This window comes from Vulpes lagopus, chromosome 2, assembly GCF_018345385.1.
Source record: "Vulpes lagopus strain Blue_001 chromosome 2, ASM1834538v1, whole genome shotgun sequence".
Lineage (NCBI taxonomy): Eukaryota > Metazoa > Chordata > Mammalia > Carnivora > Canidae > Vulpes > Vulpes lagopus.
The window spans coordinates 52,056,509-52,157,463 of record NC_054825.1 but is presented as its reverse complement, the minus strand read 5'-3'; the positions used below and the strand labels follow the sequence as shown (position 1 = coordinate 52,157,463).

General features: G+C 46.1%; 1 protein-coding gene and 1 non-coding gene across 2 annotated transcripts; one reads left to right on the top strand and one right to left on the bottom strand.

The window, feature by feature from the left end:
* Positions 1–11,301: 11,301 nt before the first annotated feature.
* Positions 11,302–88,886, bottom strand: LOC121484282 (cartilage intermediate layer protein). The gene is made up of 14 exons (XM_041743288.1): positions 88,192–88,886; positions 75,940–76,077; positions 73,364–73,570; positions 69,863–70,034; positions 68,295–68,436; positions 66,902–66,980; positions 24,110–24,278; positions 21,872–21,964; positions 20,952–21,221; positions 19,626–19,805; positions 18,921–19,235; positions 18,028–18,136; positions 17,179–17,336; positions 11,302–14,363 (listed from the first exon to the last, which is right to left on the bottom strand). Exons 1-14 carry the CDS (start codon positions 88,363–88,365, stop codon positions 12,052–12,054), a joined length of 4,518 nt encoding a protein of 1,505 aa, XP_041599222.1. The 5' UTR covers positions 88,366–88,886; the 3' UTR covers positions 11,302–12,051.
* A 10,711-nt stretch (positions 88,887–99,597) lies between these two features.
* Positions 99,598–99,715, top strand: LOC121485879. Its single transcript, XR_005986386.1, has one exon. It is a non-coding gene; the product is annotated as a U5 spliceosomal RNA (small nuclear RNA).
* Positions 99,716–100,955: the final 1,240 nt, after the last annotated feature.

The window sequence follows — 100,955 nt, the reverse complement described above, 5'->3', positions numbered from 1 at the left end:
CGCTTCAGATTCAATACATTCCTAACCCCCGGGGATTCCGCTTCTAACGTACCTCTTCTGAGTATTTTCACTTGTAACGTGAAAGTGGTATTTTTACCTAGTTCTCCAAGCTACAGCTGTTGGGTGACAGCTCTCTTTCCTTGTTCTTTCAAGCCAAGTGGTAATAACTGTTCCAGCTGTAGCAAGTCCCTGGGTGCTTTATGATTCTTTGTCGGTTCCTTTAAGGGTTTAAGGTGACTACACCCTGGTAAAAAAAAAAGTTCTGTTAGCCTTTGAACGTCTGTCTGCATGGCTGGTTCCTCGCCAGACAGCTAAAGCCGGTCAACCTGTTGTACCAGGGGAGGATGGTGACGAATGAACCAGACTCTCTTTCCATCTTGGTTGGCACCAGACTGAGTATTTACTTTATAAGATTTTAATCAACTCCGAAGCCCAGGGAAATGACCAGGTGAATTTGGTTGCCTTTAGCTCTGAGCCTAGGTGAAGGGCAGGAGGTGGGGGGCAATGAAAAAAGAGCAAGCTAAAGTCTAGCCCAATCACACAAGTTGTTTATTTTTTTAAAGATTTTATTTATTTATTTATTCATGACAAACACACAGAGTCAGAGACACAGGCAGAGGAAGAAGCAGGCTCCCTGCCAAAGCCTGATAAGGGACGCAGTCCCAGGATCCTAGGATCTCGCCCTGAGCTAAAGGCAGCAGCTCAACCTCTGAGCCACCCAGGTCCCCCCCCCCCCCACACACACACACACAAGTTGTTTAGCCCTCATCCATCTTGGATCAGAGGAAAGTGGCTTCTATTTCCCTGGGACTGGCCATGAAAAAGGGCCATTGGCCTTGGCCCAGACCACAGTGTCCTGTGTTTTTCTCTCAGCTGACTCCTGCTGCTACTTTACCTTAAAGTGACAGGGAACAGAAGGGAGTCTAGGTATTCCTTAAATGCCTGTATTAATAGAATTTTGTGAGAGAAGAGACTCTAAAGTTCCCTCAATCCAGTGTTTTCAAACTGTATTCCTAGAATCCCTCAGAAACGATAGCTCTATGGCAAGAGTGAGGGGAATAAAAGGGTGAACCTCACCTGTCTCTTTCTCCATGCCACTCCTAAGTCAGAGTGGCTCTGCTTTTATCTGTTTCATTTACTGGTGTTTTGTTGGAAAATAGAATTATTCTGCTTCAAAAAAAAAAAAAAAGATTTTATTTATTTACTCATGAGAGAGAGGCAGAGACAGAAGCAGGCTCCTCACAGGGAGCCTGATGTGGGACCCGATCCCGGGACTCCAGGATCACGCCCTGGGCTGAAGGCAGGCACTAAACCACTGAGCTACCCAGGGATCCTGAATTATTCTGCTTTAAAACAGTGTTGGAAAATCATTGATTCTAGTAGAAAGCTCTTTTAGTAATGAGCTAACTGATCACATGGACTCTAACACCCAATATAAATTACTTTCATCCCACCCCACCTTCTATTTTAATTATATACAATTTCCTTCTTATTATAGAAATAAAGAAGTTGCTCCTTTAAACCTGTAGATTGCAAGCTGAATAAAAGCACAGTAAAGTTTTACCTGAAGGGCTCCTTTTCTCTGACTATTCTAGGAATTTGACTTCTCATTCAACAAATACGTATTGAACATCAATTACATGCCAGGCACCACTGAGGAAATAGCACTGAATAAAAAAATGTTTCTTAGGCAGCCCCCGTGGCTCATATGAAGGACACAAAGAGAGAGAGGCAGAGACACAGGCAGAGGGAGAAGCAGGCTCCATGCAGGGAGCCTGACGTGGGACTTGATCCTGGGTCTCCAGGATCAGGCCCTGGGCTGAAGGTGGCACTAAACCACTGAGCCACGGGGGCTGCCCATGGAGCTTCTATTCTAATGGGAAAAGATTAGACAGTAAGCAAGTAAAACAAAGATATATGATGACAGGAATATCCTTATATTGTTGTATAATATATACTTATATTATTCTCAGGATAATTAAGGATTAACTTTAATTACAGATTGATGTTTTGTGTTTAGCCTGTCTTCCCAACTGGACTTTGAGCTCTTTGAAGGCAGGTATTTCATTATACATATATATTTGGGCTAAATACACAGTAGAAAATCATAAGTACTTGACTAAATACTCATTTGCCAACAATGCTTTTGCTTGGCAGAAACCTGGGGTGGTGTCTTTAGAAAATACTGTGTATGTTCAGAGCAAATTATAACTCACAAAGAGGTTAGTGTTAAGAGACACAAATTCTACAAGTTTATACAATGGTTAATTCAACTGATGAGTGTACCAGAGGAATTCCCAGGAGATGCCTGATTGGCAGAGTATAGACTTTGCCCTAGAGACTACAACACAGAGGGAGCTGTACACAACTCAATGTAACTTTTTCTCTGCGATGTGTACAAGGGTCATGTGGCTTTGGCGTCAGACCGGTGACAGTTTCATCACACGGGCAACATAAATTTGGTAGTTTCAGTGCATCATCCCAAAATTATGCTCCACGGGACAGAATATACCTGGATTATTAGGATCAGCACCCTACATAGCTGAATTGGGAGAGTAACTTTGTGCTAGGCTCTTTAATGGTGTAAGCCTTAAAATGGTGTTCAAATTGGGGAACTTGTACCGTGGGGACATGCCAAGACTTCCTATTCAGTATTGGAGCACAGAAGGTTGTCAAGTTTAAATAAAATAACTGCTATTTTGGAAAGAGTTCAAATGTAAAGGGTTATTCTTTAGGAACCACTTGGCTGTTTGACAAAGGAGCATGTTCCATTTTATAAGCGTACCTGAAAGCGTACAAGGTGACTTGAAATTCACAGGTTGGGACAGTGTTCTTGCTCCAAGGTGTGGCCAGATAGCTAAGGGATGTTGCTCTCTGGGCAAAGAGCAACGAGGCTCCGGGGGCATGCTAAGACCTCCTCTCACTTGGCACTGCATGAATAACCTCTAGTCAGGTTGCTCTCAGGCCATTCCTTCAAGTTCTGGATTTGGAAGCACAGAGCCATTTGAGACTTGTCCTATGATAAAATGGATCCTCTATCTGGAGAGTGACATAATCCTATGGTCACATCTTACCAGCATTTGGAACAAAAAGCATCCACATCACACCCACTTTCAATTCTTTCCTGACAGGTTAATGATAGTTAAAAAAAAAAAAAAGAAAGTCAAGTGCAATTTTACAGCTAAAATAGTTTCACTAAAGGAGCTGACTTCTTATCCTGAGTTATTTACCTTTTATGACCTACATAGATGAAAGCATATAACAATCTATGTCTCCATTTTATGTAAAATTCTTTTTTGTTGTTGTTTTTACCCCTTTTATACTTGATTTTATCTGTCAGGATTTTGGACATTGTGAATTAATAAGTGAAAAATATATTTTTTAAAGATTTATTTATTTATTCATGACAGACACAGACTGAGAGAGAGGCAGAGACACAGGCATACAGAGTAGCAGGCTCTTCGCAGGGAGCCCAATGTGGGACTCGATCCTGGACCCCAGGATCATGACCTGAGCCAAAGGCAGGTGCTCAACCACTGAGCCACCCAGGCATCCCTGTGAAAAATATTTTTATAGGTTAGAGTCAGTGAGTCATCCAATTTAGCACTGGATTTTTCAGATGAGGAAACAGGCCTACACAAGTCAAGACTTAACAAAGGTCACACAATGAGTCTGAAACAGAGAAATAGCGCCAAGTCTCCTAATTTTAAAACTGTTTCTCAGTTGTTGATTTATAAACCTGGACTCCCTTTGATAAATATCAAAATCTCACCCTCTTCACCAGAGATTCTGGTGTAGCCTCTCAGAGAGCCATGATTCTATTGGGAATCACTGTATCTCCTGAATAAAGACATTTCTTTTTCATGGCTGGACACCAGTCCTTCAGACTAGCAGACATTGATCCTACCAGGCATAGGACAGGAAATCAACATTTATATTTAAAAAAATAAGGACCAAAAAGGAAAAAAAAAGGTGGGGGCTTATGTTTACAGGTAGTGTGAGACTCAAAATAAAACAACATTGTATAGAATTTTACAAAGTGACTTCCCATCTACTTTCTCATCTAATTATCATAGCAACACAGTGAGATACTGTTATTATCTGCATTTTGGTCTTGGCAGCTGAGAAAATAAAGATGTAGAAGGTTTAAGTAACTGGTCCAAGGTCACAGCAGAACCAGGACTCACATCCTAATCTCCATGACTGCTTTCATTCCTTGCCTATACCTTCTCCAAAATCTGGTAAGATTTTAGGGGTCCGTAGAATCTCCATGCCCTACCCAGAAATGTCTCACATCAGGGACTAAAATTCCTTCATTCCATGAAGACAGTGATTCCTCATCCGTCCTTCTCTTAAGAATGACTCAAATGGGGTAGCCTGGGTGGCTCAGTGGTTTAGTGCCACCTTCAGCCCAGGGCCTGATCCTGGAGACCCAGGATCGAGTCCCACGTCAGGCTCCCTGCATGGAGCCTGCTTCTCCCTCTGCCTATGTCTCTGCCTCTCTCTCTCTCTCTCTCTCTCCTCTCTGTGTATTCTAATAAATAAATAAATAAAATCTTAAAAAAAAAAAAGGAATGACTCGAATGTTTGTTAAAAATATATGTAGGCTCCTTCCCTAATGGTTTTGAAAAAATAGTCTGGAGTGGGATTCCATAATCTATTTTTATTGCTAGACAGGAGATGCAAAGGCTTATTTGCAGAAATGAATGAGGGGCGTTTGCACTGTGGAGATAGAAACCTGTGCCTTTATTTCTTAAGGTCTCTTCATTAGGTTGCCTCCAATTGCCAACATTTTCTCCCTCAGGAGGTCGCTGCCCAGCCTTGGTATAGTAGGGAGACCAAGGGGTCTGCGTCTGGGTGCCCACCATCGTCCTGGGGCTGTCCTTGGGGGCCGGTGGTGACCTCAGAGAGCACAAGGCCCTCTTTGTCCTTGAGTAGTGGGCAGTCCTCCATCCTGATGTTCAGGAAAATGGTCAGCAGGTGGCAGTAACTCACCACAGTTTCCTTCTTTGAATCTATAAGGTAGATGGGGGTGAGAGTAGGGGAGGAATGTTTTTAAAACTAATCTCTTTGGAACTTCTGGTGTACCAAATCCTGGAGACAGTGCTTGGAGTCAGTGCTTGTTTAGTATTTTGGGATGATGGTAGAAGTAGGAGGACTTGTATGTGGATTCCATCCAGCTGGGTTATTTCTGGCAAATTAACTTTATAAGCCTGTTTTTTCAACTACAAATTGGAGTGCTCTTGACCTCCTAGGGTAAATGTAAGGAATAATTTATTCTTTGACCCATAGCACACCGAGAGTGCTTAATAAGATTTTTTTTACTATGCAATGTACTATAATTTATGGCTTTCCTTTTATGACTGTTAAAAAATCCTTTTTTAGTTGTGCTTCCTAGCCAGCTTGTTGATGACTTCACTTACTCCGTTATACCTTAGCACTGTAGGGAGCTTGCTTGATTTTAAATGAAAAACGGAAAAGATAATTTAAATAAAAACTTGGGGGAAAAAAAGAAAAAGAAAAACTGAAAGAGATGAAAGAGAGGATCTGGACCCTTGGTTTGTAAGTCCTTTTCAGTTTGCAATAAATTTACATTAGCTATAATATTAGATAACAAAAGTGATATTTACTTCAGGAATAATTTTAAATTTCTTTTAAAAATATTTTATTTATTTATTCATGACAGACAGAGAGAGAGGCAGAGACAGAGGCAGAGGGAGGCTCCATGCACCGGGAGCCCGACGTGGGATTCGATCCCGGGTCTCCAAGATCACGCCCTGGGCCAAAGGCAGGCGCCAAACTGCTGCGCCACCCAGGGATCCCAAACAGATACTTTCTTATAAAGATTTCTACTCAGATCAAAATGTTAAATTTTGGAGCTTAAATATAGGTAATAAGATTGAATTTTCTGGAAAACTGCTTTTGTAGAACTATTGAAATTTTCTATGCTGCCACAAAAATGAAGCATTACCTTGTTAAATCGAAACAAGTTTTCAGTCTTTTCCATTTCCTGAAAATTCATATTGTGTGGTACACAGTAATGACAGAAACATTTATATATTGGTTACTATATGCCAGTAACTAATATAGGTGCATGTATATAACTTGACTAATCCTCATAACAGCACCATCAGGTATTTTTCTCAAGTTTATAATTGAGGAAACAGAAACATACAGAGATTAAATAACTTTCCAATATTGCACTGCTAATAAGGAAAAGAACCAATATTTGAACCTAGGTAGTCTGGTTCTAGAACCATGCATTTAACCACTGCACTATACTCTTCAGGACTCTGTATTAAGTTCTCTTGAATGAAACACATTTTTTTTTTTTAAGAGAAGGAATGCAGGGAGGGGAAGGGGCAAAGGAAGAGAAAGAGAGAATCTTAAGCAGACTCCATGCTGATGTAGGGCTTAATCTCATGACCCTAAGATCATGACCTGAGTTGAAATCCAGAATCAGGTGCTTAAACACCTGAGCCACCCAAGTACCCTGAAAAATATTTTTTGTTGCATTGATGGGCTTATGAAAATAAAATTCTCTAAGAGGGCAGCCCGGATGGCTCAGCAGTTTAGCGCTACCTTCAGCCCAGGGCCTGATCCTGGAGACCCGGGATCGAGTCCCACATCGGGCTCCCTGCATGGAGCCTGCTTCTCCCTCTGCCTGTGTCTCTGCCTCTCTCTCTCTCTTCCTCCCTCTCTCTCATGAATAAATAAATAAAATCTTAAAAAAAAATAAATCTGATCATTTTACCAACAATGAACCTTCACTAAAACTATTTATAAGGGTATTCTTGGGGCACCGTGCTCAGTTGGTTAAGTATCTGACTCTTGATCTCAGGTCAGGTCTTGATCTCAGGGTTGTGACTTCAAACCCTGTGTTGGGCTCTGCACTGGGTATAGTGCCCTCAAAAAAAACAAAATAAATACATACATACTTCAGGAACAAGAAAAATGACCTTAAAAGCAAGGTCTGAGGAGACAAACACATAAATAAATCTAAAGAAACATTGTATAAAATTATAAGTGTTTATTTTGAGGGGCAAAACAACTAAAATAGTTTAAGAGGTGAAATGCAATTAACTTTGATTTTGTTAAAATCAGTATGTATAATAAAAATTCAAGAGAAAGTATTAGAAGAATAGCAAAAGTGTAATACTTCCAGATCAATATAAGGGGAAAAAGTGAAGTAAGAAAAATATTACTCAATCCAAATGTTGACAATAAGAGAAAGAGTGATTTAGAAGGAAACCAGCAAGTAAGATAATAAAAACAAATTCAAACATAACTATAATCACCATATGTATTTACTAAACTCACCAGTTAGAAGACAGATTGTTAGATATACTAAAATGAACAAAATCCAGCTATAATGCTGTTTATAAGAAACACATCTTTAAAAGGATACAGAAAGTCAAAAATATTAAACAAAACAGGCTTTTTTGCTTTGAGGCAAAAAAGCATTATAGGAACAAAGAACATAATTACATAATTATAAAAGATTCAACTTGCAAGAAGGCACAAAAATTCAATACTTAATATGCACCCATTAAAATAACTTCAAGGGATCCCTGAGTGGCTCAGCAGTTTAGTGCCTACCTTCGGCCCAGGGCATGATCCTGGAGTCCCGGGATCGAGTCCCACATCAGGCTCCCTGCATAGAGCCTGCTTCTCCCTCTGCCTGTGTCTCTGCCTCTCTCTCTGTGTGTCTCTCATGAATAAATAAATAAAAATCTTTAAAAATAAAATAAAATAAAATAGCTTCAAAATAGGGTCACATGGGTGGCTCAGTGGGTTAAGCGTCTGCCTTCCTCTTAGGCCATGATCTCCGGTCCTGGGATAAGCCCCTCCTGCTTAGTGGGGTGTCTGCTTCTCCCTCTCCCTTTCCCCCTCCCCCCACTCATGCTCCCTCTCTCTCTCAAATAAGTACAATCTTAAAAAAATAAATAACTTCAAAATAAATAAAGCCAAAATTGAGTCACAGAAATTAAGTGTACCACCTAGTGGAAGATTTCAGCACACTCCTTATTTACAGAATTGAGCAATGAACAAGTTTGAGTTGATGGTTCTGTGTAGAGCTCAGCACCCAATGATTAGAGAAGACACTCCCCCCCCCCGCCCCCCCGCGCCCCCCCGCCTCAAGCACAATAGAAACCACTAAAACTGACCAAGTACTAGGTCATGAAGAAAGACTCAACAGATTTCAAAGAACAGGTACCACACAGATCTTATGTATATATTTAATTAAAATCCCCAGATGTTTGGAAATGAAAAACCGTAAATTTGAAGTAAACTCACAGTGATCTATCTGCTCACTATCCCCTTGAAGTGTTCACCTTCTGGGGGTGTCTTCACAACTCATGAGGATCCCCTTTCTCTAAGAATGTCCTACACCACCCCAGCAACCACCACCATACAGTAGGACCAGTCCACCTGCCTGGAAAACATCCTTGCTTGGAAGCAGCAGCAGCTTGATGGGCCCCTCTGTCTTTATGCCCCACCCCACCCCCACTAATGGCCACAGTTGGTTGGACCAGAGGTGGAGTCCTGATTCAAAGTGGGCCAATCAGTTGCTCTCTTCAAGGGATCTAGGCTTGAGATGACCACCTCACCTTGGGGAGCTGAGAAAACTGATCTACCAAGAGGAACTAAGGGTTTCTGAAGAGAGTAGAGACCACCCAGTGAGAGAAAGAGACAGACAGAGAGACAGAGAGATTGGGAAACAGACTGACCAGAGAGAGGGACCTGGAAAGTGGAGAGAAACAGAAACAGAAACAAAATCTGAAAGACAGTCTGAGAAAAACAGCATGTAGGGCAAGAGCGAGTTAGAGATTGAGAGAACAAAAATCCCTGAGAGGGAATGAGAGAATCAAAGCCAGAGAGGGTGATGGGGTGGATTCTGATGGCTTTGCAGTTCTAGGTTCCATCCTTCCTGAGCTCTCCTGGCACAGCCGCCCCTGTTACTTGTAACCAAAAGCCTTCAGTGCACAATTCCACCTCAGCTCCTCAGCTCCAGTTGTCCCTTTGTCTGAAACTCCACCTGTCCCTGTACTGCCTCTGACTTGGCTTAAGTCTTCTCAGTCTTTCAAAACTGTTCTTGTCCTGACATCTTGGTGATGTTTTCCTCTATCACCTTCAGCTGCTAACGCTCTCCAAACTCTAGAGACCGTTCTGCCTGGAAAACATCCATGCTTGGAAACAGAAGCAGCCTGATGGGGCCCCTTTATCTGCCTGTGGCCTTTCTGCCTGCCATCTGGGGTCCATCCTTGTACAGTTCACTCTTGGGACCTGGCTGATCCACCACTGTACAGCAGGCTGAGACCAAAACCCCAGGGCTTTTCTAAAATGACTGCTCTGTCCACCCAGTGTGTAGAGTCTCCACAGAAAAAGGGAACACCCGGAACACCCGATGAATCATCAGCAGTTTGGTGAAGCAAAGGCATCCTGGGAATTGTGCTCTTAGCCTCACGAAAAAGACTGTAGAGATGGTTTAGATTCTCATCTACACCAACTCCCTCATTTAAAAAAATATTCATTCATTCATTCATTCATTCATTTTTGAGAGAGAATGGACATATAAGATATTAGTTTTAAGTATACAATCAACTCTTTCATTTATAGATCAGGAAAATGAGGTCCAGGAGAAGCAGACCAAAATCACACTGCTAGCAGGGAGCGTGTCTGTCTTTGGAACCAAGATGCTTAGAAATTAGGTCACATGAGTTCGACTCCATAGTGTTTCCTCATCTGAAAGAGAGGTATCTGGCACCCCTCCAGCCTCTACAAGCTGTTTCTGCTTGTGCCCTTGCGCCCTTACACCTGACAGCCATACCTTCAGCAAACCAGCTCCTAGCTATCATTCATATTAGATGTCACCTCCTTCAGGAAGCCTTCTCTGACCCCAACCCCTCCAAGACTGGTGCCCCGTGTGTAGTAGATTTTATAAACACATAAAGGCTGCTCTATTGCACACATGGATTGACACAGAGTAGGCAGTCAATAAATATTTGGTGAGTGAACAAAAACATCAGGTACCAGCTATTGTCTGCTAGAGTCCATTTATTCAGGCCCTCAATGGAGAACAGAAAGGAAGGGTATGGAGTGAGAGAACCCAATCTGCCCACTTTTTCCAGCACCCTCTCTTTGTGAGTTTGAAGGGAACCGGGTGGTCAGGTTGAAGCACTGGCTCCCGAAACTGTGAAGCATCTGTGCTGCCGATAGCTGAACACTTGACCCCTCAGCAGGGGCAGTCAAGCTCCCCAAAGAGTCAGTGAGGGCCGCTCCCCCGGAAAGTGTTTTTGGAAGTGGGTCAAGGAGTGATCACAAGGCCACTAGGCCCCAGCCCTGCATTCACTCATTTTCTTGGAGGTCATGAGGATAGGGTGCTCAGCCAGAGAAATTGCTAATTGATTATGAACCAAACCCTAGGGAGCTGAGCAGATGCTGATTCAAGAGCACAAAATCTAGTCCAGGCCAGAGGTGGCCAAAAGGAGCCGCAACTGGGCCAGCCAGGAGAGGAAAGCTTTCTATCTTGATTATAAATGATGCCTTCTCCTCCCTGAGTCCCCTTGGCCTCTTCCCTGACAGATTCTGGAAGGATTGGGAAAGGGGCAGTCTGTGTCTCATCCAACCCCATGCTCCACCACCCTGACTCTAGATGCCTCCAAGATTACTCTGGCACCATCCACTGGCCTCTGATTTACTATTTTAAACCAAATACTTTTTCCAAAAGCCCTTTCCATTTGGACTAGTTATTTTACTCAAGGGGCAGGGGCTGTTATGCACAACAGAGATCTGGTATCTGGAAAAGCTGGGCATCTTTAGAAGAGCTTGGAATAAAATTTAAAAAAAGAAAAAGAAAAAAAAGCCCGTCATTTGTGAGTGAGGTCAGCCAGCACAGCTGGAGCAGGCAGCAGGCTGTGGGGGGTTGCCGGAGGAGCACTTGGCCAGCTTGCCCAACCTTGAGCCAAGCCATTGTATAAGCTCCCCAGTATTGGAAAGAAAGAAAGAAAAAAAAAGGGGACATGTTTTTAGCTTTGCTCAGGAGCCCAGAACATACTCACAACTCCAGGAATCTCTGCTCTTCTCTGCAAGTGGAAAATATGATCCATGAGAACAAACTTGATCACCCGAGTGTGTGCCTAATTACTCAACCCTGGGTGTGGGGGGAGTGATGGGAGGGGTCCTGAAGAGGGGACTGCGCCTCATGCCACTTTGTGACCACTTTCCAGGGTTACCTCTGTCCCTCTGAGCAGCTGGCTCACTTTATAGGTGAGACAGGACAGGGGCCTCAAAAACAAATACCAAATGTGCATTTATTGACATCTGCTTTGGGGTACACTGGGCCTCCAGCAAGAACAAAAGTAAATATAAAAGGAAATGCACAAATATAATTAGCAACCCATTGCAGTGGTAGTCATGAGATGGTCTTTCCAGACTTGGCAGAGGAACTATGATTACCCTGTGTTCAACAGCTTAATGTGGGATGTATACTAGAGTTCCAAATTCATCAAAGAAATAACTTATTTACATTTCAAGTAAGAATATTGTAGTTTATTCCTTTATTTCACCACCATTTATATGTGTGGACTGTGATAGAGGCCTTGCTGACATCCCATAGACCAAGGCCAAGAAATATGCTTTCTATTGGTTATTTGGTCTTTAACATCAGATTATCATTACTGTAGAGGTGAGCAAAACCCTGCAAAAAAAAAAAAAGGAAGGACATTTTCGTTGATGGCCACTGATTTTATCAATGGATCAATGGTCAATTTCTTGTATTTCTTTTAAAGAACAAGACAAAAAATATTTATTTTGACATCTCTGGGGGCTACGTGCCAATCGGTATCATGGGGTAAAGACAGTAAGTAAAGGCATGAAGAAAACAAGCAAATTGCACCAGAACAGATGTGCTTAAATTAACCAAGTGACAGTTTATACATCAGTCTCACAATGGCTGTCACATGAGGTGGGGGAAGAAAAGTACCATATGACTTAGTTGCTCAGAGGCTGAGGAGCAATCCCAGGAAACCTTAGAGAGGCCACGCCTTCTCACCCGCGCTGGCCACCCCTACTAGCCCGTTGCTGTCTCCTTGAGGACACTCTTCCTCTGACAGTGCTTGTGGCAGGGGGCCGGGAGGGGGGGCTCTGGAGGTACTGGAAGGCACTCTGGCGGCCCACCTGTCTCTCTACACAGTTAAAGGTGAGGGCCACTCCCACGTTACTCTTCATGACTCTGGAGGAGCCATCGGATGTGCCATCAAAACACCGGCCAAGTGCAATCTCCTTGGCCGTGCGAGGGTCCTGGTCGGTGACAGTATAGATGCCATAGTTGTGGCCCAGTGGATCCAGGGGTGCCAGCATGGTGTACTCACTGGTGTCATTGTTGACTGCTAGTGGTAGGTGGTTGACCAGGTACTCGTGAAGCATGGAATTTACACTGGCTCGATGACAGCTGCCCTGAGGGATGACCTTTACCAGTGTGCGATCCACACGGTCCTGGTCATAGAGCATCCCACTGCACTTGAACTCTAAACAGGCAGATGAGACATTGGGCTGGTCCCTGTCCCGTGTGCTCTTCACATCCCGGATCCCATACAACTTGCCCACTGTCCTCCGGTGGGTGCCCCCCATGTTGCGGGATCGCACATTCACCTCCACAGGCCCTACAATCTTCACCTTGATGTAGCAGGCCCTGAACTCCATTGGCTTGGGCCACCATGCTAGGTAGTCTTCAGTCCAGCTCATAGGGTCGTCCTCATTGAAGGGGACAGTGTTGTAGTCATAATGATCCCCCTCAATCTGATAGAACCGGAAGTGGGCTGCACTGGGTGGTGCCTCCTCACAGGCCCGGAGGTCCTCAAAGGCATAGATGGGCCCATTGCTCTCCTCAGCTGAGTTGGGCCTTGGCTTGGCCATGCTGATCTGGAAAGCTGTCTTCTTAACCCGTGGGTCCTCATGATCTGTCCGACGGTATTTGAGCCTATTGAGATAGGGCTGAGGGACACCAATTGCATTTGGGTTGAATTTAGGAAAAGATTGCACTGCTTCCAGTTCTTCCCCAGCCAGGCTTGCCAAGACATAGGCGGAATAGGCATCAGGGGACTGGTCATCACAGAAGGCAGGCAGACAGGCCCCATTGGGGCCCGTGATGACACTGTCAAAGCGGCCCCAGGCCCTGGGGTTGGACGAGAAGCCAGTTCTGGGCTCTAGGTTGATCACAGAGACCACAACCCCCTGGATCTGCTCACTGGGCAAGAACCTCTCACTCCGGTAGGCTCTAACCTTGATAAAGCACCTCCTGTTTTCTGGGACATCCAGATTAAAGAGCCTCCTTTCACGGATCTCCATGTTGCCCACCAGAAAGGTTCTCTCTTCCCTTTTGCCTCGCCTTTGGCTTTCAAATTCAAAGTCACCTTCCTCCTCCCACAACCCTGTATCTGGGTTGAGGGACCAGAGTTTCATTGTGGGCACGTGCTCTGGCATCTTGACCTGGGTTGAGTCAAGGTGGACCTTCACTTTGCCAACATTAAGCGGCTCTGAGGTGGCCTCATCTCTGAAGTCCACAGAGAACATACCATATGTCCGAAGGGGGAGGGTGTCTCCTTCATCGTTAATGAAGTTCAGGTCACTCTGGGCAGCAGTGGCTGTGGAAATATTCCGGGGATCCAGGAAGGTCACACTGGCCTTTACTTTTCCTGTGTAGGGTTCCCCATTCTGCCTGTAGAAACTCTTGGATGGGATCTCCAGTTCAGCCATAGGGTCTTCTCCAGCCACCTCCCCCAGGGGGATAATGTTGGTGTCCGTGGCCTCCAGTGTGATGGGCTCTTTCTTCCGAAGCATCTTGATTTCATGGAACACTGCACTCCCCTTCTTGTTGAAGGGCAGCACTTTAGTGGTGTTGACAAACTTCTGCAACCTGTCCACAAATGTGAGCACCAACCTCTCTGTGTCCTGGGGAACATGGAGGGTGAAGGTGCCCTTGTAGCCAGTCATGCTCACACGGTTACTTCCCATGTACACGTGGCCAAAGCGCATGGGTTCCCCGTTGTCAGCAGCACTGACACGGCCACGCACGATGCTCCGGGTCTCTGTGCACCGCTGACAGCTGCACCCCACGGCCACCTTGGTGGGTAGTGTGTACCCACTGCACTGGATCTCTTTCTCCTCTGTTTTGGAGATGCCGCAGCAGTACTCCACAGCATCCCGGCACCTGATCCCGTTATCCTGCTGCCCCGCGCAGGTCTTAACCGGGCAATGGCCCACGTCATAGTAGAAGGAGTTGGTGGCGTTCTGGAAGCAGTCATGGGGCAGCCGGATAAGGTAGCTCTCAGGAGTTGGATTGCAAGGAGTCTCATCAGCAGCTATGGAGGGAAATGATGTGAATATTAAAAGTAAGTTCATGTCCTACACAGAGGGTATCCTTACCCTCACCTCTCTGTGGGGCTTTATGGTTTTCAAAGTACTTGCACATCCATGATCCCAAATCTCACAGACCTCTTCTGAGGGAGATGGAGTGAACATCATTAATTTCATTTTATACATTTTATATCATTAGAATCATGGTTCTCAATAGAAGGGTCTTGAAAGTTTGTGAGAGTGTTTTAAATTACCACTAAAATGAGGAGTTCTGCTGGCACTGTGGTATGGTATTGGCTGACGTGTAGAAGACTAGATGTGTATGTTTATTACAGTGTCTAAAAATCATCACTTTCCAGGAGCGTAGATAAAAGCAAATTGGTAGTGCATCAGAGTTACTTTTCAGTGCACCATGATATCACTAAGATGAGTGCTATCATGTTACAGTTTTCAGGTTTGTAAAAACATAACCATAAATTATATTGATGTCATATGTGAGTTCAGTATCTATAAAATATCACGTGTACCTCCAAATATTGGACTGCTGTTCGATGACTGGATATTGCTGCATAATTTTCTTCTACCATCCCATATCCTTTTGCAGAGAGAGATTTAATGGAATTTGAAACATGCAAGCTGTCTAAATAAGATGCAGTCAAATAAGATTGGTTAAGTTGTGTTTGAAAAAAAAAAGTAGTGGGCGGAGTGGAGGATGGGCATTGCTGCTCTGTGTCCTGTGATGGTCTGGCACTGTTCTGCATTAAGAATTTCTCTGCATATTTAAAAAAAAAAAAAAAGAATTTCTCTGCATGAAGTTTACATATCCCAGCAGACATTCATGTTGGTGGAAAACCTGTTTGAAATTATCAGAGCCTACTATTTTTATGTGGCTTTAACCATACGTTGAATTTTTTTTCATACTTTGGATTTTTTTTTTTAAGATTTAAAAAAAAATTTTTTTTTAATTTTTATTTATTTATGATAGTCACAGAGAGACAGAGAGAGAGGCAGAGACACAGGCAGAGGGAGAAACAGGCTCCATGCAGTGGGAGCCTGATGTGGGATTCGATCCCGGGTCTCCAGGATCGCGCCCTGGGCCAAAGGCAAGCGCCAAACCACTGCACCACCCAGGGATCCCCCATACTTTGGATTTTTAAAGAGCACAACTACCATATAAATCCAGTGAAGATTGGACTTGGTTTAGCTTGGAATAATACTAAGAATTACTCCTTATTTCAGAAAAACCACATACCTGCGCAACATTACCCAAGGAATGTGAACTACCGAAATGATAACCGGTATCCATCAGGATTTGTAGCTGTCACATTCATGGTGACTGGATTTAAGTGCAGGTGTGCAAATGTCCAACCTCTTGGTTAGCCTTCTGATGTTGTTATGCCAAAAAACATTTATACGTTGAAATACATACTGTTTTGAATTAGAGTTATTTTATTTTTCCTTTATGTTGTAGTTAGGGCCATGTGCACATGTATTTGGAAATTATATATAGCTCTTTTCTATCAATTTAACTTCAGAATGGTTAGGCAGTGTTAAAAATAGCTGTTACAGGTGGAAGAACCAAGAATATGGATTGGGAACCACTCTACAGGGGGCTCCACATTTCCTCTGCAGCGGCCCTAGTGCCCGGTGTCCTATTTGCTCTGAGGTCTGTTGCTCAACATTCTCAGAGTCTGTGAAATATTTCAGAATTCTTCCAATAAACTTTCCTCTCTCCCTCCTTTGTTTAGGCCAATATTTTTTTTAATTGGAGAGAGACAGAGAAAATGAGTAAGAGGAAGGGGCAGAGGGAGAGGGAGAAGCAAACCCCGTGCTGAGCAGGGAGCCCGATGTGGGGCTTGATCCCAGGACTCTGGGATCATGACCTGAGCCAAAGGCAGAGGCCCATCCAACTGAGCTACCCAGGTGCCCCTATGCCAGTTATTAAGATATCCTTCTTCCCTGCCCACTTTGCAGGTACAGGTTCCTGATTGATCTTGGCCTTGAGTCTCTCCTCCTCCAGATTACTTCTTAAAGCCAACTCTAATCGTAAACCTTAGCTCATGTTGGCCTCTCGATCTAGAATGCCTCACTTCCATATACACAGTCCCTGGCTGGTATTCAAGAAGAGGGGTTTTCAACACTGGCTGCAAATTAGAATCAACTGGGAGAGATTTTAATCTGTGCATACCTAGACCGTATCCCAAACCCATGACATCAGACTCTCTGGAAGTAGGACCCAGTCATCAGTATTTTTTAAAATTCATCAGGTGTGGGACGCCTGGGTGGCTCAGCAGTTTAGAGCCTGCCTTCGGCCCAGAGCATGATCCTGGAGTCCCGGGATCAAGTCCTACATCGGGCTCCGTGCATGGAGCCTGCTTCCCCCTCTGCCTGTGTCTCTGCCTCTCTCTCTCTCTCTCTCTCTTCTCTCTCTGTCTCTCATGAACAAATAAATAAAAAATCTTAAAAAAAAAATTCAGCAGGTGATCCCAAGAGTAGCCAAGGCTGTGACCCACTATTTAAGCTTCAGCTGAAAAGCTGCCCCCTCAAGCAATCACCCATGGTCACTCACACTGAGCGGTCTCTTTGTCTCATTTCCTGTTTCAGTGCATTTTTCTATCTTTACTTATTGTCTCTTATTTATATCTCTTTACCCCTTCTGGACTGGCAGCTCTGTGAGGGTAGGATTCAGGACTGTGAGATCTTTGAGTCCTAGAGGGCATAGTGCTGTGCTCAGCACAGAAAAGCCCAAGCTTCACTGCCCAGATATGTCCACTGGGGTGCTTACCTGCCCTGTGGCGACTCAGGATGCTGGCTGCTTACCTATGACAGTCAGCTGGGCCACCTGGGACTTCACAGCCCCAGCGTCACCCTGGGCCTTGCAAAAGTACTCGCCAGCCTGGTCCTGTTGCAGGTTCCTCAGCACCAGCTTGCTCTCATGCTTGTACAGGGAGGGATCCAGCAGTGTGCCATTGTGGTACCTGAAGGAATACAGAGGCAGAGCCTGAGGGGACTGTGGGAGGGCAGGTATCCCCAGGGAGAGTGCCAGGAGCAAGTAGCCAGGGAGGCAGATGATGGATGAGGCCTTGCAGATGCCAACACCCCCTCTGACTCAGCTCACCCAAGAGTACTGACTGCCCTGGGAGTCAAGGGACTTCACTCTGAGTCCCAGCCTCACTTCTAACTGCCTATGGATCCTTGGACAAATCATCTCACCTCTCTGAGCTTTCGTCTCCTGCTCTATAAAATGAGGGCGGTTGTTCCCTAGCTTATTTCACAGAATTGTTGGGAGCATCAGACAAGATAATGGCTATAAAATAACTGTGAAGGATAAAGGACTCACAGTGCTCGAGGACTCTGACCTTGTGTCAGGGGAAGCAGGGCCGGGCATCTTCTTCTGTGTCCCAAGGATATCCAAGTCAGGACCCTGAGACCAGAGCTGCTCTGTGGGGCCCCAGCTTCAAGAGGATAATGACAGGGCTGGCTGGTTGTCTGCGTAGCCTCGACCCCACTGGCTCCCACTTGTAAATGCCAACTTAAGGGCTCTGTGCCAGGGCCTTACTAATAACTTTATTCTGTTGGTTATTGTCATGATTAATAAGTCCAGACCCAATGCAAGAAAGGGCTGATTTCCAAGAAAAGACTTGGCAAGGTAACTGGCAGGACACTCACCAGAAATACTTGTCTGGACCGGGCTTCCCTGTGGCCTTACAGCATAGGGACACACTCTGTCCAGCTCTCCGTGCTTTTGTCTCTGGGTTCATCACAATGTATGGAGTTTCTGGGACAGAACACAAGAAACAATGATTTGGTTTTTCTCTTTGTGCAGATTGTCTAGAGCCTTGCTCCCATGAGTTCTTTTGTCATGTGTTAAAATTGTATGACTTTACCCCTACTCCCACCCCTAGCTCCTCTGTAAGGGAAATGGTCCAGAATGGAGTCCACCCACTCCACACCCTAGGCCTAGAATCAGCTTCTGTGGCCTCTCAAGCAGCATTTGGGTGGGGCAGTAGAGAGCCAAGGGGACCTCATGCAAGCTAAGATTCCCAAGCACTGCCACTGGGACAGAGCTGGCTGTTTTGAATAGTGCAATACTCCCATTCTGCTGCCTTCAGCAGAATATGCTGGCCATTCTGCACCACTTCTGGATTCCCCCAGCCTCTTTCTCTCTATACCCTCCAAATCTCACAATATATTATAATTGACTATTTTAGAAAAGGTTGCCAGGGACGAATTCACACATTTGAGGGAGCAAGCCATGTCAACTCTGTGGGAAGAATACTCCAAGCAGCATATATAGCAAGTGCAAAGGCCCTGGGGCAGGAGTGTGCTTATATGTTTGAGGAACAGCTAGGAGGCTATTCTGGCTCAAGTAGAATGACTCAGTGAGGGTGAAAGGGAGAGTAATAGAAGAAGAGAACAGGGAAGTAATGGAGGAGCCAGGTGATATAGAGCCTTGTGGGTCATGGTAAGGATTTGGAAGCTGGGAAGCCAGCACTTAGCACTATGATCACTTTAATTAAAAGTCCAGCATTCCTGTCCAGCCCTATCCTGGAGAACCGTACCTGCCCTCATGAACTCTGCATTCACAGTGGCTGCCTTTAGCCCAGTCTTGGGCATTGTGAGCATGATGGGAGCAAATTTGGCCTTTGTGATCTTCAGAATGCTTTTGCCATCAGGGCACAAGCCAGGGATTCGGAACCTCCCACTGCTGTCTGTCTTGGTCAGTGGCTTAGGCGTCTTGGTCAGCAGGTAGACAGTGGCCCCTGAGGCTGGGGCACCCCCGGGGAGGGAAACAGCTCCATGTAGCATGAAGTCCTGGCACATGCAGGCATCGCAGTCCGCATTCACCTGGCCCATGGGGCAGGTCAGGTCACAGGCTGTGGAAGAAGGGGCCACATCAGAAGGGCTTATATGGACTCTGGCTCTTCTTCAGGCACATCTCAGCCTGCGGACTCACATATGCTTCTCCTCCTTAGGCCTTTGTTACCTTTCCTTATCAGCCTGCATAACTAATTCCCACTCCTCCTTTAAGACTTAGCCCAGGACACTTCCTCCAGGAAGCCTTCTTTGATTCTCCTAAGCTATAAATGACCCTGCTCTGTGCTCCCACATTATCCTCTACATCCCCCATCAGAGCACATAACAGATGCTCATTTAATAGTTGGTGAATGCATGAATAAATGAATCAGTCTGACCCTCTGACCTCTCCTGGGCTGCTTCAGCTCAGTTGCATGCCTTCCCAGTACCAGGAACAAGAGTTGTAGTACCTGTACAGGCCTGGTCCATGCAGAGTCGGCCCTCCTCAGAGGCCTCATTACACAGTGACACTGTCTCCGCCAAGCAGGTGCGTGTTCGGGTCTGCACTCCAGTGTGACCACAAGCAGCAGAACACTTGCTCCAGGGAGACCAGGGGCTCCAGATGCGTTCTGTGTCTCGGCGCAGGGACCCTGCAAAGCAGGATCAGTAGATGGTCTGACTTGTGTCCCAAGCGGACTCTGTCAGGAAATCTGCCCCCAAGGCTGTTTTATCTCAGAGAGATGGGGACTCTGATTACATCTCTTATTTGCACAAAGGTACTATATGGGCCAGGAGTGGCTCTGAGAGGGACTTGTTGGCCAAAGCACTGGGACTTGGATATGCTGTCCTGGGATGTGCAGGGGTAGCACCATCTTCCCTCCGCATCCAGGTGGAAACAGTCATAATGTTCCTATGGAAGGGCTCTCTCCCAGTCAGGGTCCAGGACCTCAGTGACTCAGACCTCAAGCTCCCCCCTCACCTCTGCTCTGAGGCCTGTGTGCAGGAATGGGGACCTTGGACCTGGCCCAGCCTGAGTTCCCACTCTGAATGACCACCACCACCACCTGGGCCTGCAGGGTCAGGCTGTGGCAACTGGCAGAGTCACAGGAAGGGAGGGTGACCATCTGAGAAGTGGGCAACCCTGCAGCTGGCTCTGTATTATTGTACATGAAGAGGGAGGATGTCGAGCATGAACTCTTGGACTCTGCAGACCCTGACATGCATTCAAATCCCAGCTCTCCAGGTGTCAGCTGCATAATCATAAGAAGTACCCTAACCTCTCCAAACCTAGAGTAACTTATCAGAGTGGAGAATCCTCGCAGGGGGGTTATAAAGACTGAGTGGTGTACATAACTAGCACAGTGTCTGGCACCCAGATGCTATGAATGGAGATTCATTATCTTGTTTAATCCTCATAAAAACTGACATCATATTTACAAATATTTACTAATAGTACTAATATTATTCTGTTCTATTGGCGAGAAGCTCGAGGCTCAGAGAGATTCAGGAAATTTGCCTAAGGAACACAGTTCAGACGGTAGACCCAGGATTCAAATGCAAGCAGCCCAACTCCAGGGCCTGTGGTCTTCACCATCTTGCCATGCACTCTCAATAAGTGAGCTGAATGAGTATTCTTGGGAAGATTATGGCTCTCATGACACTAATGTGTTATTCTGAGGGAGTCGAAGCCTGTGTATGTGTGTGATATCCAGAGTCCCCGTGGCCAGATGCCAATCCTGGCCTCTCCTTGTGTCGAGGCTGGCGAGAGGTAGGGGGTTAGGGACTGTCCGGCTCACCTGGTGGGCAGAGGAAGCGCACGGTATAATTGGAGCAGTTCTGGCCGGGCCGCTGCTCCCTGTTGAGGCACCAGAAGCCCTCATGGGGACTGCCATGGACCACCTGGCCAGTGCTGCCTGCAGGTGTCCAATCAGTGGTCCGAGCCTCCAGCCACAGGGGCCGAGCACACACACGGTCCCCATAGTAGAAGTGAATGGCATCCAGCCGCTCATAGTCACCCTGTCCACCCGGGTGGTCGATGTTGAACCATGTTGTCCACTCGCCAGGACCTGAGAGGTAGAGACAGGTCAGGGGGGCACTGGAGCCTCAGGGAAGCTCCCTTACCTCCCTTACTCCTGGGACTCACTCCTGATACCTCTCACCCACACCCATTGGTCCCAGCCCTATCACATCTATCTCTCCAGCATCTCTCCAGCCTTTCAACCTTCTGCTCCTGCCACTCCATTACAGCTCTCAGCAGCCTGGCTGTACCAGGTCAGGTAACTCCATGCCTCATCTCTCTACTTCCAAGTTCCCCCTCCACCCACCCTTCCGCCTCCTGGACACTGCAAACAGGGTGGGCTTTTTCTGGGTGGCTTGGATCCCACTGCTTCCCAGCTTTAAATCCCTTAGCCAGGCATTCAAGGTGAGCCGGTGGTGAGCTGGCCCCTGCTGTCTCTCTATCCTCATCTCTGTCTTCACCAGCCTGAGCTCTGGCCCCAGCAAGCTCCATAGCATTCCTGAACATGTCAGGGAGCTTCACATTCTAAGCTGTCCTATTTCCCAGGTCTATCTGCCTGGATAAAGATGTAGGTTAAATGCCTTGTAAAAGTGGGTTTCCATGGAAACCGTGACATCATGCCCTGGCTTCAAAGATTCTCACACCAAGCTCAATAAAGACGCCCCTCTCCTGACCCTCCCTGCTCCAGCCACAACTCACTTTCCAGAGAGTTGACAAGCTTGGCAAAGATGTTGGAGGTCCTCCTCCCAGGCTGGACTCTTCTTACCGACTGGGTGAGCATCATCTGCCTCCCTGAGGGCAAGAAGTGATAAGGATAATAATAGTTCTTGCCTCAAAGGATTGTGGCGATTAAATAAGCTCATTCATGAAATCCACTTAGAACAATGCCTCGCATGGTGTTTGCTGAATAAGTGTCAGCAACTCCTTTTTTTTATTTTTTAAAGATTTTTATTTATTTATCACACACACACACACACACACACACACACACACACAGGCAGAGGGAGAAGCAGGCTCCATGCAGGGAGCCCGACATGGGACTTGATCCCAGAACTCCAGGATCACGCCCTAAGCTGAAGCCAGGCGCTAAACCACTGAGCCACCCAGGGATCCTCTAGTGTCAGCAACTCCTGAAGATGGGTACAGGATCCTTGGGCCATAAGCAACTTCCAGCCCCACCATCTGCTGGATTGGTGGCTCTGGGAGGGGAAGGAGAAGAGTAGAGAACAGAAAAGCTTTGAAAGGCAATTAACTCTCCTGCAAGGAGGCAAATCAGAATTCTCTATGCTGCTTAATTGGGGTGATAGGAGCTCTTTTAATCAAACTAATCTGATTTCCCCTCAGATGACTGAATGTTAATCATCTTCATAAACAGCAGCTGTCGGGGTGGAAAGAGCAAGGTGGGAGGTGGGCGCACACAGGATTTGGCAAGATGGTGAGACAGCCTTTGTTCCCGCATGGGCACTCACAAAGACCGCAGTGCATGCAGCTTTACAAGAGGGCTTTGAGCTTGAGTACATACTTGAGTATGTAGTTAGAAGTCAGGAGAGGAAGGGCAGATGGGAGAGAGCATATGGGGCAGTGCTGGGAGTACTGATGCTCAGGCATCTGGCCTCCACCTATCCCTTCAAGAACTCAGTGTCACCAGAGGACATGGTCAGAGGACAGGGAAACCAGAATGGGTTCTGGTATCTGTGAAGTTTGGCTGCACGGTCTAAATGAAACTGAGCTTTAAGCTAGAAGAATTTTTATGAAACTAAAGCCAGACCAAACCTCAAACCTGCTTTTGAGAACCCAGTGATCCCTTGTGATTCCCTTTTGCTTTGACTGCCTGGAATCTCAGAGCTAAATTTAGCACCCAGCGGTGATAACCCTCATCTTTTTTCCTCCCTTTGGGTGACAGCTAATCCCTCTCCTCATTTAAAAGATTTTTTCTCCTCTCTGTGTATTCTCATGAATAAATAAATAAATCTTAAAAAAGGGGGGGGGGGCAGCCTGGGTGGCTCAGCGGTTTAGCACTGCTTTCAGCCCAGGGCGTGATCCTGGAGACCTGGGATCAGTCCCACGTCCACGTCAGGCTCCCTGCATGGAGACTGCTTCTCCTTCTGCCTGTGTGTGTCTCTCTCTCCTCTCTGTGTATTCTCATGAATAAATAAATAGAATCCAAGAAAGGAAAGAAAGAAGAAAGAAAGAAAGAAAGAAAGAAAGAAAGAAAGAAAGAAAGAAAGAAAGAAAGAAAGAAAGAAAGAAAGAAAGAAAAAAGAAAAGAAAGAAGAAAGAGAGAGAGAGAAAGAAAGAAAGAAATTAAGAAAGGAAGGATTCTGTTCTGGGGCACCTGGGTGGCTCAGTGGTTGAGCGTCTGCCTTTGGCTCAGGGCATGATCCTGGGGTCCTGGGACTGAATCTTGCATCGAGCCCCCTGTGGGGAGCCTGCTTCTCCCTCTCCCTGTGTCTCTGCCTGTGTCTCTGCCTCTCTCTCTCTCTGTCTCTCATGAGTAAATAAATAAAATCTTTAAAAGAAAAAAAAGATTCCATTCTGTGAGTGTTAATATTGGGAGCTATCTCAAATTCTTTGGGAAAACAGGGGATCCCTGGGTGGCTCAGCAGTTTAGCGCCTGCCTTTGGCCCAGGGCGCAATCCCGGAGTCCCGTGATCAAGTCCCGCGTCAGGCTCCCGGCATGGAGCCTGCTTCTCCCTCTGCCCGTGTCTTTGCCTCTCTCTCCTCTCTCTGTGACTATCATGAATAAATAAATAAATAAACCTTTTAAAAAAATAAAAAGTTCTTTGGGAAAACAAGCAGAATATAAATGATTAATAAGTCTATAAACCAGCCTGAGGTTTTAAGGACAGTGCTGAGGCCCATAGTTGGGTCCCAGACCGCATCTGACTTCACTATGGCAAGTAGAGGTTTGGAAGAGAGCAGATACTTAGCCCATACCCAACACAGAGGTGACTTCCAGGACCAGGAAGAAGAACAGCCAGGCCTTGGTCCCCACCATCTTTCCCCCAGGCCCTCTCAGAAACATGGCAGGAGATGGCTGAGGGTGCTTCAGAGTTGGGTCCTCCTCGGAATGCAGTCCCCTAGGAAGTTTCTCAGATCCAATAACCTGCAAAGAAACATAGCTTATCAGCTTCACATTCCTGTGTCAGCTCTCATGGCCTGAGCAGAACTATTTTTTGACCTATCAAAGGTAGAAGGATAGAATAAAGTCTTGTGGGAGATAACACCTGCCCAAGTCGTGAATCTGGGCAGCTTGGGAGGTGCAGAGGCTCAGGATTTGAGTTCAAATAAGGCAGAGCTGGATTCAGATCCAGGCTCCAGGACCCCATCTCAAGATGGGGCACAAGGGAGACAAGGGTAAGGAGGTGCCTTGCCAATGAGGAGGGGCCAGGGCTTACTCCCAGCAGCCTCTGAGTGACTCATTTATCACTTCCAAGACCTGGGCTTGGGGGCATGTTTTGCTACCCTTTGGTGAGGCTCACACTCTTGCACAATAGGGCTACACATTAACACCATGCAGCCCAGCCCTGACTACAGTGGCCCCTCACAGGACAGGCAAGCTGGAGGGCACAGATGCTTCAGACACACAACCTCCGTGAACACATTCCCAGATGCGCACAGGCTGCAGCTGGAACACATTTCTGGCCTGTTTGTTGGGGTCTGGCTAGGAGTTACACAGCCAGGAGCTCCCTGAAGGAGAGCAGAGGGGACACCCCGTGCAAAGCCAGGGCTCCCCAATAACTGGTTAGGGGCTGTCGAGCCTGGAGAGGAGAATGGGTTTGGTGATAAGGGCAAAGATCCGTGGGGTGTGGCCCAGGCTCCTGCTCATTTTTATCTCTCCCCAGAGCTCTGGCCAACCCAGAATCTGACCAGTTCCTGGAGATTCAAAAGTGGCTCCCTTCAACGTCCAAAGTCCAGGGTGTGGTGGGAAAGAGGAGATTCCTCCTTTCCGGGGGAAAAAAGATCCAAAAGCACTTAGCTGTCCAGAGAGAAGAACAAACCAATCCCACATCGCAGATCTTCTAGCTCTAAGCATACCAACTTACCGCCCCCCTTTCCTGCTCTGCCGCCACCTTTTTCTCAGCCAAGGGAACAGAGGCATGGGGGTCCCCATTGTGTGTCTTACCCCAGGCTCCTGGGCTCTGAGCAGGGAGCTGAGTGCTACACAGCATTCAGTCTGAGGCGGCTCTAGAACTGTCTGGGAGGCCAAGGTGGCCTGAGGCACCTTGTGGAAAAACCATTTCCCATCTGGCAGCCCACAGAAGTTTCCTCAGCATATGCTCTGTTAGGCTCCCCGTCCCACGCTCCTCAGAACTCTCGGACAAAGCAGACTGGCTGACCGCAAAAGAAAAGGAGGCACCCAGAGGTACAGACCCTACTGGGACCATCTGAGAGTCCCTGACCTCAGATGAAGGTGGGGGAGGACTTTGGACCAATGGGGGAAAAGAGAGAACTTCAAAGTAGAAGGGCAGAGGGGGAGAGGAGATGCAGGGGAGGACAGGAGTAGCTGAACAGGGCAGTGAAATGCAGGCAGGAGTTGAGGGAAATGGGAGGGGAGCTCACCGGTGTCCTGAGCGGGACTCCTCAGCTGGGGGTTCAGGTCTCCAGCTCTCCGGTCCAGCCGCAGGGCCTTATATAGCGCGGCTGGTGGCTCAGCCTGTGGCAGTGTGCCAGGGGAAGCGCTGCGAAACCAGATCTGAGCATAGGGAAGCTCAGCCTCCCCATCCCCTCCCCACATCCCCTGGAACTCCCAGAGGCCCTGATTTCCCTTCCAGATCCTCAGGGGGAGATGCTGCAGGACCTGGGGAAAGGCCAGGTGGGCAGCTGCCTGGGGCTCCCCAGGCCAGAGCAGAGAGACATTTGGGGAGGTAGGATGGGCACGGGGAGCAGCCTTGGGAAGGGGCCAGGGGCTATTCTACAGCTGGGCAGCATTTCATGGCTCAGGGGGTAGCGTGCTCTTGCCTAAGCTTTGCGCTGATCCCTACATTCCCCTGGCCCTGGCCCGCCCATGCAGAGAGAGAACTTTGCTGGTGTTAGCACATACTCCAAACTCTCTTAGGCACACAAGTCACCTGGTCTCCCAACTGAGGGTAGGGCCTGGTCCGAGCTGGATGACTACTCAGCTTCCCTGGCCCCTGAGGGAGCGGACAGAGAAACTTAGAAGAGAAAGGAACAAAGAAATTAGAGGACACAGGATATCACCTGGTGAGAACAGTTCTACCCTGCTCCTACCTACTTCCATCTGGGGGTCTGTCTATGGCCACTGGACCCCAGAGCCCCTGCACCTAGACTTTCTGAGACCTTGCCGGACCGTCATAGGTGTGTATATGTGTCCGACTTCAGGTGTGGGGCCCACTGGCATATGCACAACCTTACCCATAGGTGGCGTAAGCAGCTGCGTGTGCTTCTAGACTTGAGCTGCCTCCCTGCCAGCAGGAATCTGCCGGCTGGCCTTCGCAGCCGTTCTACAGCTTTCACATGCATTAGAATCCCCTGGAGGGTTGATTGCTGGGCCCCACACAGAGCTTCTGATTCAGTATGTCTGAGGTAAGGCCTGAGACTGTATTTCTAACAACTGCCAGGTGATATTGATGCTTCATGGACTACATTAGAGTCCCAGCTGGAGGCAGATGGGGAGGGGTGTACTAGGAACCCAGAGCAAGAGCTTCTAGGACCCACCTCATGGGCCAGGCTCCTCAGGCCTGGGCCGGGCTTCCTGCCTCATGCCAGGATGGGAAGATGGAGGCCTGGTCCCAACAGCATCAATACCAAGTGTCGGCTCACTCTTTCCACGCACCCTCATCAAGCTCCTATTCCATGGCAGGCTTTAGGCTGAGCGCTGGGAGGCCTTAAGGGAGGAGACACGTTCTTGCTCTCAGAGAAAGGAGCCTCACATGGTAGGGATCTCACATTGAGCAGTGACTGTGATCCTCATCCAGAGAGCTGTGTATATGTGCTTGTGTGTGTGTGTCTTTGTCTCTGAGTGTGTGTGTGTGTGTGTGTGTGTGTGTGTGTGTGTGTGTGTAGGCAGGAGTTTAGGAACTTTGTTTTTCTGAGCATCTCCCTAAACATGGGCTGCTGAAGGGAAAGAGTGGGTACGGAGGAAGGATGTTGAGCAGCAATAGCTCGCAAGCAACCTAAAACACAGATCTGGTTTGCTTTGTCTCCTGGAGGCTAGTCTCCCTCCTAGTCCCTACCCCTTGGCCCACAGATTCTGTAGCCAGACCCAGTCTCGTCCAATTTGTTGTTGGAGCCAAACTGTGAAGTAGCTACAGCCGTGGCTTTGAAGGCAAAGTCTGAACTGAGTGAAAACCATAAGAGCTCTACTAGTCTGGGGCACCTGGTTGGTGCAGTTGGTGGCACAGTTGGTTAAGCATCTGACTCTTGGTTCGACCCAGGGCATAATCACAGAGTGGTCAGATCGAGCATTATGCTCAGTATGGATTCTGCTTAAGATTTTCTCTCTCTCCTTCTGCTCCCCCCCCCCCCGCCCCCCACATAAATAAGTAATTCTTTAAAAAGAGCTCTACTAGTCTGAGGACAAAGACTAGACTGCAATAGCCAGATCAAAGGACAGGAGAAAAATAGGAAGTTGGGAAACAAAAGCCTAGTGCTGGCTCTTTTGCTGATTCTGATGTGTGACATTGGACAAGCAATGATCCAAGTGACCCTGGGCCTCAGGATCCCCAACCATGCAACAAAAATTTGGACAGAGCGAGTTCTGAGGCCCCAGTACTGCTGGCAAGGTCAATAAGATGCTAACAACAAACATTGTAGAGAGGAGAGAAAGGAAGGCCTGACAGCTGCAAGAAGTCAGGCCACAGATCAGGAGGGAGGCCAAAGAAGCAATGTGACCACTGAGGCCAGATAAAGAGAGCAAGGTATACAGGAGAGGATGGTGGGGAAGTAAATCAGAGGACTGAGGTCAATGTTAGGGTAATTAGCTGCTTTCCACATCCTCTGCTCTATGGAACCCAAGGGTACATGAAAGAGGCCTTCTGCACCCAGCCTCCCTCTCTTCTGCACCCCTCTCTTCTCTGTCTGTAATGGGAGCCAGAGTACCCTGTGGGGTGAAAGTTGGGCAGAGTGGAACCCTTTAGGCCACGAATCCTGCCTGGGTCTCCTTGCTTAGCCCAGACTTCACACTGAGGACCCCACTTCCCTAGCCCCAAATGGCCAGTGGGTGTTGTCATGGTTGGCACAGGGCTGAGGGACTGTGAGCTAGTCCCTTGGTTTCAGTTCCAACCCTGCCATTTGTGTTCCTCCAGCTCATGTCCTCCCTCCCTGCCTCACCACCTCCTGTACCCCCAGCCCCCAATCAAAGGACCCTGTCCTGTCCCAAGTGAGATAGAACTGTGAGCTGGGCAGGGCTAGACTGGAGGGAATCTGAGTCTTTCCCCACTTTCCCTCCCGGGATTCTTTTGAGGAAGAAGAGGCCTGCTGTCCTTAGTCAGGACCCTAGGATAGACAGGGCTTGGGAGGTGGCCATAGATCTGGACTGTCAGGGCCTGGCTTGGAGAGGTCAGCCCCAGCCACAAGTGGTCATCTGGGGCTTCTGCAGGCCAGGCTAATCTGTAGCAGCTCCAAGCCCCTGCCTGGAACACACTGGAAACCCATCAATCACGCCCACCCCTGTCCAGAGGATCAAGGGCCTTGGAGCCCAGTTTAGCCAGGCCACCTGTGTCCTGAGGCTATGGCCACAGTCCCCACCCTGCTGAGGAGAAAGGAGCTTGGGAACACTGGGGGTTGGGGGTGGGGGTGAGAGGAGGGTCTGATATGATCCTAGTGGTTCCAGAAGAAGGTGCTCTGCCTCTAGCATGCTCTCTGACCCGCCCCCCCCATAGTCCCCTTATCACCCCCCTGTGGCCTGAAGAGGCTTTGCAGGCCTTGGTAGCGACAGGCTACTGATGATTCCTGGGCACAGGAGGACCTGACTACAGCTCTGAGTGCCCATCAGGGGCTGCTGACCCAGTACATGGAAGCCCAGAAGCCCAGAGTCCAGGGCAGTGGGGGAGCTCACTCTCTGACCTTGTTCTCCTTGTCCTGTGTACAGTCTGTCACTGTTCTGTCTCTGCACCTTTATAGTTTTACTCTTCGGCTTTCCGTCTTGAAATATAGCCCTTTCTCCCCAGTGGTGTGAATGTCTCCATCTTTCAGAGCCCTATCTCAGTTTCCTCCCTCTTGCCCTCTCTGACCACCCAGGCCCATCCCTGATTATTCCTTCTAGAACAATGTTCAGTCACATGTGGTTGGTACTCTAATTTACAAAGCACATTCACAGTCATCATCTTCAGCCTCACAGCAGATCTGGGAGGCAGGGATGATCACACCCATTTTATAGAGGAGAATATGAGGCTCCGAGAGGTGAAGTCACTCAGACACTGTAGGTTTTATTTTTTTATTTTTATTTTTTTTAAGATTTTAGTTTTTTTTTAATTTTTATTTATTTATGATAGTCACACAGAGAGAGAGAGAGAGAGAGGCAGAGATACAGGCAGAGGGAGAAGCAGGCTCCATGCACCGGGAGCCCGACGTGGGATTCAATCCCGGGTCTCCAGGATCGCGCCCTGGGCCAAAGACAGGCGCTTAACCGCTGCACCACCCAGGGATCCCGACACTGTAGGTTTTAACTCAAAGTTGCCTCTAGAAACCAGTGATCTAGTGTAGATCTTGTCACGGGCCTTCAGCTCAGAGGAGCCACCATGGAAATCCCATTCCAACTATACGCTCCTCAGTGAGAACACGCCTAGAATACCCTGGCTCTGCCTTCTTTGCACACACACCCTGCTTCCTCTACTCTAAAGATATTCCCATCTAACATAATCCATATATCATACCGTGGCCACAAATTCTCTGCTCTGCAATTCTCCCAGTATGAGATGGAGTCTATTTACTCACTCCTTTGAACTGGGCTGGCTTTGTCACTTGCTTTGAGCAAAGGTATACAACAGAAGTGATGCTGTACAAATTCTGGAATTCAGGCCTTAAGAGACCTGGCTACCTTCACTCTCTTGGAACATTGTCCTGAGACCACCCTGTAAGCAAGTCAATCTATACTACTGGAGGATGAGAGACTACATGGAGGAGAACTTGAGGCTCCCAGCCAGCAGCCAGATATGTGAATGAGGCCTTCTTGAACTTTCCACTCCAGCAGTTGCATGAATGAGTTCAAATAAGATCAGCCGAGGAGTGGCCCAGCCAACCCACAGAATCATGAGAAATAATAAACTATTATTAATGAACTACTGAGTTTGGGGGTAGTTTGTCATAATGCAATAGATAACTGGCACAGTAAGAACAAAAGCTGTTTCCATTGCAAGCAGCAAAAGCACAAACTCAGATTGGTTTAAGCAGAAAAGGAATCCAATGGCTCTCATAACTGTAGTCCTGGGGAAAATTGGATCCAGGCACTCAGACAGCATTAGGGCTGTTCTCATATCTCAACAGCTTCCTCTGAGATGATTTTATTCTCAAGGATGGTGTAGCAATCTGTATTTTCCAAAGATGGCTACAAAAATAGCTTCCATTGCACATGTTCATGTACAATGTGACTGTGCTATTCCACTATCAAGAGATAGAATCTAATTCCCCCCACCCCCTTGAATCTGAGCTGGCCTATGACTTGCTTGCAACCAGAATGAGGTGGACTTCTAAGGCCAGTCACAAAAGGTCACATCGTTTCCTCTTGGATCTCTTGGAACATTTGCTCTGGGGAAAGCCAGCTGCCATATGAGAAGTCCAACTACCCTGAGACCACCATCCTGGAGCGGCCTGGTGTAGTTCTGGTCAGTAGTCCCAGCTGAGTCCAGACTTCCATCCCTCACCACCAAACATGTGAGTGCAGCTACCTGAGACAGACCAGACCAGCCCATCTACCAGATGAGTACCACTGAATGGTGTCAAATAAACTCACAAAAAGCAGAATTATCCACTAAAGCCCTACATGAAATACTGACCTATAGGTTATTTAAGCCATTGAGATTTGGGGTAGTTTGTTACACAGCAGTAGTACCTAAAGTAGAAGATATTTCCATGTAGTATCTTCCAGAAGCTCCAGGCTCCCTCTTAGCACATCTCAAATCTCCAGCAGAAGGAAAATGTCTCTCCCCCAATTGTTCCAGCAAAAGTTCTAGGAGAGGTCCTCCTTGACCCATTCCTGACCCAGTCCCTATAACTATGGGATGGAAAGTTCTGATAAGCTCCTTTCTGGAGCCAGGGGTAGATCAGCCCCACTGGAGTCACATGGACTGATTTTTCCCAAAAGAAAATTGTGGTGCTGTCATTGGAAGTAGGAAGAATGGATGTGGGGAAGGAAAAAATGACGTGTATCTACTGAAAACACAAGCACAAACACAAGCACTCTATCCTAGGAGGAGTTGACCCAAAATGTCTAACCACTAACTTTGATATCAGGAGTTGAGTCTTGATACCAAGAGACCACTTTCACAGCTATCAACCCAGAGACTTTACCCTCCATTAGTTCCATTACAAACTTCCCATGTATGACACCTCCCCTCCTTGTAACACACCCCAGAAGAGCTGAGCAAAACCAAACAACCATAATAACTCCAGTTTAGGGCATGGAAGAAAGAGAAAGAAACCTGTCAGCACCTTGTCTTACTTTGAGCAGCTCTTGGGTGGGAGCAGATTCCCTCAGAATGGACTATGAATCCAGCAGACACCCCAAAACATGTCCAGTAGAGCACTCCACCTTACCTAATGTGCCTACTGTAGTCACCACAGAATGCTCCCCCAGCTTAAAACAGGGTCACCCCTCTATCCCCATGGTGTATTCACCACTGTCACAGACTCATGTTCACAGGCAGCGTCTCTAGAGTTCACCATATTTACCACAATATGTTCATGTCCCACTATTTGCACCACTGACTAGGAGATTCCCACTATGTCTCCTGATGTTCACCAAGCTTGCCATGGTGTGCTCACAGTCACCACAGCATCTTCACCACACCTCTACAGTTTGCTCGTACCCAGTGACATTGCGGTGTTTACTGAATGAACCTGTGAGTTCATATTCTATACATGGACATCATAGTGTCCCCATGGTGCCCCCAGTATTTCTCAGAAACATCTTGAGTCACAGTCTTCGTGTAGGATTAGGGTGATCCTACTAGGATAATCTCTCAAGAGTGTTCACATATCCCTCCTCTGACTTGTCACACTCACCATGACGTGTTTGCCCTGGTTGTTCATAAAACTAGACCCGAGTATCTACCAGACTCTGTTGCTTGTTTCCTGTGACCCGAGGCCTCTTTTCATGACTCCCTCAAGAAGGCCCAGGTCGCTCTGTGTGTGGTATGGCCTCAGCTCTGACCAAGATGTTGGCAGTCTGAAAGAGCCTGCGGCAGTGATGGGGGCGGCCTTGCTCAGGGATGAGGTGAGGTGGATGCTGGGTAGAAGTCCTCTCTGGCCTTCAGTTCCCAGGACACGCAGCTGTTTTATGGTCTAGAGCTATGGAAAGTTGACTGTGAGGATCCTCCCTCTTTCCAAGCAGACTCTTTCTCACCCACACAGCACCTGGGCCATAAAGATTTGTGACTCCCAACAGCCAGGGTGAGCAGGAGGGTGGAAGGGGAACGGAGGTTAGGAAGGCTGTAGTGAGCAGGCTTAGCCAGATCGGGTGGGAAAGCGGGAGAGAGACAGACACGTGGGCCCTGACCCCATTCTTAGTGGGCTGACCTTTTGTTCCCAGAAGCCAAGAAGCACTCAGGGAGGCTGGATTGGGGCATTTCCCTCCCCAGCAGAAGAATAAGAGCTCCTAGGACAGAATGTTGGTCAGCGACCGGAAAGGCAAAAAAAAAAAAAAAAAAAGGCAAAGAAAGGGAAGAAGACATTTGAATCCCTCTCTGCATTTTAAAAAATTGAAGCATAATTTTCATATGGTAAAATTTGCCATTTTGAATGCATAATTCTGTGAGTTTTGATGAATGCAGGCAACCAGGAATCCACCATCCTGTCAAGACTTGAAATACTTCCAAGCACCTCAGAGGTTCCCTTTGTAGTCAACCCCTCTCTTTCCCTGTAGTTTTGCCTTTTTGAGAATGTCATATGAATGGAATCCTTTAGTATGGGCTTTTTAAGCTTGCTTTCTTTCATTGAGTATAATCATCCGTGTTGTTGAATGTGCCAACCGCTCATTCCTTTTTATTGCCAGGTAGTGTTCCATTGTGTGGCCATATATAGCTTAATCTATCCATTCACCACTTGAAGAATGTGTGGGTTGTTTCCACTTGTTAGCAGTTACATTTTAGTTATCAATATTTGTGTACAGATTTTGTGTAAACATGTTTCTTATTTCTTTGGGGTAAATACCTAAGGAGTGAGATTGCTGGGTTAAATATTAAGCATATGTTTAATCTTAAAAAAAAAACAACAAAAAAACTGCCCAACTGTTTTCCAGAGTGAGTGGATCATTTCCATTCCCACCAGCAATATATGAGAAACTCAGTTGCTCAACATTCTTGTCCACACTTGATACAGTTTCAGGTTTGTTTCTCATTGCAGTTTTAATTTGCATTTCTATGGTGACCAGTGATGTTGAGCATCCTTTTTAAACTTATTTGTTGTGCATATATCTTCTTGGGTGAAGAGTCTGTCCAAATATTTTCCTATTTTGTAATTGAATTGTTCTCTTATTATAGTATCCCTCCCTTTTCAAAAGTTCACCTTACGCCAGTTCACTTTTACAAAAGGACCTACATTAGTACCTGTTTTTGCTAACCGAATGAAATCCAAAGACAATAGTCAATTTCACAAAAAGTGACAAAAAAAAGCAAAAATAATGCTCAGCATCTGTTTTGTAGTGAGCCATTATAGAGGCGGGGCGCACTGGAGCAGTGAGAGTTGGCGCCGCCCTGCTGCTTCCCCAGAAACTACACTCAGCATCTCAGCAGCAAGCCGCCCTGGCTTCCTAAGATACCAGAAAATCCTAAAAGAGATTACTTTTTGGTTTGGGAAGGCTCAAACTATTTTCCATATGAATTAATGGTAAATTATTCTTCATTTTACACCATTTTGGCTTATGAAAATTTTTATGGGATCCCTCTACCTTCACATAATGGGGGAAACCTGTATTGAATATATATATATACTCTGGATAGAAGTCTTTTATCAGATATGTATTTTGAAAAATTTTTTTGCCCGATATGTAGCTTGCTTTTCGTTTCTTTTTTTTTTTTTTTTAATATTTATTTATTTATGATAGACACAGAAAGAGAGAGAGAGAGGCAGAGACACAGGAGGAGGGAGAAGCAGGCTCCATGCCGGGAGCCCAATGCGGGACTCGATCCCGGGACTCGATCCCAGGACTCCAGGATCACGCCCTGGGCCAAAGGCAGGCAGGCGCTAAACCGCTGAGCCACCCAGGGATCCCCTGCTTTTTTTTTCATTTTCCTAACAGTGTCGTTCGATGAGCTGAAGTTCTTAATTTTGATAAAGTCCAATTTATCAATTTTTCATTTTGTGGACTGTGCTTTTGGTGTTGGATATAAGAAATTTTTGCTTAATCCACAGCCACAAAAATTTCCTCCTATGTTTTCTCCAGGAGTTTTTTAGTTTTTGGTTTTACCTATGGTTCTATTTAATTTTGGCATATAGTACGAAGTGTAGGCCAAGATGATGATGATGACGATTATTATTATTATTATTTTGTTGTATGTGAATGTCTAATTGTTCCAGCACTATTTGTTGAAAAGACTCTCCTTTCTCTTGAACAACCCTTATATATATATATATTTAACAGTACAGCTCTTTGAGTCATTGACGCCAGCACCCTGAGCTTTCTTACACAAAAGTCAGTAGCATAGTAGGAATGAATGCTTCTCTTATCTGATCCCAAAACAGGGACTGCTTATGCCTGAATAAGACACAGACTTTTCAATGGAACAGCTCTTTTAGGTTTTACTTATAGCCCCTCTGCTCTCCCAGGACTGAGACACGAGTCTGGGAGACCGTGTAATTGTAATTGAATTGTTCTCTTATTATAGTATCCCTCCCTTTTCAAAAGTTCACCTTACGCCAGTTCACTTTTACAAAAGGACCTACATTAGTACCTGTTTTTGCTAACCGAATGAAATCCAAAGACAATAGTCAATTTGTCTTTGAGACAAATTGAGAACCGCACCAGGATGCAATGACTGTCAACCACAATCTAGGTCCAGAACTGTCTCTCTTCTCTAATGACTCTCATCTATCCCTGGAGGCTCCTTGGTCAAAGAGGTTTTGAGTCCTCTACACTCAACTAATCAGTCTCCATCAAACAGAGAGAGAAAACCTTGAGAAAGTGTCAGCCACCCTTACCTTTCTGCTGCTTTCACCTGTCAAAGTTGCTATTGATTTTCATTTTAGCCTGATCATAATTGGTGAAGGAAAAAGCACACTGTGCAAGATATATGACTTCTGTTGGGGTGGCTTGCCGGCTCACTTGGTTGAGTATGTGACGCTTGATCTTGGGGTTGTCAGTTTGAGCCCCATGTTGGGCATAGAGATTACTTTAAAAAAGAAAGAAAGAAAAAAGACTTCTGCCAAGACCTGGATCTTGGGAAAGCTTATAAATTTGAACCTAGGCTGGGTCTCCTAATTTCCAGTCCTCTGATCTTTCCATTTTTCCACAATGGCCTCTCATACAAGTTGATGGAGAGCATTAGTTGCTTTCTGGGATGCCAGGGGAATGAGAGGGCTCCTTAACTGATATGCACTTCTGGGAACAGACCATTCTGAGAAGAGAGAAAGAAAGAAAGAAAGAAAAGAAAGAAAGAAAGAAAGAAAGAAAGAAAGAAAGAAAGAAAGAAAGAAGAGAAAGAAAGAAAGAAAGAAAGAAAGAAAGAAAGAAAGAAAGAAAGAAAGAAAGAAAAAGGAAGGAAGGAAGGAAGGAAGAAAGAAAAGAAAGAAAAAAGAAGAAAAGAAAAGAAAGAAAAGAAAAGAAAAGAAAAGAAAAGAAAAGAAAAGAAAAGAAAAGAAAAGAAAAGAAAAGAAAAAGCAGGCAAGCAAGCTTAAAGAAATAGCCAAAGTCAGGAGCTGGGGCTCAGGCTGCCTGGTGTTCCTCCTGGGGTGTATCTGTTTCTCTCCTTGTGGCAGATCCACTTGCCTCTTACTCCAGATGGGTTCATCTGCATTTTCATAGGTCAAATCTCAGCAGAACCATGCTGATGAACGCAGCTAGTTCCTACCCTCACCCCTATAGAGTGAAGCCTTTCCCATGAAGGCCTTCACCAGTCACCAGCTAGCCTATGGATGGGCTGTTCCTAGGTCAGATGCTCACCCTGAGCCTATCAGTGGTCTCTCCTAGCCAAACCCCATGGTGGTACTGCTTCCTCAAGGAGGAGACTGTGGATGGGTAGTTACAGCTAAAGGGGGATTTGAGGTGTGGTGGCACCATGGGGGTTACCAGTGCAGTATGAGGGTTTGTCATTGCTCATTTCTGAAGCATGCACACACATGCCCTAAGCACTCAGTCACATTTCTCTCCTCCCTCTGAGTCTGCTCAGCCCCTCTTAGCTCCACCATGAGTTGAAAGTTCTTTGTTCCACCTGGGAATGCTGTGTCTTCCCTCACTTGAGCTCCTAAAGGGTAAGGGCTGCGTCTTCCTTATCTCTGTGTCCCTTGTACCTGGCTCAACAACATAAATTCATAGATCTCAAAGAGGAGAGAGGGCTTACCCAAGGCGTTTCATGGAGGCAGAGTCAGAACTAGGTGGAACCCAGATCTCCTGTTCCAAATCTAGGCCCCTCTCTACATTAAGTAGGCTCCCTAGCATCTCTCTGAGATGTGAAACTAGGGGACTGCTGTCCCACTTCTGGGTCAAGTGAAGCCTCTGGCTCTGTCCTGAGACACTGGGACATCCTTCCCAACTGTGACTCCTGATGCCTGGGCAGCCCTGAGGCAGTTCTGGGGTGAACCTCCTGTCTGCTTGATGGGCTCTCCAGGGAATACTTAGAGCATCCCCACAGGCAGTGTGATCCCAGGTTCCTGAATGCTCTACTTCCCACTATGGGCTTCGTGATGCATGAGGGCTAGAGTGGGTGGGGAAAATAGGCAGGCAGGCCTGACCCAACTGCTTCAGCTTAATGAGGGATCAGGGCAGCTTGAAATGTAAATGACAGCAACCCAGGGGACAGTGCCTGTGTCAGTGGAATGGCTGTGTGCATAACTCTCTGTGCCTATAATGCAAGTGGCCATGTGGGAGCATGCAAACCTGACCAGGTGTGTTGTGATGTGTATATATGCCCACACTTAGCTCTGATCCCCAAGCGCAGTGTAATTTTACGCATTTCACTTTCCCTCTCCAGACCTCAGAGAGGATTTGGCTGACTCTAAAGCTCCCTCCTCTTCCTCTCCCATCAATTCTCTTTAAACCAATGCCTCCACATTTCTATACACTAACAATGAGACTGAAGAAAGAGAAATTAAGGAGTCAATCCCATTTACAATTGCACCCAAAAGCATAAGATACCTAGGAATAAACCTAACCAAAGAGGTAAAAGATCTATACCCTAAAAACTATAGAACACTTCTGAAAGAAATTGAGGAAGACACAAAGAGATGGAAAAATATTCCATGCTCATGGATTGGCAGAATTAATATTGTAAAAATGTCAATGTTACCCAGGGCAATTTATACGTTTAATGCAATCCCTATCAAAATACCATGGACTTTCTTCAGAGAGTTAGAACAAATTATTTTAAGATTTGTGTGGAATCAGAAAAGACCCCGAATAGCCAGGGGAATTTTAAAAAAGAAAACCTTAGCTGGGGGCATCACAATGCCAGATTTCAGGTTGTATTACAAAGCTGTGGTCATCAAGACAGTGTGGTACTGGCACAAAAACAGACACATAGATCAATGGAACAGAATAGAGAACCCAGAAGTGGACCCTGAAATGTACGGTCATCTAATATTCGATAAAGGAGGAAAGACTATCCATTGGAAGAAAGACAGTCTCTTCAATAAATGGTGCTGGGAAAATTGGACATCCACATGCAGAAGAATGAAACTGGACCACTCTCTTTCACCATACACAAAGATAAACTCAAAATGGATGAGAGATCTAAATGTGAGACAAAAGTCCATCAAAATCCTAGAGGAGAACACAGGCAACACCCTTTTTGAACTTGGCCACAGTAACTTCTTGCAAGATACATCCACGAAGGCAAAAGAAACAAAAGCAAAAATGAACTATTGGGACTTCATCAAGATAAGAAGCTTTTGCACAGCAAAGGATACAGTCAACAAAACTAAAAGACAACCTACAGAATGGGAGAAGATATTTGCAAATGACATATCAGATAAAGGGCTAGTTTCCAAAATCTATAAAGAACTTATTAAACTCAACACCAAAGAAACAAACAATCCAATCATGAAATGGGCAAAAGACATGAAGAGAAATCTCACAGAGGAAGACATGGACATGGCCAACAAGCACATGAGAAAATGCTCTGCATCACTTGCCATCAGGGAAATACAAATCAAAACCACAATGAGATATCACCTCACACCAGTGAGAATGGGGAAAATTAACAAGGCAGGAAACAACAAATGTTGGAGAGGATGCGGAGAAAAGGGAACCCTCTTACACTGTTGGTGGGAATGTGAACTGGTGCAGCCACTCTGGAAAACTGTGTGGAGGTTCCTCAAAGAGTTAAAAATAGACCTGCCCTACGACCCAGCAATTGCACTGTTGGGGATTTACCCCAAAGATTCAGATGCAATGAAACGTCGGGACACCTGCACCCCAATGTTTCTATCAGCAATGGCCACAATAGCCAAACTGTGGAAGGAACCTCGGTGTCCATCGAAAGATGAATGGATAAAGAAGATGTGGTCTATGTATACAATGGAATATTACTCAGCCATTAGAAACGACAAATACCCACCATTTGCTTCAACGTGGATGGAACTGGAGGGTATTATGCTGAGTGAAATAAGTCAATCGGAGAAGGACAAACAGTGTATGTTCTCATTCATTTGGGGAATATGAATAATAGTGAAAGGGAATATAAAGGAAGGGAAAAGAAATGTTGGGAAATATCAGGAAGGGAGACAGAACATAAAGACTCCTAACTCGGGGAAACGAACTAGGGGTGGTGGAAGGGGAGGAGGGCGGGTGTTGGAGGGGAATGGGTGACGGGCACTGAGGTGGACACTTGACGGGATGAGCACTGGGTGTTTTTCTGTATGTTGGTAAATTAAACACCAATAAAAGTTAATTAAAAAAATAAAATAAAAAATAAACCAATGCCTCCAGACTCTTCTCTCTGTTTTCAACAGAGCGACTCTCCCAGCCTCTGAAGCCCCGTCCCTGTAGATCCCCAGCCACCAGGGGCCTCATCTTCTTCCCCAAGTTCCTCCTGAAGTCTTTATTTTACAGGAACAACTCTCTCACTGAGAAGAATTCTAGAACATTCTCCACTACCTTGTACATGTGTGTGTGTGTTTGTGTGTAAATTGTTGCTACAAGTGTGTTTGTGATGGGCAAAGGAAAAGGAGAGAGGGTAGGGGGAGAATGAGTTCATTTGCTTATGTCTCAGCAAGTGTCTTTTTTTCCAACCCCCCCAGAAATAGGCTCCCAAGGGCATGTACCCCCCTCACCAGCTTTGTGCACATTCTCATAGTATCTATTTATAGCAAGACTTGGCCAGGTGCCACCTCCTCCAGGAACCCCTCTTCATAGCCCCACACTGGGCTAACTGCCCTTCTGTTGTCTTCTACAAGCCCTGTGCCCTGAGCACTTTTCCAGAAGAAAGATTATCACATTCTACTGACACTGCTTTCTTGCCTGCTCCATCTCCATGGTGAAGTCTCTAGAGGACAAGAGACCACATCCTGCTCTTTTGGCATCCCAGCATCTGGAATGTTCAGAACCTCTGTGTGGACTGGGTGGACCTTGCCTCATGTGCTCCCAGTAAGACATTCCACCCTCAATGGCCCTAATGACCCTGTGCCTACCACCCTCCTCTGGAGTGTGAGGTAAACCAAACTTAATACACCCATGGGGCTTTCCTCTTGGGGTCACACTCCAGGGCCTTCCTCTGGCCCCGGAGAGGCTCGCTCTAACCCTGAAAATGGAGACAGCCTGGGATATAGGATGTGGGAGCTCGGTGGATCCTGCCAGTCTTAGGGCCCTCACCACTGGGAGCGTTCTTCCTCTTTTCTGGACTTTCTGGCCCTCGAGTGAACCTTGTTGGCGCCAGTGGGCTTTTAATATTTTCCACTCCTGGCCGTCCTACAACGTTTCACCTCAAAAATGCATCCTGCCCTCCCCGAAGGGCGCGCCTTTGCAGGGAGGGGACGGGGCTGGGCGCGGGGTGGCCGCGCGGCCCGGGGCTTGGAGAGCGAGGTGGGAGGAGCGAGTTCCCGGCCAAGGGGACCGGCCTCCGCCGAGCGGGGGCACCTGCCGTGACCTCCCACGGGCGCGGCCCTCGGGCTGGGAGGACGCCGCCGTCTGCCGGGGCGCTGGCGGGGCCTGGGTGCGCCCCGCGGGGGTCCCAGACGCCGCCGTGACCGGGCGCGCGGGGTCCGCGTTTCCACGCTCCGGGGAGCGGCTCCCGGCGCCGCTGCACCTGCTCCCCGACCCGCCGGGGCGCGCACCAGGACCCCCCCGCCAGGTGCGGCGGAGCGCGCTGAAAAGGCAGGTGCGCCCCGGGCCTGCCCGCCCCGCCCTCGGTCCTCCCGGGGCCCCCTGGCGGCGCATCGGCGGCCTCCCCGCCCGGCCCGGGCCCCGACCCCGACCCCGACCCCGAGGGCGGGCAGCGAGCCGGAGCCCCCCTCCGCGTGCCGGGCAGGGCCGGTGGCCGGGGCGGAGGGCGCCCCTGCTTCCCTCCCCAGGGCGCAGCGTCCGCGGAAGGCCCCGCGGCCCGGGGAGGGCGCCCCGAGACCCGGGCGCTGGGCAGGGCGCCCCCTCGCCGTGCCCCGGGCTCCCCCGCCGCCGCCCAGGCCCCAGCGAGGGACGGACCGGTTCCCTCCAGCCCGCAGCGCAGCCCCGCCAGGCCCCCCGCGGAGGCCAGAGCCCTGAGCGCCCCAGGCCGGAGGCTCTGCGCCGGGCCTGGCGGCGGGGGGGACCCCGAGTCCCGGGGAGCAGCGGCGGCCTCGCCTCAGGCACCCCCCGCCCCGAGGAGCGGTACTTCTGGGGGGCACTCGCGGCCGGGTGTGCCCGGCTCCGGCCTGGCAGGGGGAGGGAGGAGGGAGATGGGGGGAGTCTGGAGGGGCACCGCACAGCCCCCAGGCAGGTGGGAGGGGCGGACGGCAGGGCTGCCAGACTAGGCCCCACACCGGGGAGTCGGGGAGTCGGGGAACAGAAGCAGATGCAACCACCTCCCTCAGGGGGCTCCTCAGGGAGGTGGTTGCATCCTGCCCACTTCTGTTTTCCAAACGAGGGCACATAAAGTGTGGGCACAGGGAGGCACACAAAGAATATTGGATCCCACACTCCTGGAAGCCCCAATTTATTCACTAAAGTTTATTTACTTATTTATTTAACTAATCTCTACACCCAATGTGGGGTTCAGATTTACAGCCCCAAGATCAAGAGCTGCATGTTCTTCCAACCAAGCCAGCCAGGCACCCTGAAACCCCAATTTAGAAACTCAAAGCTAAACTCCTCAAACCCACATAGGGTGGGAGACATGGCAAAGTTAGCTCTGGAGGGACCCCAGAGATCATTTTGTCTATAGTTCTTCATCTTGAGTCCATGGGAGCAAAAAGGTATATACAACACTTTGAATGTGTGTGAGTATATTTTTTTGGGGACAGTGTACATGACTTTTATCAGATTCTCAAAGGAATCCACACTCTAGGTCAGGTTCTCCCAGAAGCCAATCCTGAAATGAAAATTCACATGTATGTTATTTAGTAAAGAAATGTTAAAAAAAAAAAAAAAGAGAGAGAAAGAAAAAGAAAGAAAGAAGAAAGAAAAGAAAGAAAGAAAGAAAGAAAGAAAGAAAAGAAAGAAAAAAGAAAGAAAGAAAGAAAGAAAGAAAGAAAGAAAGAAAGAAAGAAAGAAAGAAAGAAAGAAAGAAAGAAAGAAATGTTCGGGGGGGGGGGGGGTGGAGGGGATCCCTGGGTGGCTCAGCGGTTTTAGTGCCTGCCTTCGGCCCGGGCATGATCCTGGAGACCCAGGATCGAGTCCCGCATCAGGCTTCCTGCATGGAGCCTGCTTCTCTCTCTGTCTCTCTCTCTTTGTCTCTCATGAATAAATAAATAAAATCTTAAAAAAAAAAAAAAAGTTCCCAGGGGAAACCAGGTAAGGGAGCAGGAGAAGCAGGATGGTAGGGGAAAGGGAAGAAGCCAGGGAAGAGAGTAATTTTGTGTGAAGCCCCATACTCAGTCTGACCCTTAGAGAACTCAAGAGCATTATTTATATCTCTAGGCTTTTCCCTGCTCAAGTCAAAGTAGCTGGGCTTTTGTACTCTCATGTCGGTTATTGGCCATGGGCCAGGTGCCCTGCAGCTCTCTGTCGGTCCTAAACTGCCAGGCACTTGCTGCTCTCCTAAGGGAGAAGAAGCCTCCACTTACCAAGGGTGATCCCTGAACAAAGCTCAGTGAAGGGTTGGGTGCACAAGAATGGTAAAGGGAATCTGAGGAGATTTGGGCATGTACAGTGCATGTTCCCAAAAAGTCAGGAATCACTGATCTAGTACAACAACATTATTTTATAAACTAAGAAACTGGGAGCACTTCTGATAGTACAGTAGCCTGAGATACCCTAACTAACCTTCCTTCTGAAAACAACACCAAATTCTAGATAAAAGAAAAAAAAATCCTCTTAAGTACACTAATAAGCTGGCAGTGAAATAAGTAACACTCAGGCCAGAGAGAAACAAAAGCTTGAATTCAGAGGGTAATGAATTCAAAGCAATGAAATCAGTTTTTACCTTGAAGACAGTGCACTTCATGAACTTGAGCTTGAGTGTTTCAGCCTCACAGAAATGGGACAAAACTTAATAAGAAGTCTGTGCTTGGGCAGCCTGGGTTGCTCAGCGGTTTAGCGCCGCCTTCAGCCCAGGGCGTGATCCTGGAGACGGGGATCAAGGCCCACGTCGGGCTCCCTGCATGGAGCCTACTTCTCCCTCTGCCTCTCTCTCTGTGTGTCTCTCACGAATAAATAAATAAAATCTTAAAAAAGAAAAGAAGAAGAAGAAGGAGGAGGAGGAGAAGTCTGTGCTTGAAACAATCACTAACAGGGGGCACTGGGACTCCTCTGATGAAACAAATGGTGACCTTCCTTATGGGGCCAGGCTCTTTATGGAAAGTAGTTCTCAGAGGAGTGTGGATATCTGAACAAGGTCAGAGGTGATTAGGGCCGTACAAGGGGGAATGGCCACTGGGGAGCCAAAAGGCAGGGTCTGCTTCACTGAGGAAAGAACTGAAGGTATTATGAACATGACCCCCCACCCTGGGGGGGTAGGGAATCACCTTAGAGTTTGGGGTAGGCAGGGGGAGTAAGAGGATAAAGAATCTGAGTTCACTTCTAAGTCTGCATTCATGTCTGAGTCCTTTGGAGGGGGAAAGTGTAATGAAAACAATGTAGGATGTGCAACCCAGACTGATGCCATCTTGGACAAATCCACCATGATGGCCACTCCATGACTTGAAGCCCACAAACATATCCTTTCTTTTTGTTTATCCAAACCCTGAACTATACCCTCATGTCCTTAATATACTCTAGAGATATGACTAAACAGGCCCTACTTTCAAACATTCTCCTCCTAGTGGTCCCAGAGCATGAACTCCCCAGCTCCTAGGGTATAAAAGCAGGTCGTATGAGAGGTGGAGTTGAGGATATATATTTGTCTTTTGGTTTACGAAGACACATTTCTGTCCATAGGTCCCCTTAATAAAATATTTATCAAACTGGACATGTCAGCCTTTTTCTTCAATCTTATGGTTCCTGTGGCCTTTGGAGGTTGTTTTGCATATATCTAGCTCCCTTTCATGGAGTAAGGATTTCTCTTTCTTTCTTCCTTTTTTTTTTTTAGGATTTTATTTATTTAAGGGCACCTCGGTAGTTCAGTCAGTTAAGTGCTTTCAGCTCAGGTCGTGATCCCAGGATTCTGGGATTAAGCCCCAGGTCAGGCTCCCTGCTCAGCAGAGTATCTGCTTCTTCCTCTGCCCCTCCCCTGCTTATGCTCTCTCTCTCTCGCTCTCAAATAAGTAAATAAAATCTTAAAAAAAAAAGATTTTTATTTATTTGAGAGAGAGAGCATGAGCAGTGGGAGGGGCAGAGGAAGAGGGAGAGAGAATCTCAAGCAGATTCCATGCTGAACATGGAGCCTGCAGTGGGGCTTAATCTCATAACTCTGAGATCATGACTTGAGCCTAAATCAAGAGTCAGACACTTGACCAACTGAGTCACCTAGGCACCCCAGAATAAGGATTTCAAGGAGCAAGCAGTTCTGCTTTGGGAACTTTTAAAGCAGTGAGAAACATTTCCCCTCCACAGTGGTAGTCCTCACAGCTTTGGCCTCTCAAGAGCTCTTTGCCTCAATCGAGGCAGGAAAAGAGAGGTTGATGTCCTACTGGAATAGGCTATTTGTGAGCTCATAGGAGCTATGGTCTAAGGACTCTCAGAAATATGTGGGCAGATTTTTCAGAGATTCCAGTGACTCTTTATCCACCTCACCTCAGCAAGAGACTGCAAAGAACAGATGGAATTTGAATGCTTATTGTTTCATTTTTATTCATATTATTTTAGCTCCACTTATATTGAGGTCCCAGGTTATATATAAATGGAGGAGTCCAGATTATAAAAAGACAGAAAAATATGTTAGACTTGGTAATTAATAGGTTCTTGGTGGTTTTAGGAAGAGAAGTTTCAGTGGGGTGATGGGGGCTGTAGTCAGCCTGCAAAAGATGAGGAAGAAAGAATGGGAAATGAGGAAGTAGAGACAGTGTTACTCACTCTTTGGATAAATTTGAATGGAGAGAGGAGTAAAGTGGTTATAGTGTGACCAGAAAGTGGGGGGGGGAAGATCCTTTTTTAGAGTGGAAGAAGCTTGCACAAGTTGTTGGGCTGAAGGGATGGAGCCAAGAGAGTGAGGGATTATAGATATGGGGTGAGCAGAGATAAGAGAGCAAGATCCCAGAATGAATGGAAGGAATGGGAGCCAGGAACTGGGAGAAGCTGTAGAGATGGCAGCTTTCTCCTGCAAGGCTCAGCAAGCCAGCCAGTCAATATCAGGAGCTGAAAAGGTAGGCTCTAAGTGTGATATGGTGATGAGTTCAAGAGGACAAGGGTAGGGGTGCTTGGGTGGCTCTGTTGGTTGAGGTGTGACTTATGATTTTGGCTCAGGTCATGATCTCATGGCTCATGGGATGGAGCCATGACTCTAGATAGAGCCATGGCTCTAAGTGGGAGTCTGCTTGGGATTCCCTCTTTCACTCTCCCTCTGCCCCTCCCCCCAGTTGTGCTCCCTCTCTCTCTAAATCTTCAGGGAACTAAAAAGAGGATAGGGATGCAAGGGAATCAGGGGTAGCAGTACTGGGTCGGGAGAGATTCAAATCACCCTCCAGGGATCCAGGATGGGGAAGAGGGAAGTGTGATGGGAGGGGACAAAAAGAGTGGGACCAGAGGTCTCTGGGAAATTAAAGAAGCCAAGGAGGAAGTGTCGGGGGATTAAGGTTGTCCACTAGTAGGAAGGCTATGTTGGGTGCAGGATTTGACATTTAAGGTTTCTAAGGAAGAGTACCTTATCCAAATTATTTAACCCCTCTAAGCCTCAGCCTCCTAATTTATGAAATGGGACTAAAATTCCTAACTAATAAAAGTAGAAACATTTTTTCTCTCTCTGGATTATTGGAAAGAGGTAAGTGTAGTTTCTGGGACACGGTAGGTACTCCATGACCAGAAGGATAAAGGAAAGTTTATTACTTCTCCTTTATGGACCTAAATTTCCTAAGCCTTACTCGTTGTGGACTTATTCTGTCAGTTACAGAGAGAAGGTAACATCTCTGACTGTATTATTAAATTTGTCCATTTTTATATTGCTTTCATTGCTTTTTTCCTTTTGCTTTATCTATTTTGAAGTTATTACATGTATATGTGTTTTTAAAAGTTTGTTTATTTATTCGAGTAATCACTACACCCAGTGTGGAGCTTAAATTCACAGCCCCAAGATCAAGAGTCACATGCTCTTCCGACTGAGGCTGCCAGGCCAGGTGCCCCTAGATGTGTATAAATTTAAGATTATTTGGGCAGCCCAGGTGGCTCAGTGGTTTAGCACCACCTTTAGCCCAGGGCCTGATTCTGGGGTCCCAGGATCGAGTCCCGCATCAGGCTCCCTGCATGGAGCCTGCTTCTCCCTTTGCCTGTGTCTCGACGCCTCTCTCTGTGTCTCATGAATAAATAAATAAAATCCTTTAAAAAAAATTAAGATTATTCTTTTTGATGAATTGAACCTTTTATCATTATGAAGTGACCCTTGTGTTTCTCATAATGCCTTTTGTCTTAAAGAAAGTCTACTTTGACTAAAATTAACATAGATGTATAGCTTCCTTTGATTAATGTTTGACAAATTTTTACTTTCAAACTTTCTGTGCTCTCATGCTTTAAATATGTCTCTTGTGAATATAAGCTTATAACTAGATTCATTACCTTGTCTAGTTTGGCAGTTCTTTCTTTTAATTGAAGCTTAAATTCCATTTATATTTATTAAAACACTGATACATACATACAAATACATTTATGTATTTATTTATAGGTATGCATGTATGTATTTCTAACCTGTTATTTTTTATTTTCTAGGTTTCTTTTTCTATTCTTTCTTGTTTTCTTATTTTTCTTTATTCCACTTTTCTCTTTAACTAGTTTGCAAATTATACCTTTTTTGCTGTGTTTAGTGGTTACACTAGAAATTTCTGACATGCATATTTTATTTGTCTAAGTCTAAAGTTAATCAACATCTTTAATTTGTTCTTAAATAAAACAGGATGGATGTGCCTGGGCTCAGTCAGTTAAGCATCTGACTCTTGCTTTCAGCTCAGGTCATGATCTCTGAATCATGGGATGAAGCCCCACCTCAGGCACTATGCTCAGCGGAGAGTCTGCTTCAGAGTCTCTCTCCCTCTCCCTCTGCACCCCCCTCAAAAAATTAATTTAAAAAATTAAAAATTTTGTTTTACCTCATACAGAACTGTTTTCCAAAGGAAGCTCATTGGCCTCGTGGGTGGCTCAGTTAAGTGTTTGCCTAAAGCTTAGGTCATGATCCTGGAGTCTGGGGATTGAGCCCTGAGTTAGGCTCCCTGCTAATGGGGAATCTGCTTCTTCCTCTGCCTCTCCCCCCACTAATGTTCTCTCTCTCATTTGCTCATTCTCTCTCTCTCAAATAAATAAATAAATAAGATCTTTATTTTAAAAAAAAGAAGGAAGCTCATTTAGGGTACCTAGTCCATTTTGTTACTACGAAAGGAAATGTCCTCAGTTTCTTAACCTAGACATTGAGATAATTGAACTAGATCAGTAGTTCTTAGCACTTTGGGGACACACACCTCTTAAGAATCTGGTAAAAATTAGAGCCTGGAAACTCTAACCCCAGGAAAATACACATATACAGAGAGAAAAAGTGCTTCTGAAAGAGAAAAAGTGCTCCCCTGAAACCATGCATGGGCCCAAGATTAAGAACCCACAGTGAAATGAATGTTCTCTGAAGTTCTTGCCAGAACTAACTTGTAATGACCATGCCTCACTCTGTACTCTGAGCAGAGAGTTTCCAGGAGTCTCCCTTTGGGTGGCTATGAGGAGTACAGACCTTTGAGGTTCTAAATTGGGGCTTCAGGGATCTCCAGGGCCTCCTGGGGAAGGAATAACTGAGAGTGGTCATCGGCATAGAGCTAAAGTGCAAGTGAGATTCCTCAACCAGATCTCTCCACCTTTATTCACTCAGTAAATATCTATTGGACTCCATTCTAGCTATCTACTGCTACATAGCAAATCATACCAAAGCTTAGTAGCTTCTGTAATAATAACAATCATTTATTTTTATCTCTCATGGCTCTAGGACTAACTGGGTTTGCTAGGTAACTCTTGCTCAGGTGTCTTCAGGCAGTTGTAGTCTGAAGGCGGTTAAGGCTGGAATCCTCTCAAAGCCTCCTCAGCACATGTCTCACAGTTGATGCTGGCTGTAGGTTAGATTTTCAGTGGAGTTTTTGGCTGAAACATCTACATGTGGCCCGGGCATCTTCACAGCATGGAAACTGGGATCTAAAAGGGAACATCTGAAAAGAGCCGGCCAGGAGGAAGCCATATTAACTTTTTTTATGGCCTAGCCTTCTATGTCCCAAAGCATCATTTCTGCCACATTCTGTTAATTATATGCAAGTCATTAGACCAGTTCTAATTTAAGGGAAGTTCAGCTAGACTCTATCTCTTGGTGGGAAGCGTGTCAAAAAAATTGCAGATATGTTTTAAAACCATTATATACCTCTTCTGTGTGCCAAGCACTGGACAAGGCACTTGGGATAGTGGTAAGTCACAAACCCTGCCCTAATGGTATTTACAGTCTAGTGGCAGAGATACATACTAATAAAATAGTGTTACAGATATGTATGCAATTGTAGACTTTGACAGTCCTATGAAAGAGGAATGCAGGGAACCATGAGAAATTATATCACACATTTGTATGACATGGACCAGGGATCAAGGAAGACTTCCCCAAAGCAAAGACTTCTGAGCTGAGATCTGAAGCATTAGTGGATGCTAACTCTGTGAAGTGGGTTGAAGAAGGGCCTTCCAGGCAGAGAGAACAACAACCATTGGCCCTGGGACAGGAGGAAAGGTGGCCAGAGAGGCAGCTGGAGGCAAGATAGCAGAGGAGAGCAGTGTGAGACAAGCCTGCTGAGGTGGGCTGAGGCCAGGCCCTTGGACTTTGTAGACTAGGCAAGGATATTAGTGTTTGGCCTTAAAGCTGCAGGAAGCTGTTGGGTAGGGTCACTAACTAGAATGATGTGAACAGACCTGCATCCTAAAAATCACTTTGACAACTGACTCTCTTACTTGACCCTCTTCTCAGGCACAGGAAGTTTTCCCATTTTGCATTATTAATTAGTCACTCCTTTGCATTATTAATTAGTCTGTCAGTTAGTTGGTATAGTTGGTTGAATAGTGGCCCCCAAAAGATGTATCCATATCCTAATCCCCAGGACCTGTGAATATTACCTTATTTAGAAAAAAAGAGAAAGAAGAAAAAAAGGTCTTTTTGAATGTAATTAAGTTCAGGATCTTGAGATTAGGAGATGATCCTTGATTATCTGGGTGGACCATAAATCCTATGACAAACGTTCCTTTTAAGGCTGAGGAAGAGGGATATTTGAAATGGACAGAATAGGAGGAAATAATGTGACCATGGAGACAGAGATTGGAGTGGTATGGCTACAAGCCCAGAAATGCCAACAGCTGCCAGAAGCTCTAAGAGTCAAGGAACGGATTGTCCCCTGGAGCCTTCAGAAGGCGTGTGGCCCTCCTGACACCTTGATTTCAGCCCAGTGATCTGGTTTTTGAACTTCTGCCTTCCAAAACTGTGGAAGAATAAATTTCTGCCTGTTTTAAGCCACTGTTTGTGGTAATTTGTTAGAGCAGCCAGAGGAAATGAATATAGTTGGGTACTTCTCTACTTGTTCCTTCCTGAGGGGCTTTGCAGGCTCCTTCAGGGAATTTCCAATGTTAGAATGCCCCCGTCTCAGTCCTCAGAGCTTTCTTTGTCTAGTCTTTCTCCCTGTGTGATCTCATCCATTCACTTGGCATCAAAGAACCACTTATTTGCTAATATCCTCCAAATTTTATCTCTACCCAGACTCTTCTCATGGAACCCAGCCATCTCTGCAGGTAGATGAAAAGAGAACTCTTGGGAGGCCTGGGTGCTCAGCGATTGAGCTTCTGCCTTTGGCTCAGGGCCTGATCCCGGATTCCCAGGATCGAGTCCCGCATCGGGCTCCCTTGCATGGAGCCTGCTTTTCCTCCCTCTGCCTGTGTCTCTGCTTATCTTTCCGTGTCTCTCATGAATGAATAAATAACATCTTAAAAAAAAAAAAAAAAGGAAAAGAAAAGAAAAGAAAACTCTTGTACTCTGCCCTTTCCATTTCCCCACCCACAGATCTTCCTGGCCAGATGTCTTCAGCCACCCAGTGCTCAAGGTTTGGAAATATTGTAGCCATCCTCAATTTCTCCATTTCCCTCATGTCTTGTATATAACAACCGCCAGCAAATCTTGTTAAGTCTCAAAATGTTTCTCAAATCTGTCCACTCCCCCCCATTTCCACTGCCATCACAGTCACTAGTATCTCTTACCCAGACGACTGCCCCAGGCTCCTAAGGACTCTCAGCTTCTACACTTAGGCCGCCACAGTCCCTTCTCACAGCAGCCAGAGTGAGTTTAAAAAACACACACAGGGGCACCTTAGTGGCTCAGTCAGTTAAGCATTGGGCTCTTTTTTTTTTTTTTTTTTTTTTAAGCATTGGGCTCTTGATCTCAACTCAGATCTCGGTCTCAGGGTCATGAGTTCAAACCCCATGCTGGGAGTCTACTTTTTTTTTTTTTTTTTAAAGATTTATTTATTCATGAGACACATACACCCCCCCCCACACACACACACACACACAGACAGGCAGAGACACAGGCAGAGGGAGAAGCAGGCTCCATGCAGGGAGCCTGATGTGGGACTCCATCCCGGGACTCCAGGATCACACCCTGGGCAAAGGCAGGCGCTAAACCACTGAGCCACCCAGGGATCCCTGGAGCCTACTTTATTTTTTTTTATTTTTATTTTTTAATTTTTATTTATGATAGTCACAGAAAGAGAGACAGAGGCAGAGGCATAGGCAGAAGGAGAAGCAGGCTCCATGCACCGGGAGCCTGATGTGGGATTCGATCCTGGGTCTCCAGGATCGCGCCCTGGGCCAAAGGCAGGCGCCAAACCGCTGCGCCACCCAGGGATCCCTGGAGCCTACTTTAAAAAAGAAATTACACACACACAAATTAGATCAGACTGCAGTTTTCTTGAACAACTTTATTGAGATATTGTTGACATACAATTTTATTGTACACTTAAAGTATATACACTTGGATAAGTTTTGACATACATATACACTCATGAACATAAAGAACATATTTATCATCCTAAAAGTTTCCTTGTGCTCCTTAGAAATCCAACCCTCCCTCCCCCACCTCCTATCCCCAGGCAACCACTTATCCGCTTTCTATAACTACAGACTAGTTGACATTTTCTAGAATTTTACATAAATGAAATAATATAGTATATTCTCTTTTTTGCATGTGGTTTAATGACTTTGAGATTCATCCATGTTGTCCACTGTATCAATAGTTTGTTTGCTTTTATTGTTGAATAGCGTTCCATTGTATGGATGTACAACAATTTGTTTAACCATTCACCTGATAATAGATATTTGGGTTGTTCCCAGTTTCTAGCTGTCATATATAAAGCTGCTATAAACATTCATGTGTGGACTTAATGGTAAATTCCTAGGGAAGGAAGGAATGGATCATGGAAGAGGTGTTATATTTAACTTTTTGAGAAATTGCCAAACTGTTCTCTGAAGTGTTTATACAGTTTACATTCCCTTAAGCCATGTAGAAGAGTTATAGCTTAAAAAAAAAAAAAAAAAAAAAGGCAGCCCCAGTGGCTCAGCAGTTCAGCGCTGCCTTCAGCCCAGGGCATGATCCTGGAGACCCGGGATAGAGTCCTACGTCAGGCTCCCTGCATGGAGGCTGCTTCTCCCTCTGCCTGTCTCTGCCTCTCTCTCCTTCTCCTCTGTGTATTCTAATGAATACATAAAATATTTTTTTAAAAAAAGAAGAGTTATAGCTGTTCCACATGCTTGCCAACATGCTTGTTATAGTCAATTTCTTAATTTTAACTTTTCTAGTGAGTGTGCAGTGCTGTCTCATTGTGTTCTAATTTACATTTCACTGATAACCAAGAAAACATCTTTTTATGTGCTTATTTGCCATCTGTATATCTTCTTTGGAGAAATGTCTGTCCAAAATTTTTGCTGAGCTGCATATACTTTTAAAATATATTTTAGGGGCAGCCCAGGTGGCTCAGCGGTTTAGCGCCGCCTTCAGCCCAGGGTGTGATCCTGGAGACCCGGGATTGAGTCCCACGTCGGGCTCCCTGCATGGAGCCTGCTTCTCCCTCTGCCTGTATCTCTGCCTCTCTCTCTCTCTCTCTGTGTGTCTCTCTCTCTGTGTCTCTCTCTCTGTCTCTCATGAATAAATAAAATCTTTAAAAAAATATATATATATATATATATTTTAGGTATAAATCCTTTGTTCTTATGTATCCTGGGTATATAAAGAGGTTTTTAAAAAATACATTCTTAGGGACACATGGGTGGCTCAGCGATTGAGCATCTGCCTTCGGCTCAGGGTGTGATCCTGGGGCTCCCTGCATGGAGCCTGCTTCTGCTCCCTCTGCCTATGTCTCTGCCTCTCTCTGTCTCTCATGAATAAATAAATAAATAAATAAATAAATAAATAAATAAATAAATAAATATTTTAAAAATATATATACATATATTCTAGATACAAGTCTTTTGTTGGATATATGTTTTGCAAATATTTTCTCCTACATGACTTTCACTTTTTTTATGGTATCTTCTAGAAATCAAAACTTTGTAATGAATTTAGTTTGTCAGCTTTTTCTTTTATTGCTTTTGTGTCATATCTAAGAATTCTTTGTCCAACCCCAAGTTATAAAGATTTTTCTCCTATGTTTTCTTCTAGAAGTTTTATAAATTTGCTCTTACATTTAGGTTTGTGATCCATTTTGAATTAGTTTTGTGTATGCTGTGAGGTAAGGGTAGAGGTTTATTTTTCTCCCGCACACAGATATCCAGTCGTTCCAGCACCATTTGTTGAAAAGATGATCTTTTCCCCAAAGTATTCAATCTTTTACCATTAACTATGACGTTAGCCTTAGGTTTTTCATAGATACCAGGCTGAGGGACTTCAAATTGAAGGAGTCCCCTTCTTTTCTTACTTTGCTGAGGGTTTTTATCAAGAATAAAATGTTGGATTTTGTCGAATCCTTTTCCTGCATCATTGAAGTGATCATATGTGTTTTCTTTCTTTTTAAGTTTGTTAATATGGTGAATTACATTAACTGATATTCAAATATTTCTCCAACCTGATAACCTGATATTTCTCAATAAATCCCATTTAACTATTGAATTATCCTTTTATGCACTGCTGGATTTACTTGCTAGAATTTTTATTTTTACTTTTTGGCATTTGTGTTCCTAAAGGATATTGGTCTGTAGTTTTCTTTCCTTGGAATTTTTTTTTTTTTTAAGATTTTATTAATGAGAGACAGAAAGAGAGAGAGACAGAGACACAGGCAGAGACACAGGCAGAGGGAGAAGCAGGCTCCATGCAAGGAGCCCAAAGTGGGACTCGATCGCGGGTCTCTCCAGGATCACGCCCTGGGCTGAAGGTGGCGCTGAACCGCTGAGCCACCCGGGCTGCCCACTTGGAATGTTTTTGTCTGATTTTGCTATCAGACTAATACTGGCCTCGTACAATAAGTTGGGAAGTATTCATTTCTCTTCAGTTTTCTGGAAGATTTTATATAAAACTGGTATTTTTTTCCTCCCTTAAATATTTGGTAGAATTCGCCAGTGAAGGCATCTAGGCCTGGAGTTTTCTTCACGGAAAGATATTTAACTATAAATTTAATTTCTTTATTGGATATAAGGCTATTCATGTTATCTATCTCTTCTTGAGTATGTGTCACACTTTTGCTTAAAGCCCTTAGGGTTTCTCCAAACACTTACCTGAACCCTTGCTGTAGCTTACAAGGCCCTGTCTGGTCTCTCCCTGCCCTCCTTCCCAGCCTCATCTACATAGCACCTTCCCCTCACATACCATGTTTCAACCACATTGGTCTTCTGGTTATTCCAAGATTATGCTAAACTCTTTCCCAACTCAAGGCTTTGGCATCGCTTTTCCCTCTCTCTGGTAAGCTCTTCCACGGGCTCTTTATTCCATCCCTTAGGTCTCAGATTATGTGTCAAAGGGGTCTTCCCTGACTATTACATTCATGGTAGGGCCTGCTGGATACTCTCTCACGCAGAATCCTATTTACTTCCCATCCGTAATATATTTATCACATTGTCACCATTTTGTTTGCTTATTGTGAGCTCCCTAAGAGCAGACATCTTGTCTATCTTGTTCATTGCTGTATCCATTGCACCTAACATGAAACCTGGCACAAGTAAGGTGTTCAATGAGTCTTTTTTGACTAAGTGGACTCGCTTAGTGGGTCAGTCAGGCAGTGAGGCAGGCAGTAAGTTTTCTGTGAGCTTGCCTGTCAATCTGAGGTTTTTGGTCAGCCTGGAGTAGGCCAGGCAGGGACTGAGTGTGCTGTTTGCTCAATGGAGTAGATCTGTGTCTGAGGAGCCCTGATGTGAAGTCAAGCTAGGATTCTGGGGGGACACAAAGAAGTGAAAGCCTGAGGGCCACCCTAAGAAGCTTCTGGCCCACTTTTCTAGTTGGAGGTTCCCTGCTCCCGATTGCCCAGCCAGGAGGTGAAAGGGGGATGGGACAGGGCAAGTGGGGGAAGGCTACAGAGTCTGGCCCAGTGGCTGGCAGCTGTTCCTCATCAACTCTGCCGCAGGCCTTTCAAGCCCCATAAAAGCCTCACCTGGCGACTGCAGTGCTCAGGAAAAGCCTATGCAAGAGACACAGAGAAAGCTTTATGGTTTCTTCCACCTCCTCCCCAACCTCCCAACCTCCCCTGACCTGGCCCTCTGCTCATGGAAAGTGCCCCACTGGACCTGGCTGCCTGGCCTAGGAGACACGCTGTGGTGCACGTTGCCCTTGCCTGTTCTCCACAGGGGCAGGACATGAGCCTGTACCTCCAGGGGCCACTTCTTGCAACTGAACCCATCCTAAGTGCCCCTTGTCATAGACCAGAGGGGGCCCAGCTCTCTGGGTGAGGAAGAGACCTCACATGGAATCTAGAGGCTTCACAGTTAATCCAAGTTTCCCAAAGAACATCCCTGGCTATGGGTCCTGGTGTGGCTGGAGTCCCATCATAGATGAGTATGTGCAGGAGGGTGTCAGAGCTGCTTGTGTGGGAAGCAGCTGCTTGCAGTAACTAGGCAGCAGCACCCAGGCGGCCAGCAATCCCTGAGATTCACTCCCGCTCACTGACAAACTCCATGACTAGGAGGCCCTGCTCTAGTGACATCATCCTCCTCACACACTGCTGAGGGAAATGAGCTCACGGCTGCCATCAGAGGTAGTCTGTTTACTTACAGGGACCCTGGCTGTCAGCAGCTCTTTGACTAGACATTCCCTATCCTAGCCAGCATGAAGCAGAAATTTCCTTAAACATTATTTTGGCCTCAACCCACCACTTCCTCCCTTGCTTTCATTTTTTTTTTAAAGAGGAAAAATCCCAGTTCTAGCCCCAAATTGAGTGGCTTAGAGGTGGTGGGGGAGCGATCACAAGGACCCCCCCCCCCAGAGGACCTTTTGGAGATTACGTTGCTCCCACCTCCCCAGTAATCCCAGGAGCCAGGAGATCTTCAAAACAATTCTCCCACACCCGCTGTGCATGGGATCAGAGGGATGGCTGCCATGACCTCAAGGGCAGACCCTCTCCTTCACCATCTCCCTCATGGCCTCAGCTACCCTGAGCTCATACTCAAAGCATTTCCCAATTCAGCAACCCTGGCCAGGCCCTGGACCCCTCCCTCATTCCCTTCGGGTCAGGGATATTTCAGGAGAGCCCAAGAGCCGCCAGTTTTCACAGGTTCCAGGGGATTCCCAAGATGGTCACCCCCACCAGCCCTGGCTGAGAGGCACTGTCCCTCCCCAATTCTCTGCATAGTGTTCCGCTGGAACTCAGCCATTCTAGGGACCTTGAGAGGACAGGAGCCATTGAGGGGGCTCCGTAGGCACCCCAGCGCTTCAAGATCCCAAGGCTAGCTGTGCCAGCAGCAGAGCGATGCCCTCCCAGGAATATCAATCACAGGAGACAGGTGCCCTCTGCTGCCTAGCTGGATCTGCCCACTATTGGGGCTGGTCAGGCAGGCCCAGACATGTTGGGGAGCCTGAGGCCTTACCTGACCCAGCCCTGCCCGGTAGCTTGATCCTACTTAGCTCAGCATCCTACAGCACCAGGGAGGGGCTCAGGGGCAAAATCGGGTCAGAAGACGCTGTTGAACCTGCGCTTCATAGCACTTGACCTAAGACTGAGAAAATGTCAAGGGGTCCACATCGGAGAATGGGACAGAAGGCATGGCTCACACACAGATCTGGAGTGGCAGCTTAGAAGGCACTGGTTTTCTCATCCAACTGTCCCTGCCACCATCCCCCACCCTCAACAAGGCCAGAACTCCCTAAACATATGGTCCCAAACATTTTAATCAATCAAGATGTCTACTGAATCCAGAATTTGTAAGGTATGGAAGCTGGAAAGAGCCTTGACAAGGACAGAAGCCAATATTTATTGAACATCTAATGTGAACCTGACAGTACTCAACACTGTATGCACATTATTTTATTTAATCCTCATAACTCTAAGGGAAATTAAGTAACTCTAAAGGAGACACAGCAGGGCACCTGGGTGGTTCAGTTGGTTAATTCAGCTCAAGTCATGATCTTGGAGCTGTGGGATTAAGCCCAGTGTAGGGCTCCAGACTCAGCAGGGAGTCTGCTTCTCTCCCTCTGGCCCTTCCCTGCTCTCTCTCTAAAATAAGTAAATATATCTTTAAAAAAATAATAAAGGAGACACAGCTGGTATACAGCAGAGCTGGAATTCAAACTCAATTCTGTCTGAACCCACAGATTCTACAGTTAAGCATTCCTCTATTTGACTTCTGGAGAATAATTAACTCAGGAAATTAATTACACTCCTGTAAACCAAGCAAGGCCTGTAAGTTAAAGACATGGTAACACAGTCCTCCATTCTACAGGTGAGGAAAATGAGGCCAGATCACAGAGTCTTTTTTTTTTTTTTTAAGATTTTATTTATTTAATCACAAGAGACACACACAGAGAGGCAGAGACACAGGCAGAGGGAGAAGCAGGCTCCATGCAGGGAGCCCGATGTGGGACTCGATCCCAGCTCCAGGATCATGCCCCGGGCCAAAGGCAGACTCGCTTAGGCCCTGAGCCACCAGGCGTCCCTCACAGAGTGAGTCTTAAATTGAGCATAGGACAGTGGCTTGAACTCAGATCAGTGCCCCTTGTTCTGTGTTGTTGAATTCCAGCACAGAAGTCAGAGGAGTTGGGAATTCAAAATCAAACCCAGCCCTCTGGCTTATTGGGATTAAGTATCTTATTTAACAGTTTGTTGTTGTGACTTATAATATTTAAATATTTAGACATACGAATGTAAGCCTTCATTTGTACTCTTGCCCTGGTTCTTGCAAATGTTAGGTGCTGCCTTGGAAACCTTTCTAAATTCCCAGTGCCCAGTGCTCATGGAGCAAGCACTTTACAAATGGCTGCTAATAAATGAGAAAATCATTTTGTGAATGAATTGAATGAGTGAATGAAGACTTCTGCACAAATGTAAATAGGCATACACCCTTTTAGGCACTCACCCACACATTATCGACAAATATCTACCCATGCTCCCAGAGACACATATGCCTAATCTTACATCTAGAAAGATGGGTACATGTTTATACCAAAATAACCTAAATGCCACAATGCATACTCCCACAGAAACATGTTGGCAGGTGTAGACCTGACTCATTTGTGCAGAGGCCCCCACATTCCTTTGCACATACCCACATACATAAGTTTACACAGAGATGTGGGCTCACAGATAACCTGGCAAACACATAAGTACACGCTTTCCCGCCGAGGAACCCAGCTCCAACCAGAAATGCAGCCAGACAGACATATGGTCACATAAACTCATACTGATACATGCAGCTAGACAAAGCTATAGGCCTGAGACATACTGGGAGCGAGACACCTGTCCACAGAGACCCCTGGGCTCCCACACTGTCTGCCTCCTTCCCCCTCTGTCTGCGGCCAGAGGGAGCTCCTAGAGGAATTCCTTCTGCAGACTGGCTAGGAAAGGTTGCTTGCTGTCTCTCCTCCTCCGCAATCCCAGGCCAGAGTCCTACAGCAGAGAAGCAGATGGTGTGTGCTGGGGGTGCTCCCCCTTGCCAAGGACTCTGGCCTCTGCACATGGTGTGTGCTGGGGGTGCTCCCCCTTGCCAAGGACTCTGCCCTCTGTCCCCGGGCACCACCCATAGCCTGCCAAGCCCAGGCTGGGCACTGGCCTCTGAACAGTAACAGAGCCCCACTCAGGTCCTGCTGCCCCAGCTCTGCTCCCAAAAGCATGATTTAGGAGGGGCTGGTGAACAGTGCTTTTCCAGAGGCCTTACTTCCTCAGGAAATGGCTCGGCCACAAGCCTGATCTCCAAAACAGGCGTAGGATGAAAACACCTCTGCTCCTCTCTAAAAACATGGGCCGCCCCTCTCACTCAAAGCCCCTCTGCCATTCCAGCCACACCATCCACAGCGGATAGCAGTGAAAGTTCCAGCGTCTGGTCCTGCTTCTGTTGCTGACTCACTGCATCCTCCTCCATAAAATGAACCATTTGGGTGTGATGCCTTCAGATGTAGCTAGAATGATATAGGAGTCTCAAATTCCCCAGGCGGTTTCTGGGGAAGGGTGAGGGGCTCCAACCCCTGGGGCCAGTAGCCTGGTGTGGGCCTCCTCTTAAGTCACAGGGCCATTATTACAAGCACAGAGCTTGTGCCAGGAGTGGCTTGAAATTGAGGTGCCTCATGCTGAGGCAAAATGAGGACTCAGGCAAGAGAATGTCCCGTGTGGCCGGGAGACAGTGACCTCTCCTCTCTTTTTCCACCCTCTCACCAGGTTCGCCAAGCCTCTGCTGGAGGTAGACGCAGGACTGCAGCCCCACCCAACTGGGTGGGCCAAGAGACAGGAATGCTGCTCAGCACAGCTGGCCGGACAGGGGAGACTGTTTATTCTCTGCTGTCGGGAACATCCCAGACAATCAGGGGGATTTGGCTGCTGGCAGCCCCTGCATTTGAGGACTCCAAGGAGTCAGCTTAATCAGAGCAGGATGATGGCCCGAGCTCCGAGAAGGCAGCAGGGGTGGAAGAGAGGGCCCACCCCTCCCTGCCCCACATTCTATGCCATGTGCCTCTGAGCTCACCTCCTGGGCCTGCAGCAATGGGCGGGAAGGTGAATGGAGCTGAACCCTGAGCTCTTGCTAATAGTGTGGCTGTCGGGTGAGACCTCTTATGGTCCCCCTCCCAGCACCCCAGATGCCCCCAGCTTATGAGATGGGAGACATGGCAGGGCCTAGGAAGGGAACTCATTTCTGCAGCCCCCAGACTTAGTATTGCCCATTCCGACCTCCCTACACCAGCCTGGATCCTTCTTGCTCAGACAGGCCGTAGAAGCTGCAGCCTTGTGCTTATCTGCCTTTCTTATTACTCTAGCTCCAGAGCCGGCTTTGGTGTGGCCTCTTTCGGGCCTTTTCACCTTGGGCAAGTCACCCCTCCAGGTCTGGTTCTTCTGTAAAAGAAAGATTATGGTATCTGTCTTACGAGGATCCTGTGAAGATTAAGTAATTCTTTCAATACACCCACCATGCAGGAGGCATTGGAGAAATGGTAGTGCCTTTCTCTCCCATTCTTTGTGTTGGAGCAGACCCAACTTCTGGTCTTCTTGAGAGCCAGGCCCCTTCAGTGAAGCTTACATCTGCCCTGGTCGCATTACCTATTGATGCTCCCAGATCTGAGTGCCCTGGGCTTCTTTAGGCTGGAAGCCTTTCTGGAGCATAGTCCAAGTTGACCCAAGGAGGCCCTTGATGCCAAAGCTACAGAAGACCCCAGAATGCAGTGAGTTTTTGGTGTGTTTTGCCCATTTCTCATTTTGCACAGATCTGAGTGCCTTGTCCAAGTGTGTGGGGGGAGGGGCGGGGAGGGTGTCAGGAAAAATTCATCAATCCTGACTCATTGGTTTGGAATTCATCTTTCTATGTATTTAATAAAGGGTTGACACCAAAAATAATGAAGTTCCAGGATGGCAAAGGGTGTTAGTTAAGGACTTCTCCCCACTGTATCCCCACAAGATCCAATTTAAACTCTTAAATAAAAAGAATTTACTGGTTGCACAGTGAGAAGTCCAGCTTTAGGCACAACCCAACTTAGTACTCAACATCATCAGGACTCCGTTTCTCTTCCTCTCTAGGCTCTGCTCTCCATTGAGAGTAACACCAGGACCAGACTCTCATGGAGGAAGGAGGTAGGGTGGGGATGGGGGTCAAGGGTAGCAAGTCGCAGGGTGGGGGGTACTGGCCAATGCAAGAGCCTCTTTCCCAGCAGCCCCTGCAAAAAACTTAGTCTCCTATTGGGGCACATGTCGGCATCTGAGCCAGTCACAAAGGCCATAGGAATGCAGCCTGCTGATTGGCTGAGGCCTGTGCTAGTTTTAAATCCCTGTGGATCTCTGACAGGCAATGTGTTACTGGGCCTTTTTGGGATAGCTGATATTTGCCTAAGAACAGTAAAACTAAATCTTTAAGCCGATCTGTAATCTATACTTCCCAGGAATTCAGACCGGCCTTGCCTCCTTCCTGTCTCCACTAGTGGACACCCGGGTCTTCCCTTGGCTACATGGGCATTGAAAGAAGTCTGACTCCAGTGGCTCAGGCCTTCCCTCTCTCCCACTGCCCCCCTCATATCTCTTGCCCTTGAACCTCCAGTGGATGCTTTCTCTTTACCACCACTCTTCCCCGGCTCATTCCTAAATCCTGTTCTTAGAAAAGACTAATACCAGTCACATGTGTCTATGAATACGCATCAGATCAGTAGCTTAATCTTTCTTTTTTATTTGTTTATTCATGAGAGACACAGAGAGAGAGGCAGAGACATAGGTAGAGGGAGAAGTAGGCTGCCTGAGGGGAACCTGATGTGGGACTCGATCCCAGGACTGCAGGAACATAACCTGAGCTAAAGGCAGGTGCTCAACCACTGAGCCACCCAGGTGCCCTACGGGACTACTTGCATTTTAACTCTGAGCCTTGGGCAGCCTGGTTGGCTCAGTGGTTTAGCACCTGCCTTCAGCCTGGGGCGTGATCCTGGAGACCCGGGATCGAGTCCCGTGTCGGGCTCCCTGCATGGAGCCTGCTTCTCCCTCTGCCTATGTCTCTGCCTCTCTCTCTGTATCTCTCATCAACAAATAAAATCTTTAAAATAAAATTTTAACTCTGAGCCTTTTCTGTAAAATAAAAGGCTCTGTCCTGCCCCCTTTACTCCTCTGCCCGACTACTCCGAAAAGGTAGAGAGAGCAAATGGGAGTCTGAAATCAAGCATCCAAAGTCCACAGCTTTTCCTGAAATGCTTGCCCATCCACACGACCTTGCCAATGCATTTCTTCTCAAGTCTAATAACTTCAATCACTTTTGCTGACATTCAATCATTATCCTTTGCTATGGCAGGAAGTTTCTTGCATCTTCTCCTCTATTTATTCTCTCAACAAACTTTTCTTGAGTATCTACCATATTTTAGATACTTGGATATACCAAGACAGCCTGGACCCTGCCCTCAGACAGCTTGCAGCTGAATATGAATGCAGGAAACATCACCTTCACCACCAGATTTTTAACACGCAAAAATACCAGTGCCTGGTATGCAGTAGGTATTCAGTAAGTGCTGCTTCCCCTCCGCAGGGCTGCATGATGTGGAAAACACTGGAAATTTTCTAAAATCCTTTCCAGGTGGACAGGAGTGCCAACAGGAGTGGGTGGGGATGGTGGTTTCTATCTTGCTTCAGAATGTCATGATTTGTTTTGGATGTTCCAAATGTCAGGTTGGAGATCATACAAAGGAGAGGGGCTTATTCTAACCAGATCAGGGCTAGAGGCAGCCCAGGACACTGTCTCCCTGGTACACAGCCCCAGACAGTTTGGAAACAAACAGAAACCAATCCAAAGGAGGGAGACTGACAAAAGCAAAAACAAACAAAGGCCAAGAGATGGAAAACTCACGAGGTGGGGTAGGGTGGAAAGGAGGGGAGCAAGGAGAGAGATGGGTAGGGGCTGTGGAGGGGGCTAAGGAAGGGCATGGTCCTGGGGTTTTGTGTGTGAGAGAAGCTGAACCCAGCTCCCCACAACCAGCCCAGGAATCACCATGGCAACAGGGAGGGTGAGTGCAGCTGATTTCAAGCCAACACAAACCTCCAGGGCTTAGTGGCAGGAATGGGCTCAGATGCATGGGGTCATGTTCTAAAGAAAAAGATCTGAATTGGTCTTTTTAAGCCACAAACTGCTTACCCACTCCTGGTTTTGTAGGCAGTCGGTGTTTAATGAAATGAATTAATCAGAAACAACGGTGAACCACATTCCTACTCCATGTCTCTCTCACATACACATGTACACTTATCAAAAGCCCACAGAGTAAAACATCTTCCCTTTGTGGGGCGGAAACTGACGGCTCATTGATTCTTGGCACTTTCTAGAAGCAGGGACCTAACCTGTGGGAATTCCATTTGCCACCCCTCCCCCAAGCCCCCCCCCACCCCCCCCACCCCCCCCCACCCCCCCCCCACCCCGTCCCATAGCGGCATTAGTGACAGAGGGTTGATGGGGTTACTTCACAAGACCAAGGCAGCTGGGGCTCCCATGTGAGGTGGCTCCAAATGAACCACCATCTGGTCTCCTCCGCCATCAGGGGCCCAGAAGGGATTTGTCAGCAAGCAGACTGCTTCTTGGGGTGCCGGGGCAGCTCAGTCAGTTAAGCATCTGCCTTCCGCTCAGGTCATGATCCTGGGGTCCTGGGATGGAACCCTGAATCAGACCCCCTGCTCAGTAGAGAGCCTGCTTCTCCTTCTCCCTCTGCGGTTCCCCCTCCTTGTGCTTGCTTTCTCTCTCCATCAAATAAATAAAATCTTAAAAAAAAAAAAAAAAAAGGAGACTGCTTCTTCCTGCTCCACAAAAATGTGTAACAGAGCCCCCTGAGCTCCCAAACCCCAGCACCCAAACTAGCTCTTTCTTGGAGCTGACTGGCCTATGCGGTATGCCTTAGATGTCAGGTTGGAGCTAAACAGAACTATAAATCTTTGTCTCCTGCCTACTTCTCCATTCCCAGCGACCCAGGGATCTCACGCTGTTACCCATTACCCTAGTCCAGGGTTGACTCATCCATTGGGCATTGTAGGCACAGGGCGTAGAGTCCGCATTATAAAAAAATGTTTTAATTTCATTTAAAATCCAAAGGAAAAAACAAGCTTGTAAGAAGAAGCAAACATTTTAGTATTTAATAGTAATATATTCATATTTATACCAACACAGTCATAAAACATAATCTTTTTTAAAGATTTTATTCATTCGAGAAAGAGACAGAGGGAGCACAAGCAGACGGAGAGGGACAAGTAGACTCTCCATGACCCCAAGACCCTGAGATCATGCCCCAAGCCAAAGTCAGATGCTTAACCAACTGAGCCACCCAGGCACCCCATAAAATACAATTTTAGATATTTTTATTGAGGAAGGAGTCCAGGAAGGCAAAAAAAAAAAAAAAAGCACACTAAGTCATAAAGGAGTTCTGTCCTAATCTTCCTTTCTGCTCATTTCAACCGTCCAGACTCCAGAGATTTCCTTTGCCATATCAAAATGTACCTGTCCAACGGCCCCCACTAGCCTAGGAGGTCCTGGAGGATAGGACCATTCATTATTCACCCTCATGTCCCCATCATATGCTCTATGCCTGCTCCACGCTCATTATTAGGTATTGCTCTGACCCTGCTCCACACTGAGGGTGCGGGTGGAGAGCAGAAACCTCAGGGAAAAAAAAGGCTAGGTTTTAAATAGATATTGCCTGAGAATTGCTGGAAACTGTGCACAACATTTCACATCTATGCAGTCGGACTTTGTCCACATCCCCCGGGGGTGAGCTCTGATGAAACTGTTCCTACCAAATTCACCAACAATCTCCAACTCAGTAAATCCAGTGGATACTCTGAAGTATAATCTTGACTGCTCGGCAGCATTTGATGCTACTCACCAAGACTTCCCTTTTGGCTTCCATGACACTTTGCTGTTTGGGTTTCCTCCTATTTCCCTGGACATTGCTGCTAGGTCTCCTCTGCATGCTCATTCCCTCCGCGGGGCCATTAAAAACTAATAACAGCAGCTGAAATACACCAGCTATATTTGCTCTGTGACGAGCCCTACTGTGTCAGTTCTTTTAATCCGCAAAATCACACTAAATCTATTCTGCAACCACGAGCCAAAGTGATCTTACCGGGAACCAAACCCGATCCTATTATTTCCTTCCTTAAAACTTAATGGCTCTCCTTGGCGCATAGCGTTGGCAGTCTTTCATGATCTAGCCCCTACCCACCTCTCCAGCCCCATTTCTCACCACAGCCTCTTCCTGAGTGACTTTCCTGCCTTTAGCTTCTCCAGCGAGAACTCTAGGTCTTCACATGTGCTGCTCCCACTGCCTGAAACACTCTTCCTCCATCTCTTAGCCTAACATAGATGGCTCTGTCAGGTGTCAGTTGAACATCACCTCTTCTGGAAGGCCAGGGGAGCCGTCGAGGATGATGGTTATGAGAACAGCTCCCAGCTCTATACCACTTCCAATGACCACTTCTATAGCTTCCTTGGGCAAGCTATGAAGCTCTCCGGGACTTTAATATCTCATCTGTTGTCAGGATGAAAGAAATCAGTACCCACAGGTGTTCTGCAGTGCTACATGTTGACTGCTGTATTTCCTGACCCCAGACTATGTTAGGCTCCTTGCCAAGTATTTCCCAAAACTCCTTTATAATCCATATAATCCAAGGATCCCTGGGTGGCTCAGCAGTTTAGCACCTGCCTTTGGCCCAGGGTGCGATCCTGGAGTCCCAGGATCGAGTCCCACGTCAGGCTCCCAGCATGGAGCCTGCTTCTCCCTCTGCCTGTGTCTCTACCTCTCTCTTTCTCTCTCTCTCTCTCTCTCTCTCTCTCTCTCTCTCTCTATGTCTATCATGAATAAATAAATAAAATCTTTTTAAAAAAAATAATAATGCCATATAATCCAACCTCATTCCTGAGAATGCCTGTCTATATCCCCACCTTGCCAGACCTCAACTCCAGGAGGGCAGGGGCCTTTTGACCTTGGTCCCGGGAGCTCCTATTTCTAATGCTTGGCACCTGGTAGGTGTTCATATGTGTTCAATCAATGATGAGAAATCTAATACCTACTAGATGTCCAGGTGACACATGCTGTTCAGCAAACCACTACCTCGAACAAGGAAGGGAAGCGAGGATAAGATTTTTAGTAACAGGGCATACTTGGCAGACTCTCACTAAGGCTGAAAGCAGTCAGAAACAACCTACTAATTAGGAAAATACCTTTATTATTTTTGAAATGTTGCAATATTTGATGTAAAAACCATGATAGTGGCTTTTTCACAACTTCACAGATTATAGAAAACTGACTTTCTACCTTCTTTACAGAAATCTACCCCCCAAATCAGACAGGGCTCCATGATGGCTGAAACAGGGCAGGAAGGAAGGGCAGAGAGAATCAGCAAGAACTGCAGCTCCCTGGGCAGCCAGAGGTGCTCTTTGTACTTTTAAAGCCCAGGTTGAGTCCCCAAGACCTGTGAGCCCTCCAAGGGAGGCTAAGTCCGTGCACAATTGTGGCAGACTGAGGTAGGCCTCTGTCCTGAAGGCCGGCAGCCCACAGAAGGCCTGTGGCGTGGCATTTGTGGCTGGGAGGCCACAATCAAGGCAGCTTCGTGAGAACGAGAACAGGAGGCAGGCCTGTGGCTCAAATCCCTTTCTCTAAAACACAGCCAGGAAAGAGACTACAGGCACTGGCCAAAGAGTGCTCTAGGTTTAGAAATCTCCCCTTTTACTCAGCTCCCAAAGATGAATTTGTCAAGTGGCTAATTTAAAAACAAAACAACAACAAAAAAACAACAGAAAAACAAACATGTGTTTCCATTTCAGCTATAATCAGCAGTTGGTGATTTTTAGAAAAAGATGACTTGAGTTGCTCATTGTTAAGATTGTCTTTTTTACCAGGTCTCTGGCTCCTTCCTTTCTCATCCATGTTAGGGCAAGGAGCTGACAGCTACAGCAGAAGGCTGTTTGTGGATCTGAGAAAACTGTGAAAATGTTTTGCACTCACATACAAAGGCTGATGGAATTCAGAAACGATCCCACCGATTTTTATGAGAAACATGACTGTTCCTCTTGGGTGTCTCAAGTCAAAACAAGGCAACCGCCTAGTGATTTACAGTCCCCACTACACATATTCTGCCTTCCAGAAGGCATTAGAGAAAGGGCCAATATCTGCCAGGAGTGATTGTAAACATACCACGGACAGCCCAGACACTTTGTTTTTAAATGCAGCAGGACTTTTTCCTTTGGCCCTGGCAGAAAAGCCAATTCCCTGGGACTGCTTAGGAAGGAGCAGACAGGAGGATTCCCCCAAAACCTCAGAGTGAGGGGCTCGTAGTCCCCGCTGACCAGAGTGTGGCTGGGAGCATCATCAAAGGCAATCAATACATTTATGGCATATGAAAATTGTCCTGCAGTCCCCAACTGGCCCCCAGGCTCCACCTGGTTAGATGTGAGGCACCGGAGGTACAGGACAGCTTATCATAAGGCACATGGTTGAGGTGGCCCCCACACCAAGCCCAGAGAGATTATCTCTTTGCACGGTTCCAAAAGTGTTGGAAAGCTGAGGAATTGATGGCACTCACAATAAGCAGCAGCAGCAGATACAGCGATAGCATGACCGTAAACCAATGGCTGGAAAACCAGGACAGCTGGCTTGAAGCCCTGCCGGAGGGAGAAAAAAGTGATGTTGGCAAGAAGTGAAAAACATTTTTTTTTAAAGTGTATGTAACAACTTCTGGCTCAAATAAGATGAAATGATGAATTTCATCCTCTGAGTGAGCCATGAAATGAAGCTTCATGCGTGCTCCTTTGCTCAAAAAATCTGGGGCTATTTGCCCTGGCGCCGACACAGCTTTCACCAGAACATTTTCTAAATGTACAAAGGCAGCTATGCAATGAGCTCATCCTCAACTTCTCTTTCATGGCTCCTCCTGTACTTTTTACGACCCGTCTTTTCTCAGGCGAGACTTTGGTATCTAGAAGAATGACCCTGCTCAGGGTGTCTGCCCAGATGGCAGCAGGTGGCCGATTATTTAGCAAAAGTCTTTTCACTTTTAGACATGTAGATGTGAGTCCGAGCTGGGGAAATCCTCTTTGGCCCACTGGGAGATGATCTAAACTGTCCAAGTGTGCACTGAAGAGACACTCCAGGGAGAAGTGGGAAAGGAATGGAATTTTCAAGTAGAAAAAGCCAGATGGTTTTAAACCAAAGGATAATGTTCCTCACTTAGGAACCTCATACAAATTTCCCCAATTTGGGGGATGGGGGGGTATTACTGGTTTATGAAATCTTGAAGCATGGAAACCACAAGCAGGAGTGGGCAGTATTAAAAGTGACCCTCTTTCCTATCCTACCTGTTCACCTGCTGCTCGCCCCCATCAAGAGCTCTGTCATGGACCCCAACAATGTAACAGGATCTCAAAGTGACCCTTGACCCTGGAGAATCCCGCATATACCCCCCACTACCACCCTGCTGAGATGGGATGAGGAATCTACCATGGTTCTTAGGAGCTGAAAGGTCTCATCTCCTGTTGAGTTCAATGTCCTCATTTTAGAGCTCAAGATGAAGCATCTCAGGTGCAGAGAGGAGCAGGTGGTAGATCAACAGCCGCTGCAGGAAGTGACCACGCAGGGCAGCACACCTTCCTAGTTAGCGTCCAGGGACCACCCTGCCTCTCAGCTTTACCCCAATCAGGAGCCCAGGTGGCAGAGGGGCCTCATGGTCTGGGGCAGCCAATTTGGCTTCGTTCAGTCCCGCATGTCATTTGTGTTTACAAGTCTCTATCTTATTCACTAGAACATACAGTCCTCTTAGGGCCAGGACCACATCCCATCAGCCCCATCTTCCTCACCCCTCACCGTGGGTAGCTCAAGTATAAGGTTGGGGGCAAGGGAAGCTGATAACTAAGAACCCAATACTCCGATGCAGCATTTGGGTGTTATCCTGGGCCTCTCGCAGGGATTGTCCTCCTTACCTGCTGGGTTGCTTCTGTGAGTACACCAGCAGGTACCTCACTCGCAGAAGTTGGTTATTGGTGACCACAAAATACTTTGGAGGGACATCTCCCCCTTCACTGTGTTTGATTCTCGCTCTCCTGCGATCTATCTCCTTGGAATCTGAATAAGGAGAATTAAGGACAGCTTCACTGAGGGGGAGTGGAAATTCAATAATAAAAGAAGTAAATTATGAATAGAAACGGGCCGAACCTCCTGGTAGTGAGGATGGAGAAGCCCCAGCAGCTAGGGAATGCCCTGTGTATATGACACTAAAAAACAGGGGAATCTGACAAACCAGAGGAGGGGGGAAAAAAAGAATAAGAAAATAAAAAAGATACAAAGGGGAAGAAACTGAGTTGGAAAAGCAGAGGGAAGAAGCGGACTGAAGGTCATAACAAAAAAATTATCTGGGCTTAGGCACAGGATTTGACCTAAAACAAGCCTCTTAGCAGGCATTTTAAGTTAACCAACCGGATTTTTGAACTTCTTAGAACTCTTACGTTCCGCCCTTTGTACCAAGACTTATCTAAAAAACAAAACAAGAAACCCAAAACTTTTTTTTTTTTAAACATGATGAAGCTTTACAAAACAACAAACAAAGCCAAAGCTGGGTGACAGCAGACACTGCAAGATTTTGTTCTGATGTTTAATGTCACAGTTTGCAAACTTCCTAAGAATTATAAATGCAAATATTCATGCTGCCTGGTTTAGAAGGGTGGCGTCAGACCTGGGCCTGGTCCTCAGGATTCCAGTTGTTTTACATTAGAGACCAGGAACAGACAGTTTTCTCAATTCTCCTTTTCTCAGTGGAAGCAACAAGTCAGTTCTGGAGACTAAGAATAACAGTTCCGTGACTCTTCTGCCTTGGAGGGCAGAACAGTAAGGTGCACAAGCCAGAGACTCTAAGGAATGTATCAGAGGAGTGGATGGAGGGGGCTAGCTAGTCCTCTGCTCCCCAGAAAGTGGGGGGCGGGAGAGTCGGGTATTTACTCCCTGTGGTTTCAGTTACCCTTCACATCCTCTGGGGGCTCGGCCACTCACCAGAGTAGCCTAGAGGGACAGGGTCTGGATCCTGGTCTTTAGCTTCAGTTTAGCAAATACCTACTGAATGCCAAGTACGTTCCAGGCTCTATGCAAATACCAGGAGACCAACAGTGACTGAAACCCAGCTTCAGCCTTCAAGGAGCCCACACTCTAGCTTCACACACTCGCTTTTAACTATTGAAACACTTCCTCACTAGAGCTTTCCTTAAGCGCTCAGACCAACAATGATTGATTGCACCCTCCTCTGAGCTGCCCCTGTGGACCCCATCAGCCCTGTCACTTGGCACTCTCTGCCCACCACTTTGTAGTAAATGTATCTTTTCCATCATTTGTCCCTAAGGAGACTGCTCACTCCTTGAAGACAAGCTCCTGTCCCACATTGCTTTGGACCTGTTCCATACCTTAGTAGGCAATGAGTGCTCCACCCAACAGATGGGTCAATGGCAAGAGCCCATACGCTTAAGAGGCCTGCAGCCCAGGTCCAGGCCAAGTGCTCACTCACCCTTCTTCTTCATTTGGCACTTGACATCTGGATGATCAATGACTTCACACACAGCCACGCAGCTGAGGATGGGGCCAAGGAGGCTACGCTGCCATCCAAGGCCATGAGGGCTATAAATGAGGGCCAGGCTCAAGTCACTGGTGAGGTAGGTCCCTTCCCCAAACAAGGATGTCTGGAATGCCAAGGGTTGACAGAAAAGAAACAAGGCTGGGTGAATGTAACGTTGGCACAGCAAGATGACGTAGGTCTTTCTTCAACAGAACTATAAACACAAAATTCTCAAGCCTTCCTTTCCCCTGGTAAAAGGCATATGATATCAAGTCATGCTATGACATCATCACAGAGTTATAATTAAACACACTTCTATCTGATAACAGTTTAGCTTTAGATTGTGGATGTGACTGCCTCGCCTAGCAAATTAGTGGTCAAGGTTAAGTGAGAAAAACATAGGTATGAGAGTCCCAACAGACCTGAGTTTGAATTCAGACTACACCTCCTACAAACTGGCAAGTTATATCAACTCTCTGGGTCTCAGTTTCTACATCTGCAAAATGATGATGATAGTATCTCCTTCACAACATCATAGATGAGGATTCAATGAGATATGTACCTAAAGCCTTAAGCAGGACACCTGGCACATGAGAGGAGTAGGCCCTTATGTGGTATTATGTCAATAATTCCTGTTAAATGAATGCATTTAGCATGGTTATGCTGACGGCCCTGCAGAAGCAAATTCACACACTTATGCACAGGGAGGGGGATCACACCTGAGGGTGGAAGTAATCTAAGTCATTATGCAGAAAAGAAATGAATCTTAGCCCAGAAACTGTAATAAGTTAGGCCTCTATCAGGAGCAGAGTAAGTTTTACTCTTTGTATTACTGCCAACCAAGAAAATATCCAAAATCTAGGAGGCAGGTCCCTAGTGACAGGTGCTAACTTCAGGTCTTCCATGAGGAAGCATGCCAGGTGAGAGAGAATGAGCCCAGGTGACATACCTGCAAGCTGAGGCTACAGCAGGCATAGCAAACACATCTTCTGCCCGTGGTAGACCATGGCAAAGGGTCAAATAATCAACCATGATGGCCAACATAAAAATATCAATTGTAGCACTCATTCATATTGACTCAGAATCCTTCTCCACATTTCAGGTAGCTGCTACCAGTGGATGGAATTTGAAATTCAAGTTGAAATTCAATGGCTATGTTAGGGCTGCAGTATCGGTATCTGGTTTAGGTTGTTTTTTTTTGGGGGGGGGGTGGTTATATGCAAAATTTTATTTACCAGGGTTTAGCTACATAACACCAGTTCACATAGTTTAAATTTCAGTTATAGTATATTAACTTTGGGTAATGGTATAAAGTTTGAACTCTGCTGCTTGCTCTTCAATTTACATACCACTACACAAATAACAGAGGCAGGGATCCCTGGGTGGCGCAGCGGTTTGGCGCCTGCCTTTGGCCCAGGGCGCGATCCTGGAGACCCAGGATCGAATCCTACATCAGGCTCCCAGTGCATGGAGCCTGCTTCTCCCTCTGCCTATGTCTCTGCCTCTCTCTCTCTCTCTCTCTCTCTCTCTCTCTCTCTCTGTGACTATCATAAAATAAAATTAAAAAAAAAAAAAAAACAGAGGCAAATTACTATTTGTAATCAATCATCACTCTTTTTTCCAAGTCTGTCAGTGATTGGTCACCATACATTTCTTCATTTCTCAGGCAGTGAAGCATGTAGTTGTGTTGCTTCGATATCTGTTGAGTGAACTCAAACTGCTCAGTGAACATTTAACCTTGCAAAATGAGAGAGATGTCCTATTCAGTGGCACCAGGCTTCCCAAATTCTAAGTTGTTTCAGTGAAGTTGAGGGACGATGAAACAAGCCTTTGTTTTACCTTTGGGAAGCCCCTTGCCAAGTTAGGCAATGTCCCCATGTCTCAAAAGCTGACACAGACCTTCTCCAAGGACAGTGAATGTCATCTGATCTGATTCCATACCCATTGTAAGCTCTGGCTGCCACATATATACAGACCCCCTAGACTCAAGAATCTCAAGCCAGATTGCTATGAGCAGAGGTGCATAAGAGTGGGAAAGGTGGGCTATCTGTACCATGAAAACAATCTCACAGCTTCAACTGGCAAGTAAGCTCCCTCAAGCAAGCCCCTCACTAAAAACCCAGAGAGAAGTGGCCAACAGAGCATCCACTTTACCAAAGGACTCTGACAATGTGCCTCTAAGTGGCAACTCCCTGAACAATGAAGTGAAGGTCTGCTGTACGAGATTGTAATCTGAAGGCAGCTTCTCCAGGCCAGCTCTGCTGCGAAGCAGAGGCCTCCTGGATTCCAGTAGCCTGGCCATAATAATAAGCTGAGAGCCAGTATAAACAAGCCCATCATCCTACGTAAAACCCAACTGCACTAATCAGCTACAGCAGTGTTGGAAAAGTTTCTCTAGCCCCAGGGCTGCATCAGCCACAACTGAGCCCATGGTTCACAGAACCAGCCCCTCTGATGAGGCAGATGCTGGCATGACTGGGGGAAGGCCACAGCCCTTCCACTACCCCAGATTCCCTCTCCATCCACCTATGAAAACAACCATTACTTTCTTGGAGTCCAGTATAGGAAGAGGCCTTTGCATATATGAATTGTTTGAATCCTTTCAGCACACCAGAAGGTGGGTGATGACATCCTATTTTACAGATGGGGACACTGAGTCTCAGAGAGGTTAAGTAAACTTGCCCAGGACACAGAGCTGTTAAGGTGGTCTTTATGGTTAGCTGAACCTTTCCTCCTATACCTCACTAAGGAGCAAAACACAGCCAGCAGAGATGGGTGCTTGACACTGTTTTGACTTTTAAAAAAGGAAGAAAGAACCTCTCTTTGGAGCATTCCTCAGTTTTTCCTAGGACCGGCTCTGTGGGACTGTCTCCTCCTAGACAAGAGCTTCTCAAACTTCAACGTGCATACAAGTCACCTGGTGAGCCTGTTAAAATGATCTCTGACCAGGTGGTCTGGGGTGTGCCTGACATTCCACATGTCCAACATGTTCTCAGGTGACATGGATGCTGCTGGGCCAGAGACCATGCTGAGTTGCGAGGACTGGCTACACACTGAAATCACCTGGCTATTAAAGCATACTGTTAACTGGGCCCCATATCCAGAGATCCTCATTAACTGGTCTGGGGATGCAGTCAAGCATTGGGATCTTTAAATGCTCCCCAAGTGATTCCAAATGGGAGGCTAAGGTTGGGAACCATCTTTAAATCAGTACTTCTCAAACTGTAATCAGTATGGGAATCACCCGGAGATCTTGTTACAATGCAGGTCCTAATTCGGAAGGTCTAGGGTGGGCTCAAGAATCTGCCTTTTCTCGGGTTCCCAGATGCTGGTGCTGCTATTGGTCTACAGATCACACCTGAGTGGCAAGGCCTTTGCGAACCTCTCCCCCCTAGCTCCCACCAGCAAATTCCCCAGGGTTCTGACCCCCTTGTCAGCAGGCTTAGGCCCCACCTTGTTCAGGTGGCAATGCAGCCCATTGTGGATGATGGAATGGAAGTTTTCGAGGCGGCTCCCGTGGAAGGCGTAGATTAGGTCCCGTTCTCCTTTGGTCTCATAAAATTTGGCGTTCGCTGGGTTGGAGTATTCAATTTCAAACAGGAAGTCCGGCACTGGGACAGGCGTGTGAGGGGCACCAGTCAGCTTTTGGATCTTTTCGAACTTGAAAACATGTAGGAAGTCAGTTTTATTTGGGAAGGTAGTTAAGATGTGCTGCCAAAATGGCCTCCTAAAGCTTTGGGCTTACCGCCTATGGGGAAAGCTTATAGCTCAAGACTGCTTTCCTCAAATACTGTTTCTCCCTATACCAGGCTGCGAAGTATGGACTACTCTCCTCCTCCTAACTAAAGACCATCTCTAATTTTCATAACACTGTCACATCCATTTCCTGCATTCCATCTTTACAATAATCTCAGGAGGTAAAGGGGTGTGACCAATTGCAAAAATGGGCAAAACCTTATCCCCCACCCCCAATCCTTGTGACTCTGTAGGTAGAATTCAGGACTCCTATCAAGAAGTGGCATCTACTTCTCCACCCCTTGAATCTGGGCTCGGCCATGTGACTTGCTTTGGCCCTGGCAATTATATACCAAACAGAAACTTGAAAGGGCTTGCCCTTTACCATCTGTTGCTGGGAACCCTTCCTTGCCATGGGTGCGAGCCTTGCTAGCCCTCAGTAGGATAGAGGAGGAGGGCCCCATCCACAGCAGCCGTCCCAGCTAAAGACCCAGACATGTGAGGTTACCCTAGATCATCCAGCCCCATCCAGAAGAACAACCCAACTAACCCATCGAATCATGGGAGACAATCAATGTTGTTTTAAGCCTCTAGGTTTTGGGGATGGTTTGTTATGCAACAAAACCTAATTGATACAGAAGAGTAAGCTCTTCCTGAAGGGCAGTAATCCTTTTCAGGGCAGAGAACACATCATTTCATTGATTTCTAAATACTAAGTCATAGACCAAAGCCAGTCTGTGATGAAGTTTTCTCTGGGTTGTGATTAAATGAGAAAAATAAGGACCATGTAACAGATATGTTTATATTGCTGTAAGCTTGCCTTGACCTTTTGTCATTTTTTTGAGGCCATCCTCCTTTTTTGTATTAAAACATCCTTTTATAAAGTGATGATACATGGAAGCCCAATAATATCCTTACTTGGGCACAATAAAAAGCTGATAATTCTCACTCCATATGGTGCCAACACTCCATATTTTAATGAAATTTAACTTATTTATAATTAAAAGTCAAAAAGCCACTGCCTTATCTACAACTACTTTACCTATAGTACCCAACATCTAGTAGATACTTGATACCCATATGAGGAATGAATAAATCTCAATTTAGCAGATGACAAAAGTGAAACCCAGAGATAACCTAGGAGTTAGCAACCCAGCCTGGACTTGTATATGGATCTTCTGACTCCCACTGCAGGGTTCTCTGTGTTACTGACCCTTTACCAACACAGGTGGACATCCCTAGACACCAGAATCTGAGATACCAAATTCTATGCCAGTTGAGGAGGATTTTTGTGTTTAGCAGGATCTTGTAAAATGAAATGCTCTTAAATTTAAATTGATAAAGTATGGGGTGCCTGGGTGGCTCAGTCAGTTAAGCATCTGCTTTCATTTCAGGTCATGATCCCAAGGTCCTGGTACTGAGGCCTGCGTTGGGCTCCCTGCTCGGTGGGAAGCCTGCTTCTCCCTTTCCCTCTGCCTGCTGCTCTGTCTACTTGTGTCAAATAAATAATTAAAATATTTAAAAATAAAACTGATAAAGTAAAGAATACAGATAAACACTGCTGTTCAGAGGAAAGAGCACCAGATCTGGGATCTGCCATCTATGCTCTGGTCCTTGTCATCCCAGCCAATGCCCAGGAGATCCTGCCCAGGCAAGGGAAACCAGATTATGGAATGCCTGGTCTGCACCAGAAACTGTACTGGGGGTTACATACTTTCTACCATAGCTCCCCTCTCTCGTAACTATTAATATTCTCAATTCACAAGTAGGGAAAAGGAGACTTAATACTGGATGAAAGTGGGATTTGATGTCAGAGCCTGAAGTTTTCCATGAACCAGGTTCTGCCTCTCTGTTTCCCGACAACTGGATGAGGCCAGTGTTTCTTGAGGTGTGGTCAAGGGCCCACCCTTGTTGAATTTACCTGGGGTGCTTGTAATACCCAACATTTCCCGAGCCCTTAGTACATGCTCTAAGGCATTCTTCTAGATGGGAAAATTCATTCAATTCTCACAGCCAGTTCCCTGGTGGAAGTATACTATTACTACCCCCATTTTATAGATGAGGAGACCGAGACATGGAAATGCACCCGGTGGCCTGCTCTAGGTTTATGGTAACAAGGAGAACACAGCCTAGCATTGCCACATGCAAGTTCCTGAGCCAACTCCAGACAGAGAATCAGCATCTCTCAGGGCAAGGTCCAGGAACCTGCATTTTCAGCAAGCTTCCCAGGCCATTCTGGTGAACAAGGAGGTCCCAGAGCCCGTCAGCCCTAGGAGTCTGCTGTCAAGTCTCACCTCTGACTTCCCTGCACTGTGGACTGTCAGGACCTTTGAGGATAAAATCCAGCTCACCAGGTCCCTGGCCCGTAGGTCTTTGTCTCCAGAGGACTGGAGAAGTTCGTTCAGGTTGGGTAACTTGCTGGCATCTGCAAGCTGAAGTGAGGAAAAACCTCCATTAGTAAGGATCCTCAACAAGATGATAACCCGGCGCCCTCTCATGGTGAGGCCGGCAAACCGCATGTCTTTCGTGTTTCAAGTAATTTCTTAAGAAAGGTACAGGGCAGCCCCGGTGGCTCAGCGGTTTAGCGCCGCCTGCAGGCCATGGCCTGATCCTGGAGACCCAGGATCGAGTCCCATGTTGGGCTCCCTGCGTGGAGCCTGCTTCTCCCTCTGCCTCTGGCTCGCTCTGTGTCTCTCATGAGTAAATAAAATAATAAAATCTTAAAAAAAAAAAAAAAAAAAGAGAGAGAGAGAGACAGGTGTACAGGTCTGCAATCCCCTTTCCAAACTCCAAAAGCTCTGAATGCTAAAACACTGTTTCATAATTCATTTGGTACAAAACCTGAGCTGATGTGAGGTTAGTTTAATCTTTACTCATCCCACTTCCTGTTACTACTGATGTGATACCTTTTGCTGCAGTAATATTAATGTCTGATGATGGGAAACCACTTCACTGGAGGTGTTACCAAACAGGTGATATACACAAGCTTGGGTAAAGAGTTAAGGAAGTCTTTTCCCCTCAACATGAGTTAACACCCTGTTAACCTGTCTCCTGGAGACCAGATGAAAGTAGTGTGGCGGGGATCCCTGGGTGGCTCAGGGGTTGAGCACCTGCTTTTGGCCCAGGGCCTGATTCTGGAGTCCTGGAATCAATTCCCACGTCGGGCTCCCTGCATGGAGCCTGCTTCTCGCTCTGCCTGTGTCTCTGCCTCTCTCTCTCTCTCTCTGTGTCTCCCATGAATAAATAAATGAAATCTTTAAAAAAAAAAAAAGTAGTATGGCAACTATATACATAACCAGGCAACATTTGCTTATGGTCAAAATGACCCACAATGGTAAACTGTACCTGGGTGGGAAGAAACTATGAGTGGGGAGTTCACGGCTTGGGGTTTCCCTAAGTGTGGTGACTTTTTGTGAGGACCCCAGCAGCTATGTCTATGGTGTTCTCACAAGGGAGCCCAGCCTCTGTGGCACATGGGGCTTCATCGAGGCCAGACCAGGTCCGGCACCCACGCATTCATCTCCTTACTCCTCAGCCACCACTCTCAGGGGGCAAAGACAAGCTCCTGGACCTCTGTGTGGGCCCTTGCAGGGACTTGTGCAGGAACAGACACCTGAAGCTGCCCTGTTGTGAGCTGTGATGTGTCCGAGAGCCTTCGGTCTCGGGTGCCGCCTCATGTGAATGGCGTCAACGGATTAGTTGTATGGGTATAGCACATCATTACCTTTGTAAAATAGGACAGAATCTGAATTTTGAAACACATTTGGTGCTGAGAATTCTAATAAGGGACAGAGGACCCCAATTTACAGATAGCTACAAGGTATCTACAGCTTTTGCCCAGAAATTATACCTCACTAGAAGCCCAATCTGTCCAGTACGGCATTTAAGACACTGCAGACTGGTGCGATGTGAACATGGCTTGGGTTGTACCACCTCCAAGCTTTCCTCATTCAGTCCCCTGGGATGCGCCTTCCCGCACCTCTCCTAACCCAGGCACCCCTCTCCTACAACACCTACAACTCTCAGTTCCAGTACTCCCTTCTCAGTATGGCCAAGACTCCTAAAGGCCAAGGACTGTCCGGTGTTTTCCTAATTCTCTTTCCTGGATGTAGAGGAAAGAACAGAGAGAACCGAGTTTGAATGCTTGCTCCTTAGGGAAAACACTGGACTTGGCTGCACCTCAGTCTCCTCTAACACAGAATCCCAGCTGCTTCCATGTCGAATTGCTGAGAAGATAAAAGAAGGTCACATTTCTTTCACATTTATGTTTCCATTTCTTTTCTTTTCCATTTTTTCTAGAAAGTTGGTTGTTGCTAACCTTGGGAGTTTTATTTCCTAACTTGGTAGCTGAAATTCAGAAATATCTCAAGACTACTTTATTCCTATCTCTATTTTCAAAGATTCAATCACTAGCGTTGAACTTCTAATAGAGCTCTCTACATGCCTTGTGGAGCATCAATGAAGATCCAGTTAAAAAACCATGGATGGGGTGCCTGGGTAGCTCAGTTGGTTAAGCAATCAACTCTTGATTTTGGCTCAGGTCATGATCTCAGGGTCCTAAGATCCAGCTCCACACTCAGTGAGCAGTCTGCTCGGGGATTCTCTCCCTTTTCCCCTGTTCTCATGCACACATTCTCTAAAATAAATCTTTAGAGATACACACATACATGCCATGGATGTGTGGATGTGTAAATGCTCCACGAGTATGGGACTACACAGTGGGGAAGGCAGGAAGGTAAAGAATTATAACTGAAACCTACTCATTGCCATTAACAGAAGTGGATATTAACTACTAAGAGGACCAGAAGGGACTTTTGCTTGGCAGGGCCTGGGGGAATAGGGGATGGTCAGGAAAGCCTCACAGAGGAGGTGCTGTGTGACCTGGGCTTAATATGCAAAGGTGCAGAAGCAGGAAGATGCAGCCTGTAGTCAGGGAAGAAAAAGGCAACATGGTGAAGTATGCAGGCTCTTTTCCTAGGCAGCCTGGGTCTTAACCAGGGCTCTTACGTCCCCACTAGTTGTGTGACCTGAGTGAGTTGTCTGACCTTGAATCCTGTGTCTGTTTCCTCAAATACATAATTTGGAGAATAGTAGCCACTTCATGAGATCCCTGTGAAGGTTAATCAGGTTAAACAAACATGGTGTTTAGGACAATAGGAGGATCTGAGTACTCTACTGTTAGTGGGATTGCCACAACTGTCATCATTAACCGTAGGAGGTTCCAGGTGGCTGGAGCTTAGAGTGTGAGGGAGGGGTCGCCAGTCTGTGAAAACCCTTGACATACCTTGGGGACCTTCAGCTTTGTTCTGTAGGCTATAGAGAGCCACGGAGGGTACCCTCTGGTGGCCATCCTGCCTGCTGCCTACACAGTCCAGAGAACACCCCCAGCAGCCTATAGCTTCTGTCTTTCTTTTCTACTCCTGGTCTACGCTTGTTATCCCAGAGCCAGAGCTAAGTCTTCTCTCCCACGATTACTGTCCCCATCACTCTTATTCTCAAATCCCACCTATGAGCCACAGCCCTTGCCAATAGTCCAGACCTGGGCAGAGGGAGACCGCAAAAGGCCAGTCTGCTAAGCTAGGCTGCCTCTAGGGGTTCAGTCTGGGAAAATGGGAGAAATCCCTCCTAGCTCCAGGCTGGACATAGGCCCCCACTGAACTCCCCTTCCAGAGCTCAGGCCCTCCCACTGCTGCCTGCCCAAACAGGGCCACTATGTGTCCCTGCTGATCACTTTGTCCCTACTCTTTAACCTTTCAAGGGCTACCCTTATGTCCATTTCGCTTTTCAAGCTACTCTAAAAAAGAAATCTGCTCCAAAAAGTTAATAGGATTCTTCCTCTTGACCAAAACCTGCCTGCATTTTGGCAGGGCCTTTTGGGAACCAGGCATACAAGTAGGGTTGCCAGATAAAATACAGTTTTCCCAAATAAATTTGAATTTCAGATAAACAACAAAATCCATTTTTTTTAGTGTAAGTATAACCTATACAATATTTGGGGCAGGGGTGCCTGAGTGGCTCAGCCGGTTAAGCATCTACTTCGGCTAGGATCATGATCCCGGGGTCCTGGGATTGAGTCCCTTGTTGGGCTCCCTGCTCAGTGGGGAGTCTGCTTCTCCCTCTCCCTCTGCCTGCCCCTCCCCCTGCTTGTGCTCTCTGTCAAATCAATAAATAAAATCTTTTTTAAAAATAAAATATTTGGGGCATACTTGCACTTTCAAAATTATCTGTTGCTTATCTAAAATCCAAATTTAATTTGGTGGCCTATACTTAGTTTGCTAAATCTAACAATGCTTCCTTTAACACAACCCATGGATATCTGGTCTGCCTCAGCCTCTCTGCCTGACAGCGCCTCTAACCACAAACTTCTCATCTACTGCCCTCATGCTATTCCTCAACTGCCCTGTGTCTTTCCTTTTTTTTTTTTTTATAAAGATTTTATTTATTTATTCATGAGAGACAAACAGAGAGGCAGAGACATAGGCAGAGGGAGAGGCAGGCTCACACAAGGCACCCGATGTGGGACTTGATCCCAGGACCCCGGGATCACGCCCTGAGCCAAAGGCAGATGCCCAACCACAGAGCCATCCAGGCGTCCCGCCCTGTGTCTTTCCTTTATGCTTCTGCAGCTGCTCAGCATAACATTTCACAGGGTCTTCAGGGCTAGCCTAAAGTCACCTCCCCTGTCCCTGACCACCCTTGATGTCTCTGCTCTCCCGTGCTCTATGTGGAATCCCACATTGGTACTTGACTCCCTGGGGCTACCTCAAATGTGATTGGGACAAATGCTTCCTGAGAACCAACCACACCTCATGTATCCAGAGACTCACCAACTGGCCTAGAACCTGGCACAAGTTCAGAACAGCTACTATTTATTGAGGCCTGATCATGTACCAGGAGCTGGGCTAACTGCTGTGCGTGCATCTCATTTTATCCTCGCACTGGCCTTTGCTAAAGGAGGAGGGGACAGATTTGGAGAAGCTAAGCACCTTGCCCCCAGGGTTATGCAGCTATTGAGTGGCAGGGCAGAGACACGAAGCTAGGCAGCCTGATTTCAAGTCCATTCTCCATTATCCTCTCCTACCAAATCAATGGAGAAATGTATTTATTTATTGTAAAGATTTTAAGTAATCTCTACACCCAACGTGGGGCTGGAATCCATAACCCCTAGATCAAGAGTTGCATGCTGCACTGACTGAGTGCAGGCACCCTTCAATGGAGAAATATATTATGGACTAAATATTTTAGCCCAAAGGAGCAATTCTGGTGGAACTTTAAGCGACTGCTTGGGAAGCTTATCAGGTATGTTTCTGGAGACTATGCCCCACCCCCTCTGCCAAATAATACAACCATCATAGCTAATAGCTGACTAAGCCCTGTCAAAGGTACAGAGAAAGATGTACCCTACAGTATGGAGCCTCCATGTAGACAAGTTACAGTGGAAGACATTTGCCAAAAACTTGACTGAGGAGAGCAAGAGTTCAGGAAAGAGGCAGGTATTTCTGGGGGTTCTGGGAGAAGGCAGAGGGAAAGGTGTATGGAGTGGGTAGGACACAGTGGTGGAGAGGGTTCTGAGAGGTAGAGCAGATGGCATTCCCAGTGGGAGAGAACATGGCAGACAGGCAAAAGGTGGTCCCAAGCTCAAATGCCCTCAGAGCCAGACAGGTGATGAAAACGAGCATGGGAGGCGTCCAGGAAGGAGTGCTGAGGAACAAAGGGCCCAACCACCAACCCCCAGCTCCAGCTGGTTTCTGCCCATGGGTAACTTCTAGCCAGGCTATGGAACCTCAGATGTTTTTCTTTTAAAAAGAAATGTGTAAGATGCTGCTTTTTTTTTTCTTCCCAATTTCTAGTCTAATGGAACAAATAAAGCCTGTCACCCCAACAGACTCCACTTTTGCAACCTCTGCTCTGAGAAATAAAGAACTGTTTAGCTGGAGAAGGGGTCCAGGAGCCTAGACAGGGCCTGACCAGTGGGCAGTACCAGGGGTTTGAGAAAGGAAATCTCTCAGGAAAGGTAGTTCGGGTGACTGAGAGTACAAGGGCAAGGAACCAGAAAGGGAGGAACAGAGCAAAGAGAAGACCAATGACCCTGGAAGGAGACAACTCACGTCATTGCTTTGAATCAGGAAGTGACAGGACAGCCCAGTGGACACTCTGCAAACACCCAGATCATGATCTCCTGATGAGGAAGCCCAGGAACCGGTGTTTACAGCCACTGCCACAGGGGATTCTTATTATCAGGAAAAGGTGGGGATACTCAGGTTTAGATATTAATCAATGTTGTCCTAAAAGGGCAGGCAGCAGGAAAGAAAGAACACCTGAAAAAAAAGCCAGAGGTCTTGATACTAGATGTGGGTGGAGATGCTAGAAGGGTATGAACCAAAAGGTACAACCAAGGTCACCAGCCTCCAGGGCCAAACAGATAAAGTAACACCTGGAACAGTGGCGTGGGCGGGACGGGTGGAAACGAAGCTGGGGAAAGGTGGCCGCCCCAGTTATACACAGGTATACCTTGCTTTGCACAAACCTAAGGTCTGAAAAATCCAGATTCACTAAAACAGACTAGGGGGCAAAGTTTACTTTATAGGAGAACTCTTCACAAAAAGCCTGGGGTCCCTGTAAAGGAATGGTTCTCTGGCTACATGCCACCATTATCTAGGAGCTGGAGGGTGGTCTACCCACCAGCACAGACTGATTAGCTGATGGTGACAGAGATGATAAGATACCACTGAGGTGTTAAGAAGATTAAACGAGTTCCATGTAGAAACAGTTCAGAAAGTGCCAGGCAGGTAGCAAGCACTATTAGTATCATATAAGCATTAGGTACTGTATTATTATTCATCAAATGCCCCCTCTCTCCTGCTCACCAATTCAATAGGGGAAAGCCTGCATTTCTGGGATGTTGGGAAGGAAGGAAGTAGTCTGTACTAGAAGAATGATGTCATCCCTGGGGTCTCCGGATCATCATCCCACAGGCTGAGCCATCTTTCTAGCCACATACCCACCCACAGTCACGCCACACATCTACGCCTGATCCAAATCTTTTCTTTATCTGTATACTTTTCCCCTCTATTCTTCAGAGACTATTCCTGAGAGAAGGGAACTAAAAAGGTAACCCAAAAGACTGAGAATTTTACCTTGAGATATCACATATGTACCTAAATGGACACTTAACGGGCTGGACTGAATAACTGTAATCATTTCCTCACTACCCAGCACATGAGTGCTCATGAAAATGATCAACAGGAAAATCTTAAAACTACATAGTCTCTGCACATAAACACAACATCCCAACGCCCAAGCTCCACCTCAGAGATTAAATCAGAATCCCTAGAGGGAGGGCCCAGACATCAGTATTTTTCAAAGCTTTCCAGGGGGTTCTAATGTGAGCCAAGGTGGACGGTCTTATAAAGAATGACCTCCCCCAGGCAGCCCGGGTGGCTCAGCGGTTTAGCGCCACCTTAGGCCCAGGGTGTGATCCTGGAGACCTGGATTCGAGTCCCACATCGGGCTTCCTGCATGGAGCCTGCTTCTCCCTCTGCCTGTGTCTCTGCCTCTGTGTGTGTGTGTGTGTGTCTTTCATGAATAAATAAATAAAATCTTAAAAAAAAAAATGACTTCCCCCAACAAATGTCAATATTCAATTTCTAATCTGAAAATTAGCATCAAAAGCCTCACTTCAAAAAGTTTGTTACCCTTTGACCCAGCAATTTCACCCTTTGGAATTTATCTCAAGAGAATAACTAGAGATATAAACCACGATTAATGTAGAAGGTAATTTATCATAGCAATGTTTATAAGAGTAAATTTTTTTAAATTGTGAAAGATCCCAGAGGAAAGACTCCTCTAACTGCAGAGGGTGGAGGCAGAGAATAAGATGAGGTTACAGTTAGGTCTTAAAGGATTAAGGAGAGTTTGTCTGGACAAAGAGGGAGATAGCATGGAGAGGACAAGCATTCCCTGGGGTTAGGACAGAGAGAAGCTTATTTATGTATTAACCCAGACATTGGGGAGTCACCTTGGCTAGAGAGCACAAGCCACAGACCAGAACCAGAAGAGTCAATCAGCATAGTTCATCCCCCAAAATAGTAGATGGGAATGGGGGAAGCCGGATACGGGGCCTCTCAGACTTCACACTGCACACAAATGCCAAAGGATCTTGTTAAAATGCAGGTATTGAGTGGGTTTTCCAGGGTAGGCCTGCATTTCTAACTAGCTCCCAAGTGCTGCTGCTGCTGCTGGGCCTCAACCACACTTTGGGTGGCAAGGGGCTAGAATTAATACCAAGGAGCCATTCCCCCTGACTTCCTATCCCCCGAAAGGATCTTCAGGCTCATGGTGAACCAGAGCAGGATGTTTTCTAGGGGAAAAACAAAACAGCTGTGACACCAATGACAAGATCCTATGTAAAGCGACTCTGGAATATAAACTGTGCCCAGGATAGCTCAACCTGAAGTTCAGGGGTCAATGGTTGGGGCTATAGGACATCCCAAGTATCTTAGAGATTCTGTGACCTGATAAGAGTTTAGCCAACCCTTTTCCTAAGGAATAAGGTTACAGACCTGTCCTCAGAGGCAGAGGCAATCAGCACATACCTCATTTGATTCCTCAAAACATCTGACAAGGACCTCTCAGGCCAGGCCCCGGGAATAAAAAGAACTCCCAGGGCAAAATTAAAGTGCTGACTCAGAATAGAAATGTCCTCCAAGGGATCCCTGGGTGGCGCAGCGGTTTGGCGCCTGCCTTTGGCCCAGGGCGCGATCCTGGAGACCCGGGAATCGAATCCCACGTCGGGCTCCCAGTGCATGGAGCCTGCTTCTCCCTCTGCCTGTGTCTCTGCCTCTCTCTCTCTCTCTCTCTCTCTCTGTGTGACTATCATAAATAATAAATAAAAATTAAAAAAAAAAAAAAAAAGAAATGTCCTCCAAACAAGGCACCTGAGAGATGATTTGGGACTTTGCGGCCTGGGACAAACTAAGGCCAGAGCCACACCTAAAGCCAAGAGCTTGGTTCAGCAAGGGGATGTTATCAGGAAAACAGTCAATAAAGTAATTCAGCCAAAGATCTGAATTTTGGAAACTGCAACACATGTGTTATAAGTGTGTAATGACACCTCACAGTGGGGAGAAAATTAATTAAAAGGGGCTGAAAATAATAATTTCACATTATTTTCAAGTGCTCTTACCTAACGATGAGGGACTTTTTAAAAAAGATTTTATTTATTCGTGAGGGACACATAGAGAGAGGCAGAGATATAGGCAGAGGGAGAAGCAGGCTCCCCGCGGGGAGCCTGATGTGGGGCTCGATCCCAGGACCCCAGGATCACAACCTGAGCTAAAGGCAGACGCTCAATCACGGAGCCATCCAGGTGCCCCAACAATGAGGGACTTTTTCAGAGCTACATACCTTCCTTCTTTAGGTAACCACAAAATAATCCAGAAGGCCAAGTCCAGGCCTGATTCCATTTTGTCTAAAAGCTAACCTTTGAGGGGTGCCTGGCCAGCTCAGTCAAGTACAGCACAGGGCTCTTGATCTCAGGGTCATGAGTGCAAGCCCCCCATTGGGGGTAGAGTTTACTTAATAATAGTAATAATAAAAAGCTAAACTTTAAGTCAGATACCAAGGTCTAGATACCAAGTCCTCTGCATCTTTTCTATAATTCATGTAACATGTGGCAAAATGGAACCTAAAGTATATTTATTTAAGAATAAGTGCATAACCCCCAGCAGTCATCGCGCCAGGCCCTGCCTGGGGAAGTGGCCTTCTCCTAGGAAACTGCTCACTAAAACCATGCTTACAGAGAGCCAAGAAGCTGCAGGGCCTGGGCTAGTTTCTAGCCACTCCTTTATATTCTATGTTATACTCCATACTTCCTATTGGGCACCACTGTGAGGGAAACTAGCCCAGGCCCAACATCTAGGGAATATGACGGTGGAACAGGATGGTGGGAACCTGTCCATGTTTCTCCAGTGGCCCCTGAGAGAAAGGGTGTCCCGGCTAGAACTGGCACAATAAGCCCCAGGCCTAGATAGTCGGTCCCTATAAAGGAGTGGCTATTTCAGGTTCTCTGAGTTGCCAGTGCTCTCCTAAAGGATTATAGGTATGGGAGGAAGGAAGAAAGTGCCTTAAACTGAGAGCACTGATACGGGGCGGGGGGATGTGGAATAGGGTGAGCAGCTCTGTCAGGGACACTTTTTACTTTATCGCTATCAGTTGTATTTTTTTATAACAAAAATATATCCAACCATTGTTTGCATAAGTAAAAATAAATTTTTAAAAAGCATGAACAAATAAAAAACAATGCCAAAGCTCCCTTTGCTTTTATCCCGTATTTGTCAAACTTGATTCTGTCTGCCAAGACCTTCTAGCAGGAAAAGCACACAATGAGCATTCTTGTCCATGTGGATGTTTCTTGGGAAATATTAATATGGTGCATGGTGGGGCACCGTCTCTGGTGAGTTTTGTTCCTCTGACCCTAATCTCTCCCCTCTGTCCACCTCTCCTGAACAGATCCCTCTCTCACCCTGCCACCCCAGGGGTCTTTCAGGAATGCATCCTTGGGCACCTGGGGGGCTCAGTCGGTTAAGCGTCTGGCTTTGGCTCAGGTCATGATCTCAGGGTCCAGGGATGGAGCCCCACTGAGCAGGGAACCTGCTTCTCCCTCTCCCTCTGACCACGCTCCACTTGCACATGGCACATGTTCTCTCTCAAATAAGTAAATAAAATCTTAAAAAAAAAAAAAAAAAATGCATCCTGGATCTCACCAATGGCCTCCTCTGTCCAAGGGTAAAATCAACACATCTTGGCAAGACATGCCCAGCTCTGTATGCTCTGGTCAACCTCATCTCTTCCTGCTCCCCATGACATTGACACTAAAGTACAGACTTGTCCTTCTCCATAAGTTTCTGGCTTTCTGCCCATCCTGTTACTTCTCCTGGAATACCCCTTTCTTCCTCTCTGCTCCTCAAAACTCCTCCATGTCTCTAGGGCCTCAGCATGGCATCAGCCATGGCCCTTACTTAGTGCTCCTTGATCCCAGTCTACTGCCAAGGAATGGGATTCCAGCTCCGGGCTTCCATGTTATATATATATAGGCTTACCCTATATATATAGTACAGCTGAGCACACTGTTGATCTCTTCTTGGGTCTTTAATTCTATATCCTTAGCACCTGGCCCACAGCAGACGCTCCGTATCTCCTGACAAAACTGAAGGAAGTTTCATCCCCAAGGCTCTGATATCATAAACTCACAAAACTGACTATTTATTTGAATTTTCAGAACAAACCATAGGGGATGTCAGTTTGCTTAACTTTCTCCAACCTCCTGCTCCCTGTACCCTGAAATGCCTGTGTACTGTGGGCAAGGTGCCCTCAGCACATCCCTGGCCTGGGCTGCAATGGACAGGGTAAGGGCCACGAGGCTGGGCTTTGTCCCTAGACCTCCTTTGCTAGTGGTAGCAAAGAGGGAATCCAACCCTGACCATTTCATCAGAGAAAATTCTAAACATCTGTTGATTCTAAACATCTCCCTTAACCTGTTAACACGGTTCATAACATTGATTTTTTCTTTTTAATGTTTAACTAATTTTGATTCCTGGAATAAATCCACCCTCTTAATAAGGAATTATTCCTTTTATACATTGCTAGATTCAAGATCCTAGTATTTTATGGAGAATTTCTACATTTATACTCATGAGTGACACTGGCCTATAATTTTGCGTTATCCTTATCAGATTTAGATGAAGGTTATATTAGCTTCTTTTTCAATATTCTGGAACAATTTTACACAAAATAAAACGGGAAACACTCATTCCCTCATTGTTTGGTAGAATCCGCCAAGGAAACCAGGCAGGCCTGGTGTTTTGAAGGGAAAAATCTTTGACTACTAATTCAACACCTTTAATAATTATGGTCTATTTTGATTTTTCTATTTCTTACAGAATCAGCTTTGGTAAATTATATTTTTTCTAGGCAATTCCAAATATTTGAATTGCAAAGACAACTGATTATCTGGAATGCTGACCCTGACCCAGAAGTGAACTCTGTAAGAAATTAAGTTTGCCTTGTGAATCTGGAGAGCATAACAGCTGACATGAGTACTGTTATGTTACAATTTATAAAAGTGCTGCCCATATATTACCTCTCTGAAGATCAAGGTCTGGGAGGCTTTGGGGATTCTTGGTGTCTGATTACTTGCAAAGGGATGGGTGGCTAGCTTCCCAACTACCCATGCTTCCCAGAAGCATCGGATTCAGATCAGCCCCCTACTGCTGGCCATGCTAGGACATTCTGTGGAGGCCTGTGCAACTACTGAATTCACTCTTGGGAGTCACTTGTCATTAACACGAGGAAGCAGCCACCAAGAGCCTTGGGGGTGTCGATGTTAGGGTATGAGTGAGTGTTCCGAGTTCGCAGAAACCCTCCCCAAGGCCAGGCTGGGAATGCTAAGTCTGGGGGGCTGGCGTGTTTACTAACCCGGGTCCCCAGGCCACGTGGCCGGGCCGCCGAGGGCAGCGCGGGGTCGGGTGGGAGGGAAGCGCACTCACCAGGGCCTCAAAGTCCTTGCAGTCGTGGCGGGCGTAGGCCGCCGGGAAGGGCCGCAGCGCCGAGTCGCGCTTGTAGCTCTGCAGCGCCGAGGCGAAAAGGCTGCACCGGAGGTCGGCGGCCAGCACGTCGCGGGCCGCCGCCTCCCGGACGGCCGCCCAGCCTGCGGGCTGCATCCCGGGGGGCGGCGCGTCGCCGGGGGAGACGGCCGGGGGCTAGGGCCGGCCGAGCCCAGGGACGAGGGCCCGAGGGCGCCGGGGTTCCCAGGCCCGAGGTGGAGCGAGGCGGAGGGATGACAGGGGCTAGGGCGTGCTGGCGGCTGGCTTCGGCGGGGGAGCCCGGCCGGTGGAGGAGGGGGGCCCGGCCGGACCTGGGGTCAGCGCGGGGGGGGGGGCTGGGGATAATGGGCCCCGTGGGGGGGGTGTCCCAGGCTGGGGGAGGGGCTATGACATGGGATGAGACGACAGCGGCGGGAACGCGCTGACACGCGTCCTCTGCAGGGGCGGGGGTCCGGGGGGGCACCCCCAGGGAAGCCGGGGAGGAGCCCCTCTCCGCGCCGGGCGAGGCTGCCGCGCGGCCGGCGCCTTCCTGCTCCGCCTCCCGCCCCGCCCCGCCGAAGCCCCGGCGCCCCCGGCGCCCCGCCAGCCGCGCGGCCGAGCTCGCGGCGCCCTGCCCCCGGGCCGACTCCCGCCCGGGCCGCGCGCCCCGCCTACCTGCCCCCACGCCGCTCGGCGCTCCGCCCCGCCGCCGCCCGCCCCGCCCGCCGGGGGCCCCGCGAGCCCGCCCCGCCCGCCGGGGGCCCCGCGAGCCCGCCCGCGCCGCCAGGTGCGCCCCGGGGAGTCGCCCACGCGGCCGCGCGCCCTCCAGCCAGAGGCGCGGGGTGGGAGCTGACCCCGGCGGCCTTTGACCTACCCGTGGATTTGCCTTTGTGCCGCGCCGCCGGCTGAGCTGCTTGGCTCTTCCCGGGGAATTGCTACGACCCATGGCCTCCCTCCTGAATCGGTTCCCTCCGAAACGGACTGAGCACAAGGAGCCAGTGAACACCCAGGGAACTGCGCCCCAGAGGGCTGCACTGCAGGCCCAAGGTCCCACAGCCAGAGGGCATGGACCCCGGCATTCACATCTGGATCTGAAAACCGAGAGACCTCTCCTCTGCTTTTTACAGAATTCACTGCGTTGCTCAGGTCTCTGGCCTCTCAGACGAGGTGTTGTTAGCAAGACCCTTCTTTGGGGTCCTCTCCGAAAAAGAGCCTGGAGAGACAATTAATGGGGGAGGCAGGAGGGGAGGGACTAGACTCCCATTCCCTCTCCCAATTCACAACCCCACTAGAGAAAACCCCAGTTTGGCCTCATGGAAGTTGAAGCACAGGAGTTGCCTAATTCCTAGACCAAGATGTCCCTCAATACCCTGGCCCCCACTGCAACACTCCAGCATCCTCTGAGAGAGGAGCTTCCCCTCCTTCCCCATCCAGGCTACGCTGGGCTGCGGGTTCAGAGAAGAGGTGGTCCATGACTTTGGATCGTATGCACGACTTTGGGAGGAAGAGCAATACTGGGCCTCCAGACACCACAGGGCATCCCAGGCCAGGTAATGAATGTGGGCTGCGCCCAGGAGTCCACATCAAACCTCTGGTTGCTATGAAGCCAAGACTGGCGCAGATGCAGGAACAAGTGTCGTGGAAACTTATGCCCTCAGACAAGACCACTAAGTGCCTCCAAGACCTCAGGGGACACAGGAACTAGCATGGCTGCTGAAGTTCAGGCCCAGAAAGATCTGGAAACAGTGGGACAGGAGACCTGGGAACCCTCTGTCATTCCACCTCTTCTTCACTGTGGCCCCTTAGGCCGGGCCAACTCCTTGGCCTCAAGGCTTGTTTGTTGGATGAAAACATGAAATTTGCTTTTCTGAATATGTTTTCTCACACATGAAATGAGAATCATAGCAAAACACCCACATCCCTTGGGATGTGGGAAATGCTCTGAAGATGCAGTGCTCAGACTCCGGGCGCTCTGCAGAGCAAGCTAAGTTATCATTGTGTTTATTCCCTTTTTTAAAAAAGTTTATTTATTTTTTAGCAATCTCTATTCCAACCTGGGGCTTGAGCTCATGACCCTGAGATCAGGAGTCACATGCTCTTTGGACGGAGCCAACCAGAAGCTCCTGTTTATTTCCTTTTTTATTTTTTTAAAAAACAACTTTATTGAAATATAATCCACAGTCCATACAGTTCACCCATTTATAGTGTAAAACTGGGGATCCCTGAGTGGCTCAGTGGTTTAGCGTCTGCTTTCGGCCCAGGGCGTGATCCTGGGGGGTCCCAGGATGGAGTCCCACCTCGGGTTCCTGGGTGGAGCCTGCCTCTCCCTCTGCCTGCTTCTCCCTCTGCCTGTGTCTCTGCCTCTCTCTGCGTCTCTCATAGATAAATAAATAAATAAAATATTTAAAAAAATAAAGTGTAAAACTTTATAGTTTTAGTATTGTCACAGATATGTGTAACTGTCACTGCAGGAAATTTAGAACATTTTCATCACATTCAAAAGAAACTCTGTAGTAGGTGCTTGCAGTACATGAACATAGGATGTTTTCCCATTTATTCAGATCTTTAAATTTTTTTTCAGCAATGTTTTGTAGTTTTCTGAGTATATGTCTTGTGCTTCTTTGGTTTCATGGTTTGCTCTCTTATTTAGTAGTCTTTTCATCAAGTTCTGCTCCGATCTTCTTTATTTTCTTCTCTCTACTTTTTCAGATTGAGTTTACTCTTTTGAGTGTGTTAAGGTAAAAATTTATTGTTTTGAGACCTATTAGTTTATTGTTTTGAGACCTTTCTTTTTTCCTAATCTAGGTACTTTATACATATAAATTTTCCTCTAAGTACTGCAGTACAGCTGCATCCCATGAGCTTTGATATGTTGTATCTTCATTTTCATTCATCTCAAAGTATTTTCTAATCTCTCTTTTTATCTCTTTCTTAACACATTGGTTGTATAGGAGTATGCCACTTAATTTCTGCCTATTTGTGAGTATCTCAAATTTCTTCCTGTTACTGATTTCTGATTGCATTTCATTGTGGTCAGAGAACATATATTGTATTACCTCTATTCTTCTAGTTTATTGACCTTTGTCTTATGGCTCACCATACCTCTATCCTAGAGAATGTTCCATGAGCACTTGAGAAAAATATATATTCTGCTATTGTTGGATCAACAAATGTAAGTTGTTTTCCAGAGTGGCTGCACCAGCTTGCATTCCCACCAACAGTGTAAGAGGGTCCCCTTTCTCTGCATCCTCATCAATATCTGTCATTTCCTGACTTGTTAAGTTTAGCCTTTCTGACCGGTGTGAGGTGGTATCTCATTATGGTTTTGATTTGTATTTCCCTGATATCAAGTGATAGTGAGCATTTTTTTATGTGTCTGCTGGCCATTTGTATTTCTTCTTTGGAGAAATATCTATTCATGTCTTCTGCCCATTTCTTGACTGGATTATTTGTTCTTTGGGTATTGAGTTTGATATAGATTTTAGATACTAGTCCTTTATCTGATAAGACATTTGCAAATATCATCTCCCATTCTGTGGGTTGTCTCTGTTGATTTTTTTCCTTTGCTGTGCAAAAGCTTTTATCTTAATGAAGTCTCAATAGTTCACTTATGCCTTTGTTTCCCTGGCCTTTGGAGACATGTCCAGCAAGAAGTTGCTGTGGCCAAGGTCATAGAGGTTGCTACCTGTGTTCTCCTAGAGGATTTTTTTTGTTTTAAAGATTTTATTTATTTATTCATGAGAGACACAGAGAAAGAGGCAGAGACATAGGCAGAGAGAGGAGAAGTAGGCTCCCTGCATCGAGCCCAATGCGGGACTCAATCCCAGCACCCTGGGATCATGCCCTGAGCTAAAGGCAGACACTCAATCACTGAGCCACCCAGGCATCCCTCCCTCAAGGATTTTGACGGATTCCTGTCTTAACATTTAGATCCTTAATCAATTTGGAATCTATTTTTGTGTATAATATAAGAAAATGGTCCAGTTTCATTCTTCTGGATGTGGCTGTCCAATTTTCCCAACATCATTTGTTGAAGAGACTATCTTTTTTCCATTGGATATTCTTTCCTGCTTTGTCAAAGATCAATTGACCATAGAGTTGAGGGTCCATTTCTGGGCTCTCTATTCTGTTCCATTGATCTATGTGTCTGCTTTTGTGCCAGTATCATAGTGTCTTGATGATCATAGCTTTGTAATAGAGCTTGAAGTCTGGGATTGTGATGCCACCAGTTTTGGTTTTCTTTTTCAACATTCCTTTGGCTATTCCGGGTTTTTTCTGGTTCTGTACAAATCATAGGATTATTTGTTCCAGCTCTGTGAAAAAAGTTGATGGTATTTTAATAGAGATTTCACTGAATGTATAGATTGTTCTAGATAGCATAGACATCTTAACAATATTTGTCCATCCAGTCCATGAGCATGGAATATTTTTCCATTTCTTTGTGTCTTTCTCGATTTTCTTCAGGAGTCTTCTTTACTTTTCTGAGTACAGATCCTTTGCCTCTTTGGTTAGGTTTATTCCTAGGGATCTCATGGTATAGGGTACAATTGTAAATGGGATCAACTCCTTAAATTCTCTTTCTTCTGTCTCACTGTTAGTGTATAGGTATGCAACTGATTTCTGTGCATTGATTTTATTTCCTGCCACTTTGCTGAATTCCTGTATGAGTTCTAGCAATTTTAGGGTGGAGTCTTTTAGGTTTTCCTTGTAGAGTATCATGTCATCTGTGAAGAGTGAGAGTTTAACTTCTTTGCCAATTCAGATGGTTTTATTTCTTTTTGTTGACTGATTGCTGAAGCTAGGACTTCTAGTACTATGTTGAACATCAGTGGTGATACTGGACACCCCTGCTGTGTTCCTGACCTTAGGGGAAAAGCTCTCAGTTTTCCCCTGTTGAAGATGATATTTGCTGTGGGCTTTTCATAGATGACTTTTATGATATTGAGGTATGTTCCCTCTATCCCTACACTGTGAAGAGTTTCAATCAAAAAAGGATGTTCACTTTGTCAAATGCTTTTTTTGCATCTATCGAGAGGATCATATGGTTCTTATCCTTTCTTTTATTAATGTAGTGTGATTGGTGGATGTTGAACCACCCTTGCAGCCCAGGAATAAATCCCACTTGGTCATAGTGAATAATCTTGTAATGTACTGTTAGATCCTATTGGCTAGTACTTGGTGAGAATTTTTGCATCCATGTTTATCAGGAATATTGGCCTGTGATTCTATTTTTTGGTGAGGGTCTTTGTCTGGTTTTGGGATCAAGGTAATGCTGCTTCATTGAAAGAGTTTGGAAGTTTTCCTTCCATTTCTGTTTTTTGAAACAATTTCAGAAGAATAGGTATTAATTCTTCTTTAAATGCTTGGTAGAGGAGCGCCTGGCTCAGCAGTTAAGCACCTGCCTTTGGCCCAGGGCATGATCCTGGGGTCCCAGGATCTAGTCTCACATTGGGCTCCCTGTGGGGAGCCCGCTTCTCTCTCTGCCTGTGTCTCTACCTCTCTCTCTCTGTGTGTGTGTCTCTCATGAATGAATAAATAAAATCTTTAAAAAAAAAAAAGTTTGATAGATGGGGCACCTGGGTGGCTCAGTCAGTTGAACATCTGCCTTCGGCTCAGGTTATGATCTTGGAGTCCCACCCACATTAGGCTCCCTGCTCAGTGGAGAGTCTGCTTCTCCCTCTGCGTTCCTCACCCTGCTCATGCTCTCTCTCATGTGCATATTCTCTCTCTCTCTCAAATGAGTAAGTAAAATCTTTTAAAAAGAAGCTTCCCTGGGAAGCCATTCAGCCCTGGACTCTTGTTTGTTGGGATATTTTTTATTATTGCTTCAGTTTTCTTGCTGGTTATGAGTCTGTTCAGGTTTTCTATTTCTCCCTGTTTCAGGTTTGGTAGTTTATATGTCTCTGGAAATGCATCCATTTCTTCCAGATTGCCTACTGTGGCAATATAGCTGCTCATACTATGTTCTTTTAATTGTTTATATTTCTTTGCTGTTGGTTGTGATCTCTCTTCTTTCATACAGGATTTTATTTATTTGGGTCCTTTCTCTTTTCTAAGTTGGGCCAGTGGTTTATCAATCTTATTAATTCTTTCAAAGAACCAGCTCCTGCTTTCATTGATCTGTTCTACTATTATTTTAGTTTCTATTTCATTGATTTCTGCTCTAATCTTAATTAATTAATTAATTAATTAATTCTCTTCTCCTGGTGGGTTATTTGCTGCTCTTTCTCCAGCTTCTTTAGGTGTAAGGTCAGATTGGGTATTTGAGACCTTTCTTGTTTCTTGGGAAAGGCTTGTATTGCTATATACTTCCCTCTTTAGACTGCCTTTGGTCCCAAAGGTTTTAAACAATTGTGTTTAATTTTCATTTGTTTCCAGGAATTTTTAAAAATTCTTTACTTCCCTGGTTGACCCATTCATTCTTTAGTAGGATGCTCTTTAGCCTCCACATATTTGAGTTCTTTCCAAATTTCCTCATGTGATTGAGTTCCAATTTCAAAGCATTGTGGTCCAAAAATATGCAGGAAATGATCCCAACCTTTTGGTACCAGTTGAGACCTGATTTGTGACCTGCTATGTGATCTATTCTGGAGCATGTTCCATGTGCACTTGAGAAGAATGTGTATTCTGTTGCTTTATCACTTTTGTTATAGTATTCTTCTTATTTATGATTTGTTTGTCTTTATTTCTTCTTCTGGATTTGAGTTACCATCTGGAGACATTTCTTTAGCCCAATACAGCTTTGCTCCCACACATACTCTATGTGCTTTTATTGGCAATATATATTATATTCCTCTGTTATAGGCCCAACAATACATTGTATACAATACATTGTATACATATTATACGATTGCTTTTTGTTTGTTTTTTTTTTTTTGAAGATTGATTTGTTTATTTATTTATTTATTTATTTATTTATTTATTTATTTGAGAGAGAGAGAGTAAGAAAGAGAGCATGAACAGGGGAAGAGGCAGAGAGAGAGAAGGACAAACAAACTCCCTGTTGAGGGGGGATGCCAGATGCAGGGCTCAATCCCAGGACCCTGAGATCATGACCTGAACCAAAGTCAGACATTTAACTGACTGAGCCACACAAACACCCCTACAATTGCTTTTTAAATCAGTTGAGAGGGGCTCCTCGGTGGCTCAGTCAGTTAAGCGTCCAACTCTTGTTTTGGCTCAGGTTGTGATCTCAGGGTTATAATCTCAGAGTTGTGAGATTGAGCCCAGTGTTGAGCTCTACACTGAGCATGGAGCCTGCTTAAAATTCTCTCTCTCCCTCCCTCTGCCCCTTCTCCCTGCTCTCTCTCTCTCTCTAAAGTGAATAAATAAATAAAATCTTTTTTAAAAAATTAGTTAAGAGGGATGCCTGGGTGACTCAGTGCTTGAGAGTTGGCCTTTGGCTTGGATAGTGATCCCAAGGTCCTGGGACTGAGTCCCACATCAGGCTCCCTGTGGAGAGCCTGCTTCTCCCTCTGCCTATGTCTCTGCCTCTCTCTTTGTCTCTCATGAATAAATAAATTTTAAAAAATAAGTTAAAAATAAGTTAAGAGAAAACAAGGACAACAAAACTGCATTTACTCTATCTTTTGTAATTACATAATTACCTGGTAATTACATAATTACAGGTGCTTTTTGGTTTTTTGTGTGGACTATCATTACTATCTGAGGTCACTTGCTTTCAGCCTGATGAACTTCCTCTATTTCTTGTAAGGCAGGTTTCCTAGTAACAAATTCTCTCAGTTTTTGTTTATCTGCAAATTTGCCTTCATTTTTATTTTAATTTTTTAAAAGATTTTATTTATTTATTTAAGAGAGAGAGAACACATGAAAGAGAGCATGAACAGGGGGAGGGGCAGAGGAAGAAGCAGAATCCCCACTGAGCAGGGAGCCCAACTTGAACCCAGGACCCTGAGATCACAACCCAAGCTGAAGGCAGATGCTTAACCAACTGAGCCACCCAGGAGCCCCTGACTTCATTTTTAAAAGATCGCTTTTTTGGATATAGGATTTTGGTTGGCAGTGTTTTCTTTGAGCACTTTTTTAAAAAAGATTTATTTATTTGAGAAAGAGAGAGAGAGAAAATGATCAGGAGGGACAGAGGGAGAGGGAAAGAGAATCCCAAGCAGACTCCATGCTGAGCACAGAGCTGGATGTGGGGCTCAATCTCACAACCCTGAGATCACGACCTGAGCCAAAACCAAGAGTTGTACACTTAACCCACTGCACCACCCAGGTACCCCTTCTGTGAGCACTTTGAACATGTTATCTCCCTGCCTTCTGGCTGGCTTTGTTGCTGTTAACTTCATTTGGGTTCTGTTTTAACTGATGACTTATTATTCTCTTGCTGCTTCCAAGGTTCACTCCTTGGGTGCCTGGCTAGCTCAATCAGTAGAGCATGTGACTCTTGATCTCAGGATTGTGAGTTCAAGTCCCATTGTTGGGCATGGAACCTACTTAAAAAAAAAAAAAAAATCCCCTCCTTGTCTTTGACTTTTGGCATTTTTACTATATGTCTGTTTGTGGATCTCTTTGAATGTATTCCACACGGAATTCACTGGGCTTCCTGGATATGTAAATGATTGTTTTTCTATAATTTGGGAAGTTTTCAGCTATCATTTCTTCAAATATTGTTTTCCTCTCCTTTCTCCCTTCTCTCCTTCCAGTACTCCCATTACACGTATGTTGATGTGTTTAATGGTGTTCCACATTTCTCTGAGGCTCTGTTAATTTTCTTCATTGTTTTCCTCTCTGTTCTTTGGATTACATAAATCTCTATTGATCTATCTTCAAGTTTGCTAGTTCTTTCTTCTGCTTGTTAACATCTATTGTGAATCCCTGTGGTGAATTTTTCATTTCAATTACTGTAGTTTTCAAATCCAGCATTTTCATTTGTTTCTTTTTCAATAATTTTTATCCTTTTATTAATACTCTCTATTTGATGTGACATTGTCCTCATACTTTACTTACTTTACTTCCTTAAAAATATTTGTAATAGCTACTTTCAAGTCTTTGTTCAAGTCAACATCTGGTTGCCTTCACAGGCAGTTTTTGTTGACTGCTTTATTCAACAATGTATAGGTCATACTTCTTCTGTTTCTTTGCATCTCTCATAAATTTTTGTTGCAATGGCAAGTCCAGGCTATACTGTACCTCTGACCAACCAACTATAAATTGGAGGTTTTCATCACCCTCCTCCTTAGATTTGATTAATTTGCTAGAGTAACTCACAGAATTCAGGAAAACAATTTACTTACTAGATTATTGGTTTATTATAAAAGATATAACTTGAGGCACCTGGATGGCTCAGTCAGTTAAGTATTTGCCTTCAGCTCACGATTCCAGGGTCAAGCTCTGCATCAGGCTCCTTGTTTAGCAGGGAGTGTAATTCTTCCCCTGTCCTTCACACTACTCATGTTCTCTCACTCTCGCTCTCGCTCTCTCTCACTCCCTCTCAAATAAATAAAACATTTTAAAAAGATATAACTCAAGAACAGCCATATGGAAGAGATACACAGGCCAACGTATGTGGGAAGAGATGCTTTCCATACTCTCTCTGGGTACACTCCTCTCCCTGCATATCCACATGTTCACCAATCCTGAAGATCTCTGGACCTCATCCTTTTTGGGGTTTTATGGAGGTTTCATTACTTAGGCACAATTAATTAAATCATTGGCCATTGATTCAACCTTCAGCCCTGTCTCCTCTCTGGAGGTGATTAATATCATCATATCAGGAGGGATAAGTCATGTTGATGTACATACCCTTGAAATGAAGTGATGAAAATGGCAATCTATCTATGAGGTTTTCCTCTCAAAAACACATTACCCCAATCTGATCATAAGGAAAACATCAGACGAATCCCAGTAGAAGGACATTCTACAAAATATCTTACCAGGATGCCTCAAAACTATCCAGGTCATCAAAGCAAAGAAAGTATAAGAAACTTACAGCCCAGAGGACTCTCAGGAGACATGACAACTAAATATAATATTCTGGAGAGGGTCCTTGAGCAGAAAAAAAGACATAACATAAAAAAATCAACAAATCTGTATAAACTATAAACTATTGAGCCATTAATTTTAACAAGTGTACCATACTAACATGTTAGTGATAGAGGCAAATGGGTGTGGGATATACAGAACTCTTTGCACTATCTTCACATCTTTTCTGTATATTTAAAACTTTTCTAAACAATAAAGTCTATTTAAAAATACATAATTGCAAAATAGAGTTTAGGCTATGACTGCAGGAATGATTTATGATAGAAAGTCTGTGAGTGTAACTTTCCATATTAATAGATTAAAAGAGAAAACTTATGATTATCTCAATGCTAACCTCTAGTACAAGGAAAACAAATAATGGTAACTTGGAATAGAATGGGACTACCTTAATTAGAAGAGTTTCTACCAGAATCCTTTTGAGGCCCAGTACAAAATGAACATGCAGGATCTTTTTTCAAAATGACTAAGAATTTCATGAAGGTGACTGCTGACCTGGGGCCATATGAGCACAGGGCAACTGCATAGATTGCCTGCTCTTGATGCCCCACCTGTCTACAGCAAATTTCTCACTTAATGGTGGTCCAGTGAAAACTATGATCAGGGCACACCTGGGTGGCTCTGTGGTTAAAAAAACCTGCCTTTGGCTCAGTTGGGGATCCCAGGGTCCTGGGATTGAGTCCCACATTGGGCTCTCCACAGGGAGCCTGCTTCTCCCTCTGCCTGTGTCTCTGTCTCTTTCCCCTGTAGGGAGCCCAATGTCTCTGCCTCTTTCCCCAGTGAGAAATTTGCATATCATGATTCTGATCATAGCTTAAAAAAAAAAAATCTTTAAAAAAAAGCTATGATCAGAATAAGGAGATTTCCACTATCATTGTTTCAGTTCAATGTCTCTACCAGAGTTCCCAACCAGTTAAATCAAACAAGAAAAAGAAATAATAAAAAAATATAGATTTATGAGGGAAAAACAAAGTTGTCATTTTCAGATGATATGCTTGTCTACATACAACATCCAATAGAATCTACAATCACTATAACCAGAGTTTAAGATTGCTGAATGCAAGGGAGATAAATAAAAGTCAATTACATTACTATATACCAGAGCACCGTTTTGAATACTAAGATTTCCGGAGTCTGAAGGGTGATTAGTCAGACTCATTTGCATACCCATAATACACTGCAAACAGTATAATTGTCTTCAAGTAAAAAAAAAAAAGAATTCTTATTTGACTTTTCTAAGTGTAAGGATGTTATTTTCCCAATTTCTTGGATAAATTTCTGTAGGCGCTAACTCTTGTGATAAATAACCACCCTCAGTGTACTAGGAGTTGTATTTACCTGAAAAATAAGTTAGCAAGTACTTTGGTCATACTCTGGTTTCTCTTCAGATCGTATAAATCTTTCGCCTTTTACTAAAGATTTCCGTGGAGAGGAACAATTCTGAGTTTTAACTCAATTTTTTGAGGCCCTGTTTTTAAACGGGGTTATCTATAAAGTATAAAGGTAGACGCTTTCAGCTTCTGTTAAGGCAATAAGGTGTGATCCTGGAGATCTTAAGTTCAAATTCTATGTCCTGCTCCCTGCATGGAAGCTTGCTTTTACCTGTTTCTTTTTCCTGTGTCTCTTGTGAATAAGCAAAATCTTTTTTAAAAGTTGATCCTATAAGCTGGTACTAGGAGTTTGGTATACCTTGCTCTATTTTTGCTTAGTATATCTTTTAGCATTTCATGCTAGTACTGTATCTTGCAAGAAGTTAGTAACTTTTCTGCACTTAAAGGGGTTCGAAATTTGTAGTGTGCTTACCACATGCTTTGTGGGTAGGGTCCAGGACTCCAGTTTTTCAGCGATTTTCTCAGTACAGTATCTTCTCTAGCCCGCGGAGTCAGACACTAGCCTAACTTTTGGTGGTAATCCAACCCGAACTAATAGAACATATGTAGAAATATAAAGATTTTTAAAAATACAAAGATTTATTAGGAGGAACTGGCTCACACAATTAAGGATGCTGAGAAGAGATCTTATGCTCTGCTGTCTTCAAGTTGGAGGCCCAGGAAAGCTGGTGGTGTGTGGTTCAAACTGGAAAAACAGAACTAGTGGAGCCAGTGCTGTGAGTCTGGGTCCAAGGCCCAAGAACCAGGAGTGCCAAAGACCAAGGACAATAGAAAATGTGTCTTCGAGCTCAAGCACAGAGAGTAAATTTGCTCTTCCCCTGCCTTTTTTGTTTTCTGTTTGGGCCCTCTCTGTGTTGGATAAATGCCCTCTGCAGTGATGAGAGTGATCTTTACTCACTCTACTATTCAAATGCTAATCTCTTCCAGGAGTACACCCAGAAATGTTTATCAGCTATCTGCGCATCCCTTGGCCCATCAAGCTGACACATAAAATTAGCCATCACAGCCACCTTCACCTGAGTTACATCCTCATAACTACCCCATGTTGCATAACTACCCTCTGTCCTCTCTTGACCATTCACAGATGCAGAGCACCTGAACTGCTTTTCTCTTGACTTTATAGGCTCAGCTTGCTTGTCTCTCGTTGGGCAATAACTCCTGCCCACTGTTTCCTTCTTGGGATATTTCTGTCCAAAGGCTGACAGGACAAAAGATTCATTTAAACCCAGAGGAAATGGATACGCAGAATGGTGCAGGTCACAAAGTCAGAAGGGTGGATCTGGGATTACCATCCATCCTGCCTTTCAACCCCACATTACTTTAAGATTTTGTTCT

Bases quoted from the DNA above. Each gene is read 5' to 3' on its own strand.
- LOC121484282 (XM_041743288.1), bottom strand. From the start codon at position 88,365: ATGCAGCCCGCAGGCTGGGCGGCCGTCCGGGAGGCGGCGGCCCGCGAC. The intron at 70,035-73,363 runs GTGGGGCCTAAG...TTGGCATTCCAG, and splicing joins TGCATTGCCACCTGAACAAG to ACATCCTTGTTTGGGGAAGG. The intron at 21,222-21,871 runs GTGAGTTGTGGC...TCTACCTCTCAG, and splicing joins GCTTGTCAACTCTCTGGAAA to GTCCTGGCGAGTGGACAACA.